A 104,188-nucleotide genomic window follows, 5' to 3' on the forward strand; every position below is an offset into this window, starting at 1 on the left:
GGTAGAGGGTTTTTTTTACAAACAACTGAACTGTTCATAATTTATTTGTTATATTTTTTTTATTGTAATCCTTGACTTAATATGTAGGTGATAAAAGTTTTTGCCTACTCTATTGTATTGATTTGTTATATAAGTTAGAGTTAATAGTATTCATTGTCAGTGTATATTTGCCTTTTGGTGAGTGTACACAGTGCCTTAAGATGCCGAAAGGCGAAACCCGGGTGGCAAAAAATGACTCGAATGGAATAGTACAAAACTTAAATCCATTAGAATTTGACAATCTATGTTTGAGCTAAAAGTAAGGCTAGTTGCTATTATTGGAATGAAATGCATGGAAAAGTGGGCAACTCAAACAACAAAGGAAACTGAAATTGGTTTTGCTTTGATAAAATGGAAGAAAAATCTTCCAGCTGAAGTCAAAAAACGTCTGATCACGTGGTGGCCAGAACCGCAACAAAAACATTGCTGCTATATTTTTGTTCACAGTAATCAAACATCCTAAGATCCATTCATTCCATTGAAAACATTTTTTTAGAATCTAGCCATTACTTTATGGAATATAATAGCATGCATTCTGCGATAGAGCGGTAAAGTAAGAACAAGTCTACGAAATGAGTGGTTGGCTGGAAATGCGAAAGAAAGAACCAGAGCCATAGCGTGTTGAAGAGATGAAGTTCGTCGACATGATTGATTTTGAATGGTTGTCAAATCAGATAATAATTTTGTCGATTTAAGGATGAAAATGGTGAGACTATAAGAAGATTAAGGGTGTGCGATTCAACCAAAAACTACCGGGTAGTATCCAGTTTAGATATGGCCACCGGAATGAATATAGGAATTTACAACTATGTGGACATGGGAACTTTGAAGTACCACCAGCAATAAAAAGGCATATAATAAAATATTGACCATAAGACAAGTGTGCAAAAAAAAAATGACCACTGGACACTTGGCATTTCAAACAATATTCCAGAGGAATACCACGGCTGTATGCACAATCACCAGTGTCTAGAAATGTTCCTCAGAATGATATTCTGATGAATGAAAACGAATCAGAAGAAGAATAATTGTTAATGTGAATGAGGTCTATGTATAAGACGTATTTTATGTAAATGGTCAAGATTATTTCAGTAAAATACAGTAGGTATATTATTCTTTTCTGATGTGTTTTATTGATAATATGATCATTCAAGATAAAAACTCACCATTTGAATAATGTCTTACATTGAATATGTATGGAAAAACTAACCAAGTACGAAAAACAGTTTTTCTAGATTTTTTTATAAGGAAGGTTACATGTTTTAAATGTTATGTACATAAACATAAAAATAATCAATCAAATAAAAAACCGTTTCCTTCTATGTACTTTCGTTTTCTAATGAGAGCAATTTAAAATTTTTAAAAGTCGAGTTAGTACCTACTGTTACCAGACAAAAAAAGAAAAGAACCCGGCACGACAGTTTCAAATTCTAGATCAACAATTTAACGACCAAAAAAAATACCCAGCTCCGCTGGCGAATGTTTAGAATCTCTGACAAAGTTAAGTAAACAATAACACCCTCGACGGGCGAACAAAATTGTACCTGCCGACAGAAAAGATCACCATTAGGTTTTGACTTGACCGAAAGATTCCCTTCGTACCCCTCCCCGCCGTCTCACCACCGAGAGGGTCGTTGCAGATAAGGGCAGACAGTATTCATTCTCCCGCCAAAGTGGAAGCGGACATCCGGGGTTGCACCTTCAGTGCGGCCCGGGGTCTTTACGATGTAAACTGTGAAGTCGCGCTCGTTTCAAGCGGCCCGATAGTAATCCCTATAACCACCTCAAAACCATGTGTCGCGTCCTCGATAAAACACTTTCGCGCCGATTCGGCTAATGTGTTTAAACACGTGTTCCCATATAATGACTGTGCGATAGCTAAATCTAAGACTCCTGTGCAAGTGTAATTAATGAAGTAATCCAACCAATGTCTGAAAAGTTAATGTAATTAAACGTCTCTGCGCAGGGAAATTGTCAAATCAAAGACGTGTTTTATCTTGAATTATATGTCCTGATGTCCACACAACCCTCAATCAAGGTGATGCTCGTGAAGAATGCTGCCAGCATACATGTGAGTTCTCCACCCATTCTTCCCGGTATCACTACTTATCTAAATGCCATTGGGAACTTACCTACTGACTATTACCCATTATTACTTGGTTGTAGGTCATGCTCAAACGAGGTTGATTCTTTGCATTCCTCAATAAACAGAAAAAAAGAGTATGAGTCAAATCATACTTCTCATTGAGGTAAATATGGTCAAAATATACAGCTTTTCTGTGCTTGATAGTTTTAGTTACCTACCTATAAGTTTTTCTGTCTTATTTGCTGCTGTTAAAAACTTCACATTAGTAATGACGTGATCAGCCCAGGATATTTTCATGGTCCCCGTTACAGCCACACACAGATAGCCTTACCCTCTTCAGAACGTAGCGTACCTACTGATGTACCTACCCTCAAGTTCAAAGCTAGCTCAGGGTGTTGGTGTGCACTTGGGGTGTCAAACAAATTGTTTGTTTCAACTTTGTAATTTAGTGCTATAAAGGAGCACGGGTCCAGAATTAAATAAAACCCTAGGATTAGCTTTACTTCGTATATTGTTTTCACCAGTTATTTTTATAATATTCCTTTACACTTGCATCTTAATATTAATTTATGACTTAATATGAATACAAAAATACTTTATAACGAGGTTCTTAATAATTATTATTTTTTAGATACCTAATTAATGTTTTATAACACAATCCGAATTACTCTTTACAATTATTATTGCTTTGAATTACATTCCTCATTGTTTCTTAATTAACAATTGTGGCTTTTGGATTACAATCCTTATAGTTCTTATTTTATAATAATTATTATTATATCACTTAAATACCTAGCGATGACTTTAAGTTATCCCGATAATTAAACAATCTCTGCAGCGACCGGCGTAGGCTGTAAGTAAGCACTATTTTTCGTAACAAACCGTTGAGGTCATATTATTACGTGCATCTCAGTCTGAGGCTCTAACCGCCCTTCCCGCGAGAACCGGCGCCTTTCACAGAGATAAATTACTCCGCGTAACTCTGCTTCTAATTGGCTAACGGTTGGCATCAAAATTATTATCCGAATACATAAAATCTTATGTCTACAAATATAACATAATGATGTTCATTTACAATTCAAAATAATACCAAATAAACCAGAATGGAATTACTAATGGATGCGCGTAATCGTGAAGTGGCTATTCGATATAATTAGCATGCTATTTAAATGTAGTTATTATCTCTGTTTGCGTGCCATAACTTCAGTGACGTCTAACTGGTTGTTAATAATCAGATTTATTGTTATTCTAATGTTGTTACAATTACGTATAGCAGCAAAAATGGTTATGTAGAGGTTTTATATTTGAAATATACAAATGTCAAGTTGTTGTCTATGGTCATTGATCGACCAAGGACAATAAAAATGAAATGAGTCAACAATTCAGTTGCAAATCCGACCTTCAACAGTACAGTCAGTCATGCGAGCAACTCCGCATAAAGTTTCGATATCATATTCAAAATCATAATGTAACCTTCTGTAACAAACTACAAAAACAATGTGAAACAGTGTCTTATTTTAGTGCCGTGTTAATCTTAAATGTTTTAGGACAATATAAAACAATCCATATCAAAACTATGTCTCATTTAATCTTGCCCCCGAACATTATATTATCACACACACGAAGCAACCTTCTACATATAAATAAAAGACGTTATATCTTCACAACCTACAACAATATTTTATTATCCTTACTATTATTATTTATTATCCGCTAGCAAACCGCGATTCCACGTGTGACGTATGCAGGTACATACACGTAACTAACATAATTTTTTTTACACATGCTAATTGTTTGTGATTGATGAAAAAATCGACCCCGAAAGATTTGGGATATTGTTTACTAATCACGGAATTCAATGGTATCGAAAATTGTCCAGGAGGGAACCCCTAGTGTCAATACGCTCAGATGCTATGCCACAATACTAACGTGTCACATAAATACCAGTGGTGAATACTACCAACATGATGGTTGACAGACTGCATAAGTGGTACGTCTTCATAAACGTCATAACATAAATATAAAATAATGGATAAGTTAGCGGATATCTATACGAACATACGATACCATATAATTAGAAGGCTATAACACTAATATGTCTTTGTATGTTTTTAAGACTACCAGATGACGAGCATCATTCTATATAAACGTACATTGCATTTATAAGGTTTTTCACCGGTATGTCATTTTATGTTTCTTATGATCACCAAGATGCGAGCATCTATATAAACATACATTGCATTAGGAGGTTTTCACCAGTATGTGTAATTTATGTGTTTTGAGATGAACAAGTCGCGAGTATCCAAATGAAAATACATTGCATTTATAAGGTTTATCACCAGTAGATGTGATTTTATGTTTTATAAGTTCACTAAGTTGCGAGCATCGACATGAACAGAGATTCCATTTATAAGGTTTTCCACCAGAATGTGTGATTTGATGTGAGTTATGATGACCAAGTTTCGAACATTTAGATAACCATACATTGCATTCATAAGGTTTTTTTTTTACCAGTATGTGTTTATTTATGTGTTTTAAGCTGACTAGATGTCGAGGATTTATATGAACATACATTGCATTTAAAGAGGTTTTCACCAGTATGTGTCATTTTATGAATCTTAAGAGGACTAAGTCGCGAGCATCTATGTGAACATACATTGCATTTATAAGGTTTTTCACCAGTTTGTGTCATTTTATGTGCTTTGAGCCGACTAGATGTCGAGGATTTATATGAACATACATTGCATTTAAAGGGGTTTTCACCAGTATGTGTCATTTTATGTATCTTAAGATAACTAAGTCGCGAGCATCTATATGAACATACACTGCATTTATAAGGTTTTTCACCAGTATGTGTCATTTTATGTCTTTTGAGATGACTAGATCTCGAGGATTTATATGAACATACATTGCATTTAAAGGAATATTCGCCAGTATGTGTCATTTTATGTATCTTAGGATCACCATGTCGCGAGCATGTATATGAACATACAATGCATTTATAAGGTTTTTCACCAGTATGTGTCATTTTATGTGTTTTGAGCCCACTAGATGTCGAGCATTTATACGAACAAACACTGCATTTAAAGGGTTTTTCACCAGTATGTGTCGTTTTATGTTTTTTGAGCTAACAGAGTTGCGAGCATATATATAAACATACATTGCATTCATAAGGTTTTTCATCAGTATGTTTCATTTTATGTGTTCTGAGATAAACAAGTCGCGAGCATCTATATGAACATACACTGCATTTATAAGGTTTTTCACCAGTATGTCTTTTGAGATGATTAGATCTCGAGGATTTATATGAACATACATGCATTTAAAGGGTTATTTGCCAGTATGTATCATTTTATGTATCTTAAGATCACCATGTCGCGAGCATGTATATGAACATACACTGCATTTATAAGGTTTTTCACCAGTATGTGACATTTTATGTCTTTTGAGATAACTAGATGTTGACGATTTAAATGAACAAACATCGCATTTATAGGGTTTTTCACCAGTATGTGTTATTTTATGTGTTTTGAGCCCACTAGATGTCGAGCATTTATATGAACATAGATTGAATTTAAAGGGTTTTTCCCCAGTATGTGTCATTTTATGTTTTTTAAGATCACCAAGTTGCGAGCATCTGTATGAACATATATTGCATTTATTAGGTTTTTCACCAGTATGTCTCATTTTATGTTTTTTAAGAACACTAGATATCGAGCATGTATATGAACATACACTGCATTTATAAGGTTTTTCCCCAGTATGTGTCATTTTATGTTTTTTAAGATCACCAAGTTGCGAGCATCTGTATGAACATATATTGCATTTATTAGGTTTTTCACAAGTATGTCTCATTTTATGTTTTTTAAGAACACTAGATATCGAGCATGTATATGAACATACACTGCATTTATAAGGTTTTTCAACAGTATGTGTCATTTTATGTCTTTTGAGCCCACTGGATGTCGAGCATTTATACGAACATACACTGCATTTAAAGGGTTTTTCACCAGTATGTGTCGTTTTATGTTTTTTGAGATAACCAAGTTGCGAGCATCTGTATGAACATACATTGCATTCATAAGGTTTTTCACCAGTGTGATTCATTTTATGTCTTCTGAGATGACCAAGTTGCAAGCATCTATATGAACATACATTGCATTTATAGGGTTTTTCACCAGTATGTGTCATTTTATGGGTTTTGAGCGTACTAGATGTCGAGGATTTATATGAACATACATTGCATTTAAAAGGTTTTTCACCAGTATGTGTCATTTTATGTATCTTAAGATCACCAAATTGCGAGCATTTATATGAACATACGCTGCATTCATAAGGTTTTTCACCAGTATGTGTCATTTTATGTGTTTTGAGATAACAAAGTCGCGAGCATCTATATGAACATACATTGCATTTAAAGGGTTTTTCACCAGTATGTGTCATTTTATGTATCTTAAGATCACGAGGTGTCGAGCATTTATATGAACATTCACTGCATTTATAGGGTTTTTCACCAGTATGTGTCATTTTATGTATTTTGAGATGACCAAGTCGCGAGCATCTATATGAACATACATTGCATTTATAAGGTTTTTCACCCGTACTTGCATTTTTATTTGCTTTAATATTACTATGTTGAGAAAATACGATGACTTGATTTTGATCATCAATCACGTCCATGTGAGCAATTTTATGAGATTTTAGAGCACTTCTGCTACCAAAAACTGCGCTACAAATGCAGCAAATTAAATTAAGTGAGAAATGGATTACTCTTCTTAGAATAAGGCGAAGTTCCTTCGGAGTATCTCGTTCAAAAATTTCTTTTTTAATATCTTTCTCATCTATCGTGACTTCTGCATACTGCAACATTCTATCCTGGATTCCATCATCTGAGGGTTGTTGACTGTCGCCTGTATCGTGATGTTCTGTGAAAAATTCCGTGGTAGAAACCTAGAAAGAAATTCAATATTATCAATTATGTGTTATAATATTCCATTTGTTTTTTTTTCATTTTGCTTTTCAGCATCTGCCGACATTATTAAATAACGAAGTGAGAGTAAAATGGCAATAGTGTCGTTGGAGAGTGTGCATAGGCATTTGACACCAATACAAGAGCACCGACCTTCAGTTGGTGTTCGTGGAGGTGAACTTTTGACGTATTACTGCATATTTCAGCCTTATAATCAACCCGTCGCTAAATAAAATGACGTTAATCACCCATAACAAAACCAAACTAAGAACCAAGGTATAAGTCCCGCAGTTCATACTGACCGGTTTAACAACTATTCAGGATGGGCTGTGGATGCCAAAAGTCGACCTAAGCGGTAAGTATTATAGATGTAGTATAATATATATATAGTATATATATAGGTATTACTCGTATGCATAACGAATTAATATGTATTTAAAATGTTTAATTGTACTGATAACATAAGATCACTCAACAAATTTAATATACCATTACTCAATGTGTAGAATCGATTAAATTAACAATCATTGTATAATTGCCATTACATTATAATCAAAATGACGGATCAAAATACGAAGCTGTTATATACGAGGGTAGTCCTAGAAGTACCCGACCTAAGAAAGAAAACACAAAAAAATGGGATTTTTTTTTAAATTTCTTTACGTAGTCTTCTTTTAGGTCGATACACTTTTTCCAGCGATGTTCAATAGCTATGATACCCTGTTTATAGTGAGAAACGTGGAGCTCTTCAAAACAGCCATCAACCGCCGACTCCACCTCTTCATTGTTGGCAAATCTTTTACCACCGAGCCATTTTTTGAAGTTAGGAAACAGAAAATATTACGAGGGGGCTAAATCTGGCGAATAGGGTGCGTTAGGAATCAATTCGAATTTTAACTCATTAATTTTGACCATCGCGATAACGGATGTGTGAACTGATGAATTGTCCCGATGAAACCAAACAATCTTTTTCGCCAAATGTGGTTATTTTTTCCTAATTTCATCACTCAAACGCTGCAATAAGTTTGCATAATACACGCCGTTGATTGTTTTTCCTTTCTGAAGATAATCAATGAAAATTACCCCTCGCGCATCCCAAAAAAACTGACGCAATGATCTTGCCTGCAGATGGAACTGTCTTCGCCTTCTTTGGAGCCGATTCTCTCCATTCAGTCGATTGTTTTGACTGTTCTTTCGTCTCAGGTGTGAATCGATGGAACCATGTTTCATCCATGGTTATTAGACGCAAAAACTCTGCTTTATTGCTGTGAAACTTCGCCAAACACTCGATTGAAACATCCTCACGACGCTGTTTTTGTTTCATTGTGAGTAATCGCGGCACCCACCTTTCGTACAGCTTTCTCATGTCTAAATTTTCATTCAATATGTGATGTACGGCACTTGTTGAAATGCCTACCATGTCTAGTAGCTCGCGCAATTTCAGTCGACGTTCATCCAATACCATTTTGTGGATTTTCTTCACCATTTCTGGCCCCATTCACCTCACCTCATTTGGTCGACCACTGCGATGTTCGTCTTGGCAGCTCGTACAGCCTCTTTTAAGGGCGGACATGCTCAGCGTATGTCAAAATAGAGCTTTTATTTTATTTTCAAATCATGATCCTGGACATTCCTTAAACGTTGTAGATATTCTATTTATATAATTTTAAAGTCTTATTATCCTTTATATTTATTTTAAACATTTGATGACTGCATAAAGTATTTTTATTACATAAAATAGTATTCTTTTAAACCTCTCGCTCTAATATTTTAGAATATAGTCATATTTCAGTACATGCATGTGCAGTGGTGTTAAGATTTTTTTAATTTATTAATTTTCAAACGCATTTATAAAACCATTAGTATAATTTATGTCGACATTATTATAGTGAAATATTTACGGTAAACAATTATATTGATAATCCCTGTGATCCCAAATTTGACAAGAATTAGGCATTTTATTATTCAAAAAATGGGCAAGATTAACACATTTGAAGATAATTCTAAAGATACTAATTATGAACATTCAAGTGCGATAAACATTTTACGAATAATGATTGCTTTATAATAACTATTGAAGAATAACAAGTGTTTTTTTTGAAATACGCCATTTCTTCTGGCATTTCCCAGTGGTTTAGCTATAAAATAAGGCCGTACCCATAAATTGACACAATAAAACTGAAGTAGGGAGTAAGATCATGTTAACGCGCATGTTTTAACATGTACCTAAACAGGAGGAGTGTCCCCTTTTAAGCCATTTCCTCCCAAAGTCCCTCCGGGCGCCTATCAAAAGAGCCCGAATTTCTATAGAATTCAGTTCCGTTCAAGTGATATTCTCCAAAACACGCGCAGGATCTCTTCAGTGCAAACTTCGCACTTTTCGTAAAAGTCATCGTAAATAGAAACACTCACACATCCGAAAGTAAACCACTAACAAGTTTACCGAGCGATAATAATTATTAGTCATACTCCGATGACTCACCAGTATTAATGATCGCAAATAAGTTCCTAAGTACTTCGATCAGCCGTTCCACCGCGAGTACATCCTAATTACGTGTGCGGTTCTCCAACTTTCTAATTAGCGACTCATACCTCTATGCCGCCTAGTGTAAATCTAGACATTATAAATAATTATATAAATCGTTTCTATTCATTTTAATAAGGTGTAAAATTTAAGTTTTATAAATGAATAAACAAACATTTTATAAGTTTCTTTATAAAACCGAGTTCCTTGAACAAAAGACAATTAGAAAAATTATAAATAAATATTTCTTTAAATAAACTATAGACAATATTAAGACTTTTATAAGTTAATAAAAAGTAAATAAATAAATATAAATAAATAAATTTGGACTTAAATACTCAATAAAATTCTACGAATTAGTTCCTATAATTATAAATATAAACTATTTATAATTTTTTTACAGTTTTTCTAAAAACTATATTATACAATATATAAATTACTAGCTGACCCGGCGTACTTCGTACCGCCTCAGAATCAATAATCTTGTGTTAACTTATTAGCTAAATTAAATTCAGTTTTTTATTAAGTTAAAATGAATACTCAAATGAATAAGTTCAATAAATGTGCAAAAATAAAATCAAAATGAAAAGTAAATTATATTGAGCTGTACACACTGTACACCCACGATGACCGCGTGGATTAAGCGCCGGTCTATAGTGTCGAGGGTCCCAGGTTCGAATCCTGGGTCTGGTAAGTTCACATATTGTTTTTCAATTTGTTCATGAGTATGGTCCTAATAGGTTGAGCAAGTGGCTGACATCCATTTCTCGTTAAAATAAAATCTGTTAATACAAACCTCCAATCTGTGGAGGCCCATATGATCCTATTAGGATCGGACATGGTCAAAAGAAAAAAAAGTATGTTATTCACGTGGCAGCAAGGCATTTGCTTTATTGAAGCGAATGGAAACGATTCGCGTAGCATTGTTGCACTACTTTCTGTTAAACTATTTGCTGGATGGGTTGCACTCGGGTCGATTCCCTTCATTGAATGACCTTGTGATATACGACATTTTTCGTTTTGTTGTCAGGTGAAAAAACGTACAAAGCAGATGATTAGCCGACACATGAACATGCTGCGTACAATTGACCGTGAGAGAAACATTCATTTTATAGATTCAGGCCACAAACACGCAAGGATTGGCCTCGTAATCTGTTGATCGTCATGCCGAATGCAAGACGAATTGAAAATTGAATTCGTTTAAACTCGAATGGCATATCAGTTGAGATCATCGAAATTCTCGGATTGAGAACTTCCTCACCTTTGAACATTCCTTTGATTATCGTCACGTGAATCACGTTGCCCATGAGTTTTATTTTATTTATTTATTTATTTAGAAAAAGATTATTACGGCATTGACAACTAACTCACCACCAAACGCGTTATGTTACGTAGTTTTTGTTGGTTCAGATTTCAAAGCATGATGACTACTGAGCCATCCTTCAGTTGTAAATTGTGCGGTAGCAAGCCAGGCAGATCCAATGACTTTAAAAATTCAGTTGGATAGTTAGTTGCTTTGTCTTCGTTTGTTACACAGTCGGTAGATTTGAAGGAATGCAGTGGACCAACGATTTGATTTTGAATTGTGAAGTTTAAGTATCCACATCTTTGTTGTTTGCCGCAAGAATGCTCGTTCACTCAACCAATTGTGCTTTTTGTGGTGAGCAATGATGTTCGGGAACACTTTACAGAATTAATAAGTTTTAAATAGTCTTCATTCGAAATATAGTTCGCTAATGGCCTCGAATAGAAATGGGCTGGACACATATCTCGAAGAAGGGGCAATCGTTGGACAAATCCAGTCATTGAATGGTACCCAAGAGGTACGAAACGTCCGTAAGGTAGACCTAGAGGCCGCTGGATCGATTAAATAATAGAGTTTTGCGGAAATACGTGCCAACGCAACGTACAGGACAGAGAGAAGTGGAATCAGCTTGGAGAGGCCTTTATTCAGCAGTGAATAGATAGAGGCTGATAATGATGAAATAGTCTATATTATTACGCATCCCAGCCCATCTATTCTGTGAAAAGGGTGCTATCGAGGGTAGTTTATCATATTTATGTAACGAGACGGCTAATTATTACAATAAGTTAACCATCTAAAGCTAAACTGTCAAAAAGTGATATGTTTTAACAGCCCCTATTTTGGCTGTGTTAGCTTTTAGAGCGAGACAGATAAAATTGAAAGAGCCCAACAAATTGTATCTCCAGCAAAAGTAATTTACTTACTATAGTATGTGAAAAAGGGTGAATAGCGAAAACAAATAAATGCTCTCACACAAAACCTAACTGATAACTGGTTTGGTATTTAACTAGAATTGAACATACAAACTATGGAGTGATGGTAGGTTTCAAATGTGATATGCAATGAAAAACAATCGGTGTGTGTACGCGCGTTAGAATTTATACTTCTTTGGCGTAACAAACAAAAAAATTGTGATAAACTATATTCTTTGACTAGCTCGTAATTATCTTGTTAAATTACACACTCAGGACCGCTTATTGGAACGCCGTTGGTTTATTTATATAAACTTTAACTTATATTACTAAATTATATAATGGTTTCTCGTTGTTTTTTTTTATTTTAAAGTATCAACTGTCACTCTGGCGTTTAATCATTTGTTTACGTAAGAAATTGCAAATGGCCGACAATAATAAATTCACTGCCTCCTAGGCAATGAAACAATTCTAAACTATAATATAATACTGTCGTCACGATTGCAGTACCATACCGTGGCGTAAAAGTAGTGCGTTCGCCTGATAACCGAACATTCGGTGGTTCGAATCCAATCGAGTGCGTTTTTTTCGTGTGAAAAAATAAATTATGTGTTACATGTCACACGCCAAAAATACACTCTCTGATTTCCCAAACGCGCCAAAAAAGTATAATTTAAGAAATCTTATTAATATAGTCGTCAGCTAGAACACACAGGTACAACGATCAAATACTAAACTAATTCAAGTACTTATATGCATATGGGTACCTAAATAGAGTTACCTCAATGAAGAAGTGACATAGTTATAGCTGATCCAGAATTGAGATAGAATGCAATTCAGTTGCCGACTTCGACTGAAGACGTCACCGAGGAGATGCAGTCTTTACATGTAAAATCGGACATACCTGTTGTACTGGTCTGTAATCTGAATACGAGCATCCTGGTTGAGGATATTCATCATAAAATGGGTTTAACGTATCTTCGATAAGCTTGCGCTTGACGTCAACAAACCCACAGTCTTTCTCAGATTTTGCGGGGTACTGAAAGGAACATAATACTATAAGATCACAATATAACATAAATAGTCTAGTTTAGCCCATATATCGTTATATTATATCTGTTATTTGTATGAGAATTGGAGTACCTATATTATGTTATTACTTATTAAAGAGAAGTTAGCGTACGTTTCCTTAACAGAGTTAAAAAATAATCACCTATCCATGCATTGCTTTTCCCTCCATCACCCGCCACGTCTCCACACCCGTTATGCAGGCGTATACCGTGGCGTAACGAACGATAGGCGCTGTTCAAATTTGTGCCAAAAGTGTCCCAGGAGCAACTTCCCAAGACCTTGGTTGGCGTGCACTAGAGTGTGCGTGATCCTTAATTTCATATAATGTATTACAGGGACTTTAATAGAGAGATTATTATAGGGACACTCCCAGAGGATGTGATCGGCATCCTGCAATTCGCCACATAAGCAAGTCGGAGATTCTATTAGGCCAAGCTGACAGAGCTTGGAGGCAAAACCACCGTGTCCGGTTAAGAACTGAGAAGTCCAATGGTCTGGAGTCAATCTGGTTATCTCCATGCGCCACATAATATTAGGAATGCTTATCCTAGCCATGCAATGCTAATTATTTTAATACAAAAATTTGAGTAGGTATAATATGCTATGATATAAGTAAGTTGAATACAATCACGAAATGTGTTTGACAGTTAGCTATATTCGTTTTAAAACTCAGTATCTTTTAGTAAGATACACATATCTATCGTAATTATCGGTACTTCAAACCAAGGCTGCACTTGTACCAATAATTACGAACCCAAACGTCCCGGACGCCTCCACCATAAAGCAAGAGAATGCTGATGATTCAGGTTACAAGTTTGTGGTTAGTTTTTTTAAGAATCTGTCAAATACTACCTACTGCAAAACACCAGTATGAAGTAAATGGGTAGTATGTTTTTATATTTTACTACTACTATTTAATAATGTTTTCAAATTTTGTTTAATCAATTACCCTCTAACATTCAATTCGACAGCAATTATCATTTTATTTTAGTATTAATTGTTCACCATTATGTAAGTACATGCTAGGCGTATAACTCGTTTACACGTGCATGGATTTACTGCTGACAGTACGTATTATCGCGGCCATAACAATAAAATGCACGTATTGTCATGCAAGTTGAAATATTGCATGGATCAATCAAAAAAGTTTCTGAATTTTTATGCGACAAATCTGCGCCAGCGCAGTAGAACGATAGTGGCGAACCTGGCGACAAAAAAACAAACTTCATCGCTCATTTTGAGGTGAACCGGTTTCTTTACCGTGTAATGATAACATCGCGTTTTTACGCTGACAGTACGTATTATCGCGGCCATAACAAGAAAATGCACGTATTGTCATTCAAGTTGCAATATTGCATGCATCAATCAAAAAAGTTCGGAAGCTTCAGAATTTTTATACGACAAATCTGCGACAGCGCAATATAACGATAGTGGCGAACCTGCCGGCAAAAAAACTACACCGCCCATTTTGAGGTTAACCGATTTTTTTACCGTGAAATGATAACATTGCGTCTCGCTTACTCTTGATGAATGAGATTGGAGAGAGACACACTTTTATGTATAAACAATTGATGTTAAAAATAGTCACGATTACTGCAAATAAATCCATGCAAGTCTACAGGCGCTATTAACTTTTCCCTTACCATGACAAAAAATTACGCGCGTTCCCATGCTGTCCACTCAGTGGACTGATAGAAAATTGGCATTTTAGGGCATTTTAAAAGCTAATTGATTGCTTCAAAAGGTAAAGTATGTTTTTAAATACTGTTTAGTCATCGTTTAACATTTTATTCTGTGTATATTACATGCAATTATCTCTTAATCGTGTATAATATCGGACATCGATAAATGTACATCATAACCAAACCACGGCTTGTCTCGGTCTGTTTTAAATGAAACAACCAACATACGCTGCCATTTCACGGAGAGTGGGGGTGGCTAATTCATCCGAAGCGAACGAGGGATGTTATTAGGTAGGATAACATCTGTGTGGACTTGCGTTATCACGTTCACCACATAAAATAATAGTTATAATTTTGCAATATCGATTCCCTATATAATTTTAAAACACTGTGATCTTATTGTATCATGTTATTAAGTATTTTTAAAAATCGTAATTTAAAACACATTAAAATAATATACTTACATAAGAATAATTAAACAAGAAAAATACTCCAATCTTATAGTTTCCACTAAATATATTTTAATATCATGCTTCTTATGGTGAAATAATACACATTAATAAATATTAATCACTACGCTACTTGAAGTTATACGCACGTATTAAGTATATACCTCTAAGACTATAGATATATCATACCTACTTTTAGATAATTTCCCTAGTATAACCTAGTATATAAAAAAATTACCTATAATTTTGCAATATCGATTCCCTGATTATAATCTATAATATAAAAATCAATATTTGTTTTATTAATACTTTCGACCGAAGGTACTTGATGGAATTTGAATTTAAATTCTAATGGATTCAAGCTCTGTACTATTCCATTTAAGTCGTTTTTTTCGACCCGGGTTTTGCCTTTCGGCATCTTCAGGCGTCGTGTACACTCACCAAAGGCAAACACACACTGACAACGAATACCCTTAACTCTACCTTATATAGTAAATCAATACAATAAAGTAGGTAAAAACTCCATTACCTACCTATTTAGTCAGAAATTACAACAAAAATACAATAAACAAATTATGAATAGCTGAAGTAAAAACCTAATTAGTAAAATCCCTCTCTTATTAATAACAATACACTGGACAGCATATTATTATAATAAATCGTCAAACCTAATTAAAGGTAAAAATTCTTTATAACAGTAAAAATACTACACTCAAGAGGTGTAAATCGTCAATTCTAAGAATAAATAATTAATCGAGTTAACTAATGAGATTTTAGTCTTTAATAATACTCTTACAAGGTACCTACTTTCAAAACATTATTTTTTAACAAAAACAAAATTATACATCGACGGCCCCAGGAAAAACCATGATAAGTCTAAAATCATAAATGTTCAGGAGAGCGAAAAAACTAAAATATTTACGCTATTAAATTCATCATATAAAATGAGTAAGTTTTTTCTTATCTTATTTAAATAAATCAGATAGACCATTTTATGGTCTATATTCCTATCAAAATTTAATGGTGATTCATTAATTAACAGTTGATATAATGTCCAAAAATCGTTTTTATTTGGAATAATATTACGCACTTTATATTTTGACTCGATTCAACATGCTTTTGCGCGGACGAAATAGATTACTGACTCCGCATAACACATTCATATTCTGAGATAGAAACCTTATTTTACGTCGCATTTTTCTTACTCCATACGATTTTATTAATTACAACTATAGTTATAACGCTCTTTTACGGAAAAATTGACATTGCGCAATATTTAACTCGAAATAGTACAGCGTGTCTATAAAATCTTAACAAGGGATATAGGGACATATTGATATATATATATTTTATACGGAGTTTTTATAATTTAAATGTATTTAAGTATGACTTTTTATGTTTTTTTGCAAATTATTATTGATATTTTTATAAATAATCAGAATATGTAAATTACGAAATAATAAACATTCAAGAAAAATGTTTATAATGGAATAATAAAGAAGTTATGAGAAAATTAGTACATAACACTACTTACTACACCATCAATAAAATATCTATTTTTTATACTACTTCGTAACAAATTTTTCATTAAAAATATAGAATAGATAGAAAAAAACAATGTAATGTTAATGGTCATGTATATCGCTAGAAGAATTTTAATTTAATTAATATTCAGTACAATTATCGAAACCAGAGAGATAATATATTTCATTAAATAAATCATTATAAGTTCGCTAATGGTTTACATAAAGGATATACTGAGTGAATTAAATTAGTAATTATCACTTTAGAACACACATAATTATTATTGTTCAATACAAAATACAAAAATATTAAATTACTAGTGGAATATAATATTATACATAACAATTTGGCACAAATGTACCAACCAAAGCATCGAAATGTTGGAAAAAATATATTTAAGTAGGTTTATTAGTTTCAAAAATTTTAATACTAGTAAACCTAAAGAAAGTGTTATTAATAACCTAAGAATTATTATTTAAAGACAGCTGAATTCACTTTCGTTATCAAATGAGATCGCATTATTAAAATGTTCATCAGCAGAAGTTAAATTCATATAAAATTTATACTAGGCTTGTATTACATACACATTCTATAATCACGATTAGGTAATTACCTATCTAAAATAACATTGATACAACATTATGTAGTTGCTGTAGCAAGAGTGATAACACTGATAACCTTTTCAGTACCTACCTTCTATTCACTTTTTTCAATTCAATTTTTACAACATAATATCTTTCTGTAATTGATCTTGTAAAATTGTAATTAAAAGCTTATAAATACTGATACAGTGATCATATTAACTTTCGTATTGTTTTTATAATGTTTATTGTTGATATGAGTTTAATTATCGATTAGTAAACATAGTTGAATTATATTTAATTGTCAACATAAATCATGAAACATCAGTATAAGTACGTCTTAATTGAACTCAGTTATGTTAATTAATACGAGGTGTCATGATTGCAATAATTTATTTGGAAAGATAAAATAAATATGTACCTCCCCAACATTGTAATATTTAGTTTAAAATTTAAATAATCGTGGTACGAATCTGCATTTTTCTAAACGGTTGGCTTTTAACTAGTATTTTCTTTAAATGATACATTATATTGTTATCTAATCTAATCAATTACGTAGAGTTTTATTAAATACTTTCTCAAAAAAACATAGTTTAATCACTTTATTTAACTTACTATTTTGATCGATCTATATAACTCCGACCGATTTAACTTAGATAAAAAATAGTAATTACTATTTATGCTAGTTTTAATATTTTAAAACAGTCATATTCAATAAATTAATACGAGGTAAGTATATATGAGAGTAGGTACTAGATTTTTCAAAACTAATTGATATTTTGTTTGATATTATACCTACCGGGGATACCACAATATGTTAATCCCATCTCATACATATTATTTACCTAGATTCTAGACAACAATAAATGATTCATAAACTGACTAGTATCATACACGTTTTTCGGTAAAATTCTATTGAAAATAATAGATAAAATAAGTTTTCAAAAAACCCGGCTAATCTTTTTTTTAGGTGACCGACATGTAATAATAATTTATAATCCACAGAGCTCGTTTTCGAGAAACATTCAATGTACAAAGTAATAATAAAATATACCCTTTTATATTATTGCAAACATAAAATTAACACGTCGGACGTATTTAAATTTTACAATGAGCTTAAGTTGGTCCCAATGTGTACAAATCAATTAGTAAGCCTTTCGGAAATTCTCACCATTTGAAAGAGTAATAAAAATGATTTTTTTCTATTTCTTAAGTCATAAATATTATTCCGTAATTAGTAAGAATTTTACTAAGAGAATAATAAAATAAACTCTCTTGTATTTTTCGAATATAATAGATTCTAAAAAGTCCATATATAACTCTGCTAACAAAGGAGACAGATAATTTCCCATTGCCAGGCCTGAAATTTGTTTATAACATTTACCGTTAAATTGGAAATAATTTTGTTCTACACATATGTCTAAAATATTCATCAATTCCGAGATAATCACTGGATTAATCACTGGAATTTCAGAACATTTAGCAGCCCAAAGATTGGAGAAGGATACTTCAACGTTTGCTAACCACTTATTAAATGAAAAACACACGTTTGACATTGAAAAGGGTACAAAACTACTTCACAGTCATAGGGGTGATTATAAATTATTCTACCAAGAAATATTAGAAATAAATAGAGCACAGTTGCAAAGCTTACCTATACTGAACGATCAACTTAGCTACTTTCCTAGTAGCCCTTTGTTATATCCTATATGATGTATTACATATGAGACTATATATGGTCAATTGTATTGACACAAAATTTATATATGTTTGTATGAGAGTCTATGGATGAGAATTTAGGTATGTATATTTGTATAATATATATATATATATATTATATTAGGTGAGTTATATATTATATTAAGCGAGTTTATATGTATAATTTTGTTTTTGTTAAAAAATAATGTTTTAAAAGTAGGTACCTTGTAAGAGTATTATTAAAGAATAATATCTCATTAGTTAACTCGATTAATTATTTTTTCTTAGAATTGACGATTTACACCTCTTGAGTGTAGTATTTTTATTGTTATAAAGAATTTTGACCTATTATTAGGTTTGACGATTTATTATAATAATATGCTGTCCAGTGTATTGTTATTAATAAGAGATGGTTTTTACTAATTAGGTTTTTACTTCAGCTATTCATAATTTGTTTATTGTATTTTTTGTTGTAATTTCTGACTAAATAGGTAGGTAATGGAGTTTTTACCTACTTTATTGTATTGATTTACTATATAAGGTAGACTTAAGGGTGTTCGTTGTCAGTGTGTGTTTGCTTTTGGTGAGTGTACACGACGCCTGAAGATGCCGAAAGGCGAAACCCGGGTCGCAAAAAACGACTTAAATGGAATAGTACAGATCTTGAATCCATTAGAATTTAAATTCAAATTCCATCAAGTACCTTCGGTCGAAAGTATTGATATAACAAAAATATCTTACTTTAGAGATAAATCTTTAACCACAGCACATGACAACACTCATTAAAGATGGTATTTGTTTTTATAATATAAATAATTTATAACAAAGCAAATGGGAGACTTCAAATTTTATGTCAGGAGAAATATTGCTAGTTTCATGACTACTTGGTGCGATTTGCATTAAATGTCATTTACCTTTCTGTTTGTTGTGATTTCACAACTATTTTTTTTTTTGCTTTGCTTTTGACTAAACGGATTGGTTAATATACATAATTGGCATATTTATGGAGTCCAATCTAGGTGAGACCCTACAGACTCAATTACATCAAAATAAAGGCACTGCTTTTTGCGGTTCACATGCTGGTGAAATCGTCGAACTTTATTTATTAAAAAATTAAGCCGGCACTCGCGTTACGGCCAAGTAGTCATTTGTGCGATTTGCATTAAATATCATTTACCTTTCTGTTTATTGTGATTTCACAACTATTTTTTTTTTGCTTAGATAGAACTTACGAAAGTGTTAACTGTCAAACTGAACTGTGATATTGCGCATACTTTTTGACATTTATGAACAATATTTAGACAGGCAACCATGAATAGAGTGACGATCGAGCACCGATTCCAAATTGTCAACATAATCTTTGACTTATGCGATGACGCTCATTTTTGACTAAACGGATTGGTTATTAATCAAAATTGGCGTATATGGAGTAAATCAAGATTTGGCGATAAATTGATTTTGAGAAATCGACCTGTCAATTGGCATTCAGGATTGTGCGATTTGACATCTCTGGATTATTTCCTGTGAGACTTCGTGAAGTCACTGTTATATGCTGATAAACCAGCAACATATATCGTATTGGAAGCCAACGTTTTCCGTGATATACAGCCAGCAGTTCTCGAATAAATGTAGTCCAAATTGGGCGCCCCGAATTTGCTTCACTGAGAATAGCTGTGGTGGCCACATGCCCGAAATCATTTACAAATGTTAATGCCATGAAGATATCGATCCATTGAACTTAAAAAAAAACAACATTTGTAATTAAACATACCTGGTCTAATGGCTTGTATTGTAGATTAGAGCAGTAAGATTGGTTTAATTCATCATTAACTTGGTAGATTGCATTCTCAAGAAATTTTTCTTTGATGATGACTCCCTCATCATTATTCTCATACTTAATCAGACCATTATCACACTTCTGGAAATACCATTATAAATATTATGTAATAGTATCATCATGACGATTATCCTGAAGGGTCCCCCATAGCTCTTTCTTCAATAATTGGTCGCCAATGTATGACTTAATTTGGCAGGTGAATGTATAATAACGAACGACATTCCAATGCTATGGGCAATCCAACAAAATAGTGCACTCTTGCGGTCATACTTGTTTGTTTAAGTTCAATGAGGACTACATATTATTACAGATGGCTGGGTTAGTTTTTTAAAATGCATTAAGCCTAGCCTACGCCAAAAATAAATAAATAAAAAGTATTCTTCCATCTATAAAATATCTATATCATATTATGGCTTGGTTTCGCAGGGTTTTTGTTAAGTTAACAAAAACAAGCATCAGTAATATATTTTAGTGTTAGTTAAATGAAAACAAAAACAAAAACGTAGATACGAAGAAGTTTTGCGTGTACTATATTTATGTTGGATATAAGCAACCTATGTACACTCTTTGCCGCTGGATGATACCCATTTTGTATTACAAATAAAAAAATATATACTTAGGTATAGGATATAGATACCAATATACAATACAGATCAGATGACAATATACAATACATTATATACCTAACAACAATAATCAAAAGAGCATGTATATAATATGAGTTACCTGTGAATCACTTGCAAACGTCGACGCATCAAACTTTTCATACAAGTGACTGCTTTGGTCGCATGGGAAAGCCACTTCATTGAAAGTCAGCGACGCATCGTGCATACGTTTATGGTACTTCAAAATGTGCGCAGATGAAAAAAAATTACAACACACGTTGCAAACAAAATTTCTAACGAAAAAAAAAGCTCTGTTCAATCCATGTCGCAGTTTACTCGATCATAAATGTCCATTCAGTATTTCGTTGCATTATTGGACCTGATGAATACCTCATTTGAAGATACTGTCGCCTTTTGCTTCTTATTTGCGTACTGCTTCGTTCAAAAATTACCCTCGATTGAATAGGCACGTCAATGAGGTTTGATTGTTTCGCTACGCTCACGGAGACACCCTTAACCGATTCACTGTTGACCTACTATTTACTTATTAATTACCACATTTATATATCATGATAATTATATCTAATGACCAATTAATGCAAATAAGCCGTCGCGTTCTTAGGACTAAATGAGAACATAATCACTGCTGACCTTGACCTTTTAATTATCACGATTAAATAACACGTTAATTATATCGAATGGCCAAGTACTTCAACCGCGCCAGTCGGGGTGTTAGCACTAAATGAGGTAAGGCCGGTTCGGATCAGGCGAGAAGTTTAGTAACTAAACGTGTACGAACAGACAAATTCAGTCGAGTACTTTAGTAAAATCATTTAGTCGAGTCTATTCATTGTTGTAATTTATCGGTCGAGTAGCGACCCCAAACCACCTTTCACTAAATACCAAAGTGATGATATCGAATCGAACTCTATGCATAAAAATGTGGGTGGAATCATGAGACAATACGACCAAAAATCGGTTTATTGTTCGCATATGGTTAATAATGAATAATAGGTATCGGTTACTTCGCTATAATATAACTACCTAATTTTAGTGAACTCCAACTGTGTACATGTCTAAAGATTAATATGAATATCTCACGATATATAAATGCAGAAGAATCTCAATTTTTCTTAATCCTAAAAATATTATAATGTTCATAAGTAACGCAATATTATGTAGAGAAAATGACATAGGTACGGAATATAATAAATGACTATCATTTTTAGGTTAGGTCCGGTCTGGACAGTTATTACTTTGACAGATCGTGAGAAGTGGTTTGACGTTTCAGATTTTATGACTTTTGGCGGTCAGAAAATGGTTTGAAGTTTGCTGGTACAGTGAACTAAACGTTAAATCTTAAACTATTCCGGTTTAGCTGGAACGCCTAAATTTATGTTGTCATGCAGCATGGTAGATAATTTAGTAAAATTTGAGGCTAACATTAAATTGTTACAAAAAGTTTTGAAAATAGAATTATTGGTCTATTCTCACCCCATTTCACGTAGATATTGCTTCTGTTTGTGGTATTTTTTGGCTGTAAGTAGTTTTTTTATAGACAGTAGGCTTAGGTACCTTGTATTAACTACCTAAAAAGGATTAATTTTTAATATATTTTATATAATCATAAATATAATAATAAATGATGTATAAAACACCATTTTTAAATAAACTTACGTGATTTGACAAAAGATTTATATACCTACTCAATACTGTCTCAAAATATCTGTTTTAGCAATCGCCAATAACTCGAATCTACTCCGCAATCAATAAAGGAAACAAGTTTGACCGAATTATAATATAATAGTTTTTTATGAAGTTTCAAAGATGCCTTACAAATTGAAACCTTCAATATAAGACGGCATCAAGGGAAGAAAACGGCACATATACCTACGTACAATTGAACGTACCTGATGTATTGGCCTGTAATCTGAATACGAACAACCTTGATGAGGATCTTCATCGTCATATAATGAGTGTGATATATCTTCAATAATCTCGCGCTTGATGACAGCTGGTTGATTATCGGATGTTTTATCAGAGAGGGCCGCCATAAGGTACTGAAAAAAGTATTATTATATTTTCTAAACACTCACTTCACTTCAGTTCACGTTAAGTCAGAACGATGTATAATAATTAAATTTAACATGGATTAGTAGATAATCTAACCTATATCACAGCAGTATCATGGCTGTCAAATTGTAAAAACATGTATTTTTTTGAAAAAAAGTTCAATATCACCTTATGTTCATACATAGTTTGTAAAAAAGCCACTGTTTATAGTATTAAACCAATCATTGTTATTCTCAATCTAATGTTATTTTAAAATAATTTAGTTTCCAAAAACTAACCTCGAAATTGCAACTTGAAACGTCCGCATTCTCTTGCGTTACAATAGTGCGAGGGTCCGGGTTGCTTGGATGGATAGTCAGCGTGTCAAACAAAGGCTCGCCTTCTAGTATATCGGAGTGTACTCCATCCCATTCTTGCTTTACATCCATGTTAAGTGTAAATATGGCAGGAACAACGTGACAGACAGGTTACATTCAGGGTAATGTTAGAAAAGTGTGGCCACAATACTGAAAAGTGTTTACCGTCGAAACTAATATTTTTAATAGATACAACCACTAACTTGACACGGTGACACACTTCAATAATAATTATATATATTTTGTTGTCAAAACAAAACAATGAAGCGAAAATGATTAACAGCATTTTCTCAATCATAACGAGATTAGCGCATCTCGGTATTCAAATGGCAAAAGGGCCCATCTGCATTTTTTCTGTTTTCAAGTTTTCTTCTACAGACGTTGTTAAATACAATATTAATCATCATCGCGGCAAAAAGACATATCTGTCAGTGAAATACAAACAAAATGCTACCCGTATTTTGAGCCAGGCACTCGGACATTGGGTGTGATTTGCACCATCCACGGATAGACATTACAAGGCAAAGTCAAAAAACATGGCCCTTTGACAATGTCTTATTTGTTATACTTACTTGATCCTTGACTGAATGGGTAGGCATTAAAGTGTCCTTACTTTATTGTATTAATAGATTTAAGGTTGAAAATAACAGTGTAGATATTGAGATAAATCCCGGGTCCTGTGGCTAGCACAGGATGTTGGTAGGACCCGGGATTCACAAAAATTAAATAATAAGTAATTAACCTTTCCCTTACCATGGTAAAAAAATTACGCCCGTTCCCATGCCGTCCACTCAGTGGACCGCTAGAAATTTGGCATTTTAAGGCATTTTAAAAGCTAATTGATTGCTTCAAAAGGTAAAGTATGTTTTTAAATACTATTTAGTCATCGTTTAACATGTTATTCTGTGTATATCACATGCAATTATCTTATAATCGTGTATAATAATCGGACATCAATAAATGTACGTCATAACCAAACCACGGTGTGTCTCGATCTGTTTTAAATGAAACAACGAACACACGCTGTCATTTCACGGAGAGTGGGGATGGCTAATTCATCCGAAGCGGACGAGGGTGTTGTAAGGTAGAATAACACTTGTGCAGGCGTTCGTTATTACGTTCGCCACATAAAATAATAGATACCTAGCATATTATGAAATAATATTGGCTTCGATATATTTTAATGAACACATTAAGTTTTATTGCTTACATTTTGTCCAATATATAGTGGACAAAAACATATATCTAAATATATATCAAACTCAAAATTTTATGAAAACCTTTTTAGGGCTTCTGAAACTAGGCGCTTCACTTGAAGAGTTAAAAAATACCAACAACATGACGTGTAATAATAATATGTATTTTATATTTAACGAAAAGAGAAGTATGAATGAAAAAGTGTGCACAAAATTGTAGGATTGCCCAAAGCGTACCGAAACTATTATGGTTTTATTTCGGCCTGGGTTTATCTGATTTTTAAAAACTATATAACACCATATTATGTAAATTATTGTAGTATTAGTTCAATAAAAACAAATAGGTACGTATGACTCACAATGCACTATTTATGTCGGATCTTAACAGTCTACCTCCACACTTCACCACTGAGAAATAATATAATAGTATATTATTATGTATATACCTACATCAGATTGAGTATGATAATATTTATTTATATAATAATATTATTTGGTAAGTACTTATGAAATTAGAATGATTCAGTAATCTTAATATGAATTTCTTGTACCTACATACAATCCACCGATATTATGGACATATTATTATATATAGTTAATAATAATATATAATATTATAACACAATATCATGTAAACACAACAGGTTCACTATGATTATTTATTTACATATTAGGTATGTAAGTAGGTACCTACTTTATAATTTTATTATTGGTACTTGTAAAATTAAAAAATAAAAATGCTGCAAACACTATAAAATATTTTTTGCAACTGTGTGTCTACTTCATAAACCAAAGAAACTCCACGTGTACTACCTAGTTGCACTTAAATTGCATTTGCTGACTCATTATTATTTTCGGATTAAAGCTATTATTAGTGATTTACGACGACAATACAATTTATTACGGTTCAACCATGGACCAACAAAATAATGTCTCATTTATAATCTTTTATAATTAAAAAAAACTAATATAGGTAGGTATTAGTAATATCGTCAAAAAAAGGATATTTTAGAATATCGTATTAACCGCACCGCACCGCAATTTACAAAGCTACAGTTAACTATAGATACAAATATATTATTATTGATGCTAGTCATTAGAACATACCTACATTTTCTGTAGCTGTCTGATTTCAATGCAGGGTATTTATTTAAACGGGTTTAATATTTGGGTTTGAATACAACATTTGAATGGGTAGGTACATCAATATTATGAAATTTATCGCATTGTATTATTTTCCTAAAATTCTAAAACAGAATGAAATAATATTACCCTTGCCAATATTTAACATACTGCATTGCCTAATATGATAATAGTATAAACATGTAGAACATGTGAATACGCCACGCCACATGCTGTGCTGTTTTTATTTAGCCCGCTCGAGAATTTTTTTCAATTGCCTATGTCCCACAAACTGATGTAATCTTTACAAACCTTGTAGCAAGGGTCTGTATTCTAAATCCGGGAAAAAAGGTTTTATGACTTGACTAGACAATGGTCAATAGCATTGGATCCTTTTCGTTAATTGTTTATGAATAAACGCCACATGTAGCGAAGTTAACACGGTAAAATGAACACTAATAACATTGCGTTAAGGGTTGCTTTGGCGTTTATCGTCAGATGTATTTGAACAATGTATACTTCAAGGTTCGATATATTATGGGAGGCTATAACTGATTGCATTATTCACAGAATTATGTTGAACAAAGACATACATTTCTATCTCTGACTAACAAATGACATTTTAAAATAGTGTCTCATGTTTACATTACTATTATGCGCGTTTCTCTAACGTATATCTTTCTAGATAGCCCTATCACTGTCTTATCAAAATATTGATTAGACTTTCGAAAAATGATTAATTTTACATATAAAACATTCAATTCAACCACCTATATATTTTTCTTTTTATGCCTAAATATTTTATCTACAAATAGCTAAAAGTAGACGTTTATATACATAATAATAAGTGGGGTATCTATGATTTAAGGTCATTTCTAAACTGCGAGACCATCGTGGCAACGGGAGTGTTAAAAAGTCTTTCTTTGTTGAACACGTGGCTTTATATTTTCAACGGTTATTTTTACAAAGAAACTTAAGTTTAACAGTAGGTATTCAAATTAATCTTATATTGTTACGTTCCTAATGTTAATTATTATAACCTTTTTTTTATTTATTTAAAGCCTCAATGGAGGCTTATTCAGCTGTTACATTATATACATGTTTATAACAGATTTTTTTCAATAGATTACAGTAAGATAAATAATAACAATAATAATATTTAAACATCAATAGAACATTTGTTAAGGAACAATTTTATAATAAAAAGACCTCAATATTGGGCTCGGTCAAAAACAACTCGATATCTAGAGACAACAACTGATACCCCTTTATCAACCTTGGAACTAGCACTTTTCTTTGTTTGTCATAGAGTGGACATTGCCAAATAACGTGATTGAGGTCTTCATTGGCATTTCCACATAGACATTTTGGACTGTTAACTATCCCTATGCGATAAAGGGATGATGCAAGACTGTAGTGATCCGCTCTGCAGCGATTCACGGTAACAATGATTTCTCGGTCAAGCCCTTTATTGGCATATCAAGGTTTTGCTTTACCACTGTAATATTCGGTAAAATACTTTTTACCTTTTGTTTGGCCTTGTTCTTTTACAAATATTTCTGTTTTGGTTTTACCTATATTTTTGAAAGAATAAACAAAGTCTGTATATATCGTCGTTGCGCCTGCAAAATCCGACAAACATTTTTTTGCGAAAATTTGTATTTTACGCTATTTGATAGAACAACACACAGCGGATAGGCCTGTAAAACCCGTTTTCTAATATCAAAGCTAGTTTAGAAAAATTCAAAACAAGCTATGTATTTTCATTTAAAAAATGGCTTCAAAATACTCTATGAAGAGTCCGTTCACATATCGCATTTTAAACTAAAGGAAAAAAACTTTTTATTGCGCCTGTTAATGACACATACCGGAGTTTGCGTGCCGAGTCTTGCTTCAGAACGCGCGTTTTATGGTCAGTCTTGTTGTGATTTGCAGCCAGGGAACTCATATCTTTTCTGAAGCTATAAAAACAATGTGAATTTACACAGAACCGAAAAAAATTGACAAGTCTAAGTTTGAACAATTACAATCCCTAAAGTTATATATGCATCGAGATTATCATTTCTTTTACGATAATCTCAAATACTAATTTTGTTAATTACTTAGGTACCTACCTACTTACCTTTTTTTATTTAAAAAAAAATATAACAATAGCTATAAGAATAAAGTTTAGTTTACTAGTAGGTAGGCATTATGACTGTTTATTAATACGCATTATTAAGAGGTTGATTTGTTTTGTTAAAATGTAAATGTAAATAAAATTAATATTGTATTATTATGTATCTTGTGTTGCTTAAGAATATTACTTGGTTTGTAATACTAGTTACCTTTTTTTTCTTATTTCGATAAATAAAACGTCATTTGTCAAATTTGTTTAATTATTTATCCATCCTACTCTGAACACATATTTTTATTCCCCCTTCACTTGATAATTACTTATTTATATGTCAAATTTTGGTTGGGAAGATAAAGGTTTGTTCAAAACAGACTATTGGCTTTGTTAAAGATGTTTTACGCATAAAGTCAAACATCGTTAAATTATGGAATTATCATTGTAAAAACCCGGTGTAAAATGCGCTGTCTAAAATACACGTACTTACAATCCGTGCTGCCCCAACCACAAAGCGGATTAAAAGACCCAAATAAAATCAGCTATGTGTCTTTCAGCCACAAAAAAAAATATTACGACCAAAGTGCTAAATATTGTATTATAAAATATCATTTATACTGAATCCGAAGTAAGGATCTAATTTTCGGTTGACTTTTTTTAAAAAAACGTGAGTCATTGTTGAATAAATCAGTTTTTTCCTTCTCCTGAACAGTTGTGTTTTTTTACATAGCGGATTTTGCAAACGCGGCGACGATATTATTTTTAAAATATAAGTGCAAACTATAAGGCGATCATATAATATGTACTCCCGATTTTTGGCAATTATTAGGTTGCACTATTGGACACAGGAAGGAGTAGTACACTTCTGCGGACGCGTCAGAGAACACACTATCCCGTTATGACTACTCACCACTACTCACTTCGGTCATGCTTCATTCGGGGATTGGCCTCCTGGCGTGGTTTATAGTGTTTTAAGAGATTTATTATTAATATCGTGTTCGTTCAATCTTGGAAAAACATAGGTTTAATGTAGAAAATATTAGTGCAAAAATACTTTTATTAATTTATTTAAGTAAAAAAATACAAGTTTGATTAAAATAACATAACATTGCTTTGACAATGACTACAATACATACTTATAATGAAATTCACAAACATTTCGAGTTTCTATCAATTGCTATACATTTGCGAATGTGTTTGTTTTAAAATTCCACGATAAAATTAAAACATAGTACCTACTTACATACAAAAAATTCGGCACTGAAACAAGTGCGTGCCTATACATCCTTGGCATTGGCGGACGCTACTCGCGTGCCAGGACTTCAGTGGCGTCTAACTGGTTTTAAAAAAAAGGATTGATTATTTTTCTAATATTATTACAATAACGCGCGTGTTTGAAGATGTACCTAACCGAAAAAAAATAATTTGTTTAAAAACGGTACATGTTCAAACACGTGTGTTACTATGATCTTAATCCCTACTTTATTTATCGTTTGTCAATTGATGGCAACGACCGTATGTTGTAGCTTAACCACTGGGGAATGCCAAAAGAAATGGCGTATTTCAAAAAATTACTACCTTATTCTTAGGTCAATAATTATTATAAAGCAATCATTATTCGTAGGATGTTTATCAAACGTGAATGGTCAAAGACATAGGTTATAATTAGTATCATTAGAATTATCTTCAAATGTGTTAATCTTGCCCATTTTTTGTATAATAAAATGCCTAATTCTTTTCAAATTTGGGATCACAGAGATTATCAATATATTTTTTTATCGTAAATAATTCACTATAATAATGTCAACATAAATTATACTGATGGTTTTATAAATGCGTTTAAAAAATATTGAATGGAAAAAATCTTAACACAACTGCACATTTATGTATTGAAATATGACTATATTCTAAAACATTAGAGCGATAGGCTAAAAAGAATCCTATTTTATGTAACAAAAATAATTTATGCAGTCATCAAATGTTTAAAATAAATATAAAGGATAATAAGGATTCAAATGTATATACATAGATTATCTACAACGTTTAAGGAATGTCCAGGGCTGTGCTCTGAAAATACAATGAAAGCTCTATTTTGACCTACGCTGAGCATATGGGCCGTTAAGACAACTAGATGTCGAGCATTTATATGAACACAGAATGCATTGATACAGTTTTTCACCAGTATGTATAAATTTATGTCCTAAAATCATTAGATGAGGAGCATCTATATAAAAATGCATTGCATTTATAAGGTTTTTCACCAGTATGTGTAATTTTATGTCTCTTAAGATCACCAAGCTGCGAGCATATATATGAACATACTTTTACATTTATAAGGTTTTTCACCTGCATGTGTCATTTGATATAAGCAAGTACAAAGCATCTGTATATACATACATTGCATTCATAAGGTTTTTTATCTGTACGTAAGTGTCACTTAATTCTGTTTTGAGATTACCAAGCTGCGAGCATCTAAATGAACATCTTATTTATAAGATTTTTCACTAGTATGTCATTTTATGTTTTTAAAGATCACTAAGATGAGCATCTATTTAACATACATCATTACATTAAAAAGGTTTTTCACCAGTATGTGTGATTTTATGTTTCCTTAGACTACCAAGTCGCGAGAATCCATATGAACATACATTACATTTGTAAGGTTTTTCACCAGTATGTGTCATTTTATGTCTCTTAAGATCACTAAGTTGCGAGAATCTAAATGAACATGCATTGCATTGATAAGGTTTTTCACCAGTATGTGTCATTTTATGTTTCTTTAGATTACTAAGTTGTGAGAATCCATATGAACATACATTACATTTGTAAGGTTTTTCACCAGTATGTGTCATTTTATGTTTCTTAAGATTATTAAGTTGCGAGCATCTATATGAACATGCATTGCATTGATAAGGTTTTTCACCAGTATGTGTCATTTTATGTTTCTTTAGATTACCAAGTTGTGAGAATCCATATGAACATACATTGCATTTATAAGGTTTTTCACCAGAATGTGTAATTTTATGTATCTTAAGATCACCAAGTCGCGAACATCTATTTGGACATACATTGCATTTATAAGGTTTTTCACCAGTATGTGTCTCTTTATGTCTCTTAAGATCAGCAAGACGCGCGCATCTATATGAACATACACTGCATTTATAAGGTTTTTCACCCGTATGTGTCATTTTATGTGTTTTAAGATAACAAGATGTCGAGCATCTATATGAACATACATTGCATTTAAAGGGTTTTTCACCAGTATGTGTCATTTTATGTGTTTTAAGATGACCAAGTTGCGAGCATCTGTATGAACATACGTTGCATTTATAAGGTTTTTTACATGTACTTGTATTTTTATTTGCTTTAATATCACTGTGTTGAGAAAATACTACGATTTGATTTTGATCATCAATCACGTCCATGTGAGCAATTTTGTGAGTTTTTAGAGCACTTCTGCTACCAAAAACTGCGCTACAAATGCAGCAAATTAAATTACGTGAGAAATGGATTACTCTTCTCAGAATAAGTCGAAGTTCCTTCGGCGTATCTTGTTCTAAGATTTCTTTTTTAATGTCTTTCTCATCTATCGTGACTTCTGAATACTGCAACATTCTATACTGGATTCCACCATCTGAGGAGTGTTGACTGTCGCCTGTATCGTGATGCTTTGTGAAAAATCCCTTGGTAGAAACCTAGAAAAAAATTCAATATTATCAATTGTTATGTGTTATAATATTCCATTTGTTATTTTTTTTTCACTTTGCTTTTCAGCATCTGCAGACATTATTAAATAACGAAATGAGAGTAAAATGGCAAGAGTGTCGTTAGAGAGTATGCATAAGCCTGTGACACCAACACAAGAGCACTGACCTTCAGTTGGTGTTCGTGTAGGTGAAGTTTTGACGACATAACTGCATATTTCAGCCTTATAATAAATCCTGTCGCTAAATAAAAAGACGTTAACCACACATAACAAAACCAAAGTAAGAACCAATGTGTAAGTCCCGCAGTTCATACTGACCGGTTTAACAACTACTCAGGATGGGCTGTGGATGCAAAGATTTACGAATAAATTATACGTAAGTATTATAGATGTAGTATATAGGATTAATTAAATATATTTATAGGTATTACAGGTATGCATAACGAATTAATATGTTTTTAAATGTTTAATTGTATTATTAATATAAGATCACCGAGCAAATTTAATATGCCATTACTCAATGTATAGAATCGATTAAATTAATAATCGTTATATGATTGCCATTACATCATAATCAAATGACGCATCAGAATACGTAGTTGTTATATAGAATCGTGTAAAAAGCAGCATATTTTATTAATATGCAAATTTACGTAAATTTAATAATATAGTGCAAGCTCTCTTTGTTATAATTGCTATATAACTCCGTATGTCAGACAGAGCCAGCGCTCAGGCCAATTTTCCACGCACGTTTTGTTTAGAGTATAAGGTGCAGTGAGTGGAAAGAGAACACACTAGGTGGCCAATTTTATATAGATAAACCCCATACGAGTGAGCGAGATAATACCGTAATGCTAAAACAGAATTAATCAAAATTTCGTTGCGTAATAATTATTTGTGATGCCATGATTGATTTATATAAACATAGATATTTAAGGCGAACTTAATAATATATTAACTAATAGACTTAGATAATCTTAAGGGGGGACATGCTCGTCGAAGGTCAAAATTGAGTTTTTATTGTATTTTCAAACCATGATCCTGGACACGTTTTAAACGTTGTAGATAATCTATTTGTATAATTTTGAAGCCTTATTATCCTTTATAGTTATTTTAAACATTTGATGACTGCATAAAGTATTTTTGTTACATAAAATAGTATTCTTTTAAACCTCTCGCTCTAATGTTTTAGAATATAGTCATATTTCGGTACATAACTGTGCAGTGGTGTTAAGATTTTTTACATTTATTATTTTTTAAACGCATTTATAAAACCATTAGCATAATTTATTACGAGATAATTTTTGTAAAATATTCACGATAAAAAATTATATTGATAATCTCTGTGATCCCAAATTTGACAAGAATTAGACATTTTATTATTCAAAAAATCGGCAATTTTAACACATTTGAAGATGATTCTAAAGATAATTATTATAAGCTATGTCTTTGACCATTCAATTGTGATGAACATCTTATGAATAATGATTGCTTTATAATAATTATTGACCTAAGAATAAGGTAGTGTTTTTTTGAAATACGCCATTTCTTTTGTCATTCCCTAGTAGTTAAACTACAACATACGGCCGTAGTCATAAATTGACAAACTCTAATTAAAGTAGGGAGTAAAATTATGTTAACGCGCGTGTTTGAACATGTACCTAACTGAATTTGTTTAATTTTTTTTTAAACGGTACATGTTCAAACACGCGCGTTAATATCATTTTACTCCCTACTTCATTTATAGTTTGTCAATTTATGGCTACGGCCGTATGTTGTAGCTTAACTACTGGGGAATGACAAAAGAAATGGCGTATTTCAAAAAAACACTACCTTATTCTTAGGTCAATAATCATTATAAAGCAATCATTATTCATAAGATGTTTATCACACTTGAATGGTCAAAGACATAGCTTATAAAAATATCTTTAGAATCATCTTCAAATGTGTTAATCTTGCCGATTTTTTAATAATAAAATGCCTAATTCTTATCAAATTTGGGGTCACAGAGATTATCAATATAATTTTTTATCGTAAATATTTTACAAAAATTATCTCGTAATAAATTATGCTAATGGTTTTATAAATGCGTTTAAAAATTAATAAATGTAAAAAATTTTAACACCACTGCACAGTTATGTACCAAAATATGACTACATTCTAAAACATTAGAGCGAGAGGTTTAAAAGAATACTATTTTATGTAACAAAAATACTTCATGCAGTCATCAAATGTTTAAAATAACTATACAGGATATTAAAGCTTCAAAATTATATAAATAGATTATCTACAACGTTTAAGGAGTGTCCAGGATCATGGTTTGAAAATACAATAAAAACTCAATTTTGACCTTCGACGAGCATGTCCCCCCTTAAGTTTTTATAACTTTGTATTTATCCTTTAGACGAGTATGTCCGAACATAAAAAGAGATGAAAAATCATAGTTTGTAAAGCTCAAAAGTGGACGATATAACAATAAAGTTTAAACGCACATCCTTACAAGTCCAGTCGATGGGCTAAGGCAGGGGTAGGCAAACTACGGCTCGCGAGCCGCATGTGGCTTTTTGGGTATTGGCGTGCGGCTCTTTGCCAAATTTTTCTCCATTTGATATTGATACGAGCACTTTTGAAAAACAATTATATTGGTAAATCCACTAAGCAAATAGTTATGGAGCTCAAAATTTGTAGGTCTTGCCACCAAAATTGAGGATTTGGAGAGAGAACAATGCAATGGGGCGCTCTAAAAGATCTACATAAAGTAGATACTACGATTTTAATACATATTATGGAATAGCTTTCCGAACTCATATTCGAGTTTGCATAATAATATGTATGTAAACAATCATTTTTAAACATGAAAAATATAAATAGCATTTAAAGAAGCCAAATAATCGATGAGAAATTTTTGGAGTCGCGCCTGAAATTAAAAACTACAAGTTACATACCAAACATACACACTCTCCAAAGAAATGCAAGGAAGGTTATTGTTCACATTAGTTTTGAGGAATGCGTAAAAAATGTATGTAATTCATATTCTGTAAAAATTATATTTATAATGTCAACTATGTAATTAATTCATTTAAATAAATCATATTTATAAAAATATACGTATGGCTCTCAATTTTTTTTAACGTTATGCCACTCATATTTGGCTCTTTTGGTTCAAGAGTTTGCCGACCCCTGAGCTAAGGGATCATTATGTATGTAAACGATTAACTTCTCCTATTCAAGATGTAACTATTTGAGAGGTAAAACTTTATTCCGCGCAGCGTTTTTCTTCTTTTTCTGGTAAAACCTGATGGCCACGAGTACATCCTAATTGCATGTGCGGTTCTCCAAATTTCTAATTAGCGACTTTATATTATTCAGACTTTTATAAGTTAATAAAAATTAAATAAATAAATATATATAAATAAATTTGGACTTTATTACTACGAATTAGTTCCTATAATTATAAATAAAAACTATATATTTTGTTTACAGTTTTTCTAGGAACTATATTATACAATATATAAATTATATGTGACCTTGACCATGGAATAATAGTAGTGCCATTAACAATAAATATCGTTATACTGAACGTGAGTTTTATTCGTTAAAATAACTGTAGTGAAGCACCATCTTCGAGTGTTTTCACCATGTACTCCAAGATCCTCACATAGATGACCCCCAATTCACATATCTGAGCCAGTCGAATCTGGGTGACTGTCACCTGCCTAGCTTGAAGGCGAAACAAAGGTCACAAAAAATATTCAAATCTCATCAAACAACTTTGATCAATAGTATAAACAATATTTTAATATCATACTTCGAAATTCCACATTATTTAATAGAACACTCACTTCACGATACTAATTCATATTGGCGAAGGAATTGTGGGGTGTGGGTATGACTATTTGACAACGAAACTCAAAATAACTATATCCAGTGAAAACTTCTACGGTTTATTTCAATATTTCGTGATTTTGGAATATTATTATCAACTATCACTATAATTAATTTGTAAATTAAATTAATAACGTTTGGCTTGCCTGCTCTTGCGGCACATCCCGCTTTCGCCCATTAATTATTGGTATTTAATGAATGAATAGCTGTTTGAGGTTTTCCATAAATTTTTGATTGTATAAACTAAAGTATAGTAGGGTGAGGGGTGCAATCACTTATCCATACTAAAAATAAACGCTACATGCAAGGAGAAGTGGACAAAGAATATCTTACTTGAGAGATGAATTTTTATCCACTGCACATAACTACACTCGTTAAAGATGAAAAAGACAATCGACATTTTGTATTTTATGGCAGGTGAAATATTATAAATATGTACTACATTAAATCACCGATTCGTGATATTTAAACTCGATTCGCATGAAATACCATTACATCTCTGTTTTCAAGATTCCACAATGGAAAAAGAGTTTTATTTTTTGCTTAGATAGAACTTACGAAAGGGTTAATCGTCAAACCGACCTGTAATACTGCGCATTCTTTTTGACACGTATGATCAGTATTTAGACAGGCAAATCATGAAAAGAGTAATGATCGAACAGCGATTCAAAGATATGAATAATGAAAGAAATGAAAATATAATAAATTAATATTAAATTCACAGTCGGAAGCCAACAGCGGTGGAGTGAGGTTGTACAACTTCGCTTGCGTATTCGGGACGCTATTCGCATGGTTACTCGCGAACGGTTATAAATACGGGATACAACAAAAATAATATTGTTTGTAAATGAATTTGACAATAAACTCAACATGTGTGGTCCCATGTGATTTTGACAATCAGTGCCAGTGCTTGAGAAAAAGTGAAAAATATTTATTGTTGCACGGATAGTGCACTTTGTGCGGGGAGTGCGTCAAACGCTGTGAAGCGAGGGGTTGTCCACACGGTGTTTTGTTCACACTGTTGCGCGAATTCCAAGACCGCGTGAACGGCAAAAGCAATAAAATGGAAAACACCACGATGGAAGTGAATGAAACCAAAAAAACGAAGAAGAAAAGAAACGATGATGAAGAGGAAGTGGTTGGAGAAAAAGAAGAAGAATGGCAGACGGTGACCTCTGGAAAAAAACCCAGAAGAGACTCTGGGGTCACTCCAAAGGGAAACCAAAACATCGTCATGATAGCGACGGGAAGTAAAATTCCATTAAAATTGAAAATAGCGCAGATGCTGCATAAGGCAGGAGTAAAAGTACAGAAAATTTACAATAAAAATTTAAAGACGTACATCCAAGTAGAAGACGAAAAAGAAGCAGATAAAGTGAAACAAGCTGGAGAACTCAAAGATCTCGGTTTTGTGACCAAAGAGAATGACTCCTGCTCTTATGGAGTAATAAGAAAAGTCGATATTGATATGGACCTCCAAGAACTGCAAATGGAAATCAAAAGTGATGCAAAAGTAATCAACCTTAAGAGGTTGACAAGAAAAGGTGATACAGGAGAGCTGACAAAGACCTCGTCAGTCAGTATTAAATTTGGGGAGAAAATATTGCCGAGAACAATTTACATATATGGAGTCTCTTTTGCTGTAGAACCGTATGTATTCAGGGTTATGCAATGCTACAAATGCTGGCGATATGGGCATATCGCGAACAACTGCGGACGTACAGTAGAAACGTGCCCTAAGTGTGGTGAAAACCACAAAACCTGCGAAAAAAATGAGGAAATTACGTGCATCAATTGCAAAGGTAACCACGCGGCAAACAGCCAAAAATGCCCAAAGTGGCAAGAGGAAAAGAATTGCAAAGAAGCAATGAAAAAAATGAACATACCTTTCAAGGAAGCAAAAAAAAATATGTTAAATAATAGCTATGCTGACATATTAAAACAAAAAAAAATCGTAGAAAGAGATGAAAGCGAAACAATTCAAAAAACTAAGGAAAACAAAAAGAAAGAAGAAGCGGTGGTAGAAGCTTCAGGCTCAACAATAATATCTACAGGTAGTAGCGTAAAGCCTACAAAAAATAAGAAAAATTCAAAGGGGAAGACAGAGGTTAACGCGATGGGAGAAATTATGAAAGTCTTGCTGAAAGGGGGAGACTGGCAGCAGATCATTAAACAACTAATAATTAAAGCAGTGGACTGGGTATGCAAACAATTCAAAGAAGGACACTTAAAGGAAATTCTAGGGGAGGTTCTGGAGCAAAATGGATAGTAAAAAACAAATTAGGATTTTACAATGGAATGCCAGAAGTATGAAGCAAAAAAAGGATGATATAGAACTCTACTTAATAAGACAAAAAATTTCAATAGCATTAATCTCAGAGACTTGGCTGAGGTCTGAATTAGACTATCTGAAATTCAATGATTACACGATGTATCGAAAATACAGAAGGGATGGATACGGAGGAGAGCGATTCTGGTGCATAAAACACTGGCGTCTAAAGAAGAAAGAAAGAAAGATGGAAGAGCTAGACAAAATAATTATAAAGCCATTTAACAGAATAGGAGTGAGGACCTGATCGAAGGATCCCCTTCTAGAAGAGAAGAGGCGATATGACAGCGAGTCGCAGTCAAAGCCTCGGTAAAATCACAAAAAAAAAAAAAAAATATTAAATTCTACAGGTTTTTTAATATTAATTATATTTTCATTTCTTTTAAATGGAATTCTACCAAGTAAATGCTAACTCAATCAATATATAAATAATGTTTTACTTAAGCGATGACGCTTATTTTGGGCTAAACGGGTTTGTTAATAAACAAAATTGGCGCATATGGGGTTCAATCTAGAAGAGACCCTACAGATCTCTTTACATACAAATATTACACTAGCTTATGCGGTTTACATGCTGGTGGAATCATCGAACCTTATTTATTAAAAAAGAAGCGGGAGCTCGCGTTACGGTCAATGGAGATCATAAGGCAGTGGCGGCCGGTGGTCTTCAGAATAGCATTTTCTGGTAGTGCGAAATGGTTAACCTTCTATAAAGAGAAGATTTTCTTCTTTAACCCAGCATTGGAGCATATGGCAAGCACAAGTTCGCGCCACTTCCCTTGGTCCATCGCCAAATCTTGCGCCTCCCGCCATGTCAGACCTGCATCACGTAGGTCGCTTTTGTGGCACCGCTGCAGGGTGAGTGAGGGCCGGCCATGGCGACGGAACCCTTGAGGCTGTGCCATAAGGGTACGACGTGTTACACTTTTTGGCGTCATCCGGAGCACGTGTCCTAGCCACGTAAGGTAGTAAAGCGTCTTTTCATAATAACGTCAATCACTGAAGGCTACCGTGTTCTCTGACCGACTTCTCAGAAGGTAAATTAAATATGTCTTTGTTTATTTATACTAGTTCTCAAAAAAGATTTTAACAGCAAGAATGATTTAATAATATCAATAAATAAATATAAATGTCACAGTTTATGGCTTACGCTCTGAGCGAACAATGCTTTAGCGCGTTAGCCAAATAAATAACCGATGATGTTTTTTTTTATTATTTTGAATAAATTTGAGTTGTTCAGAAATAAACGCGACAGGTTTTTATTTTCGTAAAATGTTGGCGATTCATTAAATCTTAAATGTAAAAATGTTGAAAATTAACTCGTCAACATTGTTATAAAACAGAAACTGCCGTTTTTTGTTTCTAGAGTCCTAATTTCGTGCGCCGGTCATAAAGTGTGTAAAAAATGCTACACAAAACGCGAATACGGGAACATTGGACCACGGTTTAAGAAGTATACAATGACCTCATTCTAATCCTGTGCACACTGAAAATCTATTTGGATCGCAATCGCTTTGTGCCCATGAACGCAGTATTGTTAATAATACTGCTACATGTTCTACTTCGCGAAGTGAGTGATACACGGTATGAATAACAATGAAAAGTTGATCGAAGTCTTCAACAATGCAGGCAGTGCGTTGCACTTGCATGGTATTAGAGGAGCCGCCGCTGTCATAAGGCACTGGCCCATGATCGCTGCTGTTGCAAATATGGATGGCATTGATCCGAACAGGATGTGGTGTCAACAAGATGAAATACGTATCAGGATACCTACGACCACAAGCACCGACTTTTTGAATTAGGTTTATTTATGATATGAACCTGTCAATTTGCTTCCAAGGTCGTGCGATTTGACAAATAATATGGAATATTTCCTGAGCGGCTAGGTGACGCTGATAAGCCATACATAATTGACGCCGTGGAAACCAACATTGTTAGTGCTATTTGAAATATACGGCCAGCAGTGTTCGAAAAAGTGGCGCAAAAACGGACGTACAGAATGCACTTCGTCAAGAAATCTGCGGTGGCCAGATACCACAAATTGCCTAAGTCATGAAAAATGCAAGCCCGTTGCCTAAAAAATGAATTAGACAAAATATCTGCCGAGTGCGTGAATTCGGCAGTAATTTCATGCATTTGACAAATTAGATAGTAGCGCTACGGTGGTGTTTTTTGCAACTAAACTAAATGTGTCAAATGCTCATGCATTGGTCAAAATTTACGTATATTAACTATGGTCAAAATAGATGGTCTCGCTCCGGTGGTGTTTTTTGCAACTAATCAAACAGACAAAATAATATATGTCAAATGTCAGTGATTATAATATAAAAATATACCAATCAATAACTACAATGACGTTCATATCCATTTACTATGCGCAAAAAAATCTAGAACTATAATATGATAACGGAAATTTTTTATTAAAAGGTATTTTCGCGATTTAATTCGCTCTTGGTTATCAATTGTGCAATGGTCGAATGTATGTTTGTGATAGTTTGTCGACACTTGTTGGCTAACCTCAAAATGGACATTCAGTTTAATTCAGAAATACAAGACCTAACCTAAACTAAACTAACCTAACGTAACCTATTAATAATAGGTAATATTATATTATGTCCAATTAGAACTAATAAAACCATCCGTATTAAATTTACTTTTTCTAATGTCATGTTAACAGTTTAAGAATTGCATACCCTGGCGAATTCACGTAGTCGGCAGATAATTTACTTAATTCATGAATCAGGCAACAGGCTTGAGTTTTACATGAAATAGCCAAAATTTAGCCCATTTCATGTAATAGTCAATTTCGCACATTCGGCGAAACATAAACAATAAAACAAATTAACGTTATTTTTTTTACATATCTTACCTTGCATGTCTTAAAAGGCACTCGCGGGAGATTAATTTAACCTACAGTGAATCGCAATTTTAGATCCCTATTCTCATTAAAAATTGCTTTACATTCGAATGATTGTGATGTATAAATTATCATAATTAAATACTCATGATTTAACGATAGATGTATAAACCTACACATATATTGTATTAATATATTATTTGTGTGAGCTAAAACCAACAAATGAAACAAGTGGAGAGAATTAATAATGGTCAAAGATGCATTTGCAAATTCCAACCTTCTATATAAGACAGCACACATTATAATATCTACTTACAATTGGTCTGTAATCTGAATAGGAACAACCCGGTTGAGGGTATTCATCATCATATATTGGGTGTGAAACATCTTCAATAATCTCGCGCTTGACGACGGCTTGTTGATAATCTGCCTCAGATTTTATATTGGAGAGGTCAGCCATTAGGCACTGAAAGAAGCAATTATTGTATTTTGTAAACACGGTAAAACCAGTTTCAGTTCAGGTAACACCCATATAACAATGTATAATAATTATATTGAACATGAATTAGTCGATAACCTAACCTAACCTATAATATCACACATGTATCGTGGTTGTCAAATTGTATAAACATGTAATTTTTTGAAACAAAGTTTAATATCATCGCAAGTTCCTTCACCGTCTGTAAAAAATCAATATTTTAATATATTACACATATCGCTGTTATCGCCAATCTAAAGTGTTTGTAAAATATATCATTATCCACAAACTAACCTCGAAATTGCAACTTGAAACGTCCGCATTCTTTTGCGTTGCATGAAAGCGAGGGTCCGGGTTGTTTGGATGGCAAGTCAGCGCGTCAAACAAAGGCTTGCCTTCTATATCGGAGTGTCCTCCATCACATTCTTGCTTTACATCCATCTTAAGGGTATATATTCCAAAAGCAACGTGTTACGTGACAGACAGGATCCTTTCAAGGTAATGTTAGAATAGTGTTGCCGCAATACTGAAAAGTATTTTCGTGAGAACTACCTAAAATAAAAATACATACTTGACACGGAGACACACTTTAATAATATGTATGTTTTGTTGTCTAAACAAAACAATGGTACGAATATGATCATCAGCATTTCCTCAATCATAACGAGAACAGTGCATCTCGGTATAAAATAACAAATAAATCAAATTGGGTTTTTTTCTCCTATAATGTCAACAATTACGATATCTGTTTCGTGACGGCTCCACTCTCTCCTAGTCTCCAGCGACAGGACATACGTATTAGTTACGATAAAAGTTATACGTTTAGTCGGTGTTCTTGACATTAGCATATGTACCATAATACCTACAAAATTTAATAGATACATTCTTGTTTATCAGATAATAGCTACACGGAATATTATTAACTGCATTTCGGCAACACATATATAATACTACAACAGAACAGAGTGTTGCCAAGTTGTCTCTAGCACATTGCATACGATTGTTGATACGCAAACATGGAAGTCAAGCGAGAATGTGATGGAGACCATTCTGGTACTGAAGACAAGTTTGATGTAACAACTAGCCATCAAAACAGCCCTGACACGCGCACATATATAAAGCAGGAGAACACAGACGATTTCAGTTGTGATTTTGAGGTTAGTTTTTATTTATTAAGTCCTTTCTTGCGATTTTTTATAATTATTTTAGCAGAATACCTACGATAAGTTTATATTTTTTACAAATTGTTTAAGAACATACGAGGTTGTCAAACATTCTTTCAAAAACCTTTTGACATAAATCTAGACAGCTACCTACCTCAATTATATAAGTAAGCATTGTTATAAAATAAGTACGCGAGCTCAAAATTGTTTTTTTTATATGATTACAAAAATGCATAACGTTTCTTTCAGTATCCATTAACGCGTCTCAATGAAATTAAACCCGAGATATAACTCCAGCTGGTTGACGTTAAATGCGAGTTCGTTGCAGACGCAAAACACCCATTCCATGATGAAGATCCAACACCTGGATGTTCGCATTCGGATAACGGACCAGTACAGCAGGTAATTGTATAGTATGCGATATTTTCTTCCATTGGCTATGTATTCTATCACAGCTTTGTGACTAAATTTATAAAGGTACATTTTATCCTCGTCTCGGTTATACACGCTTTGTATAACTATTTCACTAACCTATTTATCTGGTATAGTGTGAGTGGGTGCATTGACCTACAGTATTTGAATGTGTTGTCTGTCACTGATGATGACCGATCGACCTATTCTGTCAGAAAGTACTTTTGTCATAACATTGTTTGTAGCAGAATAATGCTGCGATGACATTATGCTCACGCCACATGCTGGCATGGTGACAAAGTAAGCCTGTGGTTTTATCATTCCGCAAAATATTTTGAATGATCTAATTTCAATGAACTTTAACAGTTTATACGTGTGCGTGCTTTAAAATTACTTGCGATATTGCATCCATACATGATATTGTGAACAGTGCCAGCGCCATCTAACGATAGAAACCTGAGCATATCTTTATTTACAAACATTCCTGTTATTCGTCAGTTATCAAAGTCAAACTAATTGTTCATGCAAAAAACGGCGGTAACATCGATTTCCAAAAAATGTCTTATGTAGCATTGAGCTATACATTACGTTTGTGGAAGATGTGTTAAGTTAGTGTAGTAATTATGATATAGGCACCTCATCTATCAAAATCAAACCAATCCCATTTTCAAGAGAGCTGCAAAGCAGCAGACAATAGATTAGGGATGGGAATACATGAGGTCAACGAGAACCTTATTCTGGATTTTAATAATTATATAAAGTACAACACCATTCACTTTTTCACATATATCGAGTAGGTTTATAAAAAGTGTTAAATGACATTACAATAATTAATTTGTTTCTGATAGAAATATCGTTTTATAAAATGATATAGGTATCTATTAATAATTATGATTATGTCAAGCTTTTTAAGATTGTGCTTGATTTAAATTGAAGTGTGTTCGGGACTCCAAAAATCATAGTAAAAACAAAGAATATGTACCAATTTACATCACCCAGTACCACAGTCGCTTTTAATCGATCGATCACTCCGTGCAACGCCAACTCAAGTACAAGCCCAAGCAATCAGAAACTTTCCGACAACGAGTGGCCTTACCTCTCCTGCGCCTCCCACTGCTTACCAATCATTATTCTATAGCAGTGATGACCTATGGCACGCGAATGTTTTAATAATAATTCAATTTAATTAAAATAATTTTAATTTATAATAGGTACTTAATAAAAAAATACAAAAAACTGATAAAAATAAATATAACTACTTAATGACGACATAGCTATGCGTATTTCCTACACTTTTTAATATTATTTTTACCAGTGGTATTTGCCAATCGTGCGCAAACGACGCAACTCGTGCATAAATGACAGATCAAGAAGAGAAAGAATTTATGTTTAATGTAAATATATAATTGAACATATCGTTCCTAATTCTTTATGCATGACTAAAGTGACCATACGTCCCGTTTTGAACGCGACTGTCCCTTTTTTAGGTAGCCTGTCCCTTTGTCCCCAAGCACAGATTCGGGACGTCGAAATGTCCCGTTTTCAAAAAGAGAGCAACACACGGTAACAATTTAAAAAAAAGTGCAAAAAATCGACTACCTTGATTTCTCATCTGCATACAGTGTGTATCGGTGCATATGGCTATAGCGCGGGGGCGGCGAGTCATGCGCATGTGCATGCGCAAAACATCATACACACACATTTAGGTTTGTTTAGAATTCCGCAGTTTGCTCGTTTGCGAGTACACGTTGACAGCTCCCGCATCTTTCTTGACGATTGATTTTCCGATTCCGAAGACGATTCTGCGTTTATACATAACTAAATGGGACCGTTCAGACGGAAGACACCGGTTTTGCACTTTTTTAAGCCACCTGCGTTGCTGAAATTCCGCATTAACACATAACTAAATGGGAGCGTTCAGACAGACGACCCTCGTGTTTACGAGAATCGCACACTTTTCTTTTGCCCGCCACAATGTCAAGCCGCTGGAACTCATTATTATTTTCCGCAGCGAGGTTTTTATTATCCATTGCTTATTCATTCAACGCTCGACGATCGACGACGAATAATAATCTATACAAAGGCCGCTTTGATGCGAGATGTATGCTTTTATTTGTTTGTAAAATTGAATTTATCATTGACTCGTAATTAATATGTATGTTTTTTAGCTAAATATGAATTTCATCATAATAAAATGCATCAATGACAACATTATTTTATACTGATCAATATTATGAAAAAAAAAAAATATTTTAACATTCGGTTATCGTACATTTTGCATTTTTGTTTATTGTTAAATCGTATGTAATATTATTCTGTTTTTAATAAAAACACTACAATTTAAAGATGGTGTTAATAAGTTATTAAATTCAATGAAACCTGCGAAAACCATAGCTAATAGTCAAAAAATACTCGTCTATCTAAAAATATCTAAAATTATGCGATTTATTTATAGTTACATAACTTTGAATATTTTATAGATAGAATAATATTTTTTTATCTTTTATAGTTTGGTTTAGATAGGGCTTTATGAATTTAAAAAAACAACCAACAATATGTGTAAGTAATGATATTTATTCTTAATCCAACGAAAACAAATAAGTATCAATGAAAAGGTGTGCACAATTTTGTAGTATCACCTAGAATACACAAAAATTATTATGGTTTGGTTTAGGCAGGGTTAAATTGATTTTAAAAAAGTAACCAATAGTATCTATAAATTGTTCAATAAAAACAAATTCGTATCACCAAAAAAGTTAAATGTGCACTATTTATGGCGGATCTCAACAGCCCACCTTCACCCTTCGCTCCTGTAATACCTAAATACATGATTGAATGGAACGGGCGTGTGTTTTTTCGAAAATGAACGTTAGCCTGCATTTTATCTACTTAAGGTCTTATAACTAATTTAATCACGGTAAGTGGTATAGTGTGGCATTTCGTAATCTTAGCTATAAAATATTCTAAATTTAAATAAATTAACGTTTAGTATATTTTAGTTAGTTATATTATCACTTTAGGTATATATTAGTTGGTATTCGTCTGTATCTATATTAGTTGGTATTCGTAATATGTATCACATATGATACACAGATACACATGGCATGACGCGTCGCGGGTCACTCTCTTAGGCTGCCCTTTTAACTTGGGCTGCAGTTTAGCGTCAGATTGGCGGGGTGGGGTGGGGATTCCTGTAAGCACCCGAACTTTGGTGACAGGTGTGGGTTTCAAGCACCTCGTTACGATCCGACAGGTTTCGTTAAGCGCAGTGTCCACATGTCTCGTGTGCGCAGACTGGTGCCATACCGTACGGGCGTACTCGGCCACCAAGTTGCATAGTACAAGGGCTGAGACCCAGAGTGTATGTGGTTGAGCTCTCCGCGTACTGCTACTTAGTTTTCTCAGGATGCTGTTCCTTGCCTCTGTCTTATTTTTGATATTAATGCAGTGTTGCTTATAGGACAGCGTCCAGTCTAAGGTGATTTCCAGGTATTTTGGACTGTATGTGGGTTCATTAATTATGTGTCATTTGTCATATCGCCTTTCTCATCTAGAAGAGGATCCGCCAAACAGACCCTCACTCCAATTCTGTTAAAGAACTTTATCATTCTGCCAATCTCTTCCGTCCCACCTACCTCCAGGGCACTTGCATTTTCAAAGATATCCGCAATCTGCAGCTGTACTGTGTGTTGTATTTTGGATACTGTACTGCTATATGTACTATGTCCTCCAAAATATCACATTCATTGCAGAGCTGCGGATCGCTTTTTCCCATGAAGAAATCAAATCGTTTACCGTTGGTGAGTCCTGTTCTTAGCCTCAGTATCAGTTTTAGCTCATTTCTCTTCCAAGGATACTCTACAAACCAGGACAACAAACGTGAGAATAGTAGAATGGACTTACTCCGTTTCCCATTTTCCAAGGATGTCATGTGGTCAAAATCTATCCATTGACAATTTCAAACTAAAAGTTTAAGGTGGTCGAATTCTAAGTCTGCTTTAAGGTGACACTGTATTTATGTTTGTCTGGAATAGGCTTAATGATTCAATGTTTTACAACGATATTTCATCAATTACATTATTTATTTTGTAAATATAATAATGACAGTGCATACTTATTATTTTGTTTATGGGTTGACATCAAACCTGACGTGGAAATAATATGTGAAGTTGATCCTCTTCTCAGAGAGACTGTCAATGTAAGCTGTCATAGCTTCGTCGAATCTGGGGAACGCCCAAATCCGTCTTTGGTGAGTATTAATTTTTCAGATCTAGGTACTCGTACCTACCTGATTTTATGAACTTCTTCGACCATGTTCGTTCCTATTAAGTTCATATGGGCCTCTACAGAGTAGAGGTTTGTATTAACATACTTTTGTTTTTACGAAAAATCAATGTCAGCCTCTTGCTCAACCTATTAGGTCAATACACTGACTCATACACAAAATTGAAAAACAATATGTGTACTTGCCAGACCCAGAATTTAGACCTGGGACCCACGACGCTGTAGGCCGACGCTTAAGCAGCGTGGCCATCTTGATACAATTGTTCGATTACTAGACACGCGTACACCGCTTCGTATTGTTGCGAATTATTGACGCATAACATGTTTAATATTTGACGCACGCTTATAATTAATTGGAAGATATACAGAAATAGTTTGAAATTATATCAGGCAAGTCACTAATAATGTAAAGGTGCTTATATACGTAACTATGTATTAACTATTTTTTGATTCAACGAATAATTTACAAGATTTATGGTTTGAACAATAGAATAAGAATAGAAAAAATCTTCTTTGACACCCAGTAGGAATAGTACCTGCATCTCGGAATTCGCGCCCACGCTCATTGAACACTACTATAGGCATCTTATCTAATTGCGACGAATTCTTAACTATTAGTTTTTACAATATTCTCTGAATCGCTTTCTAAATTGAGTTATTATCGGCAGTTAGATTTCGTATTTTAAATCAAAATAAGTATTAATTACATTAATATTACAAACCGCCGTCACGGATCACTCCAAGATGTTGTAACATGAAATTGCTAATAATTTTATTAACTATTTTTGCCAATCTGCGCAGATCCCTTTGGCACCGTGTGTTTTGTGAATAACGGTGACGTATTCGACACGTTGCAGGTAGAGTGAGAGCTGGCTTAATGCGGCAAAGACTATGTTTTGTTCTTCTTCTTGATCGTACACTCATGGCTTAGGATCGACATTTTTGTGTTTATGAATTTTTTCAGTTTTGGAGAGCGCTTATAAGCATTTATTAAAAAGGCCAAAAGTTAAATTTTGTCGTAATACACAGTGCGCCATACCCAAGAGACATTTTTCAAAAATGATTTTCTCTATTGGCTTTATTTTCTTATGAGTGTTTTGAAAATTATGTCTGTTTAACATGATAAGGTAAATAAATACATATCGCAGTCTGAGATCTATAGCGTCGTAACTGCAAAATAACCCAAAAATGAACACATATTTTTTTTTTTCACACGAAAAAAACGCACTCGATTGGATTCAAACCACTGATTGTGCGGTTATCAGCCGAACGCACCACCTTTACGCCACAGTATGATACTGCAAAAAAGACGATTATACAGTGTAATATTATAGTTTAGAATTGTTCCGTTGCCTAGGCAGAAAGTCTATTATTGTCGGCCATTTGCAATTCCTTACCTAAAATAACTATTAAACGTCAGAGTGATAGTTGGTACTTTAAAAATAAAAAAGACGATAAATAATTATATAATTTAGAGAAATAAACCAACGGCGCTTCAATAGGCGGCCCGATTTCTTACGTGTCTAATTAAAAAAATAATTAAGAGCTAGTCGAAGAATCTTGTTTTGTTTTTGTTTTGTTACGCCAAAGAAGTATAACTTCTAACATGCGTACATAAGTACACACATTTTTTTTTAAATTGTCCGAATTTTAAATAAATTAAATATAAATCCTACTGATGATAAAGTTATTTTTATTGTTCTCTTTTATTTTTCTGTTTTCTATTTTTTTTATTTCTTTAATAAAAGATTTTTTATATAAAACACTGATTTTAATAAAATTAATTTTATATGAAAAAGATGCATTTTGTTATTTTTCTATTAAAACTATGATGCCGCATCTGCAAGTTTGTTCGGCAATTCCCAAACTATATGGCCGCAATTGCAAAAATCCTCATTATAATTTAAAATATATATATATTTAAGAACTACAGTAGGATAAAGTACACAAAGTTATTCTAACATGGTACAATTTTCAGCAGTCTATTGCAATTAATTAAATTGTAGTTAATTATTTTACATTCAAACTCAAATTACTCAAGATAATGTAATTTGCAGTTACGACCCTATAGAGCTCAATGTGCAATATGTTTACAAAAAGGAAGATTAAAGTACGCAATGTGCTGCAGTTAGCTGGAATGTCTTTCGGTGAGTATACATTCACTTCCCAAATGCAGTCGTATATTGGTGGCCACTGAAAGCAGAGGATACAGCTGTGGCAGGTCTTATCCAGAAATGGATTGACTCTGGCTAATCATAATGGTGATGTTGTTATTTTCAGGAGTGGGAAGACAGCCTGATCAATATAAGGTCGGAAAATGATAATGAGGGTGTCATCATCAAACAAGAATTTGTTGACGATGCAATTCGCAAAATCAAAAATAAGTATCCTCAACCCGGCACCTCCGATCGACAATACAGCCCAGTAGACCAGGTACGTTCATTTACAGGTTCACTAATAACACAACTTTCAAACATTTTTTCCTTATATTCGAAACATCGATATCTATATGGCATTAAAATGTATATGGTCACCGCAGTTGTTTTCAACTCAGAAAAATCACCGAATTTGGATTTCAGTTATTCGAGGACTGCTGGTTGTATATCGCGAACATTATTGGCTTCCGTTGGGTATATCAGGATAAACCAGTGACTCCACGAAGTTTTACAGGACGTAATCCAGATATATCAAATCGCACGACCTTGGAGGAGGCTAATAATTGTCAGGTCCATTTTTGAAATCAACTAAAGTAATCGTTTATTATCAGTTACGTGAAAAAAATAAATGACAATCGTGTCGTACTAACCTCACCAGGCGGCGGAGGAAGCGAAGTTCTGATTTTGATCGATTTATAATGCTTGGGGCCACTGTGGCGAGAGAATTCCTCATCTGATCGCAGCAACTCTGGTGTCATTTTCTGTGTAAAGAACCAAGCTAAGTAATACAGTAACAAACAATTTAATTGGTACCAACAAAAATGCCTGTACCAAATAAGAAACAAAAACTTGGTGGAGCTAGTAGTAGTAATTCTGACAGACAGTGAAAATGAAAAACCGTTCAGTTATGGACTATATGAAATCAATAAAAGAAGCGTTTTCAAAATGCTTCCACGACCTTTTTGTAGAATTAGAAAATAAGCAAAAATAATATATTAAAAGAATGAAAGATATGCATTCGTCTATAAACACGGTGAAAGATAAAATATCACATTGTTATATTATTTTTTTTTTAATAGAATTCTTAAAAACTACTTTTTTTATTTTTTCCCAATAAAAAACTGCTCGGTACGTCAGACAGTTGATTGGAAAATTTTGGCTCACGTGCCTACGTAAAAAGGTTTAATAACACCGTGTCTAGGTATAATAATTCTAACTGGATCTTTTACTTATAGTAAATCTCATAATTTATTAATACTTAAAAATGTTTTTTTAGATTATCGCTAGAATGTGTATCGCCAATGTTGCGAGCCTCATACCGTCATGGGACGTGACTGAAGTAAAAGCGTCTAGCGAAGATCTTCACATTGAGGAACAAGACATAAAGAAAGAACTAGGAGAATATGTTGAAAAGCTCAAAAATGTCGCCTGTCGCAATAGTAAACGTGATATTTTTCAATCGATTAAAATGGTAAACACAGAATTATTAGTGGCTGTTATACAACTGGAAACAAAATCGTTTCATAAACGAAATTTTGTGTGCAGTATCTGTTTTGATTTTTTTTCATCGTTCGACCTAATGTTGCTTCACAAAGCAATACACAAAACCACAATTGCGAAAACGACCGATTTCGTTGCAAGGCTGGTTAAATGTGACGAAGGACATTTTTCAAGACTTCGTCCAGGTCACGTCGTGAAATCACTCAAAATAACTCATTTTGGTGATAAACTATTTAATTGTGATGAGTGCAATTATTCATGCACGACGTCTGGTGGCATAAAAACACATAAAATGACTCATTTTGGTGAAAAGCCTTTGAAATGTGATAAGTGCAATTACTCATGCAGACAATCAGGTGACATCAAAAGATACAAAATGACCCATTCTGGTGAAAAACCATTTAAATGTGACAATTGCAATTACTCATGCATAAGGTCTAGTCACATGAAACGGCATAAAAGAACCCATTCCATTGAAAAACCTTATAAATGTGATAAGTGCAATTACTCATGCAGACAGTTAGGTGACATAAAAAGACACAAAATGAGTCATTCCGGTGAAAAACCATTTAAATATGACACATGCAATTACTTATGCACGACGTCTGGTAGCATGAAAAACCACAAAATAGTTGATTCTGGTGAAAAACAATTCAAATGTGATAACTGTAATTACTCATGCAGATATTTGAGTGGCATGAAAAAACACAAAATGACTCATTCTGGTGAAAAGCCATTTAAATGTGATAAATGCAATTATTCATGCAGACATCCAAGTCACATGAAAACACACAAAATGAGTCATTCTGGTGAAAAGCCATTTAAGTGTGATAAATGCAATTATTCATGCAGACAGTCTAGTGGCATGAAAACACACAAAATGACTCATTCTGGTGAAAAGCCATTTAACTGTGATAAATGCAATTACTCATGCACGACATCTGGTAGCATGAAAAGACACAAAAAAACTCATACTAGTGAATAGGTATAATGTAATAAATGTATTAACTCATGTTTAACGTTTAGTAGCATGAAAATACATGATAGGACAAGCCATTTCGTGTAAATTCTTATACGCATGCAAATTGTCTGTAAAAGACACTGGCTGTGCTTTTAAGTGAGTTGGAAATTGTGAAGGAATGTTTCTGATGCTGTGAGGGGAGGGTATGTGTAGGATGCCAGGCACTGTCCTTTTATGCTATTGGGGCTGGCTCCATGGTCTGGTTGTGAATCCTAGTTGTCTCGTTCGCTATTGTTCATTCGGTCATCCGGTGCGTGGCACTTGACAGTTTAGCTTAGGTTAATGTTTAAATGCGCACGGTTGAATAACTGACCGTTATTTTTCGCGACTGGTTGACTGGTTGACATGGTGACCGTTCTGGTAGCATATTTTATAACGACTTATTTATTTGTAAGAATTCCCGCATATTTTGGAAATAATTTTAATATAATATATTATTATACCAGTAAAGGCGTTAGCTAGCCGTTCACTAATTATCTAGGATAGAGTATCTGTAGTAAAGACTTTGAAATAATGGTCATTCGAGAAGACACCGAACGTGCGTACGTCATTTTTATCATCAACCGATAACGTAAACAATTACATTTTTTGTTGCCCATTCTATAGCGATATAATATTATGTAACCGTATGTAATATTATTTTAAACCATACAATAATAATTATTATCTCTGTGCTTAATACAGTTTTTGAATACTTCAAACCCACTTGCTCTAAGAAATCTCGTTTATTTTTTGCTATATTTTGATTTGTGTAGGTGGACGTTAGGTCTTAGTGACATAAATTGAAGTGTATCGAACTCCACTACCGTAAGCTAGTTTTTTTTTTTTTTAACCATATCCAATCCTAATTGGAACACATGGGCCTCCAACGGATTTTGTTTTTACGAAAAACAAATGTCATCCACTTTCTCAACCTATTAAATCCATACTCTGACCCTACACAAATTCATAAACAATATGTGTACATGCCAGACCCAGCATTTGAACCTGGGACCCACGACGCTATAAGCCGACGCTTAAGACGTGTGGTCATCGTGGGATTAGCTAGTTCATAGCTTTGTTTAGGGGATCCGACAATATTAACGAGTGGTGCAAGACTAGTCAATGAGCTCCCCAAACACGTAGATATGTTTATTGTTTTTAAAATTTTATTTCTCTGGTTAAAATTGTACTTAGGGTCTGCAGTAAGTATGTTTTTATTATTTTTATTTTATATAGGTAGGTATCTATTCTCTTCTTCTCTCTTGTGAGGGTACCTAATATTTGTGATATTAGAAATCTCATGTTGTGTACGTCTTGAATTTAGATTTGTTATCTCCTCAATGTCTTGTTTTCTTAAATAAATATAAATAATCATATAATAATAATAATTAATTATAAGTTCCTACCTACGTCCCTATTTATAATGATTTACAATTAAGAATTTAAACAATGTCTCACATTTATAAAAATAATTAGCCTGTATAAGAAATATAACTATAATACCAGTTAAATAGTGTGTTTAATTACTTCCACTAATTGAAATTATCACATCGTCCCCTATTAACATAAAAACGTACAACAAAAAGTCAATTTTTTCAGGAGGCAAAACAAACATTTTTTTTGTTCAAGCGTTTTATGCAAAACTAAGAATCGTAGAAAAATGAAATTTGGTTTTCTTTTTTAAACAAACTTTTTTTTATTATATATTAAAAAAGTCGATCTACTTACGATTTCGTGTTGCCAACAAATTTTCAGTCCATCACTGGTAAATACTAAGGTTTCAAAAAATGAGAGTCATTATTTATTTTTCAAGTATGTTTATTATTAAAACTATATAGATTCAAATTATTTATATAGTTATTAAAACCTGCCCTGCCAAAAAATGATCGATTAAAATATTCTTATATCTATAAAATATCTAAAATGATTTAATGGCAACTTTAGATATTTTATAAACAAACTAATATCTTTTTACTATTATCTAGGTACTGTGTCTTGGATCTACATATTATTGTAGTCATGGTGATTGAACTAAATGAACATAAATACGTTTGACTTACAAAGTTTAGTGTGCAATATTTATATTGGACTTCAAAAGTCTACCTCCAACCTTCGCCACAGCAAAACACGTACATAAAATTTTGTAGGAAGTTAATCATAACATAAACAATACGTGTAAACATCGTTTTATTTATGAAACGATTTTGGTTTTAAATAATTTCCAATTCTTAACTTTCTTAAAATAACAATTCAGGTTTTCATAAACATACATTTTTCATAGTTTTAATTTATTCGAGTGGAAATTTCCAATGATTACAACACCACAACCAGAGTTGATTTAATTATCAATAGTCAGATACAGCCTCATACACAAAATGGCAAAATAATTAGGATTGAATTGGATTGCAACATAAAGATGCCACAAAACGACAGCTTATTGCAAAGATCTATATGATATTCACTACTGCTAGGGGCGCGAGTTAAAAATGCATATAAGTATACCTTAACATACATTTATAAGGGTTCGCACCACTATGAATCATGTATTTTAGGAATAAAAAGTTTCCAACGTGCATATTATACGTTGCAATGAAAAGGTTATAGGCTTTTCTCCAGTATGTCATTTCATGTTTTTTATGATCAACAAGTTGTTAACATCTATGTGAAAAAAGGGTGCATTTCTAATGTTTTACACAATTATAAATAATTATGTCACGTATTTTAAGAAAGGGACGTTTCGATCGTCCATATGAATATACATTGCAATTAAAAGGTTAAACACCAGCATGTGATATAAAATGACTTTTAAGATTACTAATATGAAGACGCATTGAATTTATGAGGTTATTCGCCAGAATATAATTTTTTATGTGTTTTAAGATTATTATTTATATATCTTGTTATGTTCAAAATGACCATAACCAACATTCATACTCTGGCAACCCCGTCGAATATTTATGGTCAAGTCATGGAGCGTTCGCGATTCCACAGATGTCGTTGATAGAATTTCCGGCCGCAGCGGACGTCGCGAGGTGTGAAAGTAGCAACAGGGCTTTTTGATTCGGTCTGTCATACAGGATAGTCGTGCTCTGCTTTGGTTTTACCAACATTTATAATGGACGTCACTTAAAGCAGCACGATTGCAGCCGCAGTGCTTGAGGCCTTTGTGTCGTTCCAAGTTTGGTATTGTAAAACTATTATTATTTGATTCACTTATCTTCCAATGTTTTTTTTAAAACTTAGCTGCTTGCCGTTATTATAGTATTTCCTTAATAACCTTTTAATGTAATATTCTTGTTTTCGCTATAATATAGTTCGGTCAAGTACATAAATTGCTCTTTCATTTATTATTTCCCCTTTATTCCACACTGCTATATAATTGTAATCTTTCACGGTATCAAGACCGTGTGGCGTCCAGGACTTTAATAACTACATCTTTTAATCATAGATTGCACGTGCCTTCAGGAAGTAATTATTGTTCAGCTTGAAAAGGATGCACGCAACCCATGGCCTTTGCTTATGTCTCATGCTCAGCTCTTTAACTTTATACTATATTCCATCCCACCTGGCAAGACATTCTTTTTCTTTTATTTTGTAGTTGTGACGATAAGGATCACAACTACAAAATATTAATATATCATTGGCGCGCTTCCGAATTGTTTTTTTCTCACCTTCGTTTTGTTACAATATTTCATACTTCGGTTGTAGAAAAAAGCGATTATCCTTTTCAAGCATTTTTGTTCCGTAGTTTCGCATACAGGCAACACTTCTTTCGTGATTCATTTTGTAAATCGAAACGTCAGTTTGGTCGGTCGACATTTTTTTTATTTTGATTTTGCTGTCAGATTAACATTGAAAGTTTGGTGAATCATTTATTATAGTACGTTTATTTATCGTGTTTTGTTTTATTTAAATTCAAAAGTTTGGTTCAGTTTCATTTGTTTCTTATAGTTTTTTTTCTGCCTGATCATTCTTTGCATTGTGACATTTTGTAGTTTCCTACCCACACTAAATTTAATATTATGTTTACAGCATACGTGGTGACATATCTTTAGTGCTACCATTTTCAGTTTGTGCCCAAATTCTTTCTAATTGTTTTCACATATTATGATTTTGTTTTTTGAGATTTCAGAAATTTTTGGTTACCTATTATCGATGACAGAACTTGGTATAATATCGATCAATAATGATATGGATGAAAACAAAATTATTACCAATGGAATTAAAACATTCCCTAGCTATTACATACATGGAATTCCCAAAACAGGTCAACGTTTCTTTATCTTTATAACCTAATATCTTATTTCTTAATCAATTCATTAGCATTAAATTCAGTTTTTACAGCTTGTCAAATGTTTCTTTCTTGCGATTGCCCATGGTTTCAAACCGTTCTTTGTTTCTAGCTTCGTGTTTTGGCCGCTAGAGTAAAATATTTGTATACTTGTATAATTGAATGATTTTTTCAATTACAAAATTTATTTTTTAATTTGAATCAACTTCCGCAGATTTTTGTTTATTAGAAAAGTAAAATTATTTAATTTAAAGGACTCATCGCATATAGTAAATTATTATTAATGAAATAGATTTACTTAATTAAATCAATATTTTCCTGATTCATTTTTTTCAAATGTCAACGTTAAAATTTATTTAACTTTCTGATCTCTCGATCCCTCAGTTATGAAGTGATAATCAATTTTCCTTTTAATTTATGCCAGTTTTCACTAAATTTAATTCTGTTCAATTCAACTTTTTTGAATTTTTCTTGTTACTGAACCATTCTAAATTTTTGTCTTTTGATTTTTCTTTAAAACATTAGTTTTGCAAATATCCGCATTTATACAAATAAATAGCGTGTCTCTTGTTGATTATTAAATAATTCAAATTTAATATTATGTTCCGCTAAATTCTTTTTTCATTTAACTTTTTACTCATTTCTGTTCGGAACTTTAAATGTCATTTTCTTCAACATTTTTTGGTTTGGACAATCATTATGATTTGTTTTGCTTTTGAAATTTATTAAATCATTAATTTTGCAATCATACTATTTTGCTTGCATACTATCTCATATTCAACTTTAACGCTGGATTCTTTTAGTATATTCGTCTAAATTTTTATACATAATATCCTATAGATTGCTTTGCTTGATCCTAACGTAGTTGGTTTTTTCTATTTTTTTATCGTGTTTTGGTGATACCTTCTTGCGTAGCAATTCAACTATATCTATATTTTAACGATATTTACTTCTCATCTAACTGTGATTAAATTATCATTTATTAAATTTTTTTTTGTACATTATTAGTCGACTTTATTAAAATTTTTTGATTATATTTACAAATATTAATTCGACTGATAATACTTCATAATTAAAGAATCATTTATAAAAGTAATTTTTCATTTTTTTGAAGTTACTATGCACGCATTACAAATTGCGTTTGATATTCTTTTGTCTTTGTTATATTTATATATTATTTGTTAACGTTGATAAACACCCCAGATTTTAATTAGTTTTTTTTGCCTCTATACAGCTTAATTTATCTCATAATAAACCGCTTGTGTTTATTTCTTGAATCTGAATAATTTTTGCATTTTTTTCCCCTTTCTTATTTTTTGGCATTTTACACCTTTCTACATTGTACTTTAATCTCATATCGTGGTTTCAGATGACTGTGCGCTGACCGTATTTTGATCGTGGCTTTTCAACTGCCATAACCAGCCAAGTGAATACCGTGTTTTGCAGTCTCTCGGAGCAGAGGTATACCCTATCCGCTATAGCAGATATTGGCCCAAGTGCGGCATTTAATTTTAACCAATCAATGCTAGGGGTTCCCGCTTCGAGAGGCGGGTTTCACTCTTGGGCGGAGTAGTTGGAGACGCTTCGAGGAGTCATTTTTGCTTTCATATTTCTATAGTACAATTTTACAAATTAATATCGCCTTGCCAATTTTGCATCAAATTCTAATAAGGTTTGCTATTATATTTTGTCTTCGCGTGTGGTTTTCTTTCGTTTTATTTTTATAACTTATTTTCTTTTCATCGTCTAAGATGGTATCTTAGCTCACTTAGCTCACACAGTTCAATTCAGGAGGAGTTTTTTATTGATGGAAGATTTTGGAGATTTTCATATTTTTTTTTTTGACTGCTAGCCTTTTCTCTGCGCGTTCACGGGAACTGAAGGTGACGTCTCTCTCTAAAGACCTTGGGTGCGGAAGATGGTTCCCAAGGCAGGTGTCTTTTTTCTAGCAGTCAAACTCTGTAAGGAAAGGAGGGCTGTTCGCTTGCCTTTTCGTCACATCTGCAGCCATGGAATCCGCCTTGAACGTCGGAATTCCATCGCACTTTACTGACTTTGGGTCAATTTTTAATAAGTGTTGCCTGAATTGGATTGTGAGGAACCATTCTTTTGCTTAAATTCTTCTTGGCCGTTATTCATACGGAACCTGTTGCATGTTAGTATATTTGTTTTTTTTATAGCCCTCACTTGAATGTGAGACGCGCTATAACCTATATTGGTTTATTAATTACATTTAACTTCCGACGTGTTACTGATGCCTTTGCAGTTGTCTGTTTTCCGCGTGGCTTTTCCGTTTGCTTTATTTCTTTATTCACTTTCACGTCCGCGCCTTTTGATGGGTCCCAGCCTAGAGTTTGAGGAAGCTTTGTGGGGGGATTTTCCTTCCGGATGGAGACGCGGGTCGTGATTGAGGGTAGTCTCTTGTGTTGCGGGATCAAGTTGATTTTAGCATTCACGGTGTAGTAATTATATTTTAGGTTAAGTTAGTTAAGGTAGAGTAACCTTGAAGAATGAACCGTGTTTGTTGAAGTTGATGACAGTCTCGTACCGCAATCGTAGACCTTAAACGTAGTTTATTTAAATTTAGTTATCGCGGAGCTTTTCTCGTTTTTTTTTTCGTTCCCTTGTTTTTGTATTTAATAGAAAATCTACGCGTAATTCAGTACACAGCTTAGATTATCAGCTCACGTTTCTTTTATTTATTTATGCATTCAGGGAATCCAAGGTACTGCGATTGGTTGTTAACCCGCTGTTGAATTAGTCAGATTTGGTAGTCTGTACTATTTTGTTGTAGTTTAATTTTGCTAAATTTATTAAATATACGGATTGACGTTTGTCGTTAATACATTATACCGTTAGCCTCATACGTACGCCAATTCAAAAGTAGCTATTTACCATATTTTCTGTACTCATTATATTTCTTTTAATTCAGTAATCGATCAAGTTGTGGAGTGACTTTTTTCTTTGCAATACTGTATTTAATACTGTACGATGATCAGTCGACAGTTCATTTATTATTTCCATACTGGTTTTTCTTCTTGACGTATTGCATTGCTTCCATCAACTATTTGCATCATTACACTTGCGCTGATTTTGATACCTTTTTGTCAAAATCAGTAATCTAAAATCTGAATTATAAATAATCATTTTTTATATATAATTTATTTTACGCTTACGTCTTATTACTATTGCTTACTTACTAAAACTTATTGACTTAATTTCACAATTTATCTGGGTTGTTTATGAATGTATTTTGTATTGTTTTGTAGATGCTTCTGTTTCATATTTTTTTTCATAAAAACAATTAGTTACTTCAAATCATTCTTCGTGGTGGAACTTCGTTAGGTAGGGAAAACTTCTACGATGGCTCCTAGACCTTCACTACCCCGTAGAACACCCTCCCGTTGGACCACCACACACAATTTCAAGATTACTTCCCTCCGACGTCAACCATCGGAGGCGAGCTTTACACCCATTTCTCGTCGTTTTTTTTACATAACATCTATCGAAGCATTATTATTGAAACGTATTAGCCCACGTCGTATGCCTCCTGGAAGGGTCACCCAAAACCGGAAAGCTACCACCAGGATACCGTCCGATGAAGCTGATGATTGAAAATTATGTTGCTTTCACATCTCCTCCCGTTTGCTGCCCTTTGTGCACGAGCCCCGGGAACTACTACTACTTTGAAGACATCCGGGACGCCTCAAGACGAAGCTCGCATCATGGCTGGACCTTCTCTTTTCCAAGGACAGGGATATTGTTATGTTCAAAATGACCATAACCAACATTCATACTCTGGCAACCCCGTCGAATATTTATGGTCAAGTCATGGAGCGTTCGCGATTCCACAGATGTCGCTGATAGAATTTCCGGCCGCAGCGGACGTCGCGAGGTATGAAAGTAGCAACAGGGCTTTTTGATTCGGTCTGTCATACAGGATAGTCGTGCTCTGCTTTGGTTTTACCAACATTTATAATGGACGTCACTTAAAGCAGCACGATTGCAGCCGCAGTGCTTGAGGCCTTTGTGTCGTTCCAAGTTTGGTATTGTAAAACTATTATTATTTGATTCACTTATCTTCCAATGTTTCTTTTAAAACTTAGCTGCTTGCCGTTATTATAGTATTTCCTTAATAACCTTTTAATGTAATATTCTTGTTTTCGCTATAATATAGTTCGGTCAAGTACATAAATTGCTCTTTCATTTATTATTTCCCCTTTATTCCACACTGCTATATAATTGTAATCTTTCACGGTATCAAGACCGTGTGGCGTCCAGGACTTTAATAACTACATCTTTTAATCATAGATTGCACGTGCCTTCAGCCGTGCAATTCCTTGTTTGTATTTCTAATTTAATTTTTTTACAGTTGTCAGTTGCGAGGTTACGGAAGTAATTATTGTTCAGCTTGAAAAGGATGCACGCAACCCATGGCCTTTGCTTATGTCTCATGCTCAGCTCTTTAACTTTATACTTTATTCCATCCAATCAAGAGAGGCTTCTTTTTCTTCTCTCTTTTTTCTCTTTTATTTTGTAGTTGTGACGATAAGGATCACAACTACAAAATATTAATATATCAATCTATATATCTATTATATATATCTATATGAGCACATACTGCATTTATATTGCTTTTCACGAGTATGTTTCATTTCGGGTTTCATAATTATGTTATCCAATTTGTGAGCAGCATCTATCTTTATGAACATACATTGTATTTATAAAGTTTTTCAACAATATGTAATTTTTTGCGTTATAATATAACCAAGTTGCGAGCAGCTGTAACAGCATAAATTGCATTTATAAGAATTTTTATTAGTATGCTAATGTTTTTTAAGAGTACATACTAAGTTGCGAGCATCTGTGTACACACATGCAATTAAGAGGTTTTTCACCAAATGCTTCATTTTAAATAAATAACTTAGTTGCGAGCATCTATATAAACAAACATTGCATTAATACGATTTTTCGACAGTATGTGTCATTTCATGGTGTTTAGGACTTCTAAGATGCGAGCATCTACATTTGCATACCTCTCATTTATAACGTTTTACACTTGTATGTGTCATTTCATGTCTTTTAAGATTACTCAGTTGCGAGCATCTATATAGGCATACCTTGCATTTATGACGCTTTTCACCTGTGTGTGTCATTTCATGGTTTTTAAGATTACTAAGATGCGAGCATCGATATTTGCATACCTTTCATTTATGACGTTTTACACCTGTATGTGTCATTTCATGTCTTTTAAGAAGACCAAATGTCGAGCATCTATAAAGGCATACCTTGCATTTATGACGTTTTTCACTTGTGTGTCATTTTATGGTATTAAAGACTACTAAATCGCAATCATCTATATGGACATTCTTTCATTTATGTGGTTTGACACCTGTGTGTATCATTTCACGGTTTTTAAGGTTAACAAGTTGCGAGCATCTATATAAGCATACCTTGCATTTATGAGGTTATACACCTTTGTGTGTCATTTCATGTTTATAAAGACTACTAATTTGCAAATATTTATATGAGCACACCTTGTATTTATGAGGTTTTTCACCTGTGTGTAGTTTCATGTCTTTTAAGATCACTCAGTTTCGAGCAGCTATATGTGCATTTCTTGCATTTATGAGGTTTTTCACCTGTGTGTGTCATTTCATGGATTTTAAGATAACTCAGTTGCGACCATCTATATGAGCAAACCTTGCATTTATGAGGTTTTTCACCTGTATGTGTCATTTTATGTCTTTTAAGATCACTCAGTTTCGAGCATCTATATGTGCATTCCTTGCAATTATGAGGTTTTTTTCCTAAGTGTGTCATTTCATGGCTTTTAAGATCTCTCAGTTGCCAGCATCTATATGGGCATACCTTGCATTTATGAGGTTTTTCACCTGTGTGTGTCATTTCATGGTGTATAAGATTACTAAGTTGCGAGCATCTGTATGAGCATACTTTGCATTTATGAGGTTTTACACCTGTGTGTGTTATTTCATGGTTTTTAAGACTAATCAGTTGCGAGCATCTATATGAGCATAACTTGCATTTATGAGGTTTTTCACCTCTGTGTGTCATTTCATGGATTTTAAGACTACTTAGTCGCGAGCATCTATATGAGCATACCTTGCATTTATGAGGTTTTTCACCTGTGTGTGTCATTTCATGCATTTTAAGATAACTCAGTTGTGAACATCTATATGAGCATACTTCACATTTATGAGGTTTTACACCTGTGTGTGTTATTTCATGGTTTTTAAGACTATTAAGATGCGAGCATCTATATGAGCATAACTTGCATTTATGAGGTTTTTCACCTGTGTGTGTCATTTCATGGCTTTTAAAATCTCTCAGTTGCCAGCATCTATATGGGCATACCTTGCATTTATGAGGTTTTTCACCTGTGTGTGTCATTTCATGGTGTATAAGATTACTAAGTTGCGAGCATCTGTATGAGCATACTTTGCATTTATGAGGTTTTACACCTGTGTGTGTTATTTCATGGTTTTTAAGACTATTAAGATGCGAGCATCTATATGAGCATAACTTGCATTTATGAGGTTTTTCACCTCTGTGTGTCATTTCATGGATTTTAAGACTACTTAGTCGCGAGCATCTATATGAGCATACCTTGCATTTATGAGGTTTTTCACCTGTGTGTGTCATTTCATGCATTTTAAGATAACTCAGTTGTGAACATCTATATGAGCATACTTCACATTTATGAGGTTTTACACCTGTGTGTTATTTCATGGTTTTTAAGACTATTAAGATGCGAGCATCTATATGAGCATAACTTGCATTTATGAGGTTTTTCACCTGTGTGTGTCATTTCATGGATTTTAAGACTACTAAGTCGCAAGCATCTATATGAGCATACCTTGCATTTATGAGGTTTTTCACCTGTGTGTGTCATTTCATGAATTTTAAGATAACTCAGTTGTGAACATCTATATGTGCATACTTTGCATTTATGAGGTTTTACACCTGTGTGTGTTATTTCATGGTTTTTAAGACTATTCAGTTGCGAGCATCTATATGAGCATAACTTGCATTTATGAGGTTTTTCACCTGCGTGTGTCATTTCATGGATTTTAAGACTACTTAGTCGCGAGCATCTATATGAGCATACCTTGCATTTATGAGGTTTTTCACCTGTGTGTGTCATTTCATGTTTTTTAAGACTACTAAGTTGCGAGCACCTATATGTGCATACCTTGCATTTATGAGGTTTTACACCTGTGTGTGTCATTTCATGGATTTTAAGAGAACTCATTTGTGAACATCTATATGAGCATACCTTGCATTTATGAGGTTTTTCAGCTGTTTGTGTCATTTTCTGTCTTTTAATAACACTCAGTTTCGAGCATCTATATGTGCATACCTTGCATTTATGAGGTTTTTCACATGTGTGTGTCATTTTACGTGTTTTGAGATGATATAGTTGCGAGAATATATCGTCTTGTTTTTGATCAGTAATCACGTCTGTGTGAATTATTTTGTGACTTTTAAGAGCACTTTCGCATCCAAAAACTGCATTGCAAAAGCTGCAAATTAAATTACGTGAGAAATGTACTACTTTTCTCAGAATAAGTCGAAGTTCCTTCTGAGTTTCTCGTGCTGAGATTTCTCTCTTGATGTTTTGTTCATCTATCGTCACTTCTGAATACCGTATCATTCTACCTTGGATTCCATCAGGCGAGGATTGTTGAAACCTGTCCACATCGTGATGTTTTGTGAAAACGCCTTTAGTAGAAACCTAGAAAGACCAAAATAATTGATCCCATTATTACTATAAATAAGCTTACACAATGTTCTATTTGAGTATGCCTTTCAGCATCTTTAAACATTAAAGCGTGGTGAGAATGAAAATGACAATAAAAATGGTAATATTAGCAACATAGATATTAAATACAAACAATGTTACGGAATGATCCCCAAATAGTTTTAAAAAATTCACCTAAATGTAGCATTGAAAAGCAAAAAAGACAATGACACAATTGTGGTACTGCTCTTGGTAATATGTGTAAATTTATTATAGATTTGAATGCAAAATTTTAGATTGATGTGAATGAGATAGTTTCACATTACTGTGTTTATTTCTAATATTTCTCGATAAAATAATTTAAGACACCAGAATAACGTACATATTATGAGGCAGTTTTGCACCCTGTTCGATTAAAAATATTGTAAGCTTCGTGTAGTAACTATTAATTTCTTTGTCAGTGTGTTATAAGAGAGTGTGCATAGTGTAAGAAGATGTCGAAAGGCGATAAGGTCACAAACAATATTCAAATTGAGAGAATTTATATTCAAATTTTATCTAAAGTTACCTCGACCAACAGTATAAAAATTGATAAAAAGACAAAACAGAATTAACTGAACATGAAATCGATTCTACTTAAAGATGGCTAAAATTATTAAAGAATGCATTATCATCGTGTTTTGATATATTCTAAAAGTTTCAAATGTCTAGCTAGAGTTAGTTAAAAATCGTATAAATAATAAAAAAATAGTAGGGAAGTTAGTTAAAAATTGATTGCAAGATTTGTACCGGACAAATTAGAATACGAGCTAAGAAAAACATTGTAAAATAAAAACATATCAGCGGCATTATCTAGAATAATATGGGGTTGTTTTTAGTCTGAATAATATCAAAGGCAGCACTGTGTCAAGGGACGTCACTTCATGTTCAATCTATTCACATAGCCACACCAGTTCTTCGTGTATATACAAGGCATGAAGATGATAGTGTAAATTACTAATAATATCATAGGTATAAGGTGACAATAGAACATATATTACAGTGGTGAAGGGTGAAGGTAGGCTGTTAAGATCCGCCATAAATAAGCACACTAAACTTTGACAGACAAATGTATGTGTTTTCATTGAAATAAGACTACAGTTATAGAGGGTGTTGCTTAGTTTTTAAAATTCAATTAAACCCTGCGAAACCAAGCCATGATAGTTAATAGTACATACCTCAACATATTCGCTTATCTATAAAATATTTATAATCATCCAATTAAATCATACAGAGCTTTGAATATTTTATTGGGACAATAATATTTTTATATCTGTATAGTTTGGTTGGGCAGGACTATGAATTTAAATAAATGAACCGGCAATATGTGTAATATGTATTCATAATCCTAAGAAAACAAATAAGTATAATTAAAAAAGTGTGTACAATTTTGTCGTATCGCCCACCAAAACTATTATGGTTTGGTGAGAAAGGGTTGATTGATTTTGACTGACAAAGTTTAATGTCCACTATTTGAAACGGTTCTTAACTGCCTACCTCCACCCTTCGCCACTGATATAATCATAGCCGATACGACTGGCTGGGAAAAATACGGAGATTTATTGAAATTTTAAGCGTAAACCTTCGATAAAAATCGGCGAATAGAGAAGCAAATGTTACAATATATAAAATTGAATATACCTTATGTCCTGGTGTGTTATCTGAATGCGAACATCCGGGTTGAGGATCTTCATCAGAAAATGGTGGCATTTTATCTTCAGTGAGTTCGCGCTTTATATCAGTCTCAGCTTTGATACCAGTGACACCCGTCACAGCGAACTGAAATAAACAACGTTTCATAAAGCATGTTGTCAATATTTACATATAACAAATAAAAATGTTATTATCTAGGAAGAAGTAGGCTGTTGAAATCCGACATAAATAGTGCACACCAAACATTATCAGGCATACTTATTTGTTGTCATTAAATCGAATTTTGTGAAAATTGGACTTGATCCATAATATTATTGTGAACATATTATAACTGTGTCCGATCCTAATACTCTAATAGAGTCACATGAGCCTCCTCAGAGTGGAGGTTTGTATTACCAGATTTTGTTTTTACGTGAAATGGATGTCAGCCACTTGCTCAACCTATTAGGTCCATAATCTGACTAATACACAAATTGAAAAACAATATGTGTACCTACATGCCAGACCCAGGATTCTAACCTGTGACCCACGACGCTATAGTACGATGTGACACTGTAAACATAAGTACTTATTACGTATTATTGCAGAACCCATTTTGTAATTCGAAGAAAAGACCACTGAAGGTATAAACCTTTTGTTCCTTCCGATTTAAATAATTTAAAAATATAATATTCCAGCAAGAAAAGACTAGCAATTCGATGGCCTAATGTTAATACCCCGTAAGTGACTTTTAACAAATTGTGCAGGAAGCTTAAAAAAACTGAATATTGAACTGAAAAAAAAGAATTAAGTATCCGTTACGTAAAAATTGGTCAAGCAAAGCATATAACAACTGTACTAATAAAATGATAAAAGCCAATAAAATGTGACATACTTTTTATAAAAATAAACATCCAAATTTGTTATATTACTTACTGTTTTACCTGTTAAATAATTCGAAAGTGACATTTTGAAAATGAATTCAACACACGTCATACAACACGCTTAACAGCTTAGAGGCAAGATACGGACTATTACAGGTTTATTCCTGCAATGTTCAGATACGGGAAATTACTATAATGGCTGTATCATTTTTGTTAAAATAATTACAGATATGGGAATTTCACATTCCATGAACAATATTTATGTTGTTTTTAGTACTTACATCAAAAAGACATTTTCGTCATATATGTCGGATACGGGGTATTGACATTAGAACATCCAATAGTTAATTTTTTGCTTAATTCCGTTTAGAAATTGACTGCGCATTTGTCGACAAAATTATGAATACCTTCCCTTAAACAAATAAAGGATCTACTTACCTCTTTAGTGGGGATAATATTGCTGTCGTCCTCGATATTTTCCTGTTTGACTGAAACGTCAAATCGACCCTTGCCCTTGAAGTGATTGACGTCTATCCATTGGTATGCACCGTCATCGATTACCTCCGCCGTTTTGTCAGGCAATAATTCGTCGTTTGTTTCGATTTTTATATCCATTTTATGCGGTATTTGATATCAGAATCTGTCAATAGCTTCACGACCACGTGCGTCAGATTTTAATAGATAATACACAATGGCATAGACAAAATGGCTTCTACCAAATTACCATAGACATCAGGTGTTCGACCACCAAAGAAGACTGATAATACTGACAATATTGAATTGAGCAGTAACTATGAATATAAATACAGAGATAATGCTGTAAAGATCTATAACAGGGGACATACTTACACAAAATATTACTGTGATCAATTATTCAAAGGTTTTGGTGAACCCTACTTTAAATTATTGTCAACTGGTCCACCAGGTAAATGTAGGTACCTACCTACCACCATTATATTTACATCGAAATGTTTTCATTTTTGCTTTAATTTTGACAATCATTCTTAAAGCACAAAACTCTTGTTTACTGTAAGTAAATAAAAAGAAAACCTTCGGCATTTTTGTTAAACGGGGTAACTTTAAGCCTTACATTGTAATTATTACTGTGTAAAATAAAGTCATAATTAGGTACCTAGTTTATTTATTATTTTATAGGTAATAAATAAGATAATATAACACGTCCAGCTACCTACATTTACATTGAAAAACCTACGCAAAATGGATTTAAAATGCGAATTTTATTAGATGATGACCAATCTTGTTGTTTTTACCCAACAGCCAAGGCGCTGACTTTAACGTAAAACAAGAAAATGCCAACGAATCCGGCTACAGTTTTAAGGTTAGTTTATCCTGTACGGACTAGGTAAGTAGGTAGTTATTTAGGTACTCTATGACAACATCTTCATGGCTACGTGTTAAAACTGTGAACTAACATGCTTCTCTCATTTTTAATTGCATTTCCATTATAAAAATAAATAACAAGCTCCTCCCATTTATTCGACAACAGCGCCTTCCTTCACGTAGGTAGCCAAAAAGATGTTGTCGTACAATATTAATGAACATAACAAATTATAAATTCAAAGCGTTCACGACATGACATAAAATAAGTGTTATTAATTTAAAAAAATAAAAATACAGAGAATAAGTAATAAAATAAGAAAATAAATAAAATAAGTAACAAAATAAAAGTAGATGGAAGCACACAGAGTGAACTTTGATAGACCCTATCTTAAAAACTTATAAAACAACGTCCACCTAAATTCACGCTCACGTAAGTAGGATATATTAATATCCGAAGCAATTTCATTAAACATGGTTACTGCCCTCCCAATTGGCATTACTAATGGCAGGTTAGTTCTGCACCGTGGGAGAACAAGCAACGGATGCCCTCGGTTCCTAAGGTAATTATCAGAGACACACAAGCCAACACCACCAAGAATAGCAGAGTTCACATTTACGCCGCGTATAAGCCTGAAAAAATATGTAGCTAAATAAAGATCCCTTCTAAATTTTAAGCTACAGTATGTAAGCATACCTAAGAGAAAATGAGTCGGATAGAGCCACGGATAATATCCATACAGCCGATAGTAAAGGAGTCTTAAAAATTTCTTTTGGACTCTCTCCACCATAAGGCCGTACTTCAACTGATGCGGGGCCCAAACGATAGACCCACTCTCAAGTCTGCTTCTAACTAAGGAGTTATAGAGAATGTTTAGTACCGTAACATCCGGGAAGTACGCAAGACAAAGCCCAACATCTTTAGCGCCTTTTTACAAATGGTATCATGGTACCACTAAACGTCAGTTTACCGTCAAACGTAATTCCGAGATCTCTTACAGATGATATTCGCGAGAGAACTCTGCCATGCATTGAGTACTGGAAAAACAATACTCGTGAGGCTTTAGTAAACGATAAAACATTGCATTTATCAATATTAAAGTCCAGTTAGTTACGCCTGCCCTAATCTAATATAATATTATCTATATTAAGTTGGACTTGACGACAATCGTCCAAGGTGACAACTTCTATGAAGAGTTTCAAGTCGTGAGCAAACAACAAAAACATAGCATTTTTAAATACCAATGCTATGTTATTAATAAAAATCGTGAACAGCAATGGCCCCAAGTTTGAGCCCTGGGGGACACCAGAAAATGTGTAAAAGGTCTGTGACTGATAAAGGCCGTACGAAACGTATTGTTGGCGGACAGAAAAACCACACACCAACCCGTCTGGACAGCATGGTGTGTTATGTCCAAAACCTTCATATGAAAACAAAAACTTCTAAAACCCGGCCCTCATTCTCCGGAGGCCAACCTGATACTGATCAAGGCAGCGATCAGCTAAGGAAGGCAGAGGGTGCTAACAATCCCCGGAGACCCGGAAAAGGCTGCCAACAGATGACCATTGCTACATATAACGCAAGAACATTGTCCAGCGATGCCAAACTTGTAGAGTTTCAAGAAGAGCTCAGGAATATCCATTGGGATGTTGTTGAACTCAGCGAAGTAAGGCGTAAAGGTGAGGGTATTATCACTTTACAAAGCGGACATGTACTGTATTCCAAAGGAACCGATGAAGTACGCACGAGCGGTGTTGGATTTGTTGTCAAAAAATCCTGGAGGAACCGCATAGTCGAGTTCAACTGTATTTCTGACAGGGTCGCAAGCGTGATACCTACTCAAAATCAATGCTAGGTACCGGATTCAGATTTTGCAAGTATATGCTCCGACACAGAGCTATCCTGATGAAAAAGTGGAAGAATTTTACTAGGAAATAACATCCCTGAAAAATAAAAGTAAAAGCTACTTCAACATCATAATGGGGATTTCGGACATTTCGGACATGGCTCAAGGGATGGTAGAGGGGACATGCTTGTAGAGTTTGCTGAAACCAACAATCTTCATATCATGAATTCCTTTTTTCAACATAAACTTACACGTAAATGGATGTGGAGAAACCCGTCAGGAAGGACCAGCGAAATCGATTACATCCTTACTGACAGAATATATACATTTTTAAACTGTAAGGTGATCAATCGGTTTAACACCAGCAGTGATCACCGGATGGTGAGATGTAAGATAAGATTGAATGTCAAAATCAGAAAGATCAAAACTGCAGAAGCAGTCAAATGCTCGTGTATACCTGCAGAACAATACTGAATTCCAAGATGAACTCAAAAATGCACTAGGTATCGGCTTTATTAGATGAGAACGAAACCGTTTCCCTATCCAACGCGGAGGATATAACGAATATCATTCTACAATGTGCAGAAAAAACAGGCGTAAAAAGCTCGAAATTTACACCTTCCACCAAGCTTTCGAAGGCAACATTGAATCGTATGGAGCAGAGAAGGAAAACCAAGAGCGATAGACAGGCACAAAACGATATGGAGTTTTCATCACTTTGCAAAACCCTCCGAAGGAAGATAAGAGAAGACCTTCGTAAATTCAATGTAAACCTCATAAAAGCAATTATTGTGAAAGCAGGCAGAAGTCTAAACAAAAACAAGCAATGCTTATCGATAGGAAAACGTCAAATCACAGCACTAAAAGCAAAAGATGGTTCTATCGTCAGAACTTGGGAACACTTGTTAAACCGAGTTGAAGAGTTCTACAGCGATCTCTACAGTGATGACACTGACAATACGACTATAGACATAGATCTTTAGAGAAATGGAAATTCGGAAGACCATACTCCCGAAATCACATCCTGGGAAGTAACCCATGCTTTAAATTACATGAAAAGTGAGAAAGCCCCCGGGGAAGACGCTTTAACGATAGATATCCTCAAAAAAGCGGGAAAGGATGCAAATGAAGTAATTGCACAATAAATTGTTCACAGCCTGCATATACAAAGAGGATGTCCCAGAGGTATGGAAAAATGCCAGCAATGTCATTCTTCACAAAAAAGGTAACAGAGAAGACCTAGCAAATTATCGTGCTATAAGTCTACTCCCCTATTCTCTACAAGACGTTCACAAACATTCTCTCAAACCGTCTGCAAAATGTACTAGACGAGAACCAACCGAAAGAACAAGCCGGATTTAGAGGAGGATACAGCACTATGGACCATATCCAAGTCGTCAGAGAAATCATAGAGCGGTGCCAGGAATACAAACTGCCATTATGCATGGGTTTTATAGACTATGAGAAGGCGTTTGATTCGATAAAGAAATGTTCAATATTCGACGCACTCAGAAAACAAGGAATCCCTGGGCGCTATATAAATATTTTCAATGATATATACAGTAGCGCAACAGCATCTGTCAATCTCCATATACCATCGCGCAGATTTCCTATCAGCAAAGGAGTCCGACAGGGTGATATAATCTCACCTAAATTATTTACAGCTACCTCTGAATACTTATTTAGGCAACTTGACTGGAATGACAAAGGGATCCCATAAATGGAAAATACCTGAGTCATCTGCGCTTTGCCGATGACATAGTAAGCTTCTCGCAAGACTCAGAAGACCTCCAAAGCAGAATGCAGGAACTCGCTGAAGTAAGCAACAAAGTAGGATTGAAAATATATGTAACAAAGACGAAAGTCATGTTTAACTGCTTTGCAGGCCAAAAAGAGATCCTCATCAATGGCACTCAGCTCGAGCAGGTGAAAAGCTATATCTATCTGGGACAACAAGATGTTGTCATTGCCATTTCGCGTCAGAGCGAAGAATACGCATTCCCTTTATTTGCTCGGTATGCTGGTTGCTGGTCAACGTCTGTTATTTAAGACTTGGGAGTGAACAAATAAATACCTCGGAATGGTTTAAACGGCGATTTTCATTTGTCTTATACTTTTACTATTTATTACATTTTTTATCAATTTCTCGGAACGCGCGATGTATATTATGTTTACAATTAATTGCAATCTCTGGAAGCCTAAACTTTTTCGCTTTTGATCTCGCTATCAGCGAGAAGCGCTACAAGCGACTCCCATCACAAATACAGCGTTGCATTTTTTTGCGTTCTGACAAACAACGTTACCGGATTTTTTTTTTCTCGTTATCGACCATTACTATGAGTCATCTCAGAAATGGTTCCGGCCTCTCCAGGCCTCCAGAGAAGTGTGACATTATATCTTCTTTAACGGTCATCACTTTAGTACGTTTCCATTATTTTCATCGTCCAAATTAATACGGAAGGCATTCCATACATTAAACTGTTATCGGCGGCTATCTCCAATTCGTAATACGGCGAAAATTTAGGTTTGTCGACATGCCAGTCAAGTTCGGATATGTTCGTGCTTCTTGTGAAGAGCGAACCTAAGCTGATGAAGCCGAATCAGCTGTGTTTAGTCGGTAACTCGGTAATGAGTCAGAATTGACGTTTTTACACCTTTTGATTGTAATAGGTACCTATTTGTATTGTTTATAATAATTATAATGATCTATTCAACTACCTATTCATTCTACTTAAACAATTCATATTTTTTTTGTAATATTTTGTTATTGTGACCCTTGACTTTATAGGTACCTAGTGACACCTACCTGTCATCAACAGGATTTTCTTGGTGTTTTTAAATATTAAATAAACCATTACCCTGATCTCTATAAACGATTAAATAAAACACTTGATCTGATTCCCTGCTCAACTACGTAAATGTTTTATCCTTCGCCCTTCTTAAAGTCCTTCGCCCGGTGTGTAAAAGTAACACGAATGAACACATGAACAAAGATCTAAAAAAATGTAAGAATACGCGAGATGACGAATGCAAATCAATAATCTCAAAACGTAACGGGTTTATTTTATATAAAATAGGTATATAAGAAATAAAATGTTTAGTCATATTAGTTTTAAAAAAGCAATTCATTACTTAATATGAACGAAGTAACTAATAAAGTATGTAAGGGATGGACCGATCGTGCTGCGTGGTTGAGATGTATGCCTTGAGGAAATTAGCATTAAGAAAATACTGTAATTTATAAGTATAATACGCCATGTTTAGCATAATTACCGAAGAAAATAATTGTAATAAATAATAACTTCATTTTATAAATTCAGTGTTCAGATGGCAAAACCTGATATATGCACTTTTGTTAATTGTGCAGGAGAGCTTTTTTAAATTTTGAGATTGTTTGAAACTTTCTGGTGAATTTGTCTTTTGAAAATAATATAATGTAATGATCTATTCAAAATGAGTTTAAGATATATAATAAGTATTTCAAAGTTTTGATTCTCCACGTTTGGTATAAAAAAGATTTTCCAAGTTATCATGTTTTGCCATCTTATGTTCCAATATGTTGTAATTATATGGTAAGATAATCTAACATGATATGTGAGGTAATTAGTTAATAAAACTTCAAAAAATAGCTTATAAATATATATGTATAATGCTTGACACTAATTAATAAAAACATTACATAGGTTCGTATTGATAGACATTGGCATCAAATATTTTCAGAGGGTTGCAAAAATAATTTGTGTGTGTCATTTTATGGTTTTTAAGATTACTTAGTAACGAACAGCAATATGGGCACACCTTGCATTTATCTTGTTTTTCACCGGTGTGTGTCATTTCATGGTTTTTAAGATTGTCCAGTTTCGAGCATCTATATGGGCATACCTTGCATTTATGACGTTTTTCACCGGTGTGTGTCATTTCATGGTTTTTAAGATTGTCCAGTTTCGAGCATCTATATGGGCATACCTTGCATTTATGAGGTTATTCACCTGTGTGTGTCATTTCATGGATTTTAAGATAACTCAGTTGCGTACATCTATATGAGCATACTGTCACATAAAAAGACTGAAGGTTCTCCTACAGAATGTTAATAAGATAAATACTTACCTACATACGAGACTGATACCTACTCATATGTAAAGAATGTTGTTAAATGAGGGTTAATGACTTTACCTAGTGTCGGACTTATAATTCTGGTGCTGCCCGTGCCGAACTCGCTCTCACGTCCACCTGCCTTTGCCACCTTCCGGTGTAGAGCATGAGATTCTCTTTATCAAAGGGAGTGGATCCTGCCGCTATTCAGAGCAGCTAAACCCACGCCGGGAAGCATCTCCCATGGCGTGGATTCCCAGACTCACATAGAGTTAGGAGTTAGGCTTGCATGTTTCATCCAACCTTTAAGGTACCTCCGTCCAACAGGGTGGACGCCAGCAAGCTTTTCTTTGGGAGGGAAACAGCTGCAAAAGACCATGTGTTTGGTGGGAATCTAGGTTGATAATTGAAAGAAGAATATAGTTAGATCGCTGTGACGCGGAAACATTTAATGCAAGAGATTGGTCCAGCGATGATATGCATAAGTTTATAAAGAAGATAAATGGACGGAGACCCTCACATGAGTATCTCCGTCACCAGCAATGAATCCTACCCTACACAACACATGATGACAATGATGAATACATAGTTACATGGTTCCGCCATGCGGTGGCATGACGGAGATGACAGAGTTCTCCTCGTAAGTCCTCCCTTTACCACGTCCTTGGGTACACTTTCTGGGTAATCATACCACAGGCACTTCTCACTAAAAGGCACGGGTATGCGAATATCTCCACCATCTTCATGCGCGGCGGGCAGCCGAGCCCGTTTAAGACGATGCCTCCGCAACCGTACATTAGTCTATGGTCAGATGACACGGTTACACCTAATAATTACGTAGGTAATTAAGACTATCGGGAGAGTCCCAATAGTCATAGGTGTGACAGTATACCTACCTACGCTGTTAGTGTTTATTTGCCATTGGTGAATACGTGTAGTGCTTGAAAATATCGAAAGGCAAAACCCGAGTGGTAAAAAACTACCTACTCAAAAAGAATAGTACAAAACATAAATCTAATAAAGCACAGTGTATTGTTTAATCGCTTCCACGGTATAGACTATTCAGTATTTCGGCCATACATAATAAATGATTACGTATTGCGGCAACACTTAAATTAATGTAGGTACCTTGAATGGATCCTATCTGTCACGTTCTTCCTGACATGTTTACCCATTTTTACCATAAAATGGACGTAAAGCGAGAATGTGATGGAGAACAATCTGATACAGAAGGCAAGCTTTTGTTTGATACGCAGACTAGCCACCCAATCAGCCCGGAAGTTCGCACTCACGTAAAGCAGGAGAATGCCGACGTTTCAAGTTGCAATTTTGAGGTTAGTTTTGGGGAACTGATTTCTTTTACAATTACTCTGTATTGTGACTAACAACGATTAATATATTATTATAATATGCTGCTTTTTTATAAACTCCGTAGAGACACAATGATATTAAACGTTGATTTAAAAAATAACTCGATTAAGTATACATTTTGACAGCTACGATATATTTGTGATTTAGGTTAGGGCAGGTTATCTTCTAATTCATTTTGACTATAATTACTCATTCAAGTGAAAGTGGTTTTATTGTGTTAACCATAAGGTTTCTTTCAGTATCTTTTAGCGGACCTCTCTAATATAAAACCTGAGACGGATGATCAACTATCCGTCATCAAGCGCGAGACTATTGAAGATGTAATAAACCCATTATGTGATGTTGAAGATCCTAAACCGGGTTGTTCTTATTCAGAATACAGGCCAATACATCAGGTTCGTTCAATTGTATAATGTGTTATTTTTCTTCCCTCGGTGCAGTCTTATATTGAAGGTTGGAATTAGCAATACATGTTTTAATCTTAGAGCCGTTTCACACGCGACACCATTGTCTCGAGACGCTGCATGAATGGTCGCGTTTAGACGGAGTAGCAAGTATGTCGCGTTCATATATATGTAGAGAAAACGATCATGCGGTGCCCAATCCGTTGACATCTTGTCAATTGATGAGGGTGACGTGTTTAGATTTTATTAAAAAAATGAAGAATACTGAGAATAAGAGACCGCAAAATATGTTCCAACATTTATTTTAAAGAGCTGTATTGACTTTGTCAAGGGCCCAATTTCATATATATTTTATCTGACAATGGAGACGGGTATCTTTCCGGAAGCATGGAAGATGTCGAAGGATACTCCTATTCATAAGAGTGGCACGGAGTGGAAAACATACGGCCTCTATCAGTCACAGACATTTAAAACATTTTCTGGTGTGCCTCAGGGCTCAAACTTAGGGCCATTGCTGTTTACGTTTTTTATAAATGACATAGAATTGGTAATTAAAAATGCTATGTTTGTGTTTATGTTGTTTGCTGATGACTTGAAACTCTTCATGAAAGTTGTCGCCTTGGACGATTGTCGTCAACTCTAACTTGATATAGATAATATATTATATTGGAGATGGTTTACTAATGCCTCGCGAGTATTGTTCCAGTTTTCGATGCATGGATGGATATTATCCGACTGTCTTTCTCTTAGGAATGCTTTCATACTGTAACTTAAAATTAAGAAAGGATCTTTATTTAGCTACATAGTTTTCCCGACTTATACGAAGCGTAAATGAAAACTCTGACATTCTGGGTGGTGCTGGCTTGTGTGTCTCTGATCGGAGTCGAGGGCATCCGTTGTTTGTTCTCCCAAGGTTCAAAACTAACCTGCCATTAGTAATGCCAATTGAGAGGGCAATGACCATGTTTAATGAAATCGCTTCGAATATTGATGTATTTTACTTACGTGGGAGTGAATTTAGGTGGACGTTATTATATAAATTTTTAAGATAGTGTCTATCGATAGTTCACTCTGTGTGCTTCCATATACTTTTATATTTTTGTTATTTTATTTCTTATTTTATTACTCATTATATTTTTAATTCACATTGTTCTGTATTTTCATTTGTAACACTTATTTTATGTCAATCATGAACGTTTTAAATTAAAAAATTGTTATGTTCTTTGTAAAATAAATTTGAATTTTTATTAAATGTGCAGTGCCCAGATACTAGTATCTCGTCTGAAACGGCTCTTACTTAATGAAGTAATTTAAAATACGTGCGAGAACTTGTTTTATTTATGGGCTGTGGAGTAGTAATACATGTTATTAGAATAGGTTCGTTAAATTTTTTATAAAGGTTGTTTTGTTAGCCCGATAGAACTTTAAATAAATAAATTGTAAAAATAGAACACTAGTTAATTTTGGTAGTTTTTTTAATTCGAAAGACACGTGCATGGCATTAACATTTTTAAATGGTTTAGGGCATATTGCCACCGTATCTGTTCTCAACGAAGCATATACTGGTCACCTAATTTAGAACACTTTTTTCGTGCACTGCCAGTTGTATAACACGAATAATGTTGGCTTTCAATGCACCAATTGTTGGTTAACTATCGGCATCAGCCAGTGAATTCACAAACCCCCACAGAACATATCGCATGACTTTAGAGATCAATTAACAGGTCCATTTATGGAACAAACTTACCCCTAAATTTTATATTCGATGAGTGCTGTTGTGGTATGGCATATTTCGTCCGGATACTTGTCATTATATTTTCAAAAATATTATTGGTCAATGTTCCATAACGCAATCTTCAGTCTAATTTTGAAAAAATATTGTCCGGTAATGCAATCAAGGGATTTTTAAGGATCGGTCTCAAGCCATATGCAGCATATTTCCATACTAACAAAAACCGTTAAGCTACAATGAGCTAAATCACTAAAGAGCAATTTCTCGAGAAAATGCAATTATAGGTTGCGCGAATCGACAACATTATTTATAGGTAGATTTGGTAAATTTGTCAACGTGATTCTATTCGTGTTGCTTTGCCAGACTAATCCAATCATTAATGTCATAAAGTCAACGGGTGTCACACACCACACAACGATTTGACAGTTAACTCTTTTGTAAGTTATATCTAAGCAAAAAAAAGACCTAGCATTTACAACTGTTAAAACAAAAATTATTTTTATTTGCTTTAATATTGTTGAATTAAATATACCAACCCTATTCTTTTTGTAGATTTCTTCCCTGCAATTTTTCACATATAATCCATTGGACGTCGTTAAAAAAGATACAATTGACAATAACCTGACCAATAACAACATAACAGATTCAACCAATAAAATGGAAAATATGATACAGCATTCAGAGATAACTATAGATGTACTAAACGTGAAACAGGAAGTTTCGAAATTATACTTGCCAAAGGTGGTTCGAATTGTGTTGAGCAGAGTTGCATATTTTCCATGTAACTTTATTTGCAATAATTGTTATGGAGTGTTTGAATCTGTAAATCATCTAAATAGTCACTACATTTCATGCACGTCTCAGCAACCTAAGTTATATAAAACACATATTGGTAAAAAACCACATCAGTGCGATGTGTGTTTTAAAAATTTTCTGCAAATTGGTAACCTTAAACAACATAAAATGACACACACCGGTGAAAAACCATATCAATGTAATGTGTGTTTTAAAAAGTTCAACGCAAATAGTAAACTGAAAAGACATAAAATTATGCACACTGGTGAAAAACCACATCAATGCGATGTATGTTTAAAGAATTTCCAGGACATTGGTTATCTCAAAATACATAAAATGACACACACTGGTGAAAAACCACATCAATGCGATGTTTGTTTAAAGAATTTAAGGCAAATTGGTGATTTCAAAAAACATAAAATGACACATACTGGTGAAAGACCACATCAATGTGATGTATGTTTTAAAAAATTCTCTCGAATTGCCCACCTTAAAAATCATAAATTTACACATACTGGTAATAAACCTCATCAATGCGATGTGTGTTTTAAAAAAATTGTCTCAAATAGTGATCTCAAAAAACATAAAATGACACACACTAATGAAAAACCACATCAATGTCATGTATGTTCAAAACAATTCTCTCAAATTTCTCGTCTTGAAGGTCACATAATGACTCATACTGGTGAAAAACCATATCATTGCGATGTGTGTTTAAAAAAATTTGTCTCAATTAGAGATCTCAAAATACATAAAATGATACATACTGGTGAAAAACCACATCAATGTCATGTATGTTCTCAACAATTCTCTCGAATTTCTCATCTTAATGGTCATATAATGACTCATACTGTTGAAAAACCACATCAATGCGATGTATGTTTTAAACAATTTACTTTCATCGGATATCTCAAAAAACATAAAATGACACACACTGATGAAAAACCACATCAATGCGATGTGTGTTTTAAAAAATTTCTGCGTATTGATCGCTTAAAAACACATAAAATGACCCATACTGGTGAAAAACCACATAAATGCGATGTTTGTTTTAAAAAGTTCACCTCAAATGAAGATCTCAAAAAACATAAAATGATTCACACTGGTGAAAAGCCAAATCAATGCGATGTGTGTTTTAAAAAAATTCTGCGATATAATCATTTAAAAACACATAAAATGACATACTGGTGAAAAACCACATCAATGCGATGTGTGTTTAAAAAAGTTTATTTCAAATAGTAAACTTAAAAGACATAAAATGACGCATAACTGGTAAAAACTATTTAAATGCGATGTGTGTTTTAAAAAAATTCAATTAAATTGTAATTTAGAGATACATCAAATGACACATACGCGTAAAAAAATACTTTAATGCGATGTGTGTTTTAAAAAGTTCATCACAAATGGTAAACTCAAAAGACATAAAATGACAGACACGGGTGAAAAACCACATCAATGCGATGTGTGATATTTTGTGAGCGTTAGTCAGTCAGTCATCTAAAAAGACATAAAATTACACATACTTACTGGTGAAATACAACTTCAATGCCTTATATATTCATATAAATGCACGTATTGTCATGCTTAAGAATCTCAAAAAATGATATACACTAGAAAAGCTGTTAGAAGGCGACGCTTGCCTATAAAATGTTCTTAAATGAGTCATCTAACAATACATTAAACGAACATTCTGCTTGAAGTCACACCAATGTGACGGATGCTTATATAAATGTAGACAGATCAGTAATCTGAAAAAGCATAAAATTTCATCATTCGAGTTCATTCATTCAATGAAATATTCTGGATATTTCTTGGTTAGTACATAAATGGATTCTGCCTTGAACATTATAGATACGTAGACGAAATGACGTGATTATTGGGTGCCTCCTGAATAGGGTCATCCTAGGGAACATTTTCCGCATAATTTCGAATGTGTGTATCAAGCCTTGATTATTTGTTATAATTGGGTCTCACATTACTTATTGATACAGCCCTGGAGTGTTGTTGCAATTGTTCCATTAGCGTTCATAATGGAACAATTTAAAGGTCTAAACTTTACACCTCATCCAATAGTCACTTGGGTAAACGAAACGTATGCCCAAATTCCTTGTTGATTTAAAATGATTATTTTTTGTAAATCAATAAATATGTATTTAGGTAATAAAATGTTAGTCATAATTTTGATAGTGTGTGTGATTAATTGTGCTGTGTAAACGATGAAGGGGAATGTTAATACAGAATACTATAATAAACCCCTAGTAAAACAAGAATTTAGATATAATCATTATAAAACCTATTTTTTAATGAAATGGCATATATGTGTAACGCCATGCATTGTATTTTAGATGAGAGTATTAAGGATAATATTAGTCAATCATCTTAAGTCCTCCGTCGTGGGCAGTCAGAAGTGGTCAAGAGGCCCGAAGCCACGTCGGTTAGCGGTCCGAAACGTCACACTTGTTGGCAATTTCTCACATTAATTTTGGCATCAACGAAAGTATCTTTTCGGTTGCAATGCAGTATCGTTCGCTACGCGATTATTAATTTTATTATGTTCGATAACACAATTAAATCTTTAAATGTTTTATATTGTATTTATTGTCAACATAATATGTTATTTTTTATTTTAATTGAACTTGTATTTGTTATCTCTTCATAAATAAATAAAACTGTCTTACTTTCACATTATTATTTATATTACAATATTATAAGACTGAACGTACACATTAACAATAAATATTTTTGCTTGATTTTATCAATGTTATTTTTGTACATAAAATTTTTGTAATAACTGTTGAAAAAATGCGAATCCCGAGATCACAATTTTGGCTCGAGATTGAATTCCCTACCCCTGAATACCAGGCAGAATTTTGCAACCGAGAGGATTTCGAAGATATAAAAGATTCCAGGTTGAGAGCACATCGTTGCAACCTCGTAGAGTCTATGATGATTACTCGGCCGGCGAACTTCCGATCCAGCAATTCAATGACACACCTTTACAGTCCCTTAGAGCAGCGACACCTCGTCTTTTATTGCTGAGCGTGAATCGGGAAGGTTACGATATGATTTTGGAGAATAATGCATTAATTAATATTATTATTAATATAATTAATTAGCAGTGGTGAATATGGCAACATCACTGGCAACTACAGCATCGACAATCGGATAATCATCAAGTGGCACGGCATTACTGGCCATTTTGTCGGGCATTGAGAAGTCACTGACAATCCTGGCGCAGAGATTCACACATCAACAAATGATCCGTCAATACAAAAAGAAAAGGGAGAATGACAAAGATGACCGAGTTACTAGAACTTAAGCAGTGACTGATCACTATACCTGCGGATCAGTGGCGCACCCAGGATTTATTATTGGGGGGGGCCCAAGGAGGAGAATGTAAATTAGTCCCATAGGCTCTTTTTCTTCTTCACAGCTTAATATCTCGTTTATCTGTCTTTTGTCTATTGCACTCGGTGTACCTATACCATGGTCCCTACATCCTGAAACGGGCCCTCAGGCTAGGATATTTGGTGGGCCCCCTACCTACCGCTAACTGCTACTGAAACACTACATTAACGTTTTTCAAATTGTGTTTTAGTTCAAATTAAGGGTACTTATACAGTGAATTATTGGCGATTTTTAATACATCTACTTTAATAATGGAGCTGTCGAGTATGGATACGTAATAATCAAAAAATATATTGCACAATTATATAAGTACTTAATTGAAAATGTTATTAAAAGCTAATTTATGATATGTGTTTATCTCACTTATCTGGTCAACCCGAAACGTCCCGGGCCCCAGGCTAGAGCCCTGTCAGCCCTCCCCAGCCATGACCTACACCAGTCCGGAATTCGGGTGGACTTTGACAGTTCCCTTAGGTATTGGGTTTCTAAAAAAACCTGACATAAGTGTTTCGAAATTTTTGTGTTAGAAATTAAAATCTAAGAAATTTTTCTAAAAAAAGTGCTGGAGAATTATTACAAATCATTTTTTTGCCGTGTTTTTATTTGTCTAAGCTCAAAGGTATAGTTTATTGGCTTTCAATGTCAATGTTTAAAATCATTCTGATAATTTTCATGTTTAGGGGTGCCAGGGCTCCTTGCCCCCTCACCCCCTGGCTGCGCCACTGGTGTACACCACTCCGGAATTCGGGTGAACACCGAGAATTTTTTGATATTTCCATTAGATATTGAGTTTCAAAAAAAACCCGACATTAGTTTTTCGAAATGTTTGTGTTGAAAGAGGGTGCTGGAGAATTTCAAATCATTTTTTTCCGTGTTGTTATTTGTCTAATATATTGGCTTTCAATTTCAATGTTTTGGGGGGGGCCAAGGCCCCTTGCCCCCCCCCCCCTGGGTGCGCCACTGCTGCGGATTGCCTATGGTGCCACGGTAGAATGTTTCTAAAGAACGCAATCTATTAAATATTTACATTTGAATATTATATTTCTGACTCGAAGTTGTAAATGTTAGGAATCGGAAGCATTCTTTGTTTGTTCTCCCAAGGTGCAGAACTTATTTGCCATTAGTAATGCCAATTGAAAGGGCAATAACTATGTTCAATTAAATCGCACATCGTCAGCTTGCTATGCATGCTTCTGTGTTTGTTTTGTGTGGATATTCAGGAGAGAGTTAAAATGGTTTTTCTACGATATTAAAGTTCATTCTTTTTTGATATATTATCATAATTTTAATACTTTTTTTATTTATAAAAGAAATGTAATAATACGTTTTAGCTCTCTCCTGAGCATTTGCATGAGACGGGCGTGGATGGTTTGCATAATGAGCCGACGATATGATATTGATATATTCCGCTTACATGATGTTAGTTAGGTGGGCGTATTTTGTGTGTTTTTAAGATATGGTCTATCAATCTTGTTCACTCGGTTGTGCTTCCATGTACTCTTATTATTCACTTATATAAGATACCTCGTCACAGGACAGATGTTATGTTTCATGATGCTGTGTATCGTGCGGTTAGCTTATTTGATGGCACCATCAAGGTTGATTTGTTTTTTATTAACTATAATATATTATAATATTTGTGGACGTATTAAATAGGTTAAATTTATAATTGTATAAATTATCATATTCCATTATTATTTACTCATGCTGTCTTTTTATTTTTATTGTTATTTGTAATTAAGATATTTTTATACATTTGTATTTATTATGTATTATGGCGCATTGGCCAATAGCTGTAATGCCGTAATACTCTTTTTTTATAAATAAATAAAATAAATAAATATCACCCTGTATTTTTATTTCAATATTGTTTACACTTACTGTTTATGTCATGTGAACGTATTGAATTTATAATTTGTCATGTTCATTACTTGCTAAATTTAAATAACCAATGTAATAATTTAAATATCAAATATTTTAATAATTTAAATCATACTATTCGACCCCGCTAGTTCACAGCCTCTGTCCCACAAATAAATATTATCTTAAAAGTAAATACGTCCCTTAGATTTAAAACAAAACCTACCTGCTGGCAAGATTATCTCCCTTAAAAGGAGTCACCCCGGCCCGAGCAACGACAAATTTACCGTCAGATTGCCTAGAAATCTTTACCACCCCTGCCCCTGGCGTCATGCCCCCCTTCAGACATTTACGCATTTGAAAAATATGTTGATTCAAGTGCGCCTCAAAAGCAGGGCTTTGAACCGGCACTACACCGGAAATCCCGATATTATTGTCGGAACGAAAACCGGAAAAAATGTTGTTTTCTCTTCAATTCTGCTAAACGCAGACAGTTCTGTTGGTGTTAGTACCTACCTATCTAAATGCCTTTGGAAACTTCTCTACCGACTATTACTTGGTTGTAGGTCATACACAAACGAGGTTGATTCTATGCATTCCTCAATAAACTGAGCAACAGAAAAAAAGAGTAGCAGTCAAATATCTACTTCTCATTGGGGTAAATAATATGGTCAAAATATACAGATTTTCTGTGGCATGATGGTTTTAGTTACCTATAAGTTATTTTGTCTTATTTGCTGCTGTTAAAAACTTCACATTAGTAATGTGATCAGCCCAGGATATCTTCATGGTCCTCGTTACAGCCACACACAGATAGCCTTACCCTCTTCTAATTTAACGTATCGGCTTTGACTCAATAGACCATAACGTAACGTATCTACTGATGTACCTACCCTCAAGTTCAAAGCTAGCTATGGGTGTTGGTGTGCACTAACTTGGGGTGTGAAATAAATTGTTTGTTTCAACTTTGTAATTTAGTGCTATAAAGGAGCACGGGTCAAGAAATAAAAAAAACACCAGGATGAGCTTTACTTCGTATATTGTTTTCACCATTTATTTTTATAATATTTCTTTACACTTACATCCTAATATCAATTCATGACATTATAAAAATACTCCCTTTATATGTAACAAGGTTCTATATATTTCTTATTTTTAGGTACTTACACCAAAAGCCGAATCTATACGCTTTGAGAATAAAAAGTACCTACTATTTCTTTCATGTTCTATCGACAAACTAGCTGGCATTTCTTTTTAACTGTATTTCAATTGAGCACTAAATTAATTACATTACTTTGCCAAATGTAGCAGTATCCTAACCAGTCTTTGTGTTGCCAAGTGCTCTGATATTCTCATATTTAATTTCATCGTACTTTTATCAGTATTATCGTATTAGATCCAAAAAACAGTCCAGTCGCCTCTCTTCACCGTGAAGTGATCGATCTGTCATAATATTATGAACTCTCAAGCTTCAAAATGTTATAGATACCTATCAATACCGATGAAATACCTTGCCAACCTTACAAATCGATAAGGGCAAATCAGGAAACGCAGAATTAAAGAGAACTGAAATACCTAACGGGTGTGTAGTATCAATCTAACAGGTACCTAATCGAACGAGAGTGTCGAAGAATATGGAATAAACCTATTTAATTTTATTCAATGAATAAAACATAAGATTTGAGAATGTAACATTCTATATTATATTATATTAAACATACCTACATTATGTTTGAAAACATTTGCAAAATATTTTTTCTGAGAATTTAAGAGAAAAAAATCAAAGATTCACTTTGTATTACACAATAGATAATTAAGTATCTAAAAACATTGTAAAGAATAACATTAAATAATTAGGTACTTGTGAATTTGTTAAATGATACCATTTATTATTACATACATTTTATTTTATCGTTATGTTTCTTACAGCTAACTCAAATAATGGGAACTGAAACACCTTCCTGGTGTGGAGTAACAGGCAACCGATCTCGGGTGTAGAAGAATACGGGAAAAACTTAAGCACTTGTCGAGAATACGCTTGTTCTTTGTTCTGACAACCACTGCTCCCGGTTTATTCACTGATACTCATTCAATATTAGTGTATTTTAAGGTTGGAACATACACTATATCGCATCAATCATGTGCGATTCATTTTCGTATGTGACTCACACATTCATATCTCTGCATAATATTGCGCTTCGAAATTCTATTTCTCAATCTCTTTTGTGGTTTTTAATTAAACCATAATTATTATTTTTTCTCTATGCAGCGCAATCCTTTTTATTTATTTAAAATCAAACTACAATGTTATAAACATAGGTACTGAAATGACATTCGATATAAATAAAAAACATTTCAAGTTATACACGTATTTATTTTTGAGTGATGTACTTACCTACAATGAATGCAAGTAAAGAGCGAGGTATTATGTTTATATTATGTTGGTTATAATTATATTAGAAATTTTCATATCAGTATTCAATATTGCATACATAGTAAATAGGTAATTTAAATCACAATATAATAAAAACGCATACAAAAATATCTCATAGAAACTGTACCATACGGCATTTTAGTTTCTTCGTGTTTGCGTTTTACATTAATACTTATATAAGAGAATTAAAATTTTGCGAATTCAGTGGTATATAATATATAACAGCAATAATTATAATTACTTCTTCTTTCACCCTGAAATACCCCAGCATTAGAGAGTAGAGAAATCACAAAATCGCGCCACTTCCCTCAGTCCATCGCATATGCTCATAATGAAATATTATTATAAATAAAAATGTTGAACATACATAATTTTGAAAAACACTTCTGAGAAAATATATTATAACTAAGAGAAAAAATCTTTTTTGAAAAAAATAAACCACCCCGGCAGGGATCGAACTCACCATCTCTTGGGTTTACGCCCCGTCCGCGCATTTATCTTTTATGCTACAAGGCGACGTACTAATTGCGACAAATTTTAATCATTGGCCTTTTTAATACCTGCTCATCAGTGCTCCACGAAATAAAGCTACTTTGGCAATCGGTTTTTGTTTATTAAATTAATATCGAACTTACGAACTCGAAATCGGCCACTTAAAGTTAGGCGCGTATCTCTTAGTTTGCTTGGAATGGTACAGCATCTTCAGTCGTTTTCTGTGAGATTTTTTACGATGAAAACATTGCAAATAGTCACATTTGCACGTGTCAGATTTTTTTTGGTATGGAATATTACGACTTCATTTTTCTTGCGGCACTTTCTGAGTCGTTTGTGGAATCATTAGTCAGGTTGAAGATTATCCTTAATAGCAATGGTTAGGTCGTCTTTTTATCGAGAAGAGTCGCATTTTTTGGGACGTGATACTTGAAGTGGTATCACTATTATGATATTTCAATGACCACAAATATTTATTTTCTTATTAGGTTTCATTTCGTGTGTCGTATGACATTCTAATTTTTGAAGCCACGTATCCTGTTAGTTTTAGTTAAGCAATTTTTATCTCAATGATTTGGTAGTAAGGTATTATTTTGTATAGTTACAAGATTTGAAACAGGACTCACGAAACGGTTTTTCATCAGTATGTGTGTCTTTTTATGTTTTTTAAGAACACTATTTGTAATAAACTTCTTAAAACACACATCGCATTGATGTGGTTTTTCACCAGTATGTGTCATTTTATGTGTTTTGAGAGTACTGATTTGAGTAAAGTTTTTTAAGCACACATCGCATTGATGCGGTTTTTCACCAGTATGTGTCATTTTATGTCTTTTAAGATCATTATTTGCAATGAACTTTTTAAAACACACACTGCATTGATGTGGTTTTTCCCCAGAATGTGTCATTTTATGGATTTTGAGATAACTAAATTGCAGAAATTTTTTAAAACACACATCGCACTGATGTGGTTTTTCACCAATATGTGTCAATTTATGTCGTTTTAGACCTTTATTTGCAATGAACTTTTTAAAACACACATCGCAATGTAGTGGTTTTTCACCAGTGTGTATCATTTTATGTGTTTTGAGAGTACTGATTTGAGCAAACTTTTTTAAACACACATCGCATTGATGTGGTTTTTTACAAGTATGTGTCATTTTATGATTTTTAAGATGACTACTTCGAGAGAATGTTTTAAAACATAAATCACATTGATGTGATTTTTTACCAATATGTGTTTTGTATTTCTCAGGATGCTGAGACTTCGTGCATGAAATATAATGACTATTTAGATGATTTGCAGATTCAAACACTCCATAACAATCATTGCAAATAAAGTTACGTGGAAAATGTGTAACTCTTCTCAAGACAATTCGAACCTCCTTTGGCAAGTACGATTTCAGAACTTGAACGTTTTGTTCATCTATAGTTATCTCTGAATGCTGTATTATATTTTCCATTTTATTGGATGCAGGTGTTATGTTGTTTGTGGCCAGGTTATTGATAACTGTATATTTTCTTACGATGTTCAGTGATTTATGTGTGAAACATTGCCGAATAGAAATCTAGAAAAAATAGGATTTGTTTATTCAATTCAATAGTAATAAAATCTCCCATATAGCATTGATGCAATGAGTTTTATCAAGTACCTAAATATTATAAGGACTGGTTGTTTTTTTTTTTAAATAGAACTTACGAAACGGTTTACTGTCAAATTAATCTGACACTGCCCTGACTTGACATTTATGATTACTAATCACTCATATTATTAATCATACTAATCAATGATTAGTATAGACTGGCAAAACAACATGAATAGAGTCACGATTGAAAAACGCTAGCAAAACTTCCATTTTGACTTGAATGGGCTTAAAAAGACTATCTTTATAATTTAACATACCTGATCTAATGGCCTGTATTGTGGATCAGAGGAACATTGGGGATTCTGATTATCGGTTTGGCGGATTGCGTTGTCAATAAATTCTACTTTGATGTTGACTGCCTCTTCATAATTCTCAGACTTTATATTAGTCAGAGCGGTTTCACGATTCTGAAAATAACAACATTATTAAAATTATGTAACGGTAAAACAGCTCTTTCTACTGCTATCAGTGGCCGCCAATATATGAGTGCATTTGGCAAATGAATGTAAACTCAACGAGCGATAGTCCGGCCCAATTCCATCTCACCAGTTTAGCTGGACCACATGGCGTAGGTACGTTTGTCTGTCTCAGGAATAATACGTTTTAAAGTCGTGAAGCATCATGTCCAACATGCACCTTAATGTTATGTTGAAGTTACTCGTAATGTTTGAGTTTTTTATAACACTAACGCACACGTCATTAGTGTTGATAATAAAATTATACTTTATGGATAATGGGAGGTAATTTGTCAAAATGAAACAAACAAATTGAGTAATTTACGCCGAATGGCCGACATGCAGTGATTACATTATACAATTTTATATAACTCTATAAGTATATAAAAAAATGCAATATGTTCAAAATAACGGTATTGTAAAAAAAAATTAAAGTATATATTGTGCCTTGATAATTTCACTTAAAATTTTTTTTTTTGTTATGAAATATTTATAAATATAAGTAAGTATATTATATATTTCGTTTAAAATTTAATTAATAAATAGATTCCATAAAAAATTATGTTTCTTTTTTTCCCCTGGCTGTTCAGTTTTGTCACTGTTCTGTTTTTTCATGATCTGTTTTGTCCGGTCACCGTTTGGCAGAATGTCCATGGGAACGCTTTTTTGACGACTAATTAGTGTTTCCAGTACTTATAAATTAATAAATTAAAACACAGTTTGTAGTTTAGAATCTCCGTTACAAAATATACCTAAATAAAATGAAAATAAATTCTTGGTCTGACATGATAATAATTAAATCGAACTCTTTGCATAGAGAATATGGCTGGAATTTGGGATAATAAGACGAAAAACGGCTTTTTGTTCGCGTATGGTTAGTTATGAATAATAGGTATTGATTATTAATCTATTATATACAAAATTCAAGTGAACTCCTATGGTGTAAATGTCTATAGTATTAATATGAATATCTAACGATATATAAATGTGAATAATGCCTATCATCACTTTGACAGATCATCATTAGTCTATGGATCGTCCGAATTGGTTTGACGTTTCATGTCAAACCTTTTCTGATGGTCCGAGAACGGTTTGATTGTTAATGATACACTGAACCAAACGTCAAATCTCAAACCATGTCCGGTCTACTTTCTACTCATACAATTTATACATATATTGTCTATGGTTTAGTTAGATTTGTTTCGTTCAGGTTGAAAGATACGAACCTTAAATTAAGTCATGTACAGAATCAACGAAAGTAACGGAAAGTATGTCGAATTAAATGTCACGGACAGTTAATAGTTGTTCAACAGTTTTAATTTGCAATAGGTAATTAAAATATCGTATACCTACCAACGTACCTAGGCACCTAATCTTTTTCAATTAGGTACTCTTTTGTCGACATGTTATGAAATTGTACATACTCGTAACATTATAATAATATATACTACCTACCTAATACTGTGGACGATTATTCACACTATAATATTATTGTAAGAATTGTGTTTCAATCGAAAACAAAAGATCTCTGTTCTCTATTTTCGAGATTGTCCATTATCGGCATTTTGCGCGTATTCTACCATGCGTACATCATTGTTCGCAATAACTGCAAACTGTGCACATGCATATTCTACATGTAGGTACATGGCAAGCGAATTAACACTATCAATAGGTATCCATATTGAGATCAATCAATTGTTAAACGAATTTGAGTGTATGGACTGTTTTATAGATACGAGAATTTATTTTGACAGCAGCTGTCAGTGGTAAATGATAATACAGAAGGGGGCGCGATCATAACCAAAGTAGTCTATGGTTAAGGATTTCTTAACTCTATAGTCTATAGTTACCAGATGGTTTTCGGTTACTTACCAATTTTACCTTAAGTACGAATTCTGCATTAGGCTCATAGCTGATCCAGAATTGAGATAGAATGCAATCGATTGCCGACCTTCGACAGAATACGTCACCGAGGAGATGAAGTCTTTACATGTAAAATCGAACATACCTGTTGAACTAGACTGTAATCTGAATACGAGCATCCTGTTTGAGGATCTTCATCATAAAAGGGGTGTACTATATCTTCGACGAGCTGGCGCTTGACGTCAACGGACCTGTAGTCAGTCTCAGGTTTTGCAGGATACTGAAAGGAACATAATACTATACGATCACGTCATTATAATATAAATAGTATAGGTAGCCCATGAATCGTAATATTTCTGATATCTGTAGGAGAATTGGAGTATAATATTATGTTATTATAGACAAGTTAGCGTGCATTTCCTTAACAGAGTTAAAAAATAATTATCTACCTATGCAATGTTTATTATTTTAACACAAAAATTTGAGTAGTTATAATATGCTATGAAATAATAAAAAAAGTCAAAAAAAATCACGAAATGTGTTTGACAGTTAGCTATATTCGTTTAAAAACACAGTATCTTTTAGTAAGATACATATATCTAGCAGTATATGTAGATTAATAGCACCTGTGCACGTGCATGAATTTATTTGTAGCAATCGTTAGCATTTTAAACTGTCGTGACAAAGTGCTGTCTCTCTCCAAACTCATTCATCAAGGGTAAGCGAGATCATTTCACGGTAAAAAAAATCGGTACACCTCAAAATGAGCGCTGAAGTTTGTTTTTTGCCGGCAGGTTCGCCACTATCGTTCTTCTGCGCTGGCGCAGATTTGTCGCATACAAATTCAGAAGCTTCCGAACTTTTTTGATTGATGCACGCAATATTGCAACTTGCATGACAATACGTGCATTTTCTTGTTATGGCCGCGATAATACGTACTGTCAGCAGTAAATCCATGCACGTGCACATGTACTTACATAATGATGAACAATTATTACTAAAATAAAATAATACTTGCTGCTGAATTGAATGTTAGAGTGTCATTGATTAAACAAAAAGGGAAAACATTTTTAAATAGTTTGTAAAATATAAAAACATACTATAGGTACCTACTCCATACTGGTGTTTTGCAGTAGTTAAGTATTTGACCGATTCTTAAAAAAACTAACCTCAAACTTGTAACCTGAATCATCAGCATTCTCTTGTTTTATGGTGGAGGCGTCCGGGACGTTTGGGTTCGTAATTATTGGTACTTCAAACCAAGGCTGCACTTCCTCATCAGGATCGCGCTTGATAATAGTACCATCCATGCTTTAATATTTGGGATTTGGTCTGCGTATATTAATCTACGGCCCTGCTCAGTGCCAGAAAGGAAAATAAAGCGTCCTCGTTCGTGTTGCCATAATCAAGAAAAAAATATTTTGTGAAACGAAGTATACCTACATGAGATACCTACATAAAATCAGATAATATTATTTCAATAGAGTTAGGTACAATCATTGATATAATATTATATCAAAAAAATCAATGTAAGTGGCTGTTGTTAAAATCATTTGAATAATTTTATTATTCAAGTTAAATAATTAAATAATAAGTACCAACTGAGATTTCCAGGGTTCTACTGGCTTCTTCTCAAGATTTTGGCTGAACCCAGGAATCACAAAATTAAATAAAAAATGAAAAGTCTTTCTCTGTTGAACACGTGGCTTTATATTTTCAACGGTTATTTTTATAAAATAAAATTATGCTTAGCAGTACACAAATTTATTCTTATTGTTTAATAATTGTAAGATTCCTAAGGTTAATTATTATATCCTATATGTATACTATAATAATTATATTAATGCCCCGGGGCGGCATTTTCTCCAGGGACGTCACTTTTGGCGGCAAAATTACTATAGTATACATATAGGATATAATAATTAACCTTTCTTAGGAATCTAACAATAAAATTAATAAACAATATGAATAAATTTTTGAATAAATGATAAAGAAATGAATAAAAAAATAAATAACTCTATTAAAATAATATTATCTGATTTTATGTAGGTATTTCATGTAGGTATACTTCGTTTCACAAAATATTATTTTCATGATTATGGCAACACGAACGAGGACCCTTCATTTTCCTTTCTGGCACTGAGCAGGGCCGTAGAGTAATATACGCAGACCAAAGCCCAAATATTGAAGCATGGATACTATTATCAAGCGCGATCCTGATGAGGAAGTGCAGCCTTGGTTTGAAGTACCAATAATTACGAACCCAAACGTCCCGGACGCCCCCACAATAAAGCAAGAGAATGCTGATGATTCAGGTTACAAGTTTGAGGTTAGTTAATTTTAAGAATCTGTCAAATTCTACTGCAAAACACCAGTATGGAGTACCTATAGTATGTTTTTATATTTTACAAACTATTTAAAAATGTTTTCTAATTTTGTTTAATCAAAGACACCCTAACATTCAATTCAGTAGCATTTATTATTTTATTTTAGTAATAATTGTTCATCATTATGTAAGTACATGCTAGGTGTATAACTCGTTTACACGTGCATGGATTTACTGCTGACAGTACGTATTATAGCAGCCATAACAAGAAAATGCACGTATTGTCATGCAAGTTGCAATATTGCATGCATCAATCAAAAAAGTTCGAAAGCTTCTGAATTTTTATGCGACAAATCTACGCCAGCACAGTAGAACGATAGTGGCGAACCTGGCGACAAAAAAACGAACTTCACCACTCATTTTGAGGTGAACCGATTTCTTTACCTTGAAATGATAACATCGCGTCTCGCTTACTCTTGATGAATGAGATTGGAGAGAGACAGCACTTTAACGTTTAAAAAACTTTTGTCACGATAGTTTGAAACAATCACGATTGCTGCAAATAAATCCGTACACGTGCACGTATGCTTCTAGATATGTGTATCTTACTAAAAGATACTGCGTTTTTAAACGAATATAGCTAATTGTCAAACACATTTCGTGATTGTATTTAGCTTACTTATCATATCATAGCAGTGGCGAAGGGTGGAGGTAGGCTGTTAAGATTCGCTATAAATAGTGCACACTAAGCTATGTTAGTCATATGTATTTGTTTTTATTGAATTAAGACCACAATTTACGGATGGTGTTAGTTAGTTTTTAAAAATCAATTAAACTCTGCCTAAACGAAACCATAATAGATTTGGTCTAATTTGGGCAATACGACAAAATTGTGCACAATTTTTCACTCATAGTTATTTGTTTTCGTTGGATTAAAACTACATATTACACATATTGTTGGTTCATTTTTTTTAATTCATTAAGTCCTGCGTAAATCAAACTATAATAAATAAAAAATATTATTCTATCTATAAAATGCTCAAAGTTATGTATGATTTAATTGCATAATTTTAGATATTTTATAGATAGACGTGTATTTTTTGACTATTATCTATTATGGCTTGGTTTTTCAGGGTTTAATTGATTTTTTTAAATCTAACCAACATTATCTGTAAATTGTAGTCTTATTTCAATGAAAACAAATATGTATGTCTGAAAGAGTTTAATGTGCACTATTTATGGCGGATCTTAACAGCCAACCTCCACCCTTCGCCACTGTATCATAGCATATATACCTACTCTAATTGTTGTATTAAAATAATAAGCATTGCATGGGTAGGTGATTATTTTTTAACTCTGTGAAGGAAACGTACGCTAACTTCTCTTTAATAAGTAATAACATAATATAGGTACTCCAATTCTCCTACAAATAACATATATATATATAACGATACATGGGCTATTCTATACTATTTTTATTATATTGTGATCTTATAGTATTATGTTCCTTTCAGTACCCCGCAAAATCTGAGAAAGTCTGTGGGTTTGATGACGTCAAGCGCGATCTTATCGAAGATACAGTAAACCCATTTTATGATGAAGATCCTCAACCAGGATGCTCGTATTCAGATTACAGACCAGTACAACAGGTATGTCCGATTTTACATGTAAAGATTTCATCTCCTCGGTGACGTCTTCTGCCGAAGGTCGGCAACCGAATTGCATTCTATCTCAATTCTGGATCAGCTATAACTATAACTCTATGTCACTTCTACATTGAAGTCAGGTCAGTGCTCGAAATGGACCGGAACGCACCGTGTAATTATTTAGTAAAATCATATAGTCGAGTCAAGCAATTTTGTTCTAATTTTTCGGTCAAGTAGCGACCCCCACCACCTCTCACTAAATACCAAACAAGCCTCGAGACAAGTCTGAACACGTTATCTTTAGCTAGGTTCATTAGTTGTCGTAGAATTTCTTCCTCTAATTCTTCTAATATATGTAGCCATTGCAAATGAATTTATTAACTTAAACGGTGGCTTAAACGTTGGAATATCACGCCGTGGGGCCCAGGTTCGAATCCTGGGTCTGGCAAGTACAAATATTGTTTTTCAATTTGTGTGTGAGTCAGGGTATGGACCTAATAGGTTGAGGAAGTGGCTGACATCCATTTCTCGTAAAAAACAAAACCTGTTAATACAACCTCTGGTCTGTGAAGGCCCCAATGATCCTATTAGGATCGTGACATGACCCGGCTCGCGGCTAGCTCTTAAATGTGGCCGGGCTGTCACTAAGGATGCAGAGGATGAACTGGGGAGGTGTGGTTCTCCCTTGTAATAATACAACTTTTGATTCCCCAAATAAAACTCTCAGTTGGTGTGGTACCGATTTTATTCAGGTTCTAGTTCACGGCTTCACAATAAAGTTATCTGTCATTGTTCTCGCAATTAAATCCCATTAAAGTGTCAGTAAACTATTTATTTGTTCGCTATAGGATCTCTGTGAAATCTTTCACAAGTTTCCAAAAAGTCACACCTAACTCAGGGAATGTATACGCAGATATTCTTTGAATATTTTTATTTCACGAAATATTTTCTCGTAAGAAAAATTATAATTTATTCTTAAGACACATAGTATTGGATTTATAAAAAAAATAGAATTTATTTTATTGTTGTTTACAAATTTTATTTATATTTACAGCATGTTTACAAATATTTATTTGTGTTTACAAACTTGTTTACAAAAGGTTTGTTTATGTTTACAAACTTGTTCACAGTTGTTTATTTATATTGACAAATTTATTTACTAAAATTTGATTTTATAATTATTGTTTACTTAATAAAGTTTCAAAAATTTATTTTATAATCCCGAAATAATTTCTAAAATTTATTATTACAAACTGAATTTATTAATTTGTTTTTATCAAACAAATTCGATCGCGTAATTTATTCCGATTACGTCACCTCGTACGATGCGTAATGAAAAAGAAAATTACTCCGCGACACACGTCACTACCGACAGATACGTGGTATTCGCGTTACGTTTCGCCCGCCGAAGGGGACTTACTTTACGTATATATCGCGAATGCTACTGAGAACCATGTCTCGCAAACTTGCAGAGAGGACTGCTGCTCTGCTGAAGATCGCTGGTGAATAGTGTAGAAAACTAACGAATATACGGAAAAAAGTGTCACCTTTTATACCCTCAGGATAGAGGTTTAATAGGAAACAGTCCGTAAAGGATGGAAGATCTATCCCTTTCTCTCATGAGATAAATTTACGTATATCTCCCGTTCCTGACAACTTTCTAATAGAGATAACTTCCACTTTAGTCGGGTTGAATTTACTCTACTTTATTTTTGCAAAATTAGGTTTCAATAGGGGTGTTTTTAACACCTTCTAAAACATGTTTCTTAAATGCGCAGTTACGATGACGTAACCAAAACAGTTGATTTTATATAATTTTTCGTGTTCAAACGAAGGGGAAAGTTTTTAGCTTTCCAACGAGGTATCGGAATAGGTATTCGTGTACTAGATAAGGGGATGGCAGTCTTTAAATTTAAAACGTCAGAACGAAAGGGTTACACCCACGTCCTGGTCCTTTCCACCACTCTTGGCCATTTTAGGCCAATAGAATTTTACTAAGTTTTAATAAAACTGTTTGGTCCCTCTGAGAATTCTTTATTCGATAATTACCTTTCGGGCAAATATTATTACGAAAAAATACTATAATTTCATACTTAACACTTACACGTAAGTATATAAATGTTCGATTTTAACAAGATGTTAATTATGAGTAATTACCAATTTATTTAATCTTTCACAGTAGCTTTTTCATAGTAATTTAAATGCAATCTTTAATCTATTTTTGTCTCGCGACGTGAATCAGCTGGGCGGCGCATTCGACCGAAATAGAATTTCTTAAAAGTTCAAGGTCGCGCGTTAATTTGTGTTTTTAGTTGCGATATTTGATTCTTTTATTTACCTAGGATGCGATTAAGATTTATTATTGTTTATAGGTAGAAACCCATCTATACCATAATCTCAAGTTTTTCTAATAGTTACTTTTATAATATTTATTATAGTTAGCGAGTTATAGTATGACTAAAGTCTATAATTAATAATTACGCGTCTATAAACATAGGTACGCGTTTGTAACATTTTTATAACGATAGTTTGCTTCTATCTTGTTTAATAAAATTAGTGTTAAAATTCTTTACTCATAATTACACAGTATATAAATTTATAAATGTTAAATTTTCTTTTTCAATTTCCATACATTTCTATTACTTATATAAAAATTATTCAAGCATGTACTTGTCAAATTTTACGTAAACCATCTCTCCCATAACTTATTTTCTAAGTTTAATGGAGATTACGTCGAAATTCACGACGTGACATTTCGAGGCCTGTGATCACAGTGTTACATTTACACTCGATCAGTCTCGATTTTCTGAAGCGAAACTGTTACGTAAAATTTTTATTACATTTACAAAAGAAAAGGTTAACAACATACATTTTACTTTCAACTACTAAACGATTACGCTACTGGTTACCTGTTCATGGTCTTTTTCGACCATTTCACCCCTGCTCCTTCCATAGTTTAGAACCATGGGACTTATATATCCTGTTTGTACTTTGTCGTGAGGTTGTCGCACGGCTATTGAGAAGTAGAATTGACTATTAGGCTAGATTTTTATAGTTTTGTCGTTAAACCATACTCTGCCATAAACACTAACTGAAGGTCGGCGTTTTTGTTCGTGTCACTAACCTAACCCGCTCCTGAGTGTGTGATAATGCTGCATCGAAATGTATGGAAATATCAAACTCTAAAAAATTACAAAAATTATTCGATCTGGAAGCATCTCCGCCGACAGAAAAGGGTATTTAACGTTATTGTCTACGTGGGATAAACTGTTTCCAAACAAAATAATAAATGGTCATGCGGTCATCTGCGGCACTATAACCGAAATACATTTATTATGTACCTACTTACCAATCCATTGTGATTATAACTATTGAACACTTAATGAAGTTACGTTAGCTGAAACTGGTTTTACTGTGTATACAATGTGTAATAATGCCTCTTTCAGTCCCTTGAAGCGGACCTGTCTGATATAAACTCTAAGACAAATGATCAACCAACCGTCATCAAGCGCGAGATTATCGAAAATATAATTGACCCATTATATTGTGATGGTGACGATCCTCAACCGGGTTGTTCATATTCAGATGTCATCCCAATACGTGAGGTTGGTTCAATTATTGTATAATGTGTTATTTTTCTTACCATGGTGCAGCCTTATATCGAAGGTTGGAATTTGCAATATATATTATGTTTTAAACTTAGAGCCGTTTCACACACGACACCATTGCCTAGAGACGCTACATGAATAGGCGCTTTCAGCCGGAGACACGAATGTATGAATAAAAAACAGGTAAATAGTTATGTCAAAGCCATCGCTGTGGACAAATATTCTAAAGCAAGTTATTTTATGGCGGGCAGGCCGTAAAACCCAAGATTTACAAAGCGTTCTGACGTCCTGCAATATTGGATGCACGTTATAGTTGCGTAACAGACAATGCATATTATTAACATACAGACGTAACTATTGAAAAATAACACATTTCTTAGTTTATCCCAGAATTTTCCATAATAAACATCTATCTGTAGCCTGTCATACCATACCAGGTAGGTTAAGCCAGTTCCCTGGTGCGAATATTGTAAAAAAAATAATCAAAACAATATTTTAATTGTTTGAAATATCGCTCGGTGAGTATATTATATTCGCATGCCAAATAAAGTTATACATTAGCGGTCACTGATAGCAGAAGATAGACTTGTAGGCGGCCTACTTTGGCTGAACTGTGATACTGTTGCATAATATTAATAATGTTGTTTTCAGAATCGCGAAAACGTTCTGATAAATATAAAGTCAGAAAATGTAGGAGTGGTCATCAAAAAAGAATTTGTTGTCAATGCAATCCGCCCAATCGATAATGGTAATACTCAACGTGACTGCTCGAATCCATTAGAACAGGTACGTTCCAATTATTATAAATGTGTTTTAAGCCCGATAGAACTTTAAACTGTAAAAAATAACACAAGATAAATTTTGATAGTTTTTTTAATTTAAAAGACAGACGTGCATGGCATTTACATTTTTAATGGTTTATGACATATTGCCACTGCAGCTGTTCTCAACGAAGCAAATCCTGGTCGCCCAATTTAGTCCAATTTTTTCGTGCAATGCCAGTTGTATAACACGAATAATGTTGGCTTTCAATGCGCCAATTTGCTTAACTATCAGCATCAGCCAGTGAATTCGCAAACCTCCACAGAAAATATCGCCTGACTTTAGAGATCAATTGACAGGTCCATCTATGGAACTAACTTATCCCCAAAATTTGATACCGATGAGTGCTGTCGTGGTATGGCACATTTCGTCCGGATGATTTTCATTATATTCTCAAAAATATTATTAATCAATGTTCCACAACGCAATCTTCAGCCTCATTTTGAAGAAATATTGTCCGGTAATGCAATCAAGGGACATTTATGGATCGATCTCAATCCATGTGCGGCATATTTCCATACTAACAAAGCTGTTAAGCTACAATGAGCTAAATCACTAAACGCAATTTTGCGAGAAAATGCAATTATAGGTTGCGCGAATCGACAACATATTATTTTATAGGTAGATTTAGTAAATTTGTCAACGTGACTCTATTCGTGTTTTTTTGCTAGACTTAACCAATCAGTAATGTCATGAAGTCAACGGGTGTCACACATCACACAACGATTTGACAGTTATAGACTATTTTCGACAGTTTTAGACCATTAGACTATCTTAGCAAAAAAAAACACTTAGAGTCTGATACAGAAACATTTGTCTTAACGCAGATTTCCTCAGGACAAAACACTATGCACAAACATCGTCCTTAGCTAAGATCATGTTGTCTATGGTTCACCTCGTCTTAAAGCTTCGGTCGTTTTTTCTATTGAAAATAATACCATGTTGAAAAATTCTCTTTCCTATAGATAATTATTATTTTATAATTGTTAGACGATGACAAAAATATGACGACCGCACTTTATAAATGCAATAACTATTAATACATATTAATATTTAATTATAATACTCTTATGTTTCCGTTGTAAGTCATTATACGTGATTCTACAGGCACAGCAAGATATTTTATTAACATGGTAACTCTTGTTTCTTGCGCGGTATCCGACGAACATAAGTTGAGAGGGGGAGAAAAAAAAAGAATAGGCCTGTCTATCCATTGAAAAAGTGTCGATACATGGAATGGGTATCGTATCGAAAGAAAGTATCGTCCTTTAAGGAAAGGATGGCCCACACAACCTGAACCGGGCCCCCACTCCCCAGGCCAGGATTTTTAAGTTTACTTAGGATTTAAAGCAATGTGACGCTCAATATTAGCGTTTTCAAAATGAATGCTGTATTTTGAAAACGTTACAAGTCACTATTGTGTTTTAGTCAAAATATTGAAAACAATCCTATAGGTATAAAAAATAAATAGGTAGGTAGATGTAAAATATATTATTTTATAGCAAATGTTAACCGTTGTCTTTAAAAAAAACTACTAACATTTGTGTATTTAGGTAATATGAAGATTTTTGCAACTTATGTCACTATTTTTTAAAATGTGTCGAGCAACGTTATCGAAATACAGCATTCAAACGGTGTTCGAGGTAAAATGAAGGATATTCACTGTATTTTTTTTGTCATTTTGTGTATTTTTTATGATATGTCTATATTAAAAGGTCCGCAGTCCCCATTCACTGAGGACCATTTCATTAATATTTAATTATCACATTTAAATAACATGCTAATTATATCTAATGTCCATCTGATGGGCAACGCACCAGTTGCGTTGGACGCAGTGAATGGGTCATTTTTATACGACCCAAGTCGGTGTGTCAATTGTATTAACTATTGGTGAGTGTGCACAGTGCCCGAAGATGCCGAAAGAAGATACCCATGTCGCAAAAAACGATTCAAATGGAATAGTACAAAACTTAAAACCATTAGAATTTATATCTATTTGAATTGCGGAGTTGTCAAGTATCGCGACATACGATAATAAAAAAATGCATCGTACTACTATTGTTAAAATCGTTGAAATAAATAGTGCGCAGGCGACTTTTTTAGTATTAGAGCAAATTTGTGATGTGTGCTTATTTCACTTATCTGATTGACCCCCAGGCTAGAGCCCTGTTAGCCCCCCACCTTGGTGGGGACATGTTTGTAACAATCGTTGTTAAATTATGGTTGTTTGCGAAGGATTATTTATAATTTTATTATATATCCATCGTTATCGAAAGAAATTATCAATAGCAAAATATCGATGTATCTTTCATAAAGTATTGATACTTCAAAATATCGATATTTTTGTTACGGTCCTGCACTCATGCGTAATACGGAAGGGGGCGTGTTCATAACAAAAGTAGTCTATGGTTAAGGATTCCTTAACTCTATACTCAGGATTGTCTATAGTTAAGTCATCCTTTTCGGCGACTTATTCTTAGGAACGATTTCTTAGATTCTGCATGCGGCCCCTAGCATTTACAACTGTTAAAACAAAAATTATTTTTATTTGCTTGTAATACTGTTGAATTAAAATATACAACCCTATTCTTTTTGTAGATTTCTTCCCAGCAATGTTTCACATATAATCCATTGGACGTAGATAGAAAAGATGCGCTTGACAATAACCTGACCAATAACAACATAACAGATTCAACCAATACAATGGAAAATATGATAAAATATTCAGAGATAACTACAGATGAACTAAACGTAAAACAGGAAGTTTCTAAATTATACTTTCCAAAGGAGGTTCGAATTGTGTTGAGAAGACTTATATATTTTCCACGTAACTTTATTTGCAATAATTGCGATGGAGTGTATGAATCTGTAAATCATCTAAATAGTCACAACATTTCATGCACGTCTCATAATCCTAAGTTATATAAAACACATATTGGTAAAAAATCACATCAGTGTGATGTGTGTTTTAAATTTTTTCTGCAAATTGGTAACCTTAAAAAACATAAAATGACACACACCAGTGAAAAACTATATCAATGCGATGTGTGTTTTAAAAAGTTCAACGCAAATAGTAAACTGAAAAGACATAAAATTATGCACACTGATGAAAAACCACATCAATGCGATGTATGTTTAAAGAATTTTCTGCAAATTGGTGATCTCAAAAAACATAAAATGACACATACTGGTGAAAAACCACATCAATGTGATGTATGTTTTAAAAAATTCTCTCGAATTGCTCACCTTAAAAATCATAAATTTACCCATACTGGTAATAAACCATATCAATGCGATGTGTGTTTTAAAAAGTTCATCGCAAATAATGAACTAAAAATACATAAAATGACACATACTGGTGAAAAACCATATCAATGCGATTTGTGTTTTATAAAATGTGTCTCAAATAGTGATCTCAAAATACATAAAATGACACACACTGGTGAAAAACCACATCAATGTCATGTATGTTCTAAGCAATTCTCTCGAATTGATCGTCTTAAAGGTCACATAATGACTCATACTGGTAAAAAACAACATCAATGCGATGTGTGTTTCAAAAATTTTGTCTCAATTAGAGATCTCAAAATACATAAAATGACACATAGTGGTGAAAAACCACATCAATGTCATGTATGTTCTAGACAATTCTCTCGAATTTCTCATCTTAATGGTCATATAATGACTCATTCTGGTGAAAAACCACATCAATGTCATGTATGTTCTAAACAATTCTCTCGAATTGATCGTCTTAAAGGTCACATAATGACTCATACTAGTAAAAAACCACATCAATGCGATGTTTGTTTCAAAAATTTTGTCTCAATTAGAGATTTCAAAGTACATAAAATGACACATAGTGGTGAAAAACCACATCAATGTCATGTATGTTCTAAACAATTCTCTCGATCTTCTCATCTTAATGATCATATAATGACTCATACTGGTGAAAAACCATATCAATGCGATGTGTGCCTTAAAAAATTCTCTCGAATCTCTCATCTTAAAGGTCATATAATGACACATACTGGTGAAAAACCACACCAGTGCGATGTGTGCTCTACAAAATTCTCTCAAATTACTAATCTCAAAAAGCATAAACTACGATGTGTTTTAAAAAATATTGCAAATTGATTTTCATCATAAATATCGTAATAATCTTTAATTCTTACTAGTTCTGGAACATTATTAGATTTTTATTATGTTCTTACTGCAACTTATTGCAATACTGAAGCGTTAGACTTGTATGTGAAAATATTTTAATTAGCATTCCTGATATATTATTAGTCACTAAATATTGTAATGATTATTGTTCTTCACCATTTTATTTGTTTTTCATTATTACTGAAAAAATTAAGCGTTTGTCCTAAACTTAACTGACCATCTTACATGTAAAAAATGCTACAACCCAATTAATAATCTGCAACTAATTATTAAAATGTATGGAAGTGTGAAAGAGTGGTGGAAGATTTGGTATTGGGTAGTTAAAATAAAATTTGAGACTAGTATTATGACATAACGTGCTATGTTATAAGCAAGCGGGCTTCTTTCCATTATTTACACATTTAGATTTACGTATAAAGATATTTATACAATTTTGTTTGAGGGTTTTTGGTATCTTGATTATAACTTTTTATTGCATTAATGGAGTAGAGAATGTTAGGTAGCGCTAGGGGAGGTCTTTTTCCAGCAATAGATCGACCCAGGTTATTGATTACGATGATATTAATAGAGTGTACTAAGCTAGTTTTACGATTGCTTAAATTAAAAATAATAAAATTATCAAAAAGGAAAAAAGCCGTTCTGTTTTTAACCCACTTATTTAAAAATACTTGGCAATGTGTATGTACAAAATGTATGACAAGTGACGTTACCCCGGTACTGGTATTACCACAGAGGCATCATACCCTCAACCGGCCCTGCCCTCAGACCAGGTTGAGAACCATTACTTAAGCTAGCTCAGCCTCTTAAGTCGGAGGGGGTAATCAGCTAAAAGTTCTTATCGACACATTCGAACACACCACAACAATATTGTTATATTAATCGTTCCACACCCGCGTGCGCGAAACGTCAGGAAACAGCTGATGGCTTGTCATTCGGTTCATATGCCGAATTGTACTTGCGAAAATAAGATCGCGGATTTATTAAATTAATAAAATCTTCACGAGTATTGTTTTAATTATTTAATAAAATATTTCTTCGTAAATAAATTTATTATAATTATATTTTATCAAATATCTTAGCACTATATTTTATTTACTGACAAATCAACGATATTTATTTATACTTATAACCTATTTTAGTTACTTTATTCTATTGTTTATAACTATTCGTATGTATTTTAATATTTATTTATTTAATTACACACGTCACACAAATTCATGAGGTGAGAGTTAACGTCCTCTAGGTTGAGGGTTATTGATTTTAGTACTTAAATCCTCGTAAGGGTACTGTAAACCGGTTGCCATTCGCGGCTGATGATTAATTATGTTATCTTAAGATGCAATTAATTGCATCGAACGCGGATAAT

At 33.6% G+C, this 104,188-nt stretch overlaps 2 protein-coding genes and 3 long non-coding RNA genes across 7 annotated transcripts; 3 read left to right on the plus strand and 2 right to left on the minus strand.

Annotated features, from left to right (window-relative positions):
• Nucleotides 1-3,163: 3,163 nt before the first annotated feature.
• LOC147063761 (uncharacterized) lies at nucleotides 3,164-41,889 on the minus strand. The gene is made up of 10 exons (XM_085959329.1): nucleotides 41,689-41,889; nucleotides 41,233-41,382; nucleotides 31,761-31,834; nucleotides 30,844-31,277; nucleotides 28,630-28,637; nucleotides 20,612-20,758; nucleotides 12,740-12,874; nucleotides 6,987-7,075; nucleotides 6,113-6,266; nucleotides 3,164-3,169 (listed from the first exon to the last, which is right to left on the minus strand). The coding sequence occupies exons 1-10, from the start codon at nucleotides 41,833-41,835 to the stop codon at nucleotides 3,164-3,166; spliced, it is 1,344 nt and encodes a 447-aa protein (XP_085815455.1). The 5' UTR covers nucleotides 41,836-41,889.
• Nucleotides 41,890-55,692: 13,803 nt separating this feature from the next.
• On the plus strand, nucleotides 55,693-59,737 carry LOC147063762 (uncharacterized). 3 transcript variants are annotated; one of them, XR_015072041.1, is made up of 4 exons: nucleotides 55,693-55,791; nucleotides 56,037-56,178; nucleotides 57,572-57,663; nucleotides 59,472-59,737. It is a non-coding gene; the product is annotated as an uncharacterized LOC147063762 (long non-coding RNA). The 3 variants fall into 3 exon arrangements; XR_015072040.1 differs by lacking the exon at nucleotides 57,572-57,663; XR_015072042.1 differs by lacking the exon at nucleotides 57,572-57,663 and having other exon boundaries at nucleotides 55,706-55,791; nucleotides 56,044-56,178.
• Nucleotides 59,738-85,728: 25,991 nt separating this feature from the next.
• Nucleotides 85,729-91,639, minus strand: LOC147063763 (uncharacterized). The gene is made up of 4 exons (XR_015072045.1): nucleotides 91,426-91,639; nucleotides 90,402-90,536; nucleotides 88,196-88,345; nucleotides 85,729-87,860 (listed from the first exon to the last, which is right to left on the minus strand). It is a non-coding gene; the product is annotated as an uncharacterized LOC147063763 (long non-coding RNA).
• A 5,984-nt stretch (nucleotides 91,640-97,623) lies between these two features.
• On the plus strand, nucleotides 97,624-101,380 carry LOC147063764 (uncharacterized). Its single transcript, XR_015072046.1, has 3 exons — nucleotides 97,624-97,833; nucleotides 98,488-98,622; nucleotides 101,257-101,380. It is a non-coding gene; the product is annotated as an uncharacterized LOC147063764 (long non-coding RNA).
• A 623-nt stretch (nucleotides 101,381-102,003) lies between these two features.
• Nucleotides 102,004-102,792, plus strand: LOC147063765 (uncharacterized). The gene is made up of 2 exons (XM_085959330.1): nucleotides 102,004-102,134; nucleotides 102,303-102,792. Exons 1-2 carry the CDS (start codon nucleotides 102,004-102,006, stop codon nucleotides 102,790-102,792), a joined length of 621 nt encoding a protein of 206 aa, XP_085815456.1.
• The last annotated feature ends 1,396 nt before the right edge of the window (nucleotides 102,793-104,188 follow it).

The sequence above is a fragment of the Rhyacophila brunnea genome, unplaced genomic scaffold (genome assembly GCF_057557595.1).
Source record: "Rhyacophila brunnea isolate RB1 unplaced genomic scaffold, BYU_Rbru_1.0 scaffold_88, whole genome shotgun sequence".
NCBI lineage: Eukaryota > Metazoa > Arthropoda > Insecta > Trichoptera > Rhyacophilidae > Rhyacophila > Rhyacophila brunnea.

Excerpts from the sequence above, each read along its gene's own strand:
- LOC147063761 (XM_085959329.1), bottom strand. The coding sequence starts at position 41,835 with ATGGATGTAAAGCAAGAATGTGATGGAGGACACTCCGATATAGAAGGC. Across the intron at positions 31,835-41,232 it reads ATTCAGATTACAGACCAATT|GTTTCTACCAAGGGATTTTT; the intron begins GTAAGTAGATAT and ends ATTTTTTTCTAG. Across the intron at positions 31,278-31,760 it reads TCCTCAGATGGTGGAATCCA|ATGCGCGCGTCTTGCTGATC; the intron begins GTATAGAATGTT and ends ATGTTCATATAG.
- LOC147063765 (XM_085959330.1), top strand. The coding sequence starts at position 102,004 with ATGACACATACTGGTGAAAAACCATATCAATGCGATTTGTGTTTTATA. Across the intron at positions 102,135-102,302 it reads CAATGTCATGTATGTTCTAA|ACAATTCTCTCGAATTTCTC; the intron begins GCAATTCTCTCG and ends TGTATGTTCTAG.